The following is a 127918-nucleotide window of genomic DNA, read 5'->3' on the forward strand; positions in this document are numbered from 1 at the left end:
AGCCTATAGACTTAGTTAGGATGAGAAGTGTCTGGATGCTGTGCAGAACCAGTCTTGGTTCTAGATGCTGTTCCTGTCTGCAGAAGGCACGTCCTGATTGCTGAGCTTTTGTCCCCAGGCAGCTGAGAACAGCATGTCCTCACTGCTGCTTATCGATACTGCTTCTCCTCCCTAGTTCTAGGACTGTTTAAAAGGTTTCTGGCTCTTAACCAGAAATGAAGAGCGTGAGTGCCTATTGAAACAGTCCCTTGCAGTCAGGCAGTTTTTTCTTCTGTGTGGGAGTAGCTGCCTTTGCTCTCCTAAGGTAAGTTTTCTTGACTTCTGCTCTCAGGGACAGAATACAAGGGTTACTTGGGCTGTCATCAGCAGTTTAACTCATTTGCCTGGCTACCCTTAAAAAGACTTTGCTTAAGCCAAGTGTAGATTTCTACCCATTCAGGGTTGAAAGGGTAGGAAAGTAGGAAAAACATACAGAAATTCAGAAGTGAAAAATACAGTGGAACTGTTGAAGTGCTCCTCAGCTTGCAGAGCTTGTAACTACGGAGGCACAAATCCACACTCAATATGCCACTTGGTACAGTATATAAAAACTCTGCAGTGGAGTTATGCAGCTCAATTACCACAGTTGATAAACTATGCAGCTCAATTAAGAAGGTCCTTTATGTGGGAAACAATGTGAATGGAAATAGACGCCTGAAGTAAAATATGCAGTTCAATTGGAAAATGATTCAGGTAGGTAATGAAAATATGCTATCTGATATGCAAAATGTGAATGTGAGAGGGTGTGTGTGCATGTATGCATGTGAGTGTGTAAAAATAGATTGGGTGTGCTTACAGTTTGTCCATCACAGCAAGGAAGGATGCTGAGCATCTGAAGAACCGTCAGATGGGCCTGAAGTGACATTTGTTTGTTGCCGATGAGTATTGTGGAACTTTCTCCAAAACAGAACTGGCTATAAAGAAATAAGTATTCAAACTTTTCTGTTTCTGATATAGTTCATCAATGAGACGGCACTTAGATGCACAGCAGATGTTGTCTTTTGTGATGCAGATGAGCCTTTTGGAGCAGTGCAGCCGATAATGAGCTCTGTGTATTGTTACAAGATAGGGCTGCCAGGCAATAGCCACCTACGAACCCAACTAACGAACAGCTACAGTGCTGAGGCAGAGTCTAGTTCCTCTGAGACAAAGGGTCAAATCGTATGGTTTTTAGTCTTCATTGAGGGAAAACCTATTTTAATTTCAACAGGAGCTTTGACTTTGTCTGGAACACAGGGTTTGGCCTTTAGAAATAAACAGCTATTCTAAAAGTGTCAAACCAGATTGCTTTGTCAGTAATTGGAGTATAAACAATCCTTAGTGTGCAAATAATAGCTAGAATAGTTAAAAAATAGTGTTAATAGCTAACATGGAATTTGATAGAAATATTAGGTTGATATCTAACAATTTGTTTGGCAGGAGAGTTTACTGTCCTAAATACTCCAGTGTATGAAATTATGCAAGTACACTAATTATTGGACTGCTGCCAGTCAAATGCATGGCCCAGAAATATTTCTTGTAAACTAGTCCATATAGAAACCAAAGATTACTTCATAAATGCCTGTGTCGTTATTCACTTCTTTATCTGGAACAGCAAATAGGCATAAGGAAACTTATGGAAATACGTACTGGGAGAACAAAAGATGAAAACCTTCTAAGAGTTGCTCAGTTGACTTCAGTGAGCTTTTGAGAGGTTCTTATTTCTGGAGAGAAATGTTTCTTCCTCAGAGGAATGGACACACCAGGATACGTTATCTGAAAGGAAAAAAAAATCAAATTATATTTATCTCATTATGGTAGAGGAAGCATTGAATCTGTTTCTATAGTTCTTAGACAAAATCGTTAATATCTGTGTAAAAGATGCAGCTGTGAACTAGTTAACTATGTGGCATGTGGTAGGTAAAGAATTTGCTTACAAAGGAAATGTTTCCATGTTCCTCAAGGTATTTGTGTCCTCGCCAATTCCATCAGAATCAGGAATTTTTGCCAGGTTTTAAAAATCTGAGTGGATTAAGGGAACAGTCATCAGTGTCTTGCTTAGCAAGATTTTGAGGCATCAGTGCACATACTTAAAGGACAGTGGTAGGCACTGCGCCATCTGTGCTAAATCTGTCTTCTGACAATGCTACCACTGGTGGCTGACCACCAGGCCCTACAACACAGAGCTAAATTTTGTTATTTGAGCTTGCTGATCATCTGAACGCAGACTTTAACTTCAAAATCAGGCAATTATTAGTCTAATGTAAACTATCCAGAGGCATGATCCATAACTTCTGTACTATCCTCATTGGTTTCTGTGGCTTATTTCGGGCATACAACAGATTTCTGGCAGCTAGACATATGCAGGAACATAAACCTGATTTTTTTTCTAATATCTTTTTACATTAGTAGGTTGTGGGTGAATGTGGATTTTTATGAATGCTCTAAATTAAAGAGACTTCAGCTTGACTGTGAAATTAATAGGGCTATCAAAAAGCCCACTGTCATTCTACAACAATTGTTAATTATTTACAAGCAAACTTCTGCAAGAACAGTATTGTAGCTGTCAGCATTGTTGTTATTAAAATTAAACTGCTTTGTCTGAGTAGAAGATAACATGACTCATTTAGGCTAAGTGCAATGAATACAGAATATTCTGTTTCTCTTCACCAATTAGTCAGAGAGAACAATAGCATCTTTCTTTCCTAACAAGATGTTTATTTAAACAAGTCTAACAAAATACATTATTTTCAGGACTTTAAGAAGGACACAAATTCATTGCAGCTATTACGAAGTTTAAAACCAAGTTTTTTCTAGGATGGGAAAACTCTTCATAAAGTCAATTCTCCTCTTTCAGATAGTGAAGTATGCATGTAAATCTTTTTGCCTAACTGCAATACATTGTTTATCATGAGCTTTATGTGCTTTAGAGTCATGAGTTGCTCAAATGCTATTTATTGTCTTTAATTTCATTTGTCTTTCCAAGCATATCCTGGTCCAGTGTTATTCGGTGTTCTTTCTGTAGCTGATTACATTTTTTATAAACGGTAGGAGGGAAGTCGAAGAACGTTCAAGAAGACTGCAGTGGGTGGCTTGACTCAGGCTTCCTGTGACTTTCTTTAACGTGCAATCCTGCATTAGCTAACATTTCATTGTCTTAGTGACATTAGTGGTGTATAACAGTGAATCCATCAATGAAAGAACAAAAGAATTAAGGTATGAATGTGTCAGGGCTGTAAAGGGTGATGCTAGCATGGCAAAGCCCTGCAGCGAGTATACAGATTGGAAGGGACTGAAGCCCCTAGCCAGAAAAGTGCCATGTTGCTTTGTCTTTCTTCAAGGTAATGCCATCAGTCTTCTTTTCTAAGCTTGTTTGGGTTTCTTGCACCTGATCTTTACTTTGCCTTACTCTCCTTAGTCAGCTGTCTTTGTTGGTTTTCTCTCTGACTATACAGATGATTCTGGGGGCAGAGAACATTCACTCCAGGGTAAGATATATTCTGTGCAGGACCCCTTGCTGCTGTCCACCTCATGGTATTAAGAGAATGGTTTGTCTGAGAAGGCAGTCAACGTTCATCTTATCCTTTTTAGTGTAGCTATCAGAAGAACTTTTCCACATAAATCTTCTTGGGACTGTGATTAGCTCTGACTGTAGTTGTGTTTGAGTAAGCACAAAACCAGCTTGTGGTTCTACTTTTCCTTCTGTATAAAAAATTGAAAAGATTGTCAGACACTGGGGGGAAATGTTACTTCTTTTGCTTGCAGCGAGTGAAGGAATCAGCCTGTTAATTCCCACTGTGCAGTAACTTAAATCAGATGCAGAAGGAAAATCCAAGATCCTCTTTGTGCTCTCCTAAGCCAATAGTTAGGCCATCCTGATTTTTAAAATACTTTCGAACATCTCTTGTTTAGAAAACAATTTTTAGAGTGAAGGTTTATGTTCTGCTAACAACCTGTAAGTCTTGCATAGCCTCACACAGGCAGAGGGAAGCAAACTGTGTGTTTCATATGCATGCTAAGTTAAAAGGAAGATGCAGTGAACGCAATCATATTAAAAAAAAAAAAAAGTCTCTTAGCTTCATTAAAGTATGTGTTCACCCACCGTTAATTTTGTATTTGGTTGTAGAGGCCATGCTGGAATGATCTGGAGCTAAAAAGCTATTCTGAGTGCTTACTGTTAAAATCAAGGACTCGTAACTTAATTGTATACTCTGTGGAGCAGATTTTTTTAAGCTATAGCTTATAAATCCTTACTGTGTTGCAAAAAGACAAAAGACCTAACAAAAATGGTACAAACGTGCCTCCTCGTTATCTTTGGGCAAACAGTCTTTCATTTCTTCTGGATAAGTAGCTGGCTGAGAGTGCTTGACGTTGCCCTTTGCTGTTCTGCGAGGTGGCCAAAGCAATATCCAAATAACCATTATTAGAAAAATGGCAGTGCTGGGACACTCCCTGTGTGGGTTTGCTCCTATGCTCAGCAACGAGGGGAAAATATAGTCCAATATCAGTTCTGTCAAGCTCCCCATGGGCCTGTGTGTAGGGTAGGGTTTAGTTACGGTTAATGCTTTGGAAATGTGGAATTTACTTATCAAAGGAAAGCTAAAGGGAGAAGTATACAGACGTGCTTAATGTGGAAGGCAAGCACGTTCAGCTTGCGTGCAAAAATCTGCCAGAATGATTTAGAAATGATTTCTCCACTGCAGCTGCCAAGCTTTGGAGGTGTTGAGGTAGGTCCTGAGCACAGGATTCACCTGGGCAGTGGCACTTTGTGAGGGCTGCCTGAAGTCCTGTGGGCTGGCGAGATAGGACAGATGTCACCTGAAAGGATGCACGTCCTGCCAAGCATCCTGCTCCTTCCCGAATTTTCTTTGGGCTGGTGTTCCTCCAAAGACACGGAGAGTCCAGCCTTCTCGCTGACTTCTGACAAGAGGCCCCATATTATATTATATTAACTGCTGCAATTTCCTCGTTGCTCTTAAGCAAGTTATTAATTAACTGAATGTAACCACTGGCTGTTGATAAATCCTTTTAACTAATTCAAATTCCATATCGAGCTCGGAGCATTTTCACTCAAGCTGCTGCCGACTTTAAGCTTTGGGAAGAATTAGTTCTGAGCTGTTTTTGAGTTCTGGAGTTGGGGAAAATGGAGAGAAGATATTTGTTTGCTTGATTCCACATGACAACTCCAGGGTAACTGAATAGACTGTACGGTTGGTTTGACAAGGCTGTGCACCGAGCCAGCAGCCTCACATACCAGAGACAGGGGGATGGAAGGGGAACTGACAGTTGTAATGGATTTTATCAGAATTTCTCTAAAGACCAACAATTTGCCTTCAATTATTAATGTTTTTCAGAGGTTTCTCTCCTGAGAGGTATGAATAACTAACTTAAATAAATATGCATTCATGTAACACTTTCAATAATGAATAAATTACTGCATGGAAAGAAGTTGAGTAGCACATCCAAATATTAAATAATGGAAGAGGTTTTTGAGAGTGTATAAAATGTTGTCTTTAATACTGGTTAAGTGACTGGTTTTTTCTGTGAATGCAGGAACTGTGGTTATTACATGTATAAATGCATTACAATAATGTTTGTTAAAAAACTGTTGTAAATTAGCTCGTAGTTGACTAGAGAGAAAAAGCAGTGCCTGTGCATCGGGGTGTGTTATAGCACGGGTGTTAATCCCACAGCGTTCTTGATTCATCTTGGGGCTCAAATGCATTTCGCTTTCCTCCCCGCTCTCAGAAGGCACTCTGTACCCCGTGCTGTGGGATTATTGCCTTACGTTAGGGGAACTTGGAAAATACGGACTAGAGAAGGTGTTGTCTGTACTAAAATATGTACTGAAGAGAGGCTGGAGTGGATTGCCAGACACCTGGGAGGAACCTTAGGATATTCAGTGATAGTTTGGTGACTTCCAGTTCAGGAGACATTGAGGGACAGGGACTTTGATTTTTTTTTTACTACTTTTTAATCGTTCTAGTCCCATTTTTACTTCCAGAGTGAAATTCTTGGAGACCTTATCCTGTTGTCATCTCCTGATGGTCTGTTCTGTTTAGTCTCTCATGCTCTTTAAACAGAAATGCATGTTTTTACATTGAGTAAAACTTTGTAACAAGTCTTTTTCCTGTAACACCATGTAGTGTTGAAAACCTGTCGAGTATATGAATTCTCATTAAGAAATACTTGAAAATGGTGAACTTCTGACAGCATTGCCATGACAATAAGTGTAGTGGTATTTGTTACATGAAGCAGTTTAAGATATGTAAGCAATGTTATTCTAGCATGATATTTTAATGAAGCTACTTAGAAATTGACTTCTTACAAATCTGTCTTACTAATTTTTAAAAATGTTTTTGCTGTGTTACTTATAGCATTAGCATGTTCTGAAGCAACAGCCGAATATAAACCTTTGATTCTATTATTTATATACTGAAAATTGTAGAAAACTCTCTCAATAGTACATAGGTTATCAAGCAGGTATGTTAAATGAAGTATCGTTTTTTTGGTCAAGTTACAAACCTTTTGCAAGAGGCACACCTCTAACAGGTTTACAGGTACCTTCTTTCCACTCTCCATCGGTTTTGTTCTGCATGGATTTTTGCAGCCAAAATTGTGACAGATCTGTGAGATCTGGCTCGCTTAAAGCATCATTTGAGCTATAAAACCTACCAATTAAGCCAGTTAATCGCAGGGGAGAATATTTACCTGGTGGTTTGCATGTCAAGGAAGGGTACTGACCTTCAGAATGGGGACAGACCTCCCTAAAAGCCCTGCAAGCCTGTTAGAAGAGATGGATCTTAAGAGGCAGTACATTTCCTCTGATTGTTTTCCAGTTGCTTCCAGTAAGAATAGTTTCTTTTTGTATGAGGTCGGGCATTAGTCAGCTTGCAGCTCCCAGGACTGCAGCAAGGTGTTTCGTTAGGCCCCCCCAAAATAATAAATCCTAATTAGTAGACTTCATGTTTCATTGTTGCATCATCTGGTCCAGCTCAGCATCCATGGGATCTCTAGACGACATGAAGTGTGGAAACCTGTCATGACAGAAAAAAAACAGGCTTGCAGCAAACAATGGTTGTTTTGTGGGAAGAGTTTAAATATATGCAGCTGATCCCATGGGAACTGCTGTAGTCTATTCACCCTGTGTGAAAATGATGCTCTTTCAAAATAATCTTTAATCCTTTTCTTTCACTGAAAAATGTGAGAACTTTATTTAAAAGTTTCGAAAGAGCGCTCTATTTTAGTAAGTAAATGTGTTTCAAATACAAAAATAAATCAAATTATTATTGTAACACAGAGGGGGGCAGTTTTCCAAAATATCTTGCAATATTCTATCCATAAATTACGTATGTGAATGTTCTTGGGAAAGTTTCAGGCCCGAAATAATCAGGAAATGTATCCGTGCTTTCTTTTTTTTCCTGCATGGATGCATGTGGGGAAGGAAGTATCCAACAGTCTTGGAGACATTAGAAACTTTTGTGACCGAGACATCCTTTTTCTAATTCTGCAGAAAAGATTTTTCCTGTGAGACGGGGGTGAAGGATTTCAAGAGAAGGGAATCCTGCTGTATACACAGAGTGAAAGTTTACTTTGAAGGTGATTGTAATCTTCCTCCTATTCACAGAAAAGTAAAATAAAACTAGATGTGCAGTTGTTGGGAATATTTGTCCCCACCCCCAGAGAGAATGGGAATCCAAACCTCTCTTTGTTCAATCCATGCGTGTGTGAATAACATCAAACACCCACAGGGTTTTGTAGAGCTGCTGTCCTATCTGTTTTCCTGTGTTTTTTTTTTGTTTTTAATAGGACCATGTCCTAAATATTAAATATTAAATATTACCACTCCTGGTGGTATCATGCAGCATATGTTTTATAGTCTGCACACAGAGTGCTGAAAAGGCAAAGAGCTACTAACACTGTTGTGCTTTTGCTTTCCTATAGCGTCTTTCATCCAAGGCATCCAAAGCACTTCATACAATCCAGTGTATTAAGCATGGCAACGTGTCTGTGAGGTAAGGAAATGTATTTATTTATTTATTTATTCCTTTTTATTGATAGAATAGTCAAAGTATTGGTCTGGGATTGCATGGGCTTGCTATGGTACAGCAAGACCTCTGGCCTCCCAGTCCTTTAACACAAGTCTCTTCACTTAAGGAGAATTCTCTCTTGTGTAATTTGCTTGACAATTAAACCTAAAATATTTTTTGCACTGGGTGTTCAGTTTATACTGAAAAGGAAATTTACCTTTTCTTTATCAAAGAGTTCTGGCTTTTAGAGTTGCTTGATCCATCAGTAAAGAAGCAGAAACATCAGGTGGCAAGGCTCTAGTCTGAAGCTGTGCTGCGGTGTTTGAGGAGAACCATGCTCAGTGCCTGTGGCAAAATGGGTGTCATGGAGGAGAATGGGGTTTGGGAATGGATTAAGAATTGGGAGCCCTTGCTGTGCACGAGATTAGGAGTAGAGTCTGTCCTTGGTGTGGCTCCAGCAAGGTTCATCCTCCCAGCCTGTTGTCTCTTGAAGTGCTCAACTGCAACCGGTCAGTGGCTTTGAGAGTTTATCCCTCAAGGCTGTGGGTTATGGATTTTACTGCAGAGATGAGTTAGCTCAGGACTCGGTAATGTTTAACTTTGTTCTGAAATGCAGTATTATGTAAATTCCCTTCTAATTTGCTTGAACAGGGCAGTAAGAGGTTAGGTGCCTCTTGCATTTTAGTGAGAAAACTGGAAGATGCTGTAAGGTTCACTTAACGTTAAGTGCAGGTGGCCTGTGTTTCCAAAAATTCCTTAAGTATAGTGAGGGGTTTTTCATATTTATGTTGTTTAGTGTACAGCTAGATTAACAATATTGCACAGTTCTTCAAAGATTGCCCTTTTGTTTTCAGTAGGATAGCACCATCTGGTAAAACTGAGCAACCGTACTTTCATCTCAAGTCCTTTGCAAGTTATGGAAATGACTCTAACTTCTTGCAGCATTTGCCCCACTAAAAATTCAATATATCTGATTCCTTCCCCTTCCTCTCTGATTCCAAAAATACTTTTTTTTTTTTTTGTCATTCTAATGTCTTTCTGCAGAATCTGAGTTCCTGATAAAACTGTGACTTTTTTTAGCTGAGTTCAATTGGTTCTTGGATGCCTTTAGGTCTGACTGCCCTTTTACGTGAATTTTTTATTGTTAATCTTCTTTCATTGGGGGAATTATTTTGCAAACAGACCAATTCAATTGCTTCAAGCTCTGAAACCTGTCAGGCTAGCTTTTGTTCTGATTGCTTCTGATAAGGAGCTTTGGTAAGAATGTTGTGCCTCCAGCAAGTTAAGAGACTCACCTTGGAGGGGAGCAGCTTCAAGGTCCCAGGGAACATGTGGCTCTTTCAGTTTGTCATGAAAAAGGAATCTAGGTGTAGAAAATCAGAATAAAAACTTTGAATTAGGTGTGGGAGAGCACCACAAACCTGTGGAAATGGGCTGTGTTATAAGCTGGTTTTTTTATGCATAATGATGACCTGGAGTTTGTTACCAGAGCTGGAGTCACTGCTTTGTTCCCACACTTTGACCACGTGAAGGTGTGGATCCCTGCTGCTAGCCCCCACGGACACAGCACTGACGGGGAGCCGCACAGGAGGGAGGAACTTTGGCAAGTCCTTTTGCCTGTTTTCCATTGACTGTGTACGTGGGGCACAAATTTAAGTCTGATCTCAGATGCTGATCAGACAGTGATGTCTGTCCTATTGAACAAGAAGATTCTGACGATGTGGAATCGAGCTCATGAGGCATCTCAGGAACCATGCTCTGAAGCAATTTAATTGTCCAACCAGGTTCTTTTTTTTTTTAAGAATAAAAGACATGTATTATGTTTTATCTTTTCTTCAGTGGCAGCTACCTACTAGCAGTAAACTAAAACCTTGTAGTGAGTAAGGAGTTGCTTAAAGAACAATTTTCTCCTTGTAAGACCTATGCAAGAAGAGTCTTTGGGGCACTGTTACATAATTTTAGTATTAAGATGACAATACAATTCCATTTCAAAGAGGTTATGGTTAAGTAAATGTTTTTCAATATTGTCCTTATTGTCTATAAACCGTGTACAAATGGAATCAGTCCATCAGAGAGAACAGGACCTTTCTGAGAAACTCTTCTGCAGAAGCACATTGAGTAGATATCATTCGCAAAAGGCCAAGAAAAGGTAGCTGTGTTTCAGTGCATCCGATCAAAGGGAGGACTCAAATGGAACTTCATTCCTGAAGCATTTTTCTGAATTCTATGTCCAGATTTTGTTGTGCTACTTCTAAAAGTAACGTTAAAAGCCAAAAAAGTTCAGACTCTCTTTTGTATTCATGTAAAGTGTTACAGAATGATAGCATTTATTCCTTTGGACAGAAAATCTCCTCTATTGCAAGAAAAAGAACAAGTGAACAAACCAGTGTGAGCTTACTGAGTTTTTCTTTTTAGCCTTCTTCCCAGGAAAGGATAGCTTTCCACTAACACAGAGAGTTCTGTTTTCTCTATTAAAAACAACTGCAGTCAAGTGGAATAGGCTTTGTATTTTGTCCTAGAAACAGAGCGTTTCATTCAAAGATAAGGCCTCTCTGCGTTTAGGTTCATTTAGTCACCTGACGGAGAGATTGGTAACTTTTAGGCTGCTTTAGTCTGCATTCCTGAAATGCTTCACTCCTGGCACTGCAATTAACAGCTTCGGGTTCACTGCTTACCACCAGATTCCCCAGCTTTCCACTCGTGCCCTTGGATGTTGCCTGTGGTAGCAGGAGAGCAAAGCAAACAGGCTTTGTTTGAAAGAACACAAACTTTACACCTCTAAACATCATTGAGGATGTCAGTGTGAAATCATGAACAGGTAAAAAAAAAAAAAAAAACAGTTTGTCTATGGCTTTTTGAAGTTTTATTTATAAATTTGAGAATTGCTGAGTATGAGTATGATGGGCCCGGTCTCCTCTTCTGGAGGCAGAGCACCATCACCTTACTTGGGTGACTGCTGGTTTAGGTCTTTGAGCTTGTCAGGAGAATCTAGCCCCTTGTGCCTTGGGGTTTAGAATTTTAGTAGCTTTTTTTCTGCTTTTGTCTTGCTGCAAATAAAAAAACACTGTGTAATGATACTGATAGATTTAAAATTTTCTATTAAATTACCTATTTAAATCATTTTAAATAGTTAAGTATTTTAAATTAAAAAACATACAGTCAGGTTTATGGCAGATCAAATTCAGGGTTTTGTCTATTCTGTTAAAATAGAGATTGTTTCAATGAACTATTTCTGGAAAGTTCTCAGTGTTTTGCATTGGTTTTGCCACTTATTTCACACTTTGCTTTTTTTTTTTTTTCCTGAAAAAATAGCATAAAATAGAGCACAGGAATTAAGGATACTCTATATATTCCAGTTAATAATTACGTGATGAACTATGTTCATCAGCTCAGGAGAGGAGTTTGGCCATGAATGCACCACGTGGGCAATCTGGAAGCGCGCTTGGTAGATCTCTTGCTATCCTCAAAATCAGTAAATATTTTTTAAGATATGAATAAGTGAAGACAGAGGGAATTTTTTCCCTTGTGACGTAATGTTTGTGTTCTCAGGTTTCAGGCTGGGTAGGTGCGCAGCCAGGGCTGCCTGCAGCCTGCAGTGCCAGCTGCTGTGCTCCTGCTGCAGCACCTGAGCTCTCCCTGCGGCGCTGCCGTCGGGGCACGTGTGGCTGTGCACGCCTTCAGCTAACCCAAACCTGCGTGAAAGTGAGGTGGTGCTTGATTCCCAGGCTTGTCGTGCTCATCCAGCTCCTTCATCACTCTGTCCAGATAATGAATAGCCTACTTGTCATAAAATTCCCTTTTCTTCTCTATTTTACTTCTGCTAATATATGTCAAATCTCTGACTCTTTTACCCCTCTATATAATATAGGGAAATTTTGCTCATTGGAAACACAGACCATGTTATTTAAGCAATGTGCACAAAAGCAGACTGATCCAGCTCTAGTGACTGCTTTTCCAGTGCATAACACTTGAAACTAACTCAAATCCGTGCATTAAATGAGGACCATATTTAGCAGGTGTCTAATGTCTTACCTTTACGTTGACCACCTTTGACTCATAGTCATGCATCTCTTGCACTCTGCAAAGCCAGCCATGAGTGGCGAAGCTGAACCTTTCTTGTTCAACTTCAGCATGAAGTTCATGGTAGGTGCTTAAGGATGTCTCTAGATCGGGAATTCTGCATACTGCTTACACGCACAGTTTAAAACTCTTTGCTAAACTGGATGATAGTGAATGCATTTGCTAATTTTTCCTTCTTTTTTTTTTTTTCCCCTTTTAGATTGTGGCCAAGGAAGTCTTGAAATGTGCCACAGATTTGTTCTTCGTATTACACTGATGGCTAGTCCGCAGGGTTGTTCCCATTCTGTCCTCGTCTAACTCCTTCGTGCATATGCTGCATGCAGGGGCCTGGCTGAGTGGCAGCAAACACAGCCATGCATCATCTCTTCAGGCTGGTTTTGGCACAGAAGGACCTTTCACGCGCGGGGGATCTCTTCTCCTTAGATGATGCTGAAATTGAAGGAAGCCTCTCGGAAGCTCTTGAACAAATAAGACTAATTAGTTCATCTCCTGTAAGTGAGATGCTGTCCTCTAATAATTTTTCATGAGATAAAATATATCATATAAACAAAGCATTAACGATGGTGACATACACAATTCAAGGTTTTAAACTCAAGAATGCCATACAAAATATGTGTCCTGATTTTGCTCCTGCATTTATTCATGGACAGCTCCAGGCTCGGGGGTTGTTGCAGTGGGCTGGTGAAGTGTGGCTACAAAACGCTTGGTGAGCTTCTGAAAGGAGGCAGGACGATGCTGCCATCGCCAGAGTCCAACCCCTTGTCTCCTCAGACTACCTTTGTCACCTCTTTGTCCCTGCGTTTTGCCTTTAACTTGTCTGGTTACAGAGCGAGTTGTGTACAGTTTAATGATCAGCTCGTCCATTCCTTAATTATATTTCCCAGCAGACTTGAGCCAGAGCCTCAGAACCCCTCAAATGCACTTCTGGCTGGAGCGTGCGCCAGCCTCCAGAAGGGAAAGGCAAGCTCTTAGGAGCGCTAGGATACTCAAGCAGCAACACATATGTGTTCCAACAGCTGCGCTTTCCTGGCGTGTTACTTCATGTGATCTTTAAAATCAGTTTTGGCAACGTCCAAACCTAACAAGACCTGACTCAGTCACCAAGATGGCCACTGTGCACTGGCTTGTCTTCTCTTTGGTCATTTCTCCGACAGCAGTTATATCTGCAGTCCTTCACAAAGTTAAAGTTATTTTGGCCGCCGCGGCTGCTGTTTTCAATGCACTTCCACAAACCTAACTGCAGATAACTATGGGGATTTTGTGTAAAACATGGTATGCTTTTCAGGAGAGAATGCCCGAACCTGCCATCGGATTTTCTGAAGCATACGGCTTTGTGTGAAGCAGTGCGAGGAGCGGGGCCAGGGCTGGGCGCTGCCTGCCAGAGGGCTCCAAGCGCTGCCCGCAGCTGGGAGCAGAGGCAGAGAGCTGCCCCGAGACAGCCCCAAGTGTCATCACCTCTGCCTGGCACTCACAGACATCCCCAGCTGGAGCACAGACCCTCTGGAGCAGCACATTGCGAACTCATGCTGAATTTGGCCCTTGTAAAATGTCCATATTTTTCCATTTTTGATGGAAATTTTGATGACTTTTGGTTAATACTTTGGTCCGCCTTTCATCTTCGTTACTTTTCAGGGTGGAGCAGCACAGGTCAGAGGGAAGCACGGAGGAGTTGTATTTTGGGTGTGATTCTCCCCAGCAGCCTTTTAAGTTATTGCGCAGTGCTACTGTTTTATTGCCATGTGGCGTGTGTGTCAGTAATTATGGGGGATTACAGGGCTTTGCAATAAAGCCTGTTTAATTAATTTTTATTCATGTTATGTTAATACTAATCGAAACTAACCGTGCTTACGTCATGGGACCTGACATGATGAGAAATATTTGGGACCCTGCATTTGGCTATACGTAGGTAACAATTTCAGGTTGAGTTTTAGGATGCTTGTGGGAGAAGAGGCCCACACAAGTGTTTATAAGGCATGCAGCTGGAGTCTCTGGTCAAGAAGACCATGCTTTGAGACAGTTTGCTAAAAATTGTGTGATAACATAATCTGCATCTTAACAGTAATGGGAACTAAGACTTGGAACAGCGAGTGTATCATCTGTGACGTGGCCGATTTGTTTTTAATCGTGCTAAACATTAATTCTGAAGGTGGAAGTGAGCAAACAATAGGCAGTTACAAAAACCTCAAGCCTTCTGGTTAGTTTTGTAGGGTCTAATAAAGGATGTGCGTTCACTGGCAGATGTCTTTATTTGAACCAGGACTACCAAACCAACGACAACGACCAGGCTGTGGTGGAAATCTGCATCACTCGCATCACCACTGCCATCAGGGAGACGGAGTCCATCGAGAAGCACGGGAAGGCCCTCGTGGCTCTCTGGGAGTCGTGTCTGGAGCACAACCTGAAGCCTTCTGGAAAAGATGAGGACACGCCACATGCCAAAATAGCATCTGATATCATGAGCTGTATCTTGCAGGTAAGAATGAGCTGGAAAAAGCAAGGGAGTGCCATGCATTCCTCAGCTATCCAGTTTTATCTCTGAAAAAGCAGTTGTGCTTCATGTTTTCTAAGGGTGCACGAGAGTAGTTGCATTTGTTTGAAACCAAGAATATGACCCCAAATCTTAATGTAGGTTATCACGTATATGTGTTATCTCTTCTGATGAATCAGACATTTTGGCAGATTACTTATCTTTAGAAATATTGTGACTATTTAGTGCCAGATTTCGTAGTGCCAGATTTCGTAGTGCCAGATTTTGTAGTGCCAGATTTCGTTATCTTAATGCTCATCAATTCTAAGTATTTGCATTTAATGTAAGAATTAAAGTGGGAGACACAGGACTACCATTTTCTGTGGTTACAGAAAGTTTCACTGGAAAGCACTTAATATCGGGAAGGAGGTTATTCTTTGGAATTGTTCTGGAAGGCAGAAAAATACTGAAGACATTTTAATAACGTGGCATTTAGGTCATTGGATATCCTGTCAGCAAGGAGACTCTCCCTTTAAATTTGGATTGCAAAAGCTGAGTCCAGATACAACGCAGAAGACTGACTTCTGACCTAAAACCTGATTGCTACGGCTCTAAGCAGAGGACTAGAAAGAGGTTATGCCCTGGCCAAGAGTGTTGAAATAATTTCTTAGAATATTTTACTAAATGCTGGAGGCAGCAACAATAATATGGAAAAAGTATTTAGGTCCCAAAAATGTTTGCTAGAAGAACAGCTGAAAATAGGTCCTATTTGAACCCTGTAAATGGAAGACTAAAAATAAGACCTCAAAGTATACAGCAGCCTTTTAGGGTAGGAGTAGGCTATTCCAAGGCTTTCTAAGAAGGTAATCTTAGGGTGAAAAGCCATTTAAAGATGGGGAGGAGGAAAAAAATCCCCCTAAGACTCAACCTGATTTAATATGGGATTTATAAATATATATATATATATACATATATATTTACTATATTTTAAAAGCAGGGACTGCAAGCAATATTATTTCTTGTTGGGAAAAAAACTATCATACACTGGACTGGCCCTTAGAGAAATCTGTGTACAGTTATCTAATGAGGAGCAGAAATCAGGGCTCTTTCCAGAGTCTCGTCTGTGGGTACAGTGTATGGGTCAGATACAGCAGTTGTTTCTCCAAATGCTGTGGAGTGTGTTTTTGTGTGGACTGCTTTGGGGTGGTGTTTGCAGCATGTCAGCTGTCTCATAATTGCTTTCTGTACCTCCTAAAATCAGATGTGTATTTTCTGGTTCTTTCGTTGTAAGAATTGCAGTGGTACTGGCACATGTCACTGTGCCATGAAAGCTGCTGCTTAGCCCCTTGTAGGATTGCTCAGTAAACTTACTGAGATTCCTCATCTAGTTTTGCTGAAAGTATTTAAAATCCAAAAGAAACAAGAAGTTTCAGGAAAAAAAAGTGGAATTAAAGATGAATTTTCTTCAATTAAATTTTAGTTTGCAATCATTTGTGGTCAGTTGTTTACTCTCGGTCCCTCACTCTGACGACACACAAAAAAGTATTATAATAAAATATTAAAAGAAGGATGAAACTTCCTTATCCTGAAGCCAGGTTGTCGCTGGTGTTGGTTTAGGAAGAGTAGGAGTTTATTCTAGCCAGACATGAGGTCAAGTCTGTGGATGAGATTTAGCAGGATTTCTTCTGTGCTGCACTGGCAGCTGGGAGCTGCGATTCGTAAGCTGCACCCCGGAGCAGGGCCTGGTGAAGCATCCTTTGAAGGTCAGTGGTGTGCCGGGGGGGTCGCATCCTGTCTGCCCTTCTCTGTGAACGGCTGGCTTTGCTAAGGGCCGTGCCCCCTGATACGCAGTGCATTCCTGGGGGTGCTGCTTACTTCCCCTTCTGTTTTGTGTCTCTGGGGGTGAGGCAGTAACTGGATTTGGATGCTGGCTGCAGCACCACTTAAACTTTCCAGACCAAAGGCTGTAGACTGTAAAATCATATCGTACTTCATAAGAATGCTGCAGTGTGCCACGGCTCGTCCAAGCCTTCAGTCTGTGCTGTTGGCAACTGCGTGCCTAAATCAAGCGAGCTCTTATCCAAATGTTTTCGGGATTGTACTGTGTTACAGATTGCTTTGAGAAAGGAGTTCACTGAAGTGGGAGTTATAAAAACATGTACTGCTCTCTGAAACAGAGCTGCTTTGAGCAAGTTTCTTCGCATAAAAGAAGAATGAAAGGCATAAACTGGGTTTTTATGCAATATGCGAGGGTTAGTTGAAGTAGTAATGAATATCTGACAGCTGGGTTGAATCTCACAGCATGTTTCTGTTGATATTAGCGGCAGGGAGGTCCCCTAGGTTTGCAAACAGCACTATATCATATTATTGAAATCTGGTTTTCATTGTCACCTACACGTAAGTGTGCTGTCATGCCCTGATATTATTTATAAAGGAGCAAATGGAACCTTTCTCCTTCCATCTGAATTAAAACCTTTTCTTAACTATTTCACCTTTATCATAGGTTAAAAAAAAATGCCATTCTTTGGAATTTTCTTAGATCTTTTAAATCCTAGTCAGAGGGCCAAGTCTTATCTTCCCCTTCTTTCTCCATGGAGCCCTAGAGCATAAAATGGAGGCAGAATTTGGCTCCTACTCAGTAGTGCCTCTCCTCCAAACGCAAGGAGGCATTATGTTGATTTAAATATGCTGCTGCCTAAAGGTCTATTCATTCTAAGGGCTTTTGTTAAAATGCAGTATTTGGTCATGTGGCAGTTGCCCCAGTGAGCTGTGTCGATGCCTAGGCATTGCTGCAGCCTGTTCTTCCTTAGGGGCTGGTGCAAAGGGACCGTCCTGGAGCTGCTGCAGCACTGCACTGCTTGGCAGGTCTCTGTTGCAGGGATGAATCCTCACAGCCAGTTAACTTGGCTTTTTTGCATTGGTTGAGCAGCAAACTGCAGCCTTAATTAGGGTCAGCCCTGCTCTCCGTGAGGCTAATGGCCAAGGCAGTTACTACTCACAGAGGCAGAGCTGGCCTAGCAGGCAACATAGCTGGGTATATGGAACAACAGATTTTTTTTTTTCTTGGGTTTAAATTTATTTTTTTCAGTGCTGCTCCAGAATGAGCATGTGTTAAGTCTGGCCTGCCTTTCTTTGCACTACTTTGTTGCTTTCTGGAACATCTGGGTGCCAGTGGTTGCCTGTGATTTCAGATGCTAATTAAATATAATCATATTGCAGGACTATTTTCAAAAACAACGACATACTCTGGTTTCAAAGAGATATTCAAAACTGAGTGAAGATGAGAGAAAAGCACTGATTAAGGAGGTTTTAGAAAGAATGTAGATCCTCAATTGCACGTAAACAAATATGTCCTACTTGTTTCAAGGGCAGTGAGGTAACTTAACTTGGGAACTTAATGGGCAATAGATGTTTATAATCTGTGCATACAATTTTGCATACACAAATAGTTGCAGGAAATCCTTACCCTAGTCTCAAGACGTAAGTATGTGTGTGTGCAGATAACCCTAAGATCACTGAAGCTCGATGCCATTTTGAGGACAGAAGTGAGCTGTCTCTAGTCGCAGGTGTAGGAAAAAATTCGGTTGAGCCTGGTGTTCAGTCAGAGGAATTGACTGGAATTTAAGAAAGGAAATCTTAATTATCAGAGGAAAATTGTGGGTTACCCTGTGAACAAGCCTTCCAGAACACCTTCTCGCGTGTACTCTTTTCCTTGTTTGACAGGTGTGCCTTTGATTTCAGAGTTAATTACATCTACCCCCTGTCCTTCAAAAAAGGGCTTCTTTGTTTTCACTTACTTGGAGCTGCAATTTGAAAAGAGTTCTTAATGTTCAGTGGATTGTGCTGTAAGGTTTTGAGTTACAGCTTTGGGCTGTCATCACACATGGCTGCCATATTCATGCCTTGCTGTAAATTCTGAAGAACACAACTAAACAAACGAGGAATTCGGACAGAAACATCGTAGTCATGCCAAATACAAGGGAGACCCTGTGCTGCAGAACCGCGTGGTTCTAGGGTTTTCTCCCCTGTGTTTGTCCTGTGCTCTGATGCCGTTTTTGGATGTGAATGCAGTTCAGGCCTCTGAGCTTTCCCCAGCTGGCCTCTGGGGAGGGTGGGTGTTGCAGGGCAGCTGGGCATCGGAGGATGCAGGGCAGGGGAAGGAAGCAAACCTCGCAGCAGCAGCAGCAAAATGCTGCCTGGACGCTGTGCCTGCAGGTAGGGAAAAAGGCAGTGGTGGATCTGCTAGTGTGGTGAGTAGTATTTACTGGTCAACAGCGGGAGTGATGCTCTGAGGTGTTTCCTGTGCTTTGGGGTGAAAATTACCTATTCTGTCTGGATGATGGATATGGTTTCTGCTGTGTTCTCTGATGGCACAAAACGAAAAGTATTGTTGGAAATGTTACAGCGGTTAACGTTTAAGTAGTGCACTCAGTATCGTGTTTTCTCCTCCTCTTGCAAAATACAAAAATGGATGTATTGTCATCATCTCCTGCTGCAGCAGTTTTAAGTTTCCTTATGTGCTCTCTCTTTGAAGTCTGTTTTCAGTGGTGTTACCAAAACAAAACCTTTTTTGACCTGTTTTTTTCTTCCTCCAATTCTGATCAGCAGGAGATTTCATTTTAATAATTTTTTTCAGCTGCCTATTTTTCAGTGTTTCTTCATGTTGTTCCAGAATTACAATCGACCTCCAGTAATGGCCTTAGCTGTCCCAGTGGCGGTGAAATTTCTCCAGAGGGGCAATAAGGAGCTGTGCAGAAACATGTCGAGTTACCTATCTTTGGCTGCAATAGCCAAGGCGGACCTGCTGGCTGATCACACAGATGCCATCGTCAAAAGTGTCCTTCAAGGTATGAACACACTGAGATTTTGGGTTTAGTCCTGCAGTGTGCCCATAATTACATTAATTAGTCTATAGCAGGTGTATATATACAAACATACAAATAAACGTTTTATGCATAAAAACACTTATGAGACATGTATGTATAAAACATGCATGCAAACATTCATAAACATTTGATGAAATATATCAGATGCAATCTAAAATAACAGAATGCATCAAGGAACACCTTCCAAGACTATGTGAATTTAATGAACCTTGTTGACTGTGGAAGATTCATTGCAGATTGGATGACCCGTAGGGCAGGAAATATGTCTGTAGTTGTTATTGCATTATACTAATGGACTTCAAATAATAAGCCGTGCTAGGAGACGCTAGTTACTGGGCTCTTATCCTTTCTATTAGTGTCATTGGCAATATTCCAAAATATAAATGAGGATGAAATGAATCCCGTTTTGTGGCAAAGTAGTCAGATGTAAGATATAAAAGCTTCATGGCGATGCTTTAGTCTTGCCCACATCAGTAGTTTTAGACAGTTTTGTTGCTAAACTCCATAAATTTCACTATTGTGGTTTAAAAAGAAACCAAAAATATTCATACCTCTGCAAAAGTAAGTCCATTTTGGCTGAGGTAGTAAAGTTCACAGTATTTATTGCAATATAGTGCTACTGCAGCAGTAAAGCCATTGTTTTCTCAAGCACAGGTAATAGCAATGAGTACCAATAGCTGTCTAATTATGCCGTGAATATTATGAAAATATTAAGCCCTTGAACTAAATTTGTGCATTATTTAAAAAACAAAAAATGGTGCTAGTTATTTTTTGGTATTATGTGGAGGGATACCCTGAGCTAGAAAGTAACTTGGCCCTTAAAACACTGTAGTAAGAGTTTGCTTATTTCTGTCTAACTTGTTTAAGGACAAATGTGATAAATACGATAAAAAGAAAGAAATATGTATGAGCTGTGTGATCATACTAATGGAGTAGTCCAAGAACAGGATTTTGTTAACTTACAAAGCCACATGAATAATTCTTTTAAGACTTGTGACATGGGTATGTATGTGTTTGTTGTATGTTGCCACGGGAGGCACGGCACTATGAATAGAAAGATGAAGTGACACAAGTTTTGTGGCACAGTCATAAGTTTAGGAAAAGAGTGACAAATGCCCACAACTGAAGGATTCGACTGTGCCTGCTGGTTTTCATGTATTTATATTATTCTACCAGCAGATGTTGCTGTAGACATCAGAGATGGAAATTGCAGATTGGACGAGAGTACTCTGCATAGGCACAGTGCTCTGCTTCGCGTACTGCCTTAATGGCACCGTACACAATTTGTGTTTCAGGCATGAAAAGGCTGGTGTGCAGCAGGCTAAGAACCATGGGTAGAGACTGTTTGCAGAAGGGAGAAGGGAAGCAAGGGGGTGTTAAAGATGGCTTTACGAAGCAGTGCAGAGACAAAGGGCCTTGTTCTGGTGCTGCGCAGACTGGGTGCAGCCTAGTGGCACCAGCGAGACTGATAGTAGGCTTTGGCCCACTGCCTGTGGGTGTTTGAGAGCTGACTGGGTTTTTGGCTACTTGGGGCAACTGCTTGGCTGCACAATCAGTTTCTTATCGTACTAGTTAAGAGAGCTCTTTAGAGTGAGCGTGTAACTACTCTGTTCTGTTTAGTGTGAACTCAGCCTCCAAGCACGCGTGTCTGTGCTGCGCGCGTGATGCTGACAGGCCGCGTGCTGGCACCTTCCATCAGGATAAGGGACCAGGCAGCCTTATTCCTGCTTCCAGGGGACGGCAGCAGAACCACCCTGCACTCATTGCAGTCATCTGAGAGTCCCACTGCTGCTCTGTCTTCTGGGGGAGCTGGGGCAGCGTACACGTGCTGCTGTGCTGGGCAGAGGCTGGTTACAGAGCAGGGCCGAGCTCAACGCCACACACCAGCTTACGGGACTCACGTCTGCTCCTTCGAGTTTATGTTCTCAGTGCAGGAGCAGGATCACAGTGGCTCTTCTGTATTTGGAGACCAAACTCGCCCCAAATACTTCTTAATTTGTGTCTTCCAAACGGGCCAAGTAACTGTTAACAAAGAAAAATTTAGCTCAGTGCTGAAGGGAAGAGAAGACAAGCATGGTGGTGGAGGTGCCTCGTACTGGGCGGGAGGGGACTGGCCGTGGGAAAGCTCTGCTTGTTTGTGGAGGTTAGAAAGGGAAAGAAAAGCGGTTGGAAAGAGGAGGGTGTTCCAGCTGAGCCGATGGGAACGAAAGGACCGGCTTTGCGTTTGGTAATCTGCCAAACCAGTGCGGAGATAGGAAAAGGATACTTGAAAGACAAAGCATTTCAGGTATGAGGAACAGTAAAGAAAAGCAGCCAGGAATGACTTTCGGTAATCTTTTTGAGGATTTCGCTTGTTCTGCTATATTTCATGGACATTTGTTTTCATTTAATGGATGGCAGTGTATGGAAAGAGGATTTGAGAGTATTTTTGCGCTTGCACAATGTTGGGAAGAAGAGTGTTTTTCTTAACTCTGAAGATGTGTTTTCTGGCTGACATCAGATGAACAGAGGTAACCTTTCATCGTTCTGTACTTCAGGTTATTTGCAGATATTATTTAGTAAGGGCTTTTTACATTTTTATTGCAAGTAGTAGGAGAAATTCCAGCATTCTGAGAAGTTAGTTTTGCCTTAAATACACAGCATTGCCAAAATATTGAAGCAGATTGTGTAACTTCAGCTGCGAAGCATAACCCCCTTGAATGGCATAGTCAAGTGGAAATTACCTTGTCACAGCTTTTTTCTTACTACTTCTGTGTTGCGAAAGGAAGGATTTGGTAGCTGCATTGTGTTCGGGAAAGAACATAGCAGCAACTTTTCAGAGCGTGTCCTTAAGACATCTGTAGAGAGTGAGAAAGAAAATGGGAATAGAGCAGAAAGGTGTGCTGCTTCCAGTGGAAGTAAGAATTGCTTTGAATAAGGCATTTTCCAAGATAACTTGTTCAGAGGCTTCAGCATACATTGAGGAATCCCCTCGGGTTGAAGTGCATTTATCAGTGTCAGCGTTCCTTCTGCACGAGCAACCCTGCCCACGATGGAGAGCTGCTGGAGCAGTAGATCCCTCCACGTGTCAGTGTCCACGGGGGGCTTGTTACCATGACAGATCAGTAAAGCTGGCTTTGCCAAGTGCCTGGAGGTCAGTCCTCTGAGGGGAGGGTCTCTCCATTTGTGTGAGATGTTAATATTTGTTTTTCTCTCTATTAGCAACTAAAACTGAGTGGTTAACAACATGGAAAAATTCCCATTTTCTATTTATTTCAAGAGTTCCAGCTGATGAATGCCATGGAAAATCTTAGTTTAGTAAAGTATCTTTATTTACAGAACAGCTTTACAAAAATAATTTCAATAAAATTATTACAAAGTCAATTTACAGTATAATACAGCTGTGTTTTCTCAGAATGTAACATCGGATTATGATGGTGAATATTACTTTTATATGTTAGGTCAATCCGTGGCATTAAATAATGCTTTAAACAAGAAGCTAGTTTTATTGTAGTCTACAAATTACTAACAACACTTAATAAACAACACGCTTCTTGGCTTTTGTGGTTCCTCTGCACAATTGACATTAGCACTATAAAAACCAACAACTGGAGAAGCCTGGAAGATGTGCGGCTTTGCATCTGTTCTGCGGAGACGTGTAGGAGCTTAGCAGGAACTGTAGGAGTCCGGTTCTGCTCAGTCCACAGTGGCACTCATTTTTATATGTAAGCTAGAGAGACAGCGGTCGTCTGACCTCAGGAATAGCTTTTCCAATGTCAAGCCTTGATGTGTTATTTTCAGTGTTTTGCCAAAACAGCAGGTAGAGATCAAATCCCATCTCCACAATACCTCATTCTGTAAACTTGCAGTGCTAGTCTTACTTGGGAGGTTGGGAGGTGCAGGCTCTTTCAGCTCTGTGTACTTGTATGCATTGGCATTCTGCTCTTAATGAAATACGTTCTCTGCTTCAGAAACTGTTTTACGAGAGTTTAAGAAACATACTGAGCTCCTCCGTATGGCAGAACTTCTGTGACTCCCCACCCGATGATGTTGCCCCTGATACTGCACGCATCTTCTCCGCTCTGCGCTGCTATCTCTTCGGTGCTGAGCACTGTGTCCCACAGGTTAAAGCCTGTTAATTTTCCTGAGAAGGCTAAAGCTTCATCAAATCCACCTCCAACACAGCAGCCATTCTTCTCCTGACCGATCTGCAAAATTCCTCCGTCTGGAACAGTGTGAGCGTCAGCAACGCCCGCGGCAGTGCCTGCGAGTTCACCGTTCACCCACAGGGACGCGGTCCCGTTGTCCGAGCTCCAGGCGCCACAGAGGTGGATCCACTTCCCAGGAACAATTACATTTTTGACAACTAACTTGTGCTGGTCGCTGCCAACAGCAAGCACTGCAGACTCACGGCTGAGATAAAGCTGAATTTCGTATGGATTTTTCTTGGTTCCATAGGAGAAGACAATAGTTTTGTCCAAAACCTCAGTCACTTTGATCCAGATGCAAGCAGTGAAGGAGCGGAGGGTCATTTCAGCAGTTGGATGAACGCTCCCAAAGATCTTTTTTGAACGCATTGGGAATAGAATTGCTGTTTCGCAGCCTGAAAAAGTTAATTAGAAAGATTATGTAAGTAAAGGTTTGTACATGCACAGTTAGGACCCTTGGCATATGCTCACCTCTGGACTTTTCGGAGGGAGCTGTTGGTTTGGCTCATCCTGTGGAATGTAGGGACCCACTTACGGGGTGCTTTGAGGAAGCTAGCAGGTCTGATGGATGAATTTGCTTAGCACTTGGTATGGCAATGAGCCTAGGGGCTAATCATGCTACTTTAACAAGACCCAGCCTTCCCTTCACCATAAAAGTGTATTGCTGTCCTGTAGCATACAAAATGGGCATTTAGTTTTAACGCTGCCTGCCTGTCCTGGCCATGTTATGGTGAAGGGATGGGTTTGCCAATCTATCAGGCTGGAAGTTTTATGTACTGTGACGTTGCTGGGATAGCAGTGTGAAATGCTGCCGGGGCGGTGGCACAGAGCCACAGGATAGCTGTGTCACCAGCAGCTGTAGCGTGTCCTGCTGGGCTGGATACCTGATGACGGTCTTCCGAGTACCAGCAGGGCTCGGTATGTCCGTTCTGTGCAACGCAATACGGTGGAATGGTGCCCGCCAGGAGCTAACCGTGGCCCTGGGGAAGCCCTGTCACCGCAGCCCTCCGTCCGAACTGGGGCAGCGCCGCCGGCACTTGGTCACCTCAGGCCTGAGGGACGAACGGATGTGCTGACGCGTTGCCTGTCAGATTTCTGACGGTGTTTCGGTGCCTATATTTAGGCTCACTTCTGAGGGCAAGGCTTGATCTCGTATGTCCTGTTTCTGGCTCAGGAAATGTCATCGGTTATCGGGGCTGTGATGTGACCCGAGGAGCCCTGCCAGCTCGCTGCGCTCGGAGCAGCACAGGCTGTTTGTTGTTGATGCTGCCCCATAACAGCACGAGCTGAAAATGTGCCTTCCTGAGCCAGCCCTGTTTGGTTACGTCAGCACGAACCCAGGGCTGCACAACTAGCACCTGGGGCGGATTTGTGTTGGATTAACTACGAATAGGATCTTGTACTAAGTAAGATACTTGAGAGCAGTTTCAGATCCTCGCTGGTTCCCCTGTCCTTTGCAAACGCGTGCCTATGTCCTGGCGATTTCCTGCAGCTGGTCTCAGGCAGCATCCTCCAGCAGCAGAGTGGGACGGGCTGCTGGAAAGCACGAGCGGGGAGTGTTGGCAGAAGCATGCAGAGATGTATTTTTTGCTTTTTTATCAGTTCCTTTTCTGACCCTGGCTTTAGGGCTGTTGGTAACTCTTGCACTGGTTAGTTGTTTCTCATGTTTCCAATATTTAGTATCTTTAAAGCAGTTTCCCTTCCCTCTCCAATTTATCAATATGTTGTAATAGAAGCTAGATTATTAAAGCTATTAACAAGAATTCACGGTTATTAGAGAAGTGTCTGATGATTACTAAACACAAGACATTCTTGGCATTCTAACGTGCTGTTCCCTGGTCCTTAGGTACAACTCAGTACGCTAAGTGGGAGAGGGAAAAGCAGCCCCCTTCTATAATTAAGCTGGTTCATTTCCTGTTTAAACAAGCTAGAGGATCTAAAATGTCTAAAACGTGCGTGGAAATTTCAGCCTCAGTGCATGAAGGACTCTTTGTGTCCTTCTGGATAGTGCTGCTGTGTTATTTCATAGACTGCTTCCTTTAAACTTTGGGCGGATTTTACATTTCTTCATTCTTTTTTTTTTTTTTTTTTGAGAGAGAGATTTGAGGGGCAGCAAGCAACTGTTGGGGATGCTCCTTAAAATGCTTCTTATGAATGCTATTGTGAAATGGCTTTTAATGAGCAAGCTTTCTGGCTTTATTGTCAAGGAGTAAACAAAATTAAAAACAGCCTCGCTGAAGAACAAAAAGTGTGATTTGAAAATCCCTCAAGAGTGTCTGGCAGTAATTCAAGATGGGAGAAATTAAAGTCAGTTGCTAAAAATTCCCTTGAAAAAAAATATCCAGGGAGGGAGACCCTGGAAGTACTTAAAATGTGTCCTTTAAATTAAGAAAGGAAAAAAAAAACAAAATGCTTTCTATAAAATCGTGTAGGAACTAGTGGAAATACTCTGAATTTCCAGTGCTGAGTCTGGGATCTTTAAAGCTGAGCGAGTTTTTTTTACTCTCACCCAGCGCACAGTAACTGACTGCAAGGCTGGCCGTGTTACAGGGGAGATAAAGGGTGAGATCATGCTTTTTGGAAGGCGAGATTCATGTGTTGGGGGAGGGAGGGGAGGAGGAATGTGCTGTAAGAGCTACTTCCAGGACATGCAGATTACCAAAATATTACAGTAAAGAAGTAAAAGCAATTTACTTACAAAGCTGAATTAATGTTCTCCATTAAAGGATAGATTTGTTGGATTGTAAAATGCTTTGTTATAAACTATTGTTGTGCTTGCAGCGTAACAGGCTCGTGTAAGTTGTTGTTGGTTTTTGCAGCTGCAAAAAGCACACTTTGCTCACCTGTGTAAGAGCTCATGCTGGTGGCATTGCTAACGGCTCACTGCCAAGGCTGGTGTAACCACCCAACTCCCTATTCACACGGGTGGGATTCTGTGAGTGTAGGTTTCTGTGTGTTTTGTGTTTTCTATACTACCGTAAAACTTTTGTTTGTGGAATATGTGATCATCAAAGATATGTCAGCTCTTAGAAAACATGCAGCACCAGTTATCCAGTAGGCAGAGTTACATTCAACGTGGTTACGCTGTGCATGCAGCAACTTTGCACCCACACCCTTTAGGTAGGGGTTTGCTCTGCCATACCTAAGGTGTCATAGCTACTTCTGCTGGGTGACACATTACAGTGCACAGAAAAACGGCAATGAATTTTGAGATACAAGCTCATCTTTCTATGGCTACCTTGCTTGCTCACCAGTACCAACGTTTTTGGAAGAAAAAATTAGTGTGTCAGTTCTGCTGTGTTACTTGCAGGTTTTCTTGCTTGGGGAAGGCATTCTGTCCTGACAGTTGCGTGCAGTGACCGTGCCCTCCCTGCTGCAGGAAGCATGCGTAGCTGTGGCTGGTTGGCACCAGCAGCACGTCCTCTGCCCTGGCTCTGCTCTTGGGCATCAGAGCTGGTGAGGAGGAGGCAGTGCTTAGCTCAGGAGGAAGGAGGATTGGGTACATGCAGGAGGAGGACAGGAGCATTAGTGACTAGCGAGTATATGTGGGAGTTACCAGCTGGGAAGGTAAAAGGTGAGAGAATATATTTTGTATGTTTAAAATATGTTTGTTGCTCTTTGGCAGCTGCTTTGATCTAGGAGAGCCTCCAGGAGGTGGGATCCTAGCTGGGTGGCTGCTTTGCCCTGTGTAAGGACTTTGATTAAACCCTGCTTTGATCCCTTCTTTGAAAAGCTCAACGCCTCTTTTTTCAAGAACACTTACTGGGTTTCCTCCCTGTATCTGCAGAGTGCTCAGAGCTTCTGGGCTATTCATAAGACTGCTTTGGAGTACTATGTGGAGGTAAATGTTTATAGGATGTCTGCTTTGACAGGCCAACCAAAGAGCTCACCAGTAAAGAATAACGTGTGTGGACTTACCTGCTGGCAGCAAGTGCTGAGCTGCCCATTTCTGCGATGCCTTCAGTTCAGCTCTCATCTGCTGTAGCTCTTTCCACAGAGAGTTCAAAATGAGGTTGTCTTCTCTGCTGGGACTGAATTTGTCCTGCTGAAAAGCTGTTTCTTGAGCCTCCGCCTCAGATCTTCTCAGGCAAGCGCTCTCCAGACGGCTGAGTCTGTTGGACACGTTGTGGCTCAGTAACAGAACGTGCTCGAGAAGCTTTCCTTGCTGGGACTCGTGAAGCCCCTTGGCTTCTTCACCTTGGTCACTGCTCCTCACAAGTGCCTGCTCTACCTGTGAGATGACGTGGGCAGTGACTTTCTCGACCGCAGTGCTGAAGGTGCCAGCGAGGCTGGCAGCGAGCTGGCTCAGTTCTGCTCTAAGCGTCTGCAGGTCCACCTTCAGGATGTCGTCCATTGTCTGCAGCATCATGTTCTCCTTCATCTGCGAGTTCTCGAGCATGATGAAGAGCTTGTCCCACTCGGTGTGCTCTCGCTGGCAGTCACACGAAGCTGGAATGCAAGATGCAGATGCACTTATGGTTTTAAAAAGAAGGGGTATTTAACAAAATCTGGCTCTGCACAAGGCTTATGCGCTCCAGTCTGCCAGTTCATTTCCTTCTGTATCAAAATGGGAAGGTAAGGCAGTGTGTATTAGAGCAATTCTAAAACTGTCAACCCCACTCTTCTGCAGGAAAACAGGAACAATAGCGTAAAGCAAATTTCCAAGGCACGCTATCCAAGTACTGTAGCGTTTGCTGTTCACAATAATCTACTGGTAAGAGCACATGCTTCTTCCTCTTAAAATGAATAAATTTTTGTAACAATTGGTACAAGAGCAAGCAACAAAGAATGCAATACTGCACTTAACAGAAATTTAGTTTAAATCTACTTAATCTACTTACTTTCCTCAGTCCCAAGAACCGGACCTTCGATTTCGTTATCCAGATTCACATACATGAGATCATAGTCGTCATCTTCATCCAGAACAGAAACAGAAGCCCTGAAAACACAGAACAGCGTAAGCAGAGAAAGCACTCCTTGAGGCAGCATTCTCCAGCTGCTTCCTGAAAATAGCTGAGCTGTCTGGAGCTAAAGTCGAAGTCAGACTTCAGCGGAGATGAGACTGCGAGTGAGCCGCGGCGAGCCCCTAATAAATGCTCCGAGTGTCTCAGCTTGAATGAATGAGCGATGCTAGTGCCAGTGTTGTAATAAGAGCACTTCTGGTTGTTGGTTTTGGCGGCGAGGCGAAGGGGGCGTGCAGCTTGCTCAATCGCAGCCTTCCAGGTTTGCGCTGGGGGGAGAAGGACTGCCTCATGGAGGGGAAGGAATGGGGAAAGCTGCTCTTGCGAGCTGCCACTTCCCCTCCGAGAGCAGATTGCCGTAACATGCAGCGAAGTGAGGGTGAGAGCGGGGGATGAAATCACTCAGAGATCGCTGCCTAAAAGCCCAGGCTGCATCACTCATGCCATTTTGTGTCCTTTGTGGAAAGGAAAATGTTCTCTGCAAACTCATTTTGCAGTTGGTATGTGCCAGGGCTCTGGAGGGGACTGGTAGAGAAATAAATATATCTGCAACTGGTTTAGATACATATGTACAGTTTCACCTAGATCTTGTAACTTTTTTTGATAGTTTTTTATTTAAAAACTTCTCTTATACTGGTAGTTTGCTGCCTTAAACAGTAAAGGAGAACATGTGAAAAAAATAAAGACAGCTTGCTAGGGTTTTACTTTTTCTAGTCCTAATTACCAGTAATAGCTTTGTAACTGGTGGATAAGGCATTACTGCTAGTATCTTGTTTCAGGAGCCCATAGGTTAGCAGCTGCAGGATGAGAGCTGTTTCTCTTCGCTTGGAAACAACAAAACAAGGGACTCGTGGGTTAGATGTTAAACCAGTGACAAGTAGTATTGTTGTTGGTGTTGACTCACTTAAGCTCTGGCAAGCTTATCAGTTTAATGGGCCCTTGATTATTGCAGAATTGAGATTAAGGGTAACATACTGATGGTAGAAGTTACACATTGGATATAAATATTTAGAAAACTGAGGGGAAAAACCCTACATAACCGCACTCAGCGTGCAGTCTGCGTTCCCCTGCTGCTTGGGACTCTCAGGCCCAGCCCCTCAGCGCTGCACACAGCGGTGGCAGGGAGGGCCCCGCGCTCCCCCCCCACAGCTTCCTCGCCCTGCTCCATCACCGGGGCTTCTGATCAGGGGCAGGAGGTGTGGGGAGGTAGCACGGAGGTGCGCATGGCCTCAGCACACCTCTGGGAGCGGCACAGGGCTGCCCAGAGCCCGGCACTGCTGAGCTTGATGTCAAGCTCCCCGCGCTGCTGGCCCTGTCACGGTGCCTTTCCTCTGCACCACACATCTGGCTGTTCCACAGCGTGCGGGTGGCTCCTGCCACAGCGGGGCCTCCGGCTGCTCTCCTGCTACCTGAAATAAATGGTAACGTTGGCACAGTGTCCTGCAAAGCCCAACGGTTTGGTAAAGCAGAGGTGAACATTTTCAGAGTTCTCTGCCCAGGTTGGGACACCCAGGGAAAGCAGTGCTCTTGGTGCACGTGCTTTTCCCAGAGTACTCCTCCCGGAGTGAAGGCCAGAACAGGGCTGTACGTTCACACAGCACTGCCAGCCTCGTTTCCACAGCGCTGCTGGTTTGGGCTGTGGATGGGGCAGAGCTGGGACAGAGCACGTGGCTGCCTTTGCCACTCCTTGTGCATGCAGGGGATCGGCCAACGTGCGTGCGGCATGGTCCTGGGGCTGTGGCTGCTGCTGGTGTACGTGCCTCTGCCCTGCCTGACTTGCAGCCAGCCTGGCTCAGCCATCGGATGTCCCCAACTGTACGTTAGTTTCTGCCTGAGTTGCATAATTCCCAGTGTGTGGTCTGCTTGGAACGTCTGAGCAAGTCTAATCTGGAAAGCATTGGGGATAAGGGTGGTAGGGAAGGAAGAGGGAGAGAAGGTAATTAAGGAGCTGAGCACAATGTTTTTCCGTTCTCGGACAGCAAATGTGCTTTTCAGGCTCTTGGTTTAGGCTGAGCGAGATGAAGCAGGATGGAGCAAAGTGAATTAGTTGGGAGTGGGCAGAGCATCGCCTCTGACTGAGCTCTGAGAATGCAAAAGGTTGGTGAGCTGCACGTGGGGAAATTGCTTAGAAACTGGGAAGGTATGGCAAATGGCAACGGTGCTCAGAGCTGGCTGGAAACATGCAGACAGGAGAAAGTAGTGAATTGGGTCATGCTTTATGACCTTTCCTAAGTTATACAAAGAACAGGCACAAACTGTGGTGTCTGCTTGGATGGTTTACAGGTTGGTATATGGGGGTTGTTCAATTAAAAAGGATTCCGTGTCAGTGAGGTCACATAAACATCACTCCAAAATGATGGGCTAGCTTCTAATTTGCCCTTTTTTTTCATTTATCCTGGTTAGTGGATATAAAGGCAGTAATGTTTGCTGCGTGGTGACTGGATGAGCTGCCCAAGTTTACTTTTGTACAAAGTACTTTTGTTCAGAGAAGTTTCATAACTGCAATCCATCATGTCATGGCAAATTACACCACCTCCTCTAATGCATCCAATAGTTAAAATGGAGGTTTTCTCAGGGTGAATAATTAGTCTTAGTTTCCAGGTATCTTCCTACCGGTGATATTCTGGCTTAGGCAATGGCGAATCTCAGGCTAGTGGCTGTCTTTCTTCATTTAGAGCTGCTACTTCTTGTTTTTCTGTTGAATCATTTCCCTCCATACTTACAACCAAGAATTTTGCCTGTCCAGGAACAAGGAAATTTCATCTTTTGCAGTTGTTACCATTGCTGAAAATTTGACTGGAGCTTAAGGGGTCTGTTCTGCATGGGCAGAAAGCTTCCAGTGGAAACTAAACATGCGCAAGTACAAAGAAAGGGCTTAATTCAGTAAGCACGAAATTATCCAGAGAACAAGAAATTTTTCAGTACATTTGGTTACAAGACTGTTCAATTTCAAACTCAGATGTGAGTCTAGAAAACTTCAAGTAAATCGATCTTAACATTTTAGTTTTAGCCGTGGGCGAATTGGTGCTTTGATGGCTGTGTTTAACTGCACTGCTCACAACCACTGCTTTTCCTGGTGCTCAGCTGCTGCTGCTGTCCTGGGTAGTTTAAAAATTATAAAATAAAATCTATAAGCTGCGTGTGCAGGTCAAAGGCATTTTCAAAAGAACCTCTGTCACTTAGGAGCATGAGTCCCATGGTAAGTTAGTGACTCTTGTGCCCCTCAATTTTTTTACATGCTGGTAGCATCAGGAAGAGATGTGCACGAAGGTATGGATAGAAAGTGGCCAGAGCTGAACTGCTTGCTAATCTGTTTGGGGTAATCCATCAGCAAATACCCTTCGTTTGCAACTGGCCTTTGTGCTTTATTTGTAGAACAGAACGAGACATAAATTCTTCATGTCCACGGGAATTGAGGTGGGGTCTGAACCTCGTTGTTAGCCCTGCCTTCGGGAAAAAGCCAACAACTCTTCAAGCAGAATAAATGCTTCAGGATAGGATGCAGAAGTGAGGCTGGATAAGCAGTGTGGAGGCACTCCTCCGAAGCATAAGGACCCCTTAAGGATCATTACATACTGCTTTGCCTAAAAGTTTTGAGTCTGCAATGAGCTTCATTTTATTTACTTGCCTCAGGGGCGATGTTGTAAGACCTAACAGTGTCTTGGGCTGCTCTTTCTGTATCTGGCACGAGCATGATGCGATCAAGTCTGACCCATATATCCTCTTTCTACCATCCGTGAATTGACCTGCTTATCTTCCAAAATTATAAGGCTTGGATTTAAGTGGGAGAAAAAGCAGCAGGCCAGAGTGCTAGTTCCTCTTGGAAACCAAATCCGAAGAGACCTTAAGGACTTTCAAGGGTTTACAAAAAGAAGCCATACTGCACTGCAATAGGCAGATGTTTTCCATATGTTGTTCAAGTGAAACTTAAATATATTGAGGCAGGCATGTACAGCGATGTGAAGTTATATATTTTGGTATGAGCCTGGGCTTCAAATTGAATTATGCACAGACATCTTAAGAAAATGTGTGAGAGAGGGTTTTGCATATCTGTGTCTGTCTGCAGTTGACTCTCTCTGGCTTCTTTCTATTCCTGGAAATGGCATCCTTAACTATTTATGTTCAAATTTACTGTCATGCACATTTAGTTCTCTTAATAACTAACTATTCTTTCCATATGCTGGTTACTTAATTTGAAAGCCTTAATCTCAACAAAGGAGAAATAGAGCTTTTATGTGCTTTCTAGCTTTTTTTTTTAGTTATTAATTTAAATCACACTTTGTGGAGTCCTAGACCAATTTATCATCCAAACCTGAAAGCTCGTTAAGTGGCCTTCTCATGGTATTGTACTTGAGACTGAAAATTATAATAAATAGGAAATACTTTTTTTACACATACATTGTTATACCTGCAGTAATTCATTCTATTCAGATAATTTATTGCGCTTCCTGGCACACTACATGATTTCCTACAGTGAATTTTACACCTCCCTGGTTCTGTACTTATGGATCTTAAAAACTGGTGTCTCCAGGTGTGTGCTGATTTTCCAGCGTGCTCCCTAGCTGTAGGGGACTGACATACAGTAAGTCACCGGCCTCTTGTTTGCTCTGTTCTCAGGGAACTCAATGCTGCTGCGTGTCCTGCCTTCCCTGTACGAGAAGCAACCACAGCCGATAAACCTCCATCTGAGGGAGCTGGTGGCCCTGCTGGCTCAGCTGCACCAAGCCGAACAGCACCACCTCCTCAGGCTCCTCCAGGTCGTGGCGAGGAAGAAAGAACTTGGGGTAAAACTGCATTTGGAATATCTCACTGCTAAATGTTGCACCCCCTTTTGGGGGAGGTTATTTGTTTCACGTGGCTTGGCAAAGTGTGTCTGCTAGCTGCTCTCAGAACAGTAAGAGTCCCGTAACATGCATGGCAGTGCTTTCCTGTGATTTTCCTATGGATTTCCCTGTGAATTCTTTAATTCCATTTTAAATTCTCCATCTGATCATAAAGAGGACGTAACAGTGACTCCGTTGGACCAAAAAGGTTGTGTTAAACCAGAACTGTTTTCTACTTTTTTGGCTCTTGCTCCATGAGCTGAGCATTAATGCCCATAACTACATTTCTGTTGGAATATGTGAGCTGCGTTAAGTAATATATCAAGGAAAACTAAAATGAGTTAGGAACTGATTAAGAGTGAACTGGAGATTAACTGAGGCAAAGCATCCCGTGCTTTGAAAATTCTAGGGCAGCACCCAGCACATTCAAACAAGACACAAAGCTACCTGCTTTGTAAATTTATGGAATCTATCAAATCTTTGCAAAACAGGAATCAGCAGTAGTTAATATCTTCCTCCAGATAGCCAAGGAAACTTTACCATGATACCCTGTCACAGATGAAATAGGGCTGCTTTTGGAAGTAGGAGAGTCGTCAGCCGAAGGGCCCTGTGCTGCACTGCTGGCTACGCTGAGGCTCCACGCTGGAGCCGACGCGTCTGAGGTTGCTTTGTGCAACTGTCAGGTGCTTGCTGTAAGTGTGTGGAGATGCTGCGCTGGTGAAAAGTAGATGTATAAGCCAAAAAATGTGCGAGTGAGCACTTGGAGCATCTTCCCAAATCCTAGGAAGTTGGTGGAAAGCCTCCCTTTGGCTTCAGCAGCTGTTGGACCAGTCTGTCATAATAGCATGCAAGTCTTTAGTCATGAGCCTTAATAGCTTTAAAGTATTTCATGTTTGTGCAGTGCTTTGTGTCTATGCCACACACTCCATAAATCCAAAGTGTTGTCATTTACCACTGTTAGCAATTTATTCAGTCATGTACCTGCAATATTTTGGCAGAGCCATTGGTAACAACTTGCTAAAACTGATTGCCCACTTGAGAAAAAAAGTCACTTTATGCCCTCATTCTGTGCTGTAATGTGTTTTACATGCACGCAGGAGTTTCACAGTCGGAAGTGTGTTAGTATACACGTAGACATGCATTAGTATACATGTAAAATAATCATTCAGTAGGTGGTTGAGTACACTGCATCCTGTTTGTAAGGTGTTCTGAAGGACTGGACCTTCAACCTCTTGAAAAGTGTGTTGTAAGAAATGACAACTTGCCTGCAGCATTTCTGTGCAGCTAGGATCTTGCCCCTTATTTTTAGTTTTGTACCAGCTATTAACCTTGTCAAGTTATTTAGTTGCTGGGGGAAATCAAAAATTTCTGCTAGTACTTAAATTTACTGTATCGCTGGGGAAGACTAAGATGACCTATGTGGTTTTAATCCATAAAGTATAGAACTGGCCCAGAGCAAAGGAAATATTTGGTGAGGGTTTTTTTGCCTTTTTTTAAACAATTGAGTATTTCCTTACTTAAATATGCATAACTGCAATATTTCAAGGCTACAGCATACCCTTGTTCCATATGTTGAGCTGAACTTCTGTTGACCTCAGCAATAGCTTTGTGCAAAGGTCAACAAAGGTGGAAAACTATTGTGCTAAATCAAAGTCTGGCATTTTAGTTCTATCCTAGTTCTATCCCTCCAACGCACAATGCCTCTTTTGGTTATATGTATTCACAATTCACAAATATATTCACAATCTTTGTCATTTTGTTTTTTTAAATAGGTGCTGAAAGAGTGTATTCCGTGCCTACTGGGACACTTACAAGACCCTAGCCATAGCGATGCTATTCTAAACATACTTGTAGAAATATCTGGCTATGACCCGGTAGCCTTAGCTGCTTTTCTTCCGAAGCTAAAAGAAATTGGTGAGAGTTTTCCAAGTTTGATTGGGCAAACGGCAAAGATCTTTGGAGCTGTTGGACATATTGATGAGGTAAGCTTGAAAACAAAAGTTGGTTGGTTCGGGGGATGGCTCTGTGTGTGCGTGTGTGTGTGCGTGTGCTCGTTTGTACAACATTTAACAAAAGAAACAAAGCAATATACATAAGTATTCCAAACTAGGTATTGCAAACCCTGGGTATGATACTGAATTTTAGATGCATGTAGTCTTCAGGAACATTGCAATCATGCAGTGAAATGTGAACTCCCTAATATAGTGTAATCCAGCTATTTTGCATTTGTAGGGAAATATGAACTCCCCAATACAGTGTAATCCAGCTATTTTGCATTTGTAGCCATAGTTAATTGAATACTTCTGACAAATGTCTTTATAAGGAAAGTGCCCGGCAGTGATGCTGGACTCAGGCCTCATCACCAGAACATTTTCACTGTTAACTTGGTTTGGGACCTGACCCAGTGGGAACATTTTGCCTTAAAAGGATTTAAAGCCACAAACTCCTAAAATTGTTTCATGAGTTTCGTGACAGAGTAACACGTCTACACTGGAGTTTTTCTTCTGCCATAAATGTGCAGTCTGGACGTAGAAACGATGCTCACCTGCTCCAGGTGCTACGAACAGGCTCAGTGTGCTACACACACCGCCGAGCAGCTCTCAGGTCCCAGCCCCTTGCCCTCCCCAAGCCCCTAGCTCCCCATGGCCCCAGCTGTGAGGGATGCTGCTGACGAAGCACCGCTGTTTGCCTTGTCCCACCGGGACTGGGAAATGCCGTCGACCCTGCTGCCATCCCCAGCTCCTAAAAATGCAGCCTGAGGGAGACAACCACTGCGAACGTGCAAATTACCCGACTGCTCAAGACTTTGAGTGCCCTGAGGACACCAAGCTAGCTAGACTCGTTTATGATAACTGTGATTTTTAATACAACTTTTGTTTTCATTCCTGGTTATAAGCTTATGTGTCTTTCACCGCTAATAATAGACATTTTCCCTCTGCCTCAAATCACGGTTCTGTGAAGGTAAAAATAATGTTCTGCTGAGTTCATGGAGCTCCTGCTAAATAATTCAAACTTTCATGGCTGTGATAAAACTTGATTATATAGCCAGAAAATGAATAGTAAGTAATAAATCTGTTTGCCGAAGTTTGGTACTGATGCTGCCATACAGTAACCTGGGTAATTTTATTTTGGCAGAGGTGAATCCTTGTAGTTTCCTTGTCCTATCAGTGATCCTTGCACCAAATCAACTGGAGTTTGTCTCCATAAAGGCTGGAGAAGTTGGTCCTGTGTATATGGATTGGGCTCGCGGACTATCTTAAAGGTTTTAAAGCCTCCCCAGGAGGTGGGGTCCTGCCTGGGGGCCCAGGGGCTCATGGGCTGGGGACACGTGGCACAACGCAGGGCAATGTTGTGGCGTTCTGCACAGACTCGCTCACGTGTTGTGTGGCTGCAGCTTCCAGCATGAACGAAATTGGTTGTTCTCTCCTTATGTATGTAGATCACCCCAGTAAAATTTACCTTGCTGAGAACTGCAGCAGGCAGTGTTTATTTCTGCATGCAGTACTTCAGAGTTAAGAACTCCTAAAAGTTTTACAGCTCATAACTGGTTAATCTGTGAAAGAGCACAGCTGGGATTAGGACTCGAGGATTTAATTCTGGTTCTGTGTTTTAGCATGATGAACCAGCTCTTCCATGCAAATGTCTGAGGCAGCCTTTCTGCTGTGTTCCCCTTCTTAAAAGGGGCAGAATTTATTTTGTCTTTATTTACTTATTCATTGATTTATAGCAAGAACAAGCAAGCAGCCACCTGGATGTGTTGTGCTTTGTGTATTATTGGAAATGACAGACTACTGTAAAGTTTACAAAGAAACAATTTGCAGAACACGTTCTTATATTTTTTTAATCCCTGGGCTTCTGCAGATACATGTAACATCCAACTTTTACATGCACGGCCTGGGCCAAACCTGCACAGAATAATTAATCTCCAGTCTTGTAAGTGTCAGGTAACCGCCGTGCTGCCCCATGCCGTACGCCTGATGTGTCCGAGGGGCTGCAGGCTGCTGAAAGCCGTGGCTACATTCCAGCCCAGCTCCATGCCACGAGCAGTGCTTGCTTGGAGAGGTGGGCGCACGCTTGGCTTGGTTGTGTGGGCTCTGCTTTAGTGGCACCCAGGAGACTTTTGACCAAAAAACATTTCTAAAAGCGACATGCATGTGGTAGAGGTGAACTCTCCAGTGTGAGACAGCTGGCTCCTCTAGTCTCCTGGGTTTGCTTTCTAAAGAGATGTCCAAATGTGTTTGGTTTTTTTTTTGTATGGTTTTTGCATCCTCTGGCGTGGGACATGGTCTGCTTCCCTGCGTCGCCTGCTCGGGTTCACCTGACGGCTTCCCTTTTCCTTCAGCGTTGCAGCTGAGGGTCTTTCTCACACCTTCTCCTTGCGACTTTTGTCTTTTATCTTATTTAATTTATTTTTTATATTTTAGGGAACTCGAGTGCTTTGTGTTCCACAGTTTTCTGGGGGTATGAGGAGCTATTTGGAGGGCCATTCACTGGTCCAGGGTTTGCAGGAGACCAGACAGTGACCGAAGGGTCCCTGCCACTCTCACCTGTTCAGAAACACACAGATCTCATTCTCCCCATAAAGCTTTCTTTTCTTGCTTTACTCTGGCTGTTCCTGTTGCAGATTTTTGTCCCCACCCTACCGTCAGCAAAGGGATGGGCGCTGTCTGTGGGTGCTCCCGTGCAGATTGGGCGCCTTGAAAGAGGGGAGGAGAGAAGCCTTTGTGAGTGCCCCATGAAATTCACGGATGTGCGAGGCATCGCTCGCGGCAGTGTGGACACCCAGCCTGTGATACAATAGCAGAAACACATCTGGCATCATAAAAGCTGGGCCGATCGTAAAGGTTCAGCAGATAAAAATGGGTCTACCCAAAAGAAATTGTTCAAGTAACACTGATCTAAGAGGAACTGCTCGGTTACGAGCATTACTGCAGCCAGCTAATTTATGTAGGCCCGGCAGAAATGTGTGAGCAGCACAGCGGTCCCCGCATGCCCGTGCGTGCTGATGGGGTCCCTTATCTTGGCCGTGCCTTCCTGAACACGTCTGCGGTCGCTTCGCCCCCTCCCATTTCCTGCGACGGGGCTGTGCTGCAGATGCACCGCGAGCTGCTGCTCGCAGACGGGACCCTGCACCAGCAACCCCTTGCTGGCCGAGCAAAGCAAGCGAGAAACAAAATGATAACGGCGGTGTTGGAACTTTATTTGTTGGTGTTTTATTTCACTGGGCGGTTTACTGGGTGAAAAGAGGTGGCAAGGGTTGAGGGTTGGCCCTTCGTAATACAGATTGCAAACGTGAGCAGAAAATGTCTTCTGCTGGCTTCTAGAAGCGAGCTCTCGTGCTTTTCCTGAGCTGCTCTCTCCCCCTTGGCAGCTCAGGCAGACCCCTGGGGAGATGAGAGGTTTGGCTGGGAACGGATCCCTTTATTTTAGAGGTCCCCCTTGTTTATGCACACCGCTTCCCCTGATGTCAGGGGGAGTCTCACGGGTGAAGCTGCGATCAGAACGTGTCCCTTGACCAGCAATTTGTGCAAAGCAAAACACCATCAGCACGAATCAGCTGGATATGTAGTTCCTGAAATATATATATATATATATATATATATATATATATATATATATATGTATTAAGATGTTTTGGACAAACTGGAAGTTGCAGTTTCTTCTGAAATCATTGTGGTCTCTTTTGTAGTCCCTTGAGTCTGATTTTAAGAAAAAGCAAACTCTGTTGCCACACCTTGTTGCCTGTATTTCAGATCTTCACCTACTGGCAGAGGTAACGCCGTAAAACGCGAGATAAGCTTACGATAAAGCACATGAATACAGAAAACAAGCACAGTTGAAATAACAATGGGTTATGTATGTCCAAACAGACTTTCTGAATATTTTGGGGTAAAAATTGCGGTGGAGATAATAACTGCTTTCATGTTGAGCTATTTTGCTGTAATTTTGTTTTGTGTAACAGTTCCATATTATATTACTCACTGGAGTTTATTGTTCTTTTACCTCACTCCAGGCGAGTAGCAGCATTTCAGCGTGGCTGGAGACATTCCAGCTGGATCAAAGTGACATGAAAAGGGTCACAACTTCTCTTCGAGCTGCGTCTGCTGCACAGTTTGTTTAGGAAACAAAAATGTGTTTTAAATGTTAATTGAGCCTATGTTTATCTCTTGGAGGGAGGAATGTCTTCCAAATAAGCTAGTGAATATTTACCAAAAAGTCAGCCCCTTTCAAACCATTGAGAAAAAGGCCCGTTCTGTCACACCAGCCCAGCCCGCCTGAAGAAGTAGCCGTAGTTGTTCTACATACAGCTGAGGGGAAGCAATTTGTCCGATAAGCTGTGCTCATTTATCTCTGTCATGGCACGGCGTAGCCGATCTCCTTTTGTTTGAAAGAAGTCGACTTTTCCTTCAAAAAGTGTCTCAGCCGTGATACTTGGGCAACGCTCTGCCAAAGTCTCCCATGTATTTTTATGACCTAGCTATACTTGGAATTAAACCTCCAGCACTGTTTTTTCTCCTGTTACACAGTCCCAGAAGAATTTGGAGTTTTTTTCTGAAATCTTAGGCAATAACGCTATTGCCCTGCAGTGCTGGGAGGATGTATATGGCACGCAGCTTCCCCTCCTTTTCTGCTAATACTTGGGAAGAAGAGATTTAGTGCTTTTTTTTTTTTCCCTAAAGTGCTTCTGCTTGCATTTCAGCACAGGTTCTAACAGCAAAACATCTCCAGGTTTCTGTAACGATCTGCTGAGTGTGGAGTGGGTTTCGCTAAGGGGAGCCGTGCGCTGGTATCCCAGCGGAGGATCCGATATGAGCTCTGAGTTAATTGCTTCTCTCTTTGCTGCTTTTACCACTTAGGTATTTTTAGGGTTGTGGAACCTTATACACCTAGAACAATTATAACAAAACAAAGAAACCCTCATGCATTTCTTTGCCGTCAGGGTTTGTGTTTTAGTGTGAGAACTTGCCCATGTGCATACAGAGATACTTGGAATTGGAACTGTGTGCACTTGCCAAGCAGAGATAACGTATTTGTTAGCAAATATTTGCCTTTTTTTTTTGTCTTACACTATGATCTGAAGCAGCCCCTTTAATTGTAACTTGTGGGGGATGTGATCTTGCTGATAAATTGACCAGCAAAACTTTGGCTACGGCAGGCATATCAGACTTCAGCGTGTTGGCAGGGATTGATACAGCTGCCAGACAGCAGCTTATCGCGTGTGGCGAGATCGTAAAACGAAATCTCACTTTAAACCCCTCTTTGTTTCGGTGTTAGTCATGGGTCTCATCTGAGCGTTGCTCCTAGATGCAGCACAATGGAAGGAGAGTGCCCCTGTGATTTCTGAGGCCCTCCAACCCCTCGCCATTAGCCCCGTGCCTGGCCCTCCTTTGCAGGACACCGTCGCAGGAGTCCCTCTCGGTCTGGGGAGCACTGGTGAAGACAGGGTCTGGGGTGACACTGCTAAATATAGCAAATGGGCAACACCCGACAGATCCAGAAAGGAAGTCATGATTGGGAAACACTTTTGTGCTCTGGAAAAATGGGTGTTTGCTCCTGGCTATGTGCTTGTCACAGCTGGTGGCATGCGCAGAGCTCACTCTAACTGCCTGGTGGCTCTTGAGTGGTTGCAGTTGTGGAGGATAATGTGGACAAGGCAATAATCTGGAAATTAGCCCATAAATGCAATGGGTCTGTAACAAAGCCACACCAATGGAGTCAGCTGTGGGCCGTGCAGAGCAGCCCTGAGCCACAGGGTCTGCTCCCTGCTGAGCTGGGGGCACACGGGCACGAGTGTTTGCCTGCCAGAAACAGCCCGGGAGTTAGAAGGAAGGAAAAGAAAGAAAAGCAAGCATGGAAACTGGGTTATGGGCAGGTGAGGTAGCTTGGCCAGGCTCACAAGGCTCGTCAAAGAAGAAATGGGAGCCAAGGCTGCTGCTGGTGCTCTGATCTGTGAACCAGGTTGATCTACTGCCCTAGAGCAATGCAGGGCCCTCCAAAGGCTTTGGGGACTCCGTTTCTGGGTTGAGGAGCAGACAAAGGTGTACTGAAGCTAAGCCAGGTTGGGCAGCACCAAGCCGAACACGTGTGATGTTGACAGCACGCAAAAGTAAACTGTGCTTTTGGTGCAGCTGCCTTTTTGTTAGTCGTGGGGTAGCCACTATTCCCTAATTCCCTGATGGCAATGTTTTAATCAGCAGCATGCACACAAACCAGCCTTGTGCAAGCAAACATTGAATACATTTGTTTAAAAATTTTTTTATCTCCTTATGTTGTCTAGGAGCGAGCCAGGATGTGCCTGATGTATTTAGTGAACCATCTGGCCAACATGGAGCACTCATTTCACCACATCCTTTTACTGGAAATTAAGAGTCTCACTGATGCCTTCTCCAGCATCTTGGGCACCCAGAGCAGAGATATCTACCGCATGAGCAACAGTTTCACTGCCATAGCCAAGCTCCTCGTCCGACAGCTAGAGAATGACAACGTGTCAGCAGCCAGGTAAAGCTGGGTTTTGTGTGATGAGGGGCAGTCCCAGGGGCTGTGCGAGGCAGTGTGAATTTATATTAAATATACTCAAGTTGCAATGAATGAGCATCCAGCTGAAAATAAGCTGTACTGCAGTTCCTGTAAGTTGCTACGTTTCTATGTTCAAATTGATCTTGATATCTCTCATGTATTGTTCCAGTGTATACTCACTCAGCTACTGGATTGCATTATTTATAGGGTCAGGTAAGCGTGCAGACACCCAATGGAGAACATCCGTACTTGTAGAAGTAACTTGAGGCATGCATTTCAAATGCAGGAATAAGGACGATCAGCACTAAAGCAGAAATCCATAGTTCCAGGATGTCAGTAAGAGCCTAGGTGCACTGCAAATGCCAGATGCATGCTACCAGGCAGAATGGCCTCTGAACATCACGCAACAGCAGCTGTGTCATTTGGCAAGGGAGAAAAAAGAAGCTGTTAAAGTTTTAGCACTTACAAAAGAACAGAAAGAAAGCTACATCCCAGAAAAGTAGACTAAGGCAATCTGAAAAACTTCGGTTAAAAATAAATCGGTGAAGTCAGGCTACACAATTATCATTGAGTTTATTCTAGAAGATAACCACTGAAGCTGAGGAGAACAATGACTGGCACAGCTCTGTGACAAAGGTTTGCTAAACAAGTCTGAAAAAATATTCTCAAGCATGTACAAAAATGTTCTGAGCACTTAGCTTCCTTAAACTTGTATCCTGAGATTAAAGCATTGGGAGCACTGCTGCATTTGTCACATTAAGAACGTGTTATTTAAATATCTGATAGTAGTCGCTTTTAATTAGGGACAGACTTATAATTAGCACTGCGTATACTGAAATAGGTCAGGAGGGCACAAAGGAATAGCAATCCTGTGATATAAAATTTAACACAGATGCCAGAAAACTCATAACCATGAAGGATAGCTTTGGAGACAGACTGGTAGGGTTGAAGCCAAAACATTGAGGTCATTTGAGAAACAATTAATTGGTATCCTGGAGAGTTAAAAATGAGAAAGGAGAGGAACCCCGATATAGCCACTTATTTTACAAGGCTGTAATAAATGTGCACACATCACCTGGTGGCAGAAATCTGCTGAAACAGAGCCCTCAGAACTGACTTTGTGAAAAGCTTCACTGAAGACAGTGAAAAAGCTTAAGTGGAAATAACTGAGTGAGCATGAAATGACGTACGTGTTTTTCAAAGTAGTCAAGTTCAACTACAAAAAAGAGTAGGCAAGTTGTCACAGCGAAGGGGGCCAGAAGAATGTCACATGTTATGGGAACTGTAACGAAACAGGACAGGAACTGAGGTTTCAGTAACAAAGCGTAATAATTACTCTTGCAGCCCAGGACTGGTCACTTGATTTATGATAGAGAAATTACTTTATTTGCTAAAATGCTATGGTTTTCCTATTCCTTATTATCTTCTGTGCATGACATTTATCACTAGAGCGGATCTACCCACCCTAAAAAAAAAAAAAAAACAACAGGAAAAGGTTTTCGTTAGAACGTTGTTGTCGTGTTTCTCTATTTCTCTGTAAAATTCCCCTTTAAGGACTTGCTTTGCTGAGGGGTAGAAGCTGTTTCAGCTGTGTATGTGCATGGTTACAGAAGCAAAATACAATTTTATGTGTGGATCCTATGAGAGGAGGAGAGGGTAGAGTTTGACCTTCTATCTGCAGTGGAAGGAACTTAAAACACAAGTTCCTCCACACTTTTTGTTTTGCTGTTGCTATCAGTTTTTAATATTTCTGGTGATAAATTGCTGCTTTTAGGAGCTCAGGTAGTTGATGCAATACAGGTGCTCTCACCACAAGGCAGGCGCAATTCGTATTGCTTCACCAGAATAAAATACGAATAAAAGCCTGTTCCTGATGCTGCTCTGGGTGACAAAGGGGGGTGTCTGCCTCACACGCAGCTTTCCTGGACCAGTTGCTGTGCTGGACCCTTTCAAACCAACCTTTCTGGAACTATTTCTTATTTGCCATCTTCCACTTGATTTCTCCTGCATCGTCTGCCTTATCCTTCGTGACCCTGGTCCTTTCAGGCTGGCAGCTGGGGTCCTCAGCGTGGCTGTGAGTGAGCAGAGAGAAAGGCAGACTTTTTGCAGTTATAGATTTGTTATTTGCTTTTGCATTTCAAACCTTTATCAAGCATAATATCAGCTAACTCACACAAGAACAAGTATAGAGCAGCAGTTAAGGGTAAAGTGAGAGCCCTCCACTGATTTACGCAGCATTTCTTCTGACTTGTGTTAAGTGCAATAATGTTAAGTGGGGAGGATCCAGAGATCAACATGGAAATCCACTCCTGGCTGCAGAGCTGCTGCAGTTACTGAGCTGCAGTGGTTTTTAAAGAGCAGCAATCCCGAGTGTTTGTGCTGTGAAAGGAAAACAGGGTTTTAAAATGCGTGGCTGGATTATAACCATTCCTTCCAGAATCATGTGTTTACATAAGAAGAAACTGATTTCTTCGGAGTGATGGCTGGCTTGGAGTTGTTTGACACTGGGAATTTTACATGCGTTTAGCAGAGAGTGTAATTAAAACCATGTGATGCTCTATTGCCCCTCACTGTCACAAAATCGCAAGCTACTCAGTCTCAGAGGGGCTTTTTAAGAACACATGCAGAGTCTTAATGGACTGATCTAACCTACAAGTGTAGCATGGTTAATTAAAAGAAGGCAAGAAAGGGCAGAAGGAAAATGTAATGGTGCTTCCAAGCCATCGTTCTGGGTAAGAACTGCTGCTCAGTGTGGTGGCTGGATGAAATTTTTTCTTCCCTCAAGGAGAGCATAGGTCTAGCACATAGCATCATTTAGCATTCATTCGCCTTTCGTTTTGTACAGTGTTTGACCTCCTTTAAATCAACACTTGTAGCAGTGAGGAGAACTGGGATAACATCTAAGATTTCCGTGTGTTTTAGTTCCCCCGTTACCACCTACGGATGCTGAGGCTGTGAGCTGCCGTGCGTTTGACCTGTCGGAGGATGCAGTCTGCAGCTCCATGTAGCACCTCAGCCTTGGACATTATCTGGCTGATTACGTTTCCATAATCGGTTGCTAGCAATATTTGGAAGCTCTTGATGGGCTTCCTGACTGTGAGCCGGAGATTCTGCTGGCTCTGACAAGCAGTCCCTCGTTGTCTGCCCCGTGCTATCCCCCGCTTGCCTTCTTCAAAGCTGCACTTCCGTCGTGTTTAAGGAGGTGATTATGGCAGTACATTGATGAACCACGAGGACCTGCACTTGAGCCATTCATGTTACTTCCAAACAGAGTTGAATCCTGGAACCAGTCCCATCTCAGTGTATTTTTAGCAATTTCTATTCTTGTGTGCTCTTCTGCCCGTTTTAAGCACCTGACTGTGATGCTGAAAATGGTGTTGGTGCTCTGGAGAAATACTCTTCAAATTAATACGTCACTCTTGACTTGCTGACCTGTATATTTTGGTGTCTTTCTAAAATTTGCAAAAGAGCATTTAAAAGCAGTGCACCAGTGAGGAGCACAGCAACATGGAGGTCTTTGCCAGCAAGGTCCTTATGATTCACGATAAGTTTGTGCATCCTTTTCCTCTTGAAACGCTCCAAGCTTTGGTGTAAGCTGATCCTTCTGCAGCAACCTCAGCAATGTACTGGGTGCCTCTTGCCAAGATTTCAAACAATAGTTTATTTTACTGTTGCTGCAAGGGGAGGCCAGCAGGAAGGCCTGCCAGGCAGCCCGTTGGGCGTGGGGTGGAGGCTTCATTGAACATTTCTCTTGGGGCATGTGCTTTTGGCTTCCTGGGAATCGATGCGAGTGTGAGGCTGGTACACGTGAGAGCTGGTGGTGCCCCGGAGGAGCCACGCCGTGCGTCATCCCGCAGCCAGTAGCGCTCGCAGTTGCTCGAAATGCTGGGTATTGGCTGGGTCAAAACCAAGGTGGGGTGTGAGCACCAGTGATGAGCCTTGTACTTACTAATTTACTGCTGTGCACATGGCGAGAGGATTCATTGATGCGTTTCTTTATCAGAAGCATTTTCTTGTGTTTCCCTCACAAAGGTACTAGGGTTCAACTGGAGAATGCTGGGGGAAAAAGGTGCAGTTAGGAAAGTCTGTTCTCATTTTCAAACGTCTTCAAGGGTTGCTGGCTTGGGGCTGTCATTCATAAACCCATTCAGTCCATCCATCCATCCCCACTCTGCAGCCAGAGGGCTGTATGTGTATGTACGTGTCAGATGTTTTCCTAGTGCTTGCTTCCCGCAATGAGAGCACTGGTGGCAGAGCTGCTGGAGTGACGGTTTCCTAAGGAATTAAATCTCATCCTACATCTGCAGGAAGATTTGTTAGCAAAGGTCATACCGTGATTCTTTATTAGAAAAAAATATTTTTTTCTAAAATGTTCTGCGGTGTTAATATATTATGAGGTATTGCCTAAATTTAAAAACAAAACAGGACAAAACCTTGCCAACTCTCCTGAGAAATATCCTGAACTGCCTTTATCAAAACAAACAAAAAGGCACACTTCATGATGCACTCAGTATTCACAGTTGTTCTTTTTTGGTTTTGTTTTTTGTTTGGTTGTGTTTTTTTCCAAGCATGCTTTGTTTCCACTATTAGTAATTTGCAGTGTTTGGGACTTCTTAATAGGCTTCCCAACTGTGAGCGTGACTTGTTGAGACACTGTTGCTTTGAAAGTGGTGTGTTAAAATTCTCATTTGTGGCTTTCTGTGTCCATATTTCACAGGTTGAGCCATTCAGATGTTTGCTCCTAAGGGGGGCAGAAAGGAAGAACAAAATAAGTGGGGTGGGGTAAAAGGAAAATGAGCTTATTTTTGAACTGCAGAACTAAGTAAATGTTGCCAAACATCCCTTCATTCTCTAGGAGGATTCTGGTTGCGGAGTTTCTGAACGTTGTATGGGTCAGGCTGGTTTCACCTCTGAACACCTGTGGGATGTGGTTACTCATTCGAGTCTGGGTTACTTCGGAAAGTTGTGGCCCCGTGGCTGCACAAAGCTGGGATTTGGGAGGGACAGTGTGCTGTTTTCCATCCCAGGAACCAGCACGGTACCCTGAGGTTTTAGTTTCCTGAGCCTGTTTCTTTCCATGCACAGAGTTATTTTAAAATATATTTTTCTTACTCTGAGCACGTTAAGTCAGTACAAACTGCGTGTACTTTTGTCAAACTTTTTAAACCACAGACTTCTATAAACTCTACAATTAGCTCTAGTTTTGGTTTATGAAAATAATGCAATAAGTCACTGTTTAGCAAGCTTGAAAGAATAGTTTAAGTTCAGCTGAAAACCTTTTCCCTATGGGACTATCAGGAAAAGAGGTTTTTTGCTTATGCAGATACAGCACATGCAGTTTCTAATCCAGTGTTGTCAGGGATGTTCAGTGTTTCTGATCCATCTGACAGAGATGTTGATCTAGAAGATGTTTCTGAAAATGATTAATCAACCTCTATGAAAATCTCTGCTGAAACATAATTATTTTAGCAGACACATAACAGGGGTCAAGGGCGGAAATGCAGTGTCAGCATCCCTAGGAGCAAAGTGTGCCAGAGCTAAATCTCTGCTTTCTGCTTTCTTAGGACAGAAAATGATATTGAAATAGAATCGCCTGTACCACTGGATGATTTAAAATCTGTTATGAATGGAAATGAAGAAGAAGAAAAGCTTCAAGTTAAGATACAGGCTTTTGAAGAAAAAATAAACATCAACAACAGTACTCCTGGCTCAGTAAGAAGATACAGTTTAGGCCAGGTTTCTAAAGAAGAAAGGAAAGATATGAGATTTAACAGGTATGATTCTGTAAAATGCATGAGTGGTTTTTGTGAGTATTGGTTTTGTAAGAAAACTTGGTTCAAACATTGAGAAATTGGTCTGCTTGCATGATAGCTATAGGCATCCTAACTCTAATTCGAACCAAGTCTCATATCTGTGAATTTGAAGGCTGGTGAAATCTTTCAAAGTTACTTTTTTAATCAGTTCTGTGCCCTAAAATAGCAGGAAGGTCAGTAAAATGTTTACACACAGATAATTGTAGAAAGGAAGGCATAGAGACCTCTCCTGGATGTTTCTGCTAACGGTATACGTCAAATCCTGTGTCGGTGGGTCTGCCCGTGCTCCGTGCTGGGACGAGTGTGACTCTCCCAGGACCTGGGTGAGACGAGGCCCCTCATTCACCAGCACCCACAAAGTTCTTTGGCCGTGTGTGCTCCACAGGTTCACAGCCAAGGCTGCTGCTTCTTGCTCCAATGTTTCTGGCAGAGACTCTGCTGTAAACTTGACAGCAAAGGTAACCGCAGCCCTGGTAAGGCTGGGACACTGCCTCGTCCCCTGGAGCTCTGACAAGGGCACGGCCACTTATGTGCCCTCACAGCCAGTGTCCCTGCAAGCGCACATCACCTCTGCTTGTGCACTTTCAGGCACTTCTCTTCTAGCCTTTTGCTCTTACGGAGACTTCAGTTTCATGTTTGGCATACAGATATGGGGCAGTGAAGAACTGGAGGCTGAATCTTGGTTCAGGTTCAGGTTTGGTGCAGTTAAATCTCTGCTGGATGGCATTTTTATGATGTGATCAATAAAGCATATGCTGCAGTGCTGGGGTTTTAAGTTCCTTGCAGATAGGTTGACTGGCTCCTTCCATGGCACGCAGATGTTGTGATATATGGGTATTATTTAGTTTCATTTGCTTATTAAAACTGGCTTGCATTTTGCTTTTGAAATGCATATTTATCAGAAGGTATTTGCCTCTGGCTAAGTTAGCCTTGCACTCTGCTCTCCGAACTGGCTGCATAGAGGTAACTCGGAAGAGCACATGTTCAAATGATTTCTGTCTCGTTGCTCAGCATGTTGTGTTCTACCTTACCTCTGTTCCAAAGCACTTTTCCTTCCTTACTTGCCTTCCAGGTCCAAAAGCCTTGCTTTGCATGCAGTCCGCATGAAGTCGGTAAACTTAGACGGTGGTCAAGATGAGGAGAACGGGGACGTACCTGCGGGTGTCTCCTTCACCGAGATCTACATTAGCCAAGAAAATGACAAGTTACCTTTTGGTGTTGATACCGAAGAAATGCAACTGGGAAATTCTTTGGTTTCACACCAAAGTGTTGATTACACAGAATCAGAAAATTTGCCAGAATCCAGTAGAGAAAAGGCCCATGAAGAAAGCGCAGAGGTGCTGAAGAGTCCTGCAGAATACCAAGACAAACTCTACTTGCACTTGAAGGAAAACTTGGGTAAAGTGAAAGCATACGTCATGGAGATGGGGAAGAAAATTCCTATCCCTGACCAGTGTGTTATTGAAGGTAAGAGGCCTGAGCCTTTCAGGCTACAACTTTAGCAGGACACTGAATGTCATCACAGCATTCAGGCAAATGGGCAGCAAAGATCCTATAGCACAGAGCTTATGGATGGGGAGGAAGCTATGTTTTATAAAATAACACCATTCACAAATTGTAGTATTTGGAAATCTTCCAAGACTTTTGCTGTTTTACTTCAGGGATATAGTGCAGCTCTCACCTATCCCAAACTCCCAGGAAAGTTAAAACCTGAGCCTTCTAGAAGAGGGCAAGACCTGTCACAGCCCAGGCAGAAGAGCCGGGGCTGCTGATGAGGGCTGCGGACGCCTGTGGGCACTCCTGCAGGGCACAGGACGGGACTTGTAGCACATGCTGGTACTTAAACGTCCTTCTTGGCCTGCTGAGTTGGTCTAGAGCAGACCTGGATCTCCCTTATTAACATGACATTGTTAAATCAGATGAGTTACAAGTTACACCAGTGATGAAGCAAGTCAGGAACCTCCCGGCCGCATGTTCTATCCCCGAAAAGAAGCTACTTGAAAGCAATAAAATGAGATCCTGGTGCTCCAGGTTGGGTTGGATACTACCTCACCACTTCCCTAGGCTTCTTTAATGTTTTCTGCTTTCATCAAGGGCAGGCAGGTATCTGTTTTTAAGTGCGAGAAGGTTGTTTTGTCTGCTTTTGTGAGGCTGCAGGGTGAGGGAGGGGTGCAACACGCTGCAAAATAGGTCCTTTATGCTCTTTGAAGGAAAGTTATTTAGGTTTGGTTGTAAGCCTCTTGCTTATACTGAGCAGTGGTCAGTTACTTTAGCACAGTTCTGTGTGCATCTAACTACTTGCTGGTGGTTGTGGGCACTTCACAGTCCAACCCTTCATGGGTCATGTTGATGGTAAGGAGGAGCTGACTCTATAAATTAATTTGCAGTTGCTTAAAATGTCATCTTCTAATACTGTGTAACTTCCATCAAATATCTTATCAGCTGTTTGTTTACTTTTTCAATAGTCAATAAGTGAAAAGCAGGCTCCACCCATAAAAGGGATATAACTATATATATTTTAATATTTATTCTGCGGGAATTTCTGAATAATGACAAGTGTTAGGTCTGCTATTTGAAATAGTTATTTGTTAGAATTATTGATAAAACTTTTGTTTCATAAAAATACAATAGAAAAGTAAGAGTGAACAATCCGGCTTGAAGCGCTGAATGCTGTGATCTTGCATTAATCACGTGCAATACACTGAATATTTCTAAATATATTGCTCCATTTCCTTCCTGAAGTACCTATTATGGTATGTTCTAAGCATGTGACTATTTCAAAATTCATTCAAACTATTGTAATTTCCTGGAAATCCGCAACTAGCATTCTTAGGGAAATTCTTTGAGTAGGGACACATGTGCAGAACAGGAGATTTATGTGACTCATTCTAAATACACTCAAAGAACTGCAGTCTGGCTCCTTACACAGGGGACAGCTTTGTTAATACTTCAGATATTACATAAAGCACTCCATCGAAGACCTGGCAGTTACTAGACTTCTATGATTCCCACACACTGTAAAGACTCATTCAAATGTATCTGTTTTTACTTTCCAAATCAAATGTTTAGAAAATACTAAAAAAAAAAGTTGGAAAATATTAACAGATTTCTAAATATTTTATGTTGGTTATGTAGGAATTTTCGAACTGGAAATTTAGTCCATAAAGGAGTTAAAATATAAAAAGATAGGCACCTCAGAGCAATGTCTGACCATGAAAGAGAACTGGGAGGAAACAGTGGCAAACTGTGTTGCAACAAAGTAGTGCTACAGATTGCTAACAAGGGAGAGTGCAAATTTCCCCAAATTCCACCGTGTTGTCAGAGTCATGCCTTTCCTGGGCTGTCAAGTGGCAGCTCACGTTCAGGTCAAAAGTGTCAACGTCAGTGACAAGAACTTCTCATTAGTGATGGGCCAAATTCTGCTCAGTGCACTTGAGCAGAATTCAGAACCATGCTTGTACTGCTGATGCTGGAGGCATTTAACGTTTGGCCAGACTGCCTGTAAACATGGTAAATTCCTCATTGCTTAAAACTGAGACTGGGTGCCGTCCCCAGAAGTATGCTGTGAGGCACAGGGGCTAGGACAGAAGCAGTTTGACTGTTGTTTGGGACGCCCAGGCTTGGTGGACGCAGCGTGGTCAGGCCTGGGGGCAGCAGTGCTGAGCGTTAGCTCCCGTAAGTGGGGAGCTCACGAAGGTTCCCCAGGTACTGCATAACTGCCCTGCAGAATGACAGAGGACGTTCAGCTCGGTGCTCGGCAGCAGGCAGAAAAGCAAATGGACCAGGGAAGAATTAAGAACAATAGATACCTCATGATGACAGCGTTATGTCGTTGTCTGCATGAATTGGGGCTTGAAGGGCAAGGCAGACCTGTTAAGGGGAGTATGAGCTTAACTGGAGACCTCAAAATGAAGAAAAATGAACTGGACTGGGACTGCACACTGCAGAAAAGAGAAGGGTGATGGGGATCTGTAAAATCATGAGCGACAGAGAAGACTAGCTGGGAGAGGCTCACTGTCTGTCCTAATGCGTATACTAGAGAACACGTAGTGAAGTCAGCAGGAAGCACATTCAAAATATACAAAATAGGTGCCTCGTAACACCTAATTGGATGCGCGTAAATAAGTGGCAGAACTGATTGCTGCGGTGCATTAACTATACTGAAAGTGTACCTGTTTTCAGAAGCGACTAGGTAAATTCATGGATTAGAGCCGTTCAAGAGTTATCAAAATAATACCTCCCTGCCGCTGGAAATGCCAGAGCCACAGTTGGAGGTGTGAGGTGAGTGGAAGGGAAATTATTGCTTGTCCTGTTCTTGCACTCCTCACCTACAGCTTTTCCTCACCCTTTGCGAGCTAACACCAGGTTATGGCGCTGGCTGGGCTCCTGCTCGAATTGGAGTCGACATCCCACCCACCCTCGATCCCCGAGCGCTGCAGGCAGCTGCGTGCAGAGGGAAGTCACTTGATTTGATCCCTCCATAACTGGAGAACATGCCCTGCAGGTGCTGCCCGAGCACTGAAGACAGCAGAGGGAAGCAAGGAGGGTGCCCACGGGTCAGGGAAGCATGGTTTGTGAGGAAAATTGGAAAAAAAATGCACTTACTTGGAAAAGGAGAATGCTGAAGGAGGATATGATAATGGTTCTCAGCTATGTGTAAAACTTAAAGGTACAGCCCATGCTGAACAAGACAATGAGCTTTAATATCAACAAGAAAGATGCAGCTTAAACAGTAGGAAAAGCTCTCTAGAAGCACTACAAGCTTGCGCTGCCAGAGGAGGTTGTGGAGGACTTCTGAAAGCACATTAAAGAAACCTGGAGAGGCTGGCTTCTGGGTTTGACACAGCTGAAGAATGGCTGGTGGCCCCTCAACCATTCCTGGTTCTTCTACACCCACGCATTGGTTTAATAAAAGACGTTACTGCTTCTCATCCCTGCCTTACACTACCAGCCAGCCTGTGGCTACAACTCCAGCGTCACAGGCACTGGAGACCGAGTGTGGGTCGGGAGGCAGATCTGCTGGCCGCTCCAGTTCCCCTGCGTGTCTTTGATTACATCTCTGCTCTGTTCTGCAAATTTTCTTTTTTTGTTGATTCATGCATTTGGTATGTATTTCATAGCCGTGGCAAAATATTTTTCCTTTACAGGATGCATTTTTTCAGTCTCTTTGTTGATTTACAAGCTCATTCAATTTAAACTATAGTCAAAATTTATGAAATATTGTCTCGAGTGATGGATTTTACAACTCTGAAGGGGATACTGGTTAAAAACCATAAGAGGGGATCCACGGTCAGTCTGTGACAGTTAATTTGAAGATGCCGCCCGTGCACATTGACATGTCCTCAGCTCTGTTATCCCATTTGGTATTTACAGTTTTGGGCTACATGTGCGTCAGGCAGAGGAGAGCTGTGAACTGGATGATGTTGCTACAGCGCAAGCAGGGTGCAGAACATCTTAGGCTAAGGAAATGGTCAAGTTGAGAAGGTTTTGAAGAATGGAGAAGATCCAACAACCTAGTGGGTCCGTGTATACGTGCATAAGTGAATCTTTTGGAACTTACACTGCAGTGTGAGAGGGGATTTAAAATGGTGCATAAAGAAGGCATCTGAAACCACAAAAATCCTTTTATTTTAGGTTGTTTCAGCTTGGGGCTGATGGTTTGGTTCGGTTCCCGCTTAGTTTCAACCACCTTGCATGGATTCTCATCTCTGCTCTGCTTTAAGCAACTTGAGACATTCTTTTATATCATGTTCATCACTTTAATCCTCTTAATCCTGTGGACCTTTCCCTCAAAAAAAAAAAAAAAAGGCCACTGTATTTGTCGAATGCTTTAGCTTCCATGGAGCTAAGCAGTTTTCATCAGCCCGTATTTTTCCAGATGGTTTGTGATCTTCTGTCTTATCGGTACCTCCGGGATCTTGCTGATGGCAGCAGCCCAGAGCTGTGCCTCTCTAATTTCCTGAACGCTCCCCAGCTTTGCTACTGCTTTTCAGCATAGGCTGGGAAGGATTTCCACCACCTCGGTGCCACTGGAATTTCAGTGACCAAGAACAAGAAACCGTGTTCTGTGTTGGTCATTAATGGTGGTGTGACCTGCCAGAGCTGACCTCAGGAGTGCCACACCACCCAGCCAAGGCCTGAATCAATATCTTACCTGGTTTACTCCAACTTCTGCTGCATGCAGCATGGAGCTGGCGGCTCCGTCTGCTCTAGCCTCGCTGGGCTTCACCCCGACCCCTGCATGCTGGATAAGTCTTGATGTATTCTCCTTTCCCAGACATGAAGGGATAGCGGATCAAATGCGTGGCTGCATGGCCTGCCCCTGGCAGCGAGTGGCTGGTGTCAAACAGTTCCCAGACACGAGCCTGTGGAACTGCTAATTTTGGCTATAATTTGAGGGAAGATCCCTGTCTTTCCTCTAGTTCTAGGGGCTCTTCAGACAATTCAGATAAAAACACCACTGTTAATGCCTACAGCTCAGTGCAAAGCAAGCCACCGGAAAGAAAACACGGTGTGTGTGCACAGAGGGCAGTGGAGGATTTGTGCCTCTCTACCTCAGAAGGACTGAGGCCAGAGACATTGGATGCATCACTCAATTCTCGGGCACTGAAGCCACGTTAAAAATTCAAGGAACGATATTATAGCCGCTTTATAGTAGCGAGCCGCTCCTGGCTCCTAGTTGCCCTGCAGGAGGAAATATAAACAGCAAATATTTTGTGGGCTTAACGACAGAACTCTGATAAAGGAGGCAGGGGAAACAGGTTGCAGTACGCTGGCCCGAAATCTGGTTGTTGTTATGTTTTAAGCTGTACCGAGAGCTAATTGGTACCACATGACGGAGTAGATGGAAAAGCTCGTTGGTCCCCTGCAGTGCTCGCCTCTGCACCGGGCCGATCGATTCCAGCATTCCTTTGGCCCGGCCTGATTGGGACCAGATGCACCTCCGCTCCCTCAGCGGCACCGCGGCGCTGCGCGGGCTCAGGCCAGCGTTTCCAGAGATCAGCTCCGTTTCTGCTAGGCCAAAGAAATATTAGTTGGTGTTTTATCCTGTGGAACTGGTATTAACGTTCAAATCCATCCCAAATGTCAGGTGAGGCGGTGAAAATGGAGGCATGAACGCGCGGGCTGGCCCTTGTGCTCGCGGCGATCTGGGCCCTGGGCTGCGTAGAGAGCCTCCGTGGTGCGGGGAGCGTAACGGGGGTGTGGGGGCGCTCGTAGCGGCCTGCCCTCGCGTCTGCGGTGACAGCAGCTGGTGTGCTGGTCTGGAAGCCTCCGCTGGAATAGGCCGACCCCCAGATGTGATTTACCTGGTGATAGCAGAGGGATTCCCGAAGGGGATTTGTTAGCGCTCCTCAAAGGCAAACGAGAGGGCTTGGACTTGGGAGCGGTGGTGGGGACCAGGACGGACCCTGTGCTTCCCTGAGGAGCGCTCTCAGCAGGAGGACAGCCCTGCCCTACCCTGCCCTGCCTGCTACACCTGAGCTCCGATTTCGGTAGGGGAGAAGAGCCCTGCGTGGCTGGTGCCCATGCCATGGGGCAAGCAGCAGCCCCCTGCCAGGCTGCGGGTGCCGAGTGGAGGTGGCCATGGGGATGGGACATTTCCCCAGGACCTGGCTGTCCTGCATGGGCATCATGGGCTCTTTGCGCTTCAGTCATCGATTCAGGCAGAAAGGGAAGCGCGCTTTTGCAGCTGAAGATGGGGTGACGTGAGAGGTAGACCTTCCCAGATGGCACAGGCTTTTCATGACCCTGACAGGGAAGAGAGAGAGTCAGAAAATGTTATGAAGTTAAGCAAATCTGTATGTTCTCATATATGGCTTTTACCGCTCAGATTTGAACCCTGCGTACTGACTGCATTGTAGTGGGCTCCCCGAGCCCATTGACATCATACCTCTGCATTGTAGTTTGGGTGACTTACTGGGGGAAGTGCCCATTGAACTGAGTTATGGCATGCATGTAAAGCTAGTAGTGCTCCAAATAATAATAATTTCTTGAAGCTGACTGCTTTAAAAATTACTCTTTTCTCCTACAAACATATGTATTGTTTGCATCCTTATCTGTAATCTAAACTGAAGAGAAAAGGAAACTGAGGAAGCTGAAAATGGTTTGACACTTAAGAAGTTGTATCCATTTCTTATTCTCCAGTTTCACGTTTATGGGTGGGTTTGAGTCTATTTGGGAAATTTATGAGCATACTTTTACTCCTATTAACAGACTTTATTTAATAGTAAAGGATTACCACAGTAAATCAAATAATGCGTGAATTGTTCCCAGAGCCAGTAACTCTGTACCTACTTGACTATGTTATATCCCTCCTGGCTACCCCCACATGGTAAGCTGGAGTAAACAACAAGCAAAAACTCTGACAAATTCTTGTGCTTATATTCTTTTTCCCCAGGCACAAGCACTTAGTAGTGAACTTTAAAATTGCAACATATATTCTCTTGTTTCTTGTAGAAAAAAACAAGTTGGTGCTTATTCTCTTGCTAAGAGTTTGGGACTTGCCAGAAGACGTGGTGAGAAGTGCTTCCTGACCAGCAGTTGTGTTTCCAGGGGAGCCTGATCATCCTTTGGTGTCTTTTGACAAGTGCAAGGGGTTTTCCTGGCCCAAGTAAAATGACCATATTTGTCGTCCAGCTCCAAGGGCTAGCACTCTTAAGCTAGTCCTAAAACAGGTCTGTCTGTTGGGTTGTCTTCTTTTTTTGCAGTTAAAGCTTTTATGACCCCATGTGGTAGTCACAGCTCTGATGGCTGAAATGGTGTTTCCATGAATCCTAATTTAGGTCAGATGGGACAGGTCACTAAATGAAGTGTTTTTCTAAGTTGTGTGCGCTTTCCTGTTATGTGAATGCAACTGTTTTTTTTCTCTGATTCAGGCCTGCAAATGATTTATTTTTGCTCATCTTAAGCAAAAATCTGTTTGCTCCCCTTTCCTAGCTAGCCTTGTGAACCTGGTCCCTGTTCAGCCATCACATTCCCCTTTGTCAGCCGCTCTGCACTGCCAAATGCAAATGCAATGAGTTGTTTTCCCTAGAAATGGCTGCCTTAAAGTTTCACAGGTGCAAATAGGTCTTGCTATGCATTATTATCTCTGCTTTAATTCCTCTGGGATCAGCTGGGATTACACAAGGTTGAGATTTGGTTCATAGTGTTTCATAGATCATTGCAATGAGGGACTGGAAAAAGTATGCAACGTAGCTTACCTAAAGCTCAGCCAATGTATGGAGATGTGCTTTAGGAAAGCCCAAAAATGTATCTTCTTAAACTGTGTATACTGAACACGTAAGTACATGTAATTTGTTAATTCTACACTTGGTTTTGGAAGTACCTTTTCCATTCTCAGAGAGTGTCTGAGCACAAGTATGAACATGGATGTGTTATGTGCGTGCTTCGCTCCTAAACGAGCCTGCCACTCTTCTAACTTACCCAGAAGGTACAGCAAAAATGGCCTGCTACAATGGGTGCTTTGAGGTTTAATTCATGGTTCTCTGGGATCCTTGAATAAGATGCTATAAAAGTGTAATGTTATACTAGTAATATCAAGAAGCAGTTAATGTTACTACTCTGTGCTGCAGTGGGATGTAGTGCGGAGACTCTGAATTGAAATCCCTGCATGAGAGGGAAAATGCTTGTAAAGAGTTATATTTTCACTTCTGGAAACAGTGCTTTGGTTTAGCTTCTTAAAAATGAAAATGTAGCATACAAATGTGTCTAACAACAGCTGGCTGGGAGGATAATACTATATAATACAAACATTTTGGGGGGCGTTTTGAACCAGACAGGCTCGATAGCCGGTTGAGTAACATTTACAATATCTGCAATGTTTTTACGTGGGATGTAGAAGAAGAGAGCTCTATTGACATGGTTGCAGTTCAATGGATGCTGTCAAATTTCGAAGGACGGTGACTCACCCTGTGTGATTTAGGATTAGTTTTTTTAGTTAGAGGTCTGTCTCTGAGGTTGTTGGTGGGGAACGTGTGATCCAACGGGCTGCTGGTTATCCTGCACTGGTGTTCTGCCGTGTCTGTCGATCCAGTGCATCAGTCTTGCATATCAGTCGCTGCTGCTGCTGCTAATTAAAATCACCATATAGTTTTTTCCATTTTAAACGTTTTGTGAAATGGCACAGCGTAACTAGTTGTCTGAAACGGTGGCAGCTTCATGTGCCTGGATGATAAGAAATTCATTTAGCCTTGCCTATTCAAAGATCTCCCACAGCCATAAGAATAAATGGCCGTGGTAGTGACATTGTGGTTGGCAGTTGAGCAAAGTACAGTGAAACGCTGCTAGATAGGGATCAGGGTCATCTTAGTTTTCATCAGAAATAGGTTTATTATTTTAATATCACTTCCACTAACTGTGGGACAGCTGAGATTAGCTGTTGTGTGTTGAAACTAGCAGTTCCGTGCCATCAATTTAGAGCTGCGTGTAGTAAACTTTGGCTTGTTACCAGATATTGCCACATTTAGCATATCAAATGTAGTAGAAACAGCTATGAGTAATTGCTCATCTTGTACCAAAGGTTTGAATATTGTCTGAATTGAGTAGGAGGTTTTTTCACTTGGTATTGACAGACGAATGTTACTTTTTTCCAGGAATTAGCTTTCTGCTCAGCCAGCACGGGCTCCAGTTCTTGAGCTGACATTTATTTTGGCATGCGTTATCAGCCTCAGCATTTTTTCCATGTCATCCAGTGTCTTGCTAAGCGTTTTCTTAGATTTTGGTGTCCCTCCATAAATCCCATGCAGTTTTTTGTTCTGTGGCCTTTAGGAACCTCCTTCGCAGTCCTATCGAGCACAGTCCCACCTAACACCAAGTGCCCTTTCTCAGCTGCTCCCCGGGGCTCCGCCGCCCTCTGCCCACAGCTGCAGTGACTTCTGTGGCAGACGGCACGGCTGGGGCTTCATCGGCTTCGTGTGGACGTGATGTGGGGGACAGGAGCTCCAGCTCTGGGCTCTGCTGCCTTGCACAATTGTTTAAGGCACTCCAGTGCTGGCCTGCAGCCTTCACATGCCTCCCAGGTTTCTTGTCAATTCCTCCACTTGTAATGAAAAAAGAAGCGCCGTGCTCACTGGAGAGGAAGGCATTGACTGCCAGCTCCTTTTAGCAGTGGCAGAACGTGCTTTATGGTCACTTTTAGCTAAGAGCGATTTCTCATAATGAAGCATTAAACTTTTCACACACGTGGACCAAAGCCAAACCTCTACGTCTGGGGGAGTATATTGAAATTAAGGTTCTTTGTTAGCATCTGCGATGCATAAGCCAGGGATCTTTAGTTTGGACTATGCTGGTGGAGGAGCATTCTGTCAGCAGGCTCCTTGGAGACAGCGTTTAGTTCTGTGCTGTAACACGTCCCAGGACTTAGGGTCGGTCTAATTAACCCCTTCAGTTTCCCAAATTCCTCTTGTATATTGAATGTGAACACTGTCAGGTTAGTGGCTTGGGTAATTAGATTAGACTCAGGCCTTCCCCACAGCTGCTTAGCCAAGAGTAGTAGAGATTTTCTGCCCTATCTTTTTTCCTGCTAAGGTGGGAGTGTTGCTCGCAGGCACGGTACATTTGTGATCTGCAGCTAAGGTAATTTTCTTTCCAGGATTATTATCTCAGTTTAGCAGCATTAACATCTTTGTTAGCTTAACTTTAAGCCTCGACTTTCCAGTGCTGAAGGCTTACGATCATATGCTTCCCGTATTGCCTCACTGTAGATCTTGGTGCTCCTTTGAATTTAGAGTGGGTTTGTGCCCAGATGATTAGGAAAGCCCAAACAGCACTCCCAGATTCGTCAGAATTAGTCAAAATGCACAACTCGACGTTACCTTCTTCAAAGAGCAGTCTGCAAATGCCCGATGCCTGGCATCAAGCTCCCCCTCCTGCAGATTTCTCCCTTCTTCAACCAAGGCAACGTTCCTGGGTGGTTTCATTTTTTCAGACCAGCCCAGAACCTTGCTGTGCAGGAGTGCCCAGCAAGTCAGCCTCGTCCCTGGTATGTTCTGTGAAGCCGGGAGCAGTGGCCCCGCTTCAGCTCCTCTTCCCATCACTGTATCACAGCGAAGGAAACTTCCTCCAAGTTCCTCCTCGCCTCCCAGCTCGTCTCTCTGACCCTCTAGCGCCTGCAGCTTTCCTTTCCGTGCAGCATCACTTGTTCTGGCCCCACGTTGGCTCGTGCACCTGCCTGTGGTTATGGACTGATGAGCAACCCGGTGGTGTCCAGGTAATCCAAGCTTCATCAGCTGTAACGCTGTCAATTATAACTTGTGAGCCTTACCCCGAGGAAGGAGCACTGTTCTCATCCCTTTCTGAGTGCCTGTACAGTCAGTTTTAGTTCTTGCCTTCACTTCCCAACATGATGCATTGCCTCGGCCCGTGTTTCCTTCCCCGCAGCGTGTGTAGTGCCTCTGCTGTTCTTTGTTGACTCTAATCTTCCTCTGCCTTTACATCTCACACCTTTTCTCCTCGTGGCAGTGGAGCCCCAGCAGTCCCCACTTGCTGCAGGTGACTTCCTTTCCTCGACAAATTCAAACAGCTTTGTCAAAGGGTAACACAGCAGGTTCCACGTGCCAGCTTCTGAAGTTTCTCCCAGCCCCTGACAGCCACTAGCTCCCTCTGCAGCATACTGGGCAGGTTCAGGCAGCCCAGGCTTTGAATTTGCCACATATTCAGTGACAATTTGACCCACTGATATTTTGGTTCTGGAGACCCAACCTTTTGTGCTTCTGATAAATTCATTTCTCACGCAATGCTTGTATGTGAAATACTATATTTATTACGTTTCTCTCTTGCTTTCACATCTTGATTAGACGAAAAATGTTCGCAACAAGGATTTCAAGATGGTCACAGAGGCTGGACATAGAGGCTGCCTCCCAAGAGTCTTCCTTCTTGCTGGCTCCCATTGTCAGTACGTCCACAGCACTTCCAAAATGTTACCGCTTACTGTTCCGATTAGACTATTTCCTTGCAGCTTTTTATTCCTACACCTTCACTGCACTGTGACTCACCAGGACAGCACGAGACCGAGTAATGCTCCTCGCCCAGCTGGCCCGCGTCAGCCACCTTCAGTGAATGATTCACGCCGCGGGTGCTGCACTGGGAGACCTGCCCGGTGGCTCGCAGGAGCACGCGTGGGCTCGCTGCTTGCCTTGCGCACGCCTGGCTTCCCCCTGCAGGTGCCGGCAGGACGGAGCCTCAGGAGAGGTCAGGGAGGGGAGCTCTGCACATGGATCACTCTCTAACAGCTCATCAGCTGCTGCAGGGTGGCTTGTCTTCTGTCTGTCTGTCCGTCTGTTCTGCCCGTAGCTAGGAAGCAAGCGCGGCAGCAGCCGCTGGGACTGGTTGTTCTCCCCCCGTCAAGCCCAGCTCTCCAGCTGGGTGATGCGGGTGCAGCACCGAGGTCTTCACTTAAGGATCTTCACCTCCTGTTTTCCATGCCTTTTACCTTGGAACGCTCATTGCCCTTGTTCAAAGGGACTACAAAGTGATATCGCTATTTTAAGCTAGTAAAGCAGCCTGATGAGGTTATGCCTGACATGCTGTTATCATTACGAGGCGTCATCCAAAGACAGAAAATGAAGGTTTGAGGTCAATATTTTTCAAAAGCAGGATCACATATCTCATGGGCTTTATTTCCAGTTAAAACCAGCATGGCAAGTTCAAGTCAGGTAACGTTACGTAGCTATAGCTTTTGTGCTGAGCAGCTGGTCCCAAAGGGCACATTTGGATCCCACGTAAGCACTGTGGGATTTTGGTCAATAATGTTTATGCACAGATCAGACCTGCAGATCAGACAGCAGACCTGCACCACACGTGGTTGGGAAGAAGCGGGGTTCACAGAGCCCTTAGCCATTTCCTAATATGGGATTATTTTTTTTCCCAGCAAACTCTTTAAAGAAGCAATTCACAGTTTTGGCAAATCTGCCTGGTTCGATAAGCTGCAAAGCAGTGCAGAGTATGTGAGGAAGGGTAATGGTAACAGCCCGTGTGCTGTCTTGTACCTCTTGTATTTGGGTGCGAGTGACTGCTATGTAGGATTTAAAGCACCTGAGACAAAATTTCTCTAGTATTGTCCCATGGCTTGTCCTTAATTTGAGGGCACAGACACAGCAGTGCCCTTCTGGATGCCACAGGAGCTGATTTGTGGATGCCTGATGAGTGGAAGTGTAACGAGCCTGGGGTGCAGCAGCACTGGAAGTGCATCCCCACTCATCACGGGCACTTGGCTTCTGTCTTCTGTGTAGCTAGTTTTAATATTCTCTATATTTATTTCTAGATACCGTGAGAAACTGCGTAGCAAAGCTGTTCTTCAGCTGTCCCCTGAAGGGCCACTACTGCCTGTACAGTAAATCCAGCTTCACCCTCGTCAGCCGGCAGCCCCCGCTGTGGATCCACATCATGTTTCTCTTCCAGCAGGTGTGTGCAGTACAGATTAGTGGCACCTCTGTATTTTTCATGTTGTACCTGGAAATGTACCTGTTTTAATGGTTAATCTGTTGAAATGTGCTTCTAATCCACAGTGCTGTTAATATGAATTTTTGTGAGCCTTGTGATTTCTCAGAGAGCTGTCAGGTTTATTGTGGATCTCACCACGGTGGGTACATTACAGCAGGTTGGAAGTGATTTTGCAGTTTAAGGATTTCTATTGAATGTAACAAATTCAAACTGTCTGTAGAGATTACAAAGCGTGAAGAGCACAATGTGGGGCCAAACCTTGTTGTCCTGATTCAGGCAAAGCTTGCAGTAAGTCCTAGGTGCTGCTCTGCTGCTTTACACATGAACAGGAGAAGCACAGTTGGTTTGTGTGGAAGCAGAATCGACCCCAGAGACTTCAGGTGACGTTCAAGGGGCAGCACCCACTGGATTTTTTTTTTTTTTTTTACTGTGGAAGTTTTGACTGAGTGGGATTTGGAAATCAGATCAGTGCTGTTCACCTACCAACCCTAAAAGTACTGTCCAAATCTTAATGCCACTTCCAAATGCGGCCCCTTATTTGGATGTGGATGGGATTTCCTAATAGGTTACAAATAGCGTGAAATTGTAAAAGAATACCTCATGTTCACAGTTCAAGATGAAACAAAAGGTTTCTATAATAAAATGATTAGGTTTGTTTTCTTAACCTTTGTAGAATTGGCCATTGCCATTCACCCCACCCTACTGCAGACTTAGAAATACAAAGGATTTATCTGAAACTTAAAACATGCTTAGTGAGTTACTGTAAAGCTAACAGGTCAGGTCACTCCTCCCTGTGTTTGTTCCTAGAAATAAATACAGAAAATATTTTTAAAAAATCCAGCGTGGTTGTTACTCGTGGGTAACAGGCAACAGGAAGGAGAGGTCAGAGAAGAGAGAAAAGGAAGCAGAAAAGGGCAGCAGCAAAACCAAGAACGAGAAGATGATAGGGAGGGGGAAAATAAAGGGGGTGAATGACTCTGTAAATGAAAGCCTGAAGGAGGAGTTTGAATTTAAACAGAGCCTAGAGAGATTAAATAAATTATGTTACGAATGTAACATTTTGTTCTCAATGAGAGCAAGGGAAACAGATGTTGAGAAATACGTGCACAGCACTGAAAGGCACAGAACTGAAGGAGGAGAAGCAGACACGAGGAGGGCAGGCACACCTCGCTCGCTGCCCCGACCCCACCACCGACCCTCGCCCCACCGGTGCTCCGTGGCCTCACCCAGCTGCACCGACGGCATGCTCACTGCTCACGCCCGCAGTCCCCCACACCCAGCCTTTTCCTGATATCTTTCATTTTAACTGCTCTCCCTGTTTACTCCTTCCCCGATCGCTCTGAATTCTGCACTGCCATTTCTCATTGGGAATATCAAGCCACGCGTGCTGCCCAGCAGACAGGGGAAGCGTGGCTTTCCCTCCCTGTCCTCGCTGCCCCCTTCCCATCTCCACCTGCCCCAGCCAGGCTCTGCTTCCTCAGGATGCTGCCCTAAAAGCTCCTAACCAACACTTCCCCAAAGCTTCCCTGCAAACACCACAAACGCAGCACTTCGTGCTTTCTCTTATGAAAAAAGAACGCTGCACCCAAACCTGCAGTGCTTCGGTGTGGTGCCTCATGTGAGCTAATTTGTGCTTTTTTTTTTTTTGTTCGAAATCCTAAAGCTTTTATGTACTGGACACGTAACTATTATTAAATCACACTGCTCTGAATTTGGCCCTGGAAAAATGTTAGTTAAGTCTGTGAAATTGCACAAGAGATAAATTTGACATAAAATATATTTTATAGTGTGTTAATAATGAGTTAAATGAAAGACTGGTGATAAAAATGTAGCTTTCAGCAGACTTGTCATAGATTAACAGACAGTTAATACACAGTTCCTGCAGATTTCTGTACAAGTTACTGTATTTTTATTCTCTTCTTGCCAGTCACGCTATATTCTGTCGGACATTGCATTCTGCAACAGTAGAAACAAGAAATATTTTTCTCTGAGGTCTCCAGAACATATCTTTAATTTCAAGACCCTGCTTTTTATTTAATTTAAAAAATTTTAACGAGTAGTTGTATCATGTTTCGAAACCCTCAGATGGAAGTTGTGAAACTGCAAATTATTCCTGTTTTCTCAGCTGAGTAGCTTCTGGCCAGTAGAAAGATGAGCATATTTCAATGGAGAGCTGAGAGAGGAGTTGTCGTACAGGAAAATGATTATCAATAAAGGAAGAAAATCAGAATAAGGGTGAATAGAGCAGTTATTCTAGAGAAAAGGTGCTTGATTTCCCAGATTCATTCGTTATATCATCCCATACTGCTGTAGGATTTAGGGTTTGATTTCTCTCATCAGGGTGCAGCATCACGCTGGCAAGCAAGCCACTTGCCTGCCGCGGCCCTTTCCAGTCCCTTCCTGACAGCCGTTCATAAATTAGCCAAAGCCAGGTTAATTGGGCTGCAGTCCTCTCGTGCCAGGTGCTGCCTCACGCTGCCTGTTTCTCAGCTTTAATTTGCACAAGATGATCCAGCTGTTTCTGACAGCAGAGCTGGAAAAAAATGCATTGCCCCGGCCACACTAAAAATGCCTGCTGACCACTTGCTCAATACCTCCAGTTACATTACGTGCTCTGAAGCAGGAGCAGGCGGCTTGCTCAGCCAGAGCTGCTCGCAGGAGGGTTTGGCCATCCCCGTGCAGCACTACCAGCTCCGCTCCGGAGCCTGCAGAGCTCGTGCAGAGGAGGGGGCTCAGGGTCTGGGGATCCCCAGGCTCACAAGTGGGGCAGGCACTGGGTGGGCAGCCCAGGAGGATTACTGTGGGGTAGGGCTTGGGCTGAGGCTTACCTGGGGGTGGAATTGGGATCGGCAGGCCTCGGTTCAGAAAGAGAACAAGGAACATCCATCCAGGAAATCTACGTTAAAAGGACATAGCAAACATTGTGGAATCAAGTGTTCAAAATACGGAAAATCAGATTTGCTTGTGCACTGTTAACTTGGCTCCTGCGCACAGATGCATTTTTTACTTACAAGATCATGTAGTAGATGTAGTGGAGGAATAATGTTAAGCTCTCATAACTGCAGTGCTGTTCTTTTAACACTGACTTTGTGTACAGTTTATACAATTAAGAACTTAACCTTATGCTGCCTTGAATAATTCTACATCAAATGTTATATCCTAGTCCTCTGAGGCAGGTGGTCTTGGAGGTAACAGCAGCCAACCTAACAGGTTTCATCTTGTGCTGTTTCATCTTGTGCTATGGGTGTTCAGGGGATGACAATTCCCGCACTCTGCACTGAGCAGCTTCCACGGGGCTTTTCCTCTTGCACTTCATCCCCCATCCCTCAGTGCAGCTGCCGTGTAACCCACCGCAGTCACCAGCCCTGCGCTGCCTGAGGGCCAAATGAGCACAACAAACCTGCAGCGGTGCTGATCATCTCTTTGCGTTGACTAGTAAATGGCATCTCCCTGTCTTTTCCACAAAGCAGGCTTTCTCTGAGTACATCTGTAGAAGCCTACCTTGCTTACATTTCCATAGACCAGCATTTGCATACAAACATGGCATGCAAGTTGCTGTGCATAGTAATAGCTGATATATAACGAGCCAAGGACCATACATGGTCATACAGTGAGCTGAGGACCTTAAAGACATGCAATGTACAATAAAAAAGCCCCAGAAGCAAATTAAATATGTGGGCATTTATCTAACTGTGTGCATATTGATCCTTCATAATTCCTTATAGAGAAAAGAACTTATTCCTGTTTTTTTGCTTGGCTGTCCCACTATGAAATAAGAACAAGATGCTGTTTGTTAATGGCCAAGTAAAAAATGCTTGAAATGCTATTTTCAACATTTTCTTCAGAGCTTGTTTGCAGAACCTTTGTCAATACAGAGTAATTCTGTGCAAGTCCTCAAGGCCCTGTGGGAGAAGACACAGCTCAAGGGGACACGCAGTTTTGAAACTGCCATGATCCAGTCTACATTTCCACACCAAAAGGTAAGCATCTCTGAACCAAACTCAATAATGTGCCAAGTCCTCTTGTGCTGGGTGACCATATGGCAATTTGCAGTGCATGCCTCTGACTGCCCTTTTGTAGGAAGCACTTGGCTTGTGGGGAGATTGGGAAATGTTTCCCCAGCCATTATATTTTCTGCAGAGGGTCCACAGTGTTATTTTGTATGGTGCTTTGAAAGATCTCCAGGCTTCTTCTCCAGCCACTCCTACACGCTTCATGTGGATTGTTCCCAAGGGGATGAAAACTAGTGATGCTACATATGGAGTTTTTCCTGCTCACAGTTTTAAACTCCAGATTCAGATTAGCTGCCGTTATGGACTGTCTGGCAGCCACTAGGAAATTCACCTAGTTAAACACGGACTTGGATTTTATGAAAACGATCTTTTGCACATGCACCATTAGTTACCCCCATCAGTTTAAAAGATTACTCTTTCAAAGCTGTTTACTGCCTCCAGGATTTCAGGAACGCTATTTCAAAGCTATTAATCAGGCTCTTGGAAAAGAACGCTATAGGATTGTAAAACAAATATCTATTCCTGAACATCTCCATCCAGTGAAATTGGATGAAATGAATTGTCAAACATGATTTTAAAATACTCTCTCTCAGGATATTTTGAGGCATAGAAATGTCTGACTGAATAAGATTAATTTACTAAGGTTATGGGTGATTTAAAAACAGGAGTTTTGTTAGAAACACCTTCTGAACCTCCAAGATAGCGTTGCATTGAAGTGGGAACTACCACTGCAGCTTGTGAGAGGAGCGGGGTCCCCACGTCTGACATCCAGCTTATGGGCCAGTTTGACTTAGACACAGTGCAGCTCACACTAAGTCTTTTAGCTGCTTCTGAAATCCTAGCCTGAGTCATCCAAAAGCATTAGAAATGTCTTTCTGCTCAGTAGTGGCTTAACTTGAGTCCGTGCCAAAAGCTAGTAGTCGAAAGTCAGAGCTGGAGGAGTGTAGAAGAGTTTGGGGAGAATAAAGAGCTTAGAAAAGAGCATGCTTTCATGGCTAGAATTAGATGTAGTGCATCATGTGCACAAATTCTGCAAAATACGTCCAACACCCTAGAAACGTGATTAGTCTCCAGCGCATCAGTTGCATAATCCTACTACTGTTCAGATACTAGCATTTGGCCTATTTTGGGAACTTTCATCACTGCGTAACAGGATGAGTATCTCTGAGTTCCCAAAATAGTGGAGCTGGAAAATGAGATACTGATCTTCGCTGATTTCATGAATGAGGCAGAAAATGGAAGTTTGGAAACTCCAGAAGTTGCAGATAAATTTACTAAGTAATCTAAAATTTTAGTTTGAGAAGTTCTTCCCGTAGCTAATAGAACTTCAAATACAGCGAATGATTTGACAAAATGATTGCAGGTAATATTATTCCTCTTCCAGTCGTGCAGAATGCAAAATTCTGGGTGTGGTTGTTTCGGTAAACGTAGCACTTTTCCTTGGTTTTTGAAATCAAGAGATTCCAAAACATAATGGTTGAAATCCACTGCAGTATCAGTGTCCTGTGTTACGTTCAAGCTTTACACCTTGTGTTACAGTGACATCTGAATACCTGTACTGGATTTGAGGAACTTGGGTGATGTGGGAGCACGTGGGGAAAGCTCTGGGGCCAGAAGCCACCAGGAACCTCAGTGAAGCCTTGCTGCAACCCCTGCTCTGCAATAAATGAATTTACAATTTTTTTTTAATATGTATTCTAAAGAATGTTGTAAACCTGGAGAAAAATCTATTACATCACTGATTTATTCTGGAGTAAATTCTGAGAAATGCTTGCAGATTTATATCACTGACAGCTATCTGAATTTGGCTGAGCGGTGTGTGTGAGGAATTGCAGCGAATACCTAGCTTACAGAAAGAATGTCCTGTATCACCAGGCAGTGTGTTCATGCCACAAAAAATATTTATACAACACAGCTTAAAATGTGCCAGAAGTAAAGTATTTCCAGATGTACATCCTTACAGATTTCCGTTCGGTTGCTTCATAGTTCTTTATCAAAGTACACGCAGAACACATTATAAAAGCTCTGCTGGTGTGAGCCCTTTGCAGAAGTCTTTGTGTTGACTCATGCTGTGTCAGAGCAGTGACACAGTGACTACTTTACAAGCCCCGTGTGATTCTCTAAGAGAGCCTTTTGTTGAGCAGTGTTGCAAGAGAATAATTAACATTTTAAAGCCGTTGTTAGTTCTGTTCTTCCTTGCCCTTTGTTTGCTATCTCAGTTTACGCAGCAGAAAGAATTGCCACATTTTCACAATGGAGTCACTGAAGCTTTCAAGATGATGTAGGGAGAGGATGAGATAAATCTCTCCTCTCCAATTAGGCTTTTTTGTTTCCCTGTGCTTCACCTCCTAAACTAAGTGGCTCATTTGAGGTGTCCTAGGTGTACAGAGTGGAAAAGGATGACTGCTGCATTGATATTTCCCTGATTTCCTCTCTCACTGCTTTAGCTCACTGCAGCCACTAAAAGATTTTTCACAGGATGGCAAATGTCCTGGTCTTTTTGTGCAGCTCAGTCCACGTGCACTTATAATGACCCGCACAGACCCGCTGAGAGCAGTGCCACCAAGTATTTTGTCCATCCTGCGTCCCCCCAGGTGTGCAGGGATAGCTCTGCGCTGCTGTCCCCTGCCGGGGGACTTCTCCCCTCCATGGGGGACCGAGCGGCTGGTCTGTCTGTCCTGCTCCCCAAGGAGCCAGCTCTCCTGCCCCGGGGGGCAGTTCTGGATCCCACGCCGTGTGTGAAGCAGCTGAAGGGAGGCGGTGGGTGCTCAAACCACCAGATCCACTACCGACGTACTGGTGGGAGAAGTACGGAGAGAGGCTGCACAGCTCTCCTGTTACACAGTGCAGCAGCCAGCTAAATTCCTTGCATGCATAAAATTCCTCTTTGGAGGACAATAAGAACTTCATCAATGCATAAAGAGCAAAATAATCAAGTTCTAGTGGCCATTTCCAGTGCCCTGGGGCAAGGCAGGACAGCCGGAGTTGGGGGTGCATGCACGCCACGGGTCACCCGAGGGAAGCGCCAGGTTGGCAGCAGTGGGTACAGCTCCCCACGCGGTGCAGACACCAAAGGAGACCTGGGGGCAGTCGCCAGCTGCTCTCTTGTGCCTGCCCTGCAGCCCCACGGGCTGCCCTGCGGGAGCAGACGTGGATGACAGATCTCATGCCAGACGTTCTCCTGGAGGTCTGCTTAAACTCGCCCGTGTTTAGATGCGTTAGCAGAAACATAGCCCCGAGGCAGGTCAGGACATCGGTGTTTCTCGGCTCGCCCTTACCCGTCTAAGATTATATATAAGTCTTTCCACCCGTCTGCCCCAGGCTGAGCTCAGGATGGGTCGTGGGCAGCCCCCAGGTGCTCAGCGGGGCACCGAGCACTGGAGGGGCACTGCCAGAGGAGGGGACTGGCAGGAGCACCAAGGAGCTGGGCCACTCATCTCCTGCGTGAGGATGGAGAGAAGAGCTGAGCCTGGGTCTGCTGCCCTGCAGCACCCTCTTGCAACCAAAGCCAACGTGCGTCCGAGCCCTTCAGCGTGTGGCTGTTGTTTTCCCCTGTGCTGTGAAGCCCATTTTCCCTACTGCAAAGGAGAGGAAGCCTTTGTTGTCTGGAGCTCCCGTGACGTTAGTCCTGCTCGCATGCTGCCTTGCCAGTCTTTAAGAAACCTGAAATCCGTCGGGACTCTGCTCTTAGGCTCGAAGAGGGCACCTGGGAGCAGCTGGTGCCAGCTCCGCCCCAGCCCAGCCTGGGGTCCCCGAGGGCAGGGAAGTGGCCTTGGGTGTTCCAGTTCTTGGGGCAGTAACTGTGTAAGGAACTGTGTCTTGGCTGTTTGCTGGGGTTAGAGAGACTGGGGAGCAGAGCAGCCGTGCTGCCGGGTCTCGCAGAACTCACAGGCTCCTGCTTTCTCATTCTCTAAAGCTTTTGAGGTAGAAACAAATGGAAAAGGCTGGAATCAGACAGTTCTGTCCTTTGTACAGCCTTGTTCAGTGGGTGGAACTCGTGTCCCTGGCAGGAGAGGGTATTTGTCCCATTTACTGCGTAAATCCATGTTTTCTTTGGGCTGCTGTGTGCAGTATTACAGATCTAAGATGATGCCAGGTAAACAAATAGGAGTGTTTTCTGAGTGGTCTTGGCAATTCCTTCCGTGTAGCGAGAAACTTGATGTTAGTTAACATCAACATTTTTCTAAATGCAAGATAACAGTATTTTTTGAAATTATACAGTGTTTTAAGTGCCTCAGAAAGAGCATCTCCTGGTTTTTCCCATCCTTGAAGATGCAGATGTAGTCTCTGTAGGTTTTTCATCAAGTCGGACATTACATTTACTTTGGATAATCCTTACTTTACTTTGCCTAATCCTTGCTTTCCTTACTGCTTTCAGTGGAAGAATAGCATCGTGTTTACCTGGTTGTGTTTTGTGTAAGATAAATCACTCCTGCTGTTGCGGCATTTTTTTGAGACATTCATGGTAAACATTTGTATTAGTGTTTCTTGGATGGGGTTCAGGACTTCTTTCTTAACAAAAGAAACAACAACAACAAAAGGCACGGTGTGCACTTGCTGCGCTGGGGACCCAGGCAGACTGGCGGCACTGCCTTGTTCGTTGGGAAAGTCCCACAAGGGCTGGCGGTGATGCAGGAGGCTCAGCTGGAGACAAACCAGGGCTGCTGCGAGCGCTGCAGGGGCACAAAAGATCGCAGACCAGTCCCCTGCCTCCCTGACGTGTTAGGTTAGGTGCTGCTGGTGATGAGGGAGGTGCGTCCTGCTGAGCACACCTGCCCCGGCAGGCTGTTCGTCCCCGTGAGACGTACAAAAGAGGACACATGTCAGTGCCCGCTGTGACGGGGGCTCCGAGGCGCTCACTGCAGCTGTTCACCACCTGAGCGCCTTTGGTTTCTCTCCTTGTTGGCCCAGGATCTGGACCACGTGCAGATGCACCTGGAAGAAGTGAGGTTCTTCGATTTATTCGGCTACAGCGAGGAAGCGGGAACGTGGCAGTGTTTCATGTGCAATAACCCCGAAAAGGCAACAGGTGAGTGCTCTGCCTTCATTCCCGAAGGGCTGCGAGCAGTGGCTGGGCTGCGGCGGGTGGAGGATGAGGTGTGGCTCTGCTCTGTGCAGGAATGGTGATGGTGGCAGAGGCTATGCAAAAAGTACAGCAAAGCTCCCAGCATAGCACTGACAGTGTCTATTTTAACTGGAATTCTCCATTAAACTCCTTCTGTCTGAGCATTTCTGGCGAGATAGTCAAACACAAACCTTATTTGGCGTATGCTTATGGGGACACAATCCAAAATTAATGTAAACTCATAAATCTGCATGGCTGCTAATGCCTGAGGAGTGGGAGGGATCTGCACCCATCTTGCAGCACCCAGATAAAGGAGTTGAATCTTCTGGACCATGTCTCAGGTCCACTGGAGACTGCCCAGGTGCCACGTGTCAGGGGACATTGGCATAGATGCTGCAGCCAGTCCATGTCCTCTTCATCTGACAGGGCATCCTGAGGAGCGGTGGACAGGGTTTTCCACAGAATTACTTATTTTAATATAATTGAGTCCATAGTGCACATTTTCTTAAGAACAAGGCAACTCTTAAGAACAGCCATAATACTGAAACAGTGTTATGGAAAACAGGATGAGGGGACAATAAACTTTGTCCAAGGTAAAAGATTCTGGTGATTTATGTTTTTTTGAAGCTCTTTGCTACCCGTGTGTTTTAGATCAGTGCACTGCAATTCAGAGGATGGTCTTTTTCTTAGATTTTCTTGCCACACTGAGATAGCCTGCACAATTCTGGCCAAGAATTCTGAGTATTTTGGCCAAGCCTTTGAAGAATTTGCTTTTTCAACTCTTTATTTCAACAGCTAACATCTCTTTATATTTCATCAACCTTGAATCTAGTAAGTCTTGTAAGCATGGTGGCACAGCTGCCTGTGCTCGTTTCATGGTGGTTTTTGACCATTTTCCTTCTTCCGCAGCTCCCAGGTGGAACTCACCTCCCAAAAGAACAATCATGCTTTGAGCTGAGATTTCTCCTCAGTGCAGCGGCCTTACCATGGCTTGTCCCTCACGTCAGTGTTAGATGTGTGTCAGGCCACAAAGAAGGAGTCTGTCTGAAAATTTCAAAACTTTACAAAACAGCTTTGTTTTGAACTTTCAAGAACTCAGTGTGCCCAAAAAGGGGAGTGTTCGTGGCAAGTTACTGATTGTGCTGGTAGGGCAGCCAAGGGACTGTACACAGGTGGCAAAGTCAATCCTCGGAGAAACGTGAGGCACCATGTCCTTGTTGATGCCGTGGATTTGGCTATTGGCACTAGTCTGGAGACATGAGAGGACCCCGTGAGTGTGGTGCTGGGTCTGGGATCCAGTACAGGCAGTATGGGGCTGGTGTTTTCTAAGGGCTCTGAACACGGGGGAGAAAGGCAACGAAAGACCCCGATGCCAGGCCGCGATTCCCAGTGAACTCCACCTTGCTCTTGGGCGAGTACAGCAGGAGCGTGCAGACGTGGGGACATCTCTGTGCTGCTGACAAGAGGCTCTCGAGTCTGTTCTCAGAGCACTTGAGCTGACATCTCGAGTAGCATAAACTGCGAGTGGTGCCGGGTGCTGACGGCCCCCAGGAAGTGGGAGCTGACGCGTGCCCTGGAGCACCCACAGCGGGGTTCGGCACGCTGCTCCCCCACTTACACATCGCTGGGCTGGGCTGGTGCAAAAAGGGCTTGGGTTTGGCGCAGAGGTGTGCCAGAGCAGCAGCTCTTGGCCAGACAGGTGCAAAGCATCCATCCTCAGCGTGCCTGAGCCATGGTGGGGACAGCAGCTCGGCCAGCAGGTCGGCACAGACTGCACTTGTTTCCCTTTCAGCCCTACGTGCTGGGACTTATGCAGGCCCTTGTAAATTATACTGCTTATTATAATATTTTTACATTTACTTTTGATCTGGCTTGCATTTGTATAATGTCAACTAAAGCCCAAGGGAAAAAAAAAGGCAAGGACAGCATTGAGCTGTTAAGTGAAATGCCACGGGCTCAGCGGATGCGATGACCAGGGACTATAAATGCGCACTGGTCAAAGACTTTGCGAGGTTGGTCCCTAACCTTTGTGTAGTTTTTCTAACCCACGGACAGCGATAACCCTGCGAACTCCAGGCACCTCCCCAAGTGCTTTCAGTGCCTGAGAAGGGCAGGCCTTCCTCCGAATGTCCAGGGGCATCCTCCACACTCTTGAGTACATGCGTCACCTTGTAACTTACCTTAACCTATGGGGACAGGAAAATGTGCCTCCTCCCAGTCTGTTCTTTCCAATCGTTTCCTTCCTTATTGCTTCATGCAGGTATCTCCACTTGCCCAAACCCAGCAGTCATCTTCTCCTCCTTCCCTTGCTTTCCCCCCTTTCTCTTTCTCCTGATCCCTCCACTGATTTTATCACCCTGCTCATATCCATGGGGGTGTAAAACACAGTAGCAGCAACCCCAAGTGGCGCACGTCGACTAGCACGAGTCGAATGCACAGCAGGGGAAATGCAGCTCCCTGCGCCGGCCCCTCCCAAACCTGCACAAGAGTTTTCCAAAGCAGGAACCTCCTTAGGTGTCGGCAGGAGAGATTGCCTCCCTCGGTAGCTCTGCCACCCGTCTGTCCCCGCTGCCACAGCTGAGGAGGGGAGACTTTAATAAATGTCAGCATCTACAAAATCACCATTTACTCCTGATTTTGGAGCCAGGGCTGTGAGTTATGGGGTGCCTTTGGGGATGGCCAGGAACAGGAGGAACTGAGCACACAATATTTTTGGGCTGTAACTGTCTGTTCTTTTTGTAAGCCATTTCTCTTTGTCTCAGTTTAAAAAAATAAATCAATTGTACAGCACATTGTGAATATCACAGCTTGCTTCTCAGTCCTCAAGGCCTTTAGAAGCCAAAGAGAATGGACTATTTAATGGGTCAAGACACATGAAGGGAATACAGAAGGTAGTGCTTCATGGGACAAAACCTGCAGGAAAATGGCCAGTTCCTAGTGTCGGAGATGCAGTTCTGTGTCAATGGGAGAACTCGTGCCAGAGTGGGGGACACCCGAGGGTCTTTGGGGGTTTGTAAGATGTGACAGAAAAAAGAGGGCCCAGAGATCTCCTTGAGCGTGTAAGAAATGTAAAGGCTGTGAGACATCTTTCATCCTCATTCCACAGTCGGACGGACCCTGTTGAAACCTACCAGTACTTTTGAAAGACAAAAAAAATATTTCTCCCTCTCAGCAATGCTGTTTAGCAACCCAATTCTTCTTAAAGAAGGAATTCAGAGGGAAATTCTTTTTCTATTATTTTCTTTTGTTTTCTGTTAATGTTGGGTTTTGTTACATTTTTTGGATACCGTGTTGCAAGATGCCATTTATCCCCCAGACTTAGGGAAGGATTATGCCTTAAAGCCTGGCTCTTGCCTCGGGATGCCAGCTCCGTGATGGTTTTTGCAGATGCAATGAGGAAGATTTGCGGAGCCGCGCTCTGCTGGGAGGCCGAGTTAGCAAGGGAAGAGGCAGTGGCAATTAACGCAGAGAAAGTTTGCCTATTTCACATGCACTCTTCTTGCTTTAAAGCATTATTTAGATGACCACACTCTTCCAGAAGTGCTGTTAAATCATCCTGATTTTTTTTTCCTGCTAACCCTGAGCCAAGGAGGGAGAGAGCATTCCTGTGAACCCTACTCATCTGCCCACATACGCGTACGTGCCCTAACTGTGCGGCTGGTCCCAGAGCTAGGAAAACCAAGTTGCACTATTTTATTTTATTTTTTTAACAATAACCATTCAAGCACGGACATAAGGCATTTGAAATTTTAGTAAATACAGTGCGCCTCTTGTTAGGAAAAGCTGGCTTTTAAGAGCTTCATTTCAACATAACCTTCTGTATTGACAGTTGGCTTCACAAGCTCTTGCACAAAAAAATTCAGTAAAACCACTTGATAGCCTGTGAGGGAATTGCAGTACATTCCAGATTCTGGAAGCTTACAAAGAAATTGCAGTAATCCCTGTGGGCTGCAGAAGAGACATTGTGCCCATGGGCAATGTTTCGGTAAAACCGAGGGGTTTTTATGAATTTCTCCTTAAAAAAGCAATTCACTCAGAATAGCCTACACCATATTAACTTCTGAATACATTTATCTTTTGCTAGCAGTGGTGATTATCTAGTGAACCGGAATATCCCAGCTATAATGCTTGCTTGAAAATTATAAAAAGTGGCATTCAGTAATGTGTCCTTTCCAGGTTTTCAACAAAACCAAATGTGATAATTAATGAGAGAGAGCAAATCCATATTCCCTTAGGTTAATTGCATTTATCTTCTTCTGCTTACCACCCACACGTTTCATTCTTTCAAGTTAAGAGGAGCTTATTATCATTGAGATCATTCATGATTGGGCTGAATTTTTGTGGATGGCTTTGTTTCATCAAATGGAGGATTTAATACTTTGTTTTTTTCTTACTTGAGTTCATCTTGCAAGAGTTTGGTTTTGGTTTTGGTTTTTTGTTTGTTTTCTATTTATTCACTACCCAAACTACTTCAAGTTTGATGCAGTGTAGTTCTGCAAAGAAAGCGAGATACAATCAGAAGAAAATAATTCCAACTTATGTCACGGAGGACTCTTACATCAATGGGTACTATTCAGGGTTGAATTGATTTTGCAGTTAGTCTCTCTTTCCTGAGATGGTTTAAGAAGCAATGGGTATTATAGCAAGCAATTATTCATTCTGAGTTTGGGTTTTAGCCTTATTGGGTGTTCTTCAGGAAAAAAAAAAAAAGTAATGAAAAATATATAGTAGATAGTTAGAATCCTTCAACTCCATTTTTTTCAAGCTAGAGATATGTTATGCTCATGATATGTCAGCATACCACTGCACAGAGTGATTTCAAACCCAGAGGAGATTGTGTGATCACCTAGTTTGACCTTCTATAAAACAACAGCTAAAGAGTCCAGTCCAATAATGCTTATGTCAAAGATTTTTCTCTATGATCTGTAACACTTTAGTATATGTTTCTAAAGATGTCTAAACCTGTTTTTTAACAGTCAAGTGAAGGAGAACACATTTGTTGCTTAGGTAAATTAACCTCCTGTTAAAATGTGGGTTTATCTCTGGGCTGTCTCTAAGACCTGGATCACATTAGGCCCTTCCCTGTTATGAGGAAAATCTCTGTGTAGATTTTATCATGTCACATCTTGATCTTTGCTTAAGAAATTAAAGAGAATGCACTTCATTAGTTTCCCATGATGCGAATATTCATATGAAAGATCAGCCTTAAATCATTCTTGTATGACTTTTCTGAAGTCTTCTTAGTTTGTCTAGATTCATGCGAGGTGAAGAAATCAGAACTAGACGTAGGGTTCCAGCAATCGATCTGTGTATAAGGAATGTGCACGTACCAACTGGCGGTTGTTTGCATTTTTTAAATTATTCTAACTGTATTAATAATGCAGGTATTTCGATGTGGTAAGCAATGGGGCCACCAGGGAGTGCATTTGGTTTTGGCTAGAGTTCAGAGAGAAGAGTAACTCTGCATTTCTGAGGCAGTGCGGGTTTGCTCTGGTGCCCCTTGCCAACAGAACCCTGCGCACTTACTCCTACTTTCCGCACACCATGGGTTCAGCGGCCACAGTGGTGACTGAGTAAAATCCCACTAAAGACCAGGACAGGCTGCACCAGGATGTCTGGGGCTGGAGGACGAGGGCTGGTTCAGGCCGGGCTGAAGGGACGTGGTAGTGGCCTCATGTCTGCGGGGAGGTGATCGGGAAGGTGGAGCCAGGCTCTTCCAGGGGTGCAAGGGCAGGAGACAAGAGGTATAAACTGGAACGAGAGATGTTCAGGCTGGCTATAAGGGAAAACTTTCCCACCGTGGGGATGATCGAGCATTGGAACAGTTTGCCTGGAGAGGTTGCTGAGATTTCCAAGTCCCAGATCAATAAATCCGTGAGCAACCTAGCCTGACCCCAGAGCTGACCTTGCTTTGAGCAGGAGGTGGGATGAGGCACCCCTCGAGCTCCCTTCCAGCTGAATTATTCTGTCATTCTGTGAAGCTAACCGCAATCAAAATAAGCAAAAGGACTTAGAAAAATATTGGAAAAGAGCTTCATTCTTATCTTTTGTGAATCTTTTTCTTCTAATCAGACCCTCAGACATACTGGCATCTGCTTCATTATGACAACTTTGGAAGCTGACAGCAGAATTCCCTGTGGACTTCTCTGTGGATGTACACAAGAAGTGCTCTGTTATCACTGGTTCCAGCCACTGAGTGCTTAAAGGCAGACCAGCATTTCTCTAGTAAATCCTGTTTTTGAAAGATTTTGGCCATAAATATCCAATTTGGGACAAAATTGTTTTCCTGACCACCAACCATCTCAGTATCTTCCAGTGCAGAAAACTTTGTGCTTTAAAGCTTCTTAGTTTGGCTTCGAACATGTTCCTACTGCACTGGAATTGGTATCAAAGCTGTTCCAATGGATCAGAAGCCAGGTAGGTGCACAAGACCCAGACGTTGAGCAGTTGTCTTTTCATAGCAAAACTGTGTTTTGCTGTATCTAGATGTTTCTACATCTGCCATCAAGGTCTGAGAGTTACTGTACACATTATGAATTCTTTATAGTTCTCATTTAGAAGTAAAACTCCTATCCTGTCTTATCTTTTGCTTTCTGTCTCACTGAGTGGGCTTCGTAGCAGCAGTTCTGACACTTTCTCTTGGGAGACGATATGGAACCGTGCCCTGTTTTTATCTCCTACATGCTACTGAGATAGTATTTCCTGACATCAAACCGCATATTCTAATGGTGGCAAAATATCCTCCACCAAGAGCCTGCACATGTGAATGGCAAATAATGGGAACGATGGAGGTACGAGCCTGTATGTCATTCAATTAAAACCCAGCCCCAGCTCCATCATTTCCAGTGGGGTTCCTGTGCACATCCTCAGCAGCCAGCTGGGCCGCTGTCAGCAAAGAGGTGTTGCAGTCACCTCATCCCTGCAAGCTGTAACTTCCTTGTGGCCAAGGAAGGCTTTAAATCCCCTCACCTTTTGACAACAACATGCATTTTCTTGATCCAATCACCAGGATTTTCACATCAACTGAATATTGATCTCCAAACTGCCCCCGCCCCAACCACGCTTCTCTGGAAGGCTGAGCACAAAAGCTTGCCAGCTGAGGAAATTTCTTAAACAAAGGAAGACGTGTATCTGTAGTCATTTTGAAAACAATATTTAACACAGTTGAAAAGTTCTTGTTAAGGGGCACACTGTAAGACGTGGCTCCATCCCACTGGAAGGCATGTTGTGAAATTGGTGCAGCCCCAAACCAGCTTCCCCGTAAATTTGTGCGGTTTTGCAGTGACAAAAAATTGCTCAGGGAGAAAATAAGCCTCTGTTTTACTTTGTCCCACGTCAGGTTGGGTGTTGTAATGTATCGGTGCTGGCATGAGAATATGCAAAGAGCTGCCACGTCAAGCTAGGGGTGCAGCGGGCTGCGGGGAGCAGGGAAAATGACCTTTTTATCACAAAAATCACAGGCGTGCTTCCCCATCGCGGCTGCAACTTGGCCACCCCCATTTTCATTCAGTGTATCTCCTTCCAGAAAATTGCTGTCTACAGAGACAGAAATATTTGTCGTCTTTCATGAGGAAATTGAAGTAGTACGCACTGAAGACCCCCAATGCCTGCAGTTCTGCCAATGCAAACAGCGCTGGGGAAAGCATACATTCTTTATCTAACTCTGATGCATTGCATTTGCATTGTTTCCCACTACCAGAGCGGAGGTAGCGAAGAGAGCTACGTGTCCAAAAAGCCACAAAGCCTCTGAAGCCCCAGGTGAAGCCCTTCAGAGCAGCAGCAGCGCTGCCTGTGGTGGCTGCCCTTGGCCACCGCGCTCACCTCGTGTCCTCCCAAAGGCCTCGGTGTCACAGCGGCCCCTCGTGCTCTGGGCTCTGAAGGGCCATGCACAGATGACAGCAAAGGCTTTCGAGAAAAAGCTTTGCTGGATAAAGCTGAATGCGAAGGTATGCGAGTACGGCCAGCCAGAGGATAACGAATTATCTGACAGATGCTGGGAAGGACTCCAAGCCAAACATCACATCAAAACACATCCGTTCTCAGGCTGCTTACGCCTTGGACTGCTCTTCAGTCCATCTGATCCGTCCTGTCCTGTCTGTCTAAAAATAGAAGAGAAAGCGGAAAAGAAGAACCAACAGTGGCATTACAAAAGTTAAAAATTGCTTGCTCCGTGTGCAAGGGCAGCAGCTCGAGGCTGCTCTGAGGGCAGCGTTTTGAAGCCCAGGGTGATCCTCGTAGTTGCTGGGCCTTCCTTGTGCTGAAAGCTTCCTTCTTGGGGGCAAGGTCTGGGGACGCTCCTCTGGCTCCTGAAACTCCGCGGCCATGGGGCTGATGGTGGAGATGGCCCCAGCTTTATAACCACACCCTGAACGAAGCGCAGGGCTTCCCAACATTCGTGCAGTGCTTTGAGTTCTCAAAGTAGTTTTAAACATAGCGATATTTTTGCAATAACGATTCTGTTTGGTCTTTGTAAGGGAATCAACAGAAGAAAAATCTGTGGTGACAAACCTGAGCTATTTCTCTAAGGCAGGCTGAAGTCACTTTTCGGATCGCTGTGGGAGATGAACGGTCTGGATGGCGCTGAGCCGTCTGACTCGGGCAGAGCTACCCCTTCTTTCATCTGAGGTGCGCTCCGTACGGGTGGCATTTACCTGCACGTGTGGCACAAGCGCTGCTTTAGCTATTCCCACCCAGTACAAGGAAAGCAGTGTTAGTGGTTGATGACACGCTAGTAGTTTATCTGTAAGTAAATTTTGCCACAAGACAGTAAAAACTTGGCTGTCCCAACCGGTGACAGTGGAGGGCCCTGACTGCTCCTGTGGGGGTGGCACTGACCCCTGCATGGGCTGAGCTGTGAGGCCCTGGCCTTTGTGGGCCTGTATCAAAACAAATCGTGTTACTTTAAAAACATAAAAGCGACAGAAAACATCACAATCCCAATGGGTCAGTGCTGTGAGATTGACAGGGCAGAAGTACCACTTGGTTTGCTGTAAGGGTTGGTTTTTACAAAGTGGATCACTGACTTTAAATGACTTTAGAAATATCTCTGAAGAGAGAAGAGGGGGCTGGCGAAAAACGCCTCGGTCCTTACAAGTGAGGGAGCCGGGTCCTGATGGAGGGAAGGGGAGGATGAGGAGGGAAGGCCGTGCCATTGGGACAAGGCCCTTCACCTCTTGCTGAGCAGAGTTCACGTTTCCAGGCTGGAGTTGTTTGTGAGCCCTAGGGCTGGCAGGGGCTCCCGTGGGACGGGCGCCTGGCCTGACAGCCCACACAGAAATCCCCAGCCTGGCTCTTAACTCTCTCCACAGGGCCACTGCTGCGAAAGGGGAGCGCAGGGTCGGCACCGAGCTGTTCCTGTCCCTCGGACCCCAGAGCAGGAGCATAACAGCACCGAGCTCTGCAGTGGGGCACAAAGCTCCGAGACAGCACGAATGCTGACTTTTAATCGCACAAGGCTATAAATTATTATCGCAGGGCTGAGGAACAATTGGGAGGCGTTATGGTGGGGGAAGTATGCGATGGATAAAGGAATAATAGAAAAAGTGACAGGCAGAGCGGTCTGAGCCATCGGCTCCATCTGTCAGGCCTCCCAAGCAAAATCTGACCAAGGGCTGAGTGCTTGAGGTCGGGAGGAATGCAGGCTGGCGCTGACACAGCCAAGCTGCAGAAACCTTCTCTGCATCGCGGCAAAGCCTGGCTTTCCGCTGAGGCTGAGGGAGGAAAGAACTAACCCCTCGCTGTGTGTTCACCTCTGCAGTGGTAAATCAGGATGGCCAACCTCTGATGGAAGGCAAGCTCAAAGAGAAGCAAGTCCGCTGGAAGTTTATCAAAAGGTGGAAAACTCGCTACTTCACCCTGGCTGGCAACCAGCTGCTCTTTCGGAAAGGAAAATCCGTAAGTCAGAAAAACGTCAGTTTGATCCCTTTGTTTCCCTCCTCCGCATCACCATTTCCCAGAGGTTTTCACCACTCAGCTTTTTCCATGGGCTCTGTACACCACACGGCTGATTTCAGCCAAGCGTTTGCTCACAGGGTCTGTTTATACTTTTCTCTCTGGATCAGGAGCGCGAGACTTTGGAGAGGACTCAGTGTTAAGCTGCCACTGCTGCTCTTCAGGGTAATGGCGATGCAGCCCTCACATCTCGGTGCTTTACACCCCCCCTGCCCGAGCATCGTCCCCGCTGCCTCCAGGCACCCGGCACCACCTCCCAGATGTTCCAAAGCTCCTGCTTCATGAGTGCATCCCATCCTGACAGGACTCCAGTGGGCTAAGCACTAGTTGTCAGTCTTGGCTAGCGGTTCATATTTCATTAGATAAAGTTTCAATAAATTCTGCTTAGGTGCATCTGCTTTCCCACTTGCTGAGCGTATGGCATGTGGTGCAGCCACAGCCAACGCGTCGAAAGGGAGCGGTGATTCCTGGGTCCCCAGTGTCACGAGATCTGCAGTGCTCGGGGTGAGGTGCTTGTGTTCAGCATGGCTAGGAAGTCAGGCCCGTCCAAGCATCTCGGGGCAGTCTCCATAATGAAACAACAGTTCACTTTTTTTTTTAAAAGCCTCGCCTGCTTTTGTACGTTAGTAACTGTTCTTGAGATGATGGCGTTATAACTGGTGTTATTTGTACAGGAGGTGCAGGTTTGCTTAAAGCAAGGTGATGCTGAAGTGCTCTTCTCCGAGAGGAACCAAGTTTGTTCTTTCACTTCTACCCTCATCTAAATTCAGGGTAACTCTGCTGAAATTTCTGCAAAATTGTTTGAAATTTCAACCAATATGACTCAATGACAAGTTTGTTCTGGGCGTAGAAGAGAAGGTAATTGAATCCAGTCCTCAATAGTTATTACTTGTCAGTTATTAGAAACTAACTTTCTTCAGCTGTTCACAATGAAAATTATCAAACATTGGGCAAAATAGTCCTTTTATTTTTGTTGCAATAGTGTTCTCTTAGATAAACCAAAAATAGCAGCATCTTCCAGTTAAAACCAAGCCTTAATATTTCTGGTAAACAGTATATTTTGTTACAGAAACCTAGCAAAGCTCTTTAAGCTTCTGAAATGGCTTCCTGAGTCCCTTCTTCCAAGAAACACATCAGGGCATCCAGCCTAGGAGAAACGTGCCTTTCATGGGGCAGTACGACCCTCTTGAGAGCAAGTACTTCATAAAAACGGCCTTTTCTTTACTTTCTAGTGACTTTTTCTGATGTTTGGTTGAGACCTTGAAGACAGTTCAATCCATACAAGTGTTCCAGCTTCAGTTCAGTACTGGCTGATGTTTCCTTCTTAAGGTGTCAGAATAATTGTCACTTTTCTAGCAAGTTGATTGGCTTAAAGAAATGGATTTAATGGAGTGAATTTAATTAGCTCCGCAAACAAGCCAAGCAAAAGTCACGTCAGAACACCTTGATTACTCCTGGGATGCGATTAGCATGTAGCAGTCGCCTCCTTGCATTTGCATTCTCGGCGCTCTCCTTGTTAACGTGAGGAGCGTTCAGCATTTTGGTGGCAGATGAAGCTGGCAGGTTAGGTTGTCAAACAGCAGATTTTGCTTAATAGCAGAGTCTATATAGCTTAACTGACCTTTTTTTTTAGCTGGCAAACTCCAACTTTCTTTGCTTTTTCTAAAGTTGAACAAAAATATCTGGTTCCTCCAAGCAACAGGCTGGCGTCCAGCCCCCGGGGACAGTAGCGGGTTGTTGTGCCTGGGCAATCAGCCTTTCAAATTGCTGCGTTATATCCTGTTACTTCTGCATTATTATTATTTTTTTAAATTACAGACTTGACTCCTGTTGTTAACCATTGCTTGGGCTACAGCCTGTGAACCCCTTGAGCCCTCCAGCTTGCCTTGTGTGCATGCCCAGAGCTGACTGCTGCAGACACCAAGAGAAAGGGTTTGCCTTGCAGTGGGGCTGGAGCTAGGACACTGCACAGAAGTGGTTCAGACAATAAAAGTGTGAAAGAAGATTTTCAAATCCCACTCTGTTGAGCATGCCCTGACAGCAGGCGAAGGAGACAGCCAGGCTCCTTGCGCTCCTCCGCAGCTGTGAGGGAGCGCGTCCCAGGCTGGGCTCGGCAGTTTCTCACGCACTGATCCTGCATCTTTGCACCCTTGTGGGGTGAAGCAGTTTGCCTCTCAGTGCCGGGGAAGTCTGGTCAATGTCAGACAGGGAGTAGGCAACGAAGTGCTGGTGCTGGGCCAGAGAGCAGCAGAAGGGAAGGTGCCATCAGCAGCGGGGAGGCAGCGGAGGCACTGAAAGCGCTGCAGTCGCAAGGACTGATGCGCCCAGGCGGCTTGAGGTGTTGCTGGTGAATGGTTCTGTATCAAAAAGGAAAGGTTTCTGCCCAGCCACATCTGGTGCTCGTTGCGGTGCCCGAAGCAGCACAGGGCTTGCCTGGCTGAGCGTGACAGCTCTGCCCCTTCATCTCTGGCGTCGCTGAGCAGGGACAGGCGCCGCGTGGGTGTTTGGCCTTTTCACGCTGCTCACTTGAAAACACAAACCAAACACAGAGGAAGTATTGTGAGATAGCCAGCTGGCTGTGCCTGCCTCTTCCCAGAGTCCCACTACAAACCTTCCCTTCGTAGAAGTAACCAGAAGGACAACATTTGCTCTGCGTAAGCGATTGTATGGCCAGTGGGTGAAGGGGCAGAATTAGAAAACCAAAATATAAGAGGTCTGAAATGAGTCCAGACTCCTGGAAAACGGTGGTAAACTCCTTCCACAGAAATGTGCCTAGGGTACATTCTCAACTTTCTTTAGCAACTTGAGGTCAAGTGCTGTGTGTCCATGACATAACATGAAGGGAGCAGATCGGTTTTGCTAGGCAGGCATCTATGTCTGAAGGGCTGCTCACGGCGTGCAAAGTTCTCTTGGTACATGGGGAATTGACACTGCTTGCCTGCACGGTGGGAGCAGAAAGGTTTTGGAAAACCCACCTTACTCCTCTTGGTAAAAAGCATAGGAAGCTCAACAGGAGAAACCTGAACAGTCTTGACAAATCAGAGCCTTGTGTTTAAACTTCTCATCTGGAAACCACAATTCGTATCTGTTTGATGAGCTCACAAATCTCCTGCAGGAAACGTCTGTGACTTTGTGTAACCATCTCTTACACTCCCTGCATCACATTCCCACTCTTACCACGACGCCAAGATTTCACAGATGTACTACTTTGTACATTTTCAAACCACATTACAACTGAGCTGTGCCATGTTCCCCGCTCCCCACTGAAAAATGCCAACTTCCCTCATATTCCTGGGCCAGACACAAAGTATTTGTTCTGTTGTTACAACCAGTACAAGGAGTTGCTGCTTCCCTTTCTTGGGGAGAGCCTGAGAGAGGGGACAGCTTATCACTCCTTAAGAGACAGAGCTGTCTCCTGTTTCTCAAGGAAATAGTGCTGGATCACCTGTCAGGACGGTGGAAGCTGTACTGCATGAACGTGGTTTTGTTTGTCTTCCCCGCCCTGTGTTTCAGAAAGACGACCCCGACGACTGCCCCATCGAGCTCAGCAAGGTGCAGAGCGTTAAAGTGGTGGCGAAGAAGCGCCGGGACCGCAGCCTGCCCCGGGCCTTCGAAATCTTCACGGACAGCAAGACCTACGTCTTCAAGGCCAAGGACGAGAAGAACGCGGAGGAGTGGCTTCAGTGCATCAACGTTGCCGTCGCGCAGGCAAAAGAAAGGGAGAGCAGAGAGGCCACCACCTACCTGTAGGGCTGCTGGCACCTCCAAAACAGGGCAGCTGCCTGCAGACTGCTCGAGGGGAATTTCCCTGGCCCCGGCCAGCTGCTGGGACGTGGGAAACTGGGGGGAGGCTGTTGGCAGGGGCCAGGGAGGCCGTGGGGCAGCGCGGCAGCTTTAACACTACCGGGGGACCCAGCGCTGCGCCGTGTGCTGGTGTAGACGTAGCTTGCACATCCGCAAGCAAAATGCAGGTTTTTCTTCAGCCTAATTGCCTCAAGGCCAGGAGACGTGGTCAGAAACAGCCCGGCCCTGGCCTCCCAGCTCCTGAGAGATGAGGTCTCCGTGGCTTTGAACACTGCCGAGAGCATTTGAGCATGTATGGGCTTCTTGCGTTCCTCACTCGCTGTCCGTCTGTGAAAAGATAATTTTCCCTCTTATTTAATCTCAATGTACCTTTTTACTGTTTATGTGCCCATGAAAAAAAAAAAAATCATAGTTGCTTCTTCTTTCAGATCTGAGATGGGGCAATTTTAAAGGTTTAATAGTGCTGAAAAATAAAATTCTATATTACACGTTTTGCTTTTTCCTCTTTCTCCTGCTCTTTCCCCTATTTGTAACTGAATGTAATTTAAAAAATATCTATTTCCTTTTTTTTTTTTTAATTACTTGTCTTCACTGTTCTGCAAATTTTCAAAATGTCTCCAAAACTGAAAAATGTCCAGGTATTTTGTTGTTGTTGTAATTCCAAAAGTAATTCCAAAGTGGAGAAAGTACTGCAGAAAAGATGGAAAGCAAAAGAGGAAAGGAGGGAAAGGAGGGAAAAAATTAGAAGTCTGGAGATGAGGAAATTAACTTGGAGATCAAGGCTGAGTAGATATAAAATCTTAAATTTCCCAATCTGCCTAAAACCTAGAAAAATGTATCTTTTGGAAAAAGATGTTTCCAAAAAAAATTGCCTGTAGTGATTTAACTGACATCCGGACCTTCTGTTCATCAGGAGAGCCCACGGCATCTCAGAGAGCTCCTTGCAGAGCATTGCCGGGCGGCCGCTGTTTCTCCAGCGGGGTGGGACAGAAGTAACGCCTGCCTCTGAATTCACAGCCCGATCTCTGCACCGTCCTGAACAGTCGCAACTCTCCCGGTTTCATGTGAGCTGTTGCTGCTCAGCCGTGATCCCCATCAGGAGCTCTAATTTGGTTATTGGGACAGACGTGGTGTTGGGAGCGGAGGGTGGGAAATAAAAGCAAACCAGCTCAAAGCTGGTTGGGGCAATGTGATCTGAGGAGACCAGGCTCCAAAAGGGGCTTTCTGGTGGCAGGGACGACGGATCTGCCTGGTGCCACCATGCTGCCCGCCCTTACTCCTGATGCTGCTGTTGAGAACTGACCATCCAGCCCGGGGGGCCCCGCCAGCACCCAGCTCCTTTCTTGTCCAGCTCTCCATGCGTTCCCCAAATCCTCTGAGACTGAAACAAAACCAGCAAACCCTTCCTGATGCTCTCACAGTCCTTTATCGACTGCTGGGAGTTCGTGTAAGTTGACTTTGTTTTTCCGGAGGGTTCCCAGTCCTTCTGCGAGCTGGTTCCTCCCAGAGCCGAGGCTGGAGCCACCTCCAGCCCTGCTGACTGCAGCTCCAGCTGCAGCGTGTCCTAGCCCTGCTTCAGCCACGCGTCCAGGCACGCTGAGCAGCTGCCTTGGCACCTGTGTCCCGGGGGGTCGGCGAGCCTGGTGTGAGGAGAGGGTGTGTTATTTCCAACACCCCCATTGTCCTTGGCAAAGAAGTCCCGATAAATCACATCACACCGCGTGCGACTGGGAACAGAGCAGCTGGTGAAGCATTCCTAGGTGATGGGAAATCAGGGAGGGCTTCAAAGGCGGCCACAGGTTTGCGGATCTAAGCAATCAATCTGCATCGCCGCTGGCGGTGTTGGAGGGGAAGGAGAAAACCGCTGCATGCTGCCCCTGCAGTGCCGTAACCAGCTCCAGACTCCCCGAGCGTCTCGGCTCTCTGGGGAGATGCTCGACGTGGTCCAGTTCCTGAAAATTCCCGTAACAGCTACAAGGTGGAGATGAGTGCTGGATCATCAAGTGCAGCAGTGATCAGAACAGCTCTGTTAAAGCTAGTCACCCATCTAGTCATCAAGGGAAACCAGCTGATGGGTTTCGGTAAAGCTTTCGAAACAGCTTCCCCTAGGATCCTACTGGACAAAATGTCCAGCTTACAGCTAAACAAAACCATCACACGATGGGTGAATTGCCTGACTGGCAGGGATCAAAGGGTAGTGTTAAATGGGGCTGCATCGGGCTGGCGGATGGTCACCAGTGGGGTCCCCCAAGGCTCCATTTTAGGGCCAGTCCCTTCAATGTTTTTATAAGCGATTTGGATGTAGGACTAGAAGGCGTTTTGAGCAAATTTGCTGATGATACCAAACTGGGAGGGGCTGTTGGCTCTGTTGAGGGTGGAAAGGCCTTGCAGAGAGCTCTGGACATTCGGAGAGCTGGGCGATCACCAACCGCATGAAGTTTAACAAGAGCCAGTGCCGGGTCCTGCACCTGGGACGGGGCAGCCCTGGCTATACGTACAGACTGGGCGATGAGACGCTGGGAAGCAGCCCCGCAGAGAGGGATCTGGGGGTTGTGGTTGACAGCAAGTTGAATATGAGCCAGGTGTGTGCCCTGGCAGCCAGGAGGGCCAACCACATCCTGGGGTGCAGCAAGCACGGCATCGTAGTCCAAGCCTGTCGGAGTTTAAGAAGCGTTTGGACTGTGCACTTAGTTACATGGTCTGAATTTTTGGGTGCTACTGTGTGGTGCCAGGAGTTGGACTCGATGATCCTTGTGGGTCCCTTCCCACTCGGGATATTCTGTGATGCTATGATAAGCGTAGGAGAGTGATCGCAACAGCTCTGTTAAAGCTAGTCACTGGAAGTACCGACAGCCTGCCTGGGACCAGTCAATCCAAGCAAGTCTGGTGGCATCGGTGTAGGTCACATCACTGGAGCTCAGGGGCATAACAGGCTGGCCAACAAAACATCCATAGACAAGATGGGCTGCATTTCCTAATCTTGGAGCCACGTTTCAGGCTGCTACCTATGCATCAGTTTAAGGCACCTGATCACCTGTGCGTGCATATGTAGGCAGCCCGCAGGGTGCACACACTGCGACTGAGAATCCAGGGTGCTGCTGAGTGATTCCCATGCATGAGTGTGAAACTCTGATACAGGACAAGGCTGTGGCTGCTTCACCTGCTGCCTCGGAGCTTTGTCATCAGCACTTCGCTGTCATCCATCCCTTACGTCCTTCCTCTCAATCTCAGCGTGATTGAAACAATATGGAATGCATAGCTGTGTTGTTAGAGACCCTGGGTTTTGTGCCAAGAAATAATTACATAAAATAAGAAGCTTAGCCACACTTCTCCTGTCTTAAATTAAAACTTGGAATAAAATAAAAGAGAAATTCAGCTGGCAACTTATTCTAGTCATCCTCCTAAAAGGAGAAACACAGAAATCATCAATCTAGTTATGATGAGAGCAAGAAGATTTAAAAATAATAAATAAAAATTAAAAAAAAATAAAAATCCCACTGTTGCAAGATTTCTTCTTGAACAAATATATAAATAGCTTTTACTGGTTCTTTTCAAAATGACATGTATTGAAACTTTATAAATCTGAATAGCCGCTGCCCTCTGACCAGGGCACACTCCGGCAGTTCCCGCTGCGTTGCCCCAGTTCGTTTGCTCCTCTCTGGAGCCACCGCTGCCCGCAGGGGACAAGGCCAGTGTCCCAGTGCCCTGGCGCAGGCTGTGAGGTCCCTCTCCGGCTGCAGGGCCCAGCACAGCATCGCTGCGCCTCTCTTCCAGGAAACCGCTCGCCTGCCGCCTTGCGCAACGCTCAGCACAGAAGATGTCATTCTCACTCTGCTGTTGGGTGAATTAACCTTTGCTGAAGGACGCCATTATTCAGGAAGTGTTTGGTGAAGGAAAACAGCCTTCGTCTTGCGGCGAGAGGTGCAGCAAATACTTTCCAAGCCCTGGCTGTACGGGATGCTAAAACCGCCAGGCACAGCCAGCACTGCGCTCGCTCCTGACCCACTGAGGGCAGGCTGGCGGCGGCGCCTGGTGGTGGGGCCTGATGGTGGCACTGGCCCCAGCATGGCCACGGGATGTCCCCGGGGGCTGCAGCCACCAGCGGGGAGAGCTCCCAGCCCGCACCAGTGCCCTGCAGCCCTTTGCTGGCCGGGAACAGACCAGGGCCAGATCCCAGCCTGGCATCCGCGAGGAAACCAGACCCGACGCCGGATCTGGACGCTCCCGAATACCAGCAGTTCCCAGGTGGAACCCAGTCTTACAGATGAGTGTAGTTTCTCTAGGAAACGTACTTCTTGCAAACACCGTCTCATCTGAGCATTTTTGTGTAAGGAAATAATCCACTTTTCTGTGGGAGACTTGGTGTCCACCAAGGTAGCTCCATGACACAGGGTGTGTATGACAATGAATGGTATTTAACTATTTTTCTGTTGTTCATAAGCACATAGTGCTTCCTTTCAAATGTATTTATTCCGATATTTTCTGAAAAATCCTGCTGCTACTTCCTGGGCAGTTTGCAAACAGCAGTTTCTGGACACTTTCTGGTCAGTTCGTACTGCTTGGCCGGGGACGGCTCTGTCCCAGCAGCATGAGCTCAGCTCCCACAGCCAGCCGATGGCAGCGTTTCCCACAAACCCTCCTGTTAAATCCTTCTTTCCTCCATAGGGCCGAACTGACCGAGCTTGAAAATGAACCTCAGAAGGCCGGGACATTTGCTGTGCTCCAAAGTGGGCACATTCCCACATGCAGCCGGCCCACGTGGGTGCAGGCCAGGCCGGAGCCTCCCCGGGCCCTGTGCTCCAAGGCCCCGTGCTGCAAGGCCCCGCGCTTCCACGCCCGCAGCCCTGCTCGGCAGCGTTTCCTAGAAATGGGAGCCATAGGTTGTACTCCGAAGCTGCCTTCCCAGGGCTTGTTTATGAGAGCTGAGCCCGCTTCTGGGAAGTTTTCCAAGGAAAGTTTACCCTACGATTCCTCCCCTGCCTCCTCAAACAAAGAGTTCTCCAACGCGTTTGACAGGAACAGAATAAAACAGGCGATAAATGCTTAGGTATTGCACACAGGCACCGCAGGCGCTGTGGGTATAAATGGAACAAGCTGGACTTTATTTTTCACTCCCGGATTTTCCAGGTTTTCTGATCCCACAGGAACAACCTTGCCTGCCTATTGTCGACAACTCATCTAACTCATATTGATGCTGATGACTAATCCTGCGTGGCTAAAACCCTTGGCCCCAGTGATGTCAGACACAAACCTCCTATTAACTCTAATAGGGCCACAGTTTTACCACGATCACTGCCTGTCTTAGCCTTACCTTCGAAGCCTCCTCCGAACACGGTGATAATGGGACCTCCAGCACCAGCTGCCGAAACAGAGACACTTCCCACCCTGCTGGGACGAGGGCTGGGCTGCCTCTCGCCCCTGCCAGCCTCGAGCATCGCTGTAGCTCAGCAACCCGTGGCGCTGCTCCACCGGGGACGCATCCACCCCAACGCAGCACCGCTCGCGCTCGGGGCAACTGCGGTGCTCCAGGCAGCTTCCCCCAGCCAAGGGGTAGAGATAAGCAGGAGATAAGCAGGTTTTGTGGTTATTGCCCTAGCAGAAACACGCCTGCACCGGTTAGGGAGTATTTAGATGCACCTGCAGAGGAAGTGGACAGTGATGAATTAGATGTCAAATTACCAAAACGTTGAGCTGGTTCAATTATGCCATACATCTCCCCGTTGTCTCATTAGGTGAAGAAAGAGGCAAAATCAGACTTGATGCATCTGACTGCTTCGCTGAAATGACGTGGAGCTTTCCAAATTGCCCCCATTGGGTTCGTCATGCCAGGAGCCCCGTGTCCTGGTGCTGGTCCCGGTCCCACCAGGGGATGTCCCCAATCCCGAGGAGCCCTGATGGGTCTCACGCAACCTCAGGGCACCTCAAGGGTTAGGTTTATTTGCTTCTGTAAGCGTGGATACTCTGGTATAAATTCTCTGTCTGTCTGCTGCAGATACAAAGCATTCGAAAGGTAATCCTGGAGTTTAATTAGCTGCAACTTTTAATACATACTGAAATCACTTGACATTTTTAGGACAGAAGTACTGTTTTGTTTAAGCAATAGCTATTGTTTAAGGGCCAAGTTTTGCCTGCTGGTCTCTGCCCTCCACTTCTGCTGGCTTTTCCTCAGCAGGGAAATCAAACTAGACATACGAGTTCTGTATGTCTTGTAGACAAAGCATGAGGAAATTAGAATCTGAGGGGTCTTTACAAATCAAACAATGCCTTTTGTTGCCAGTAACAAGCGTATCCAGCTTCCTTTCAAGAGAGTTAAAAAAATTACCCTCCTGGGAACCATCCAAGGCCACGCTGACTTTGGTGTGGAAACCTCGCCTGCGCTGGCAACCGCGGCGACAGCCCCGCAGGGCACCGTGGTGGCCATGCCCCATGCTGGGCTCACCGGGCCGAGCCCCCAGCCCCTGGCTGCATGGCCAAACCTCGGTGCCCTCAGACCCTGGAGCATCCCTCAAGCGCTGACAAGCTTCGGGTGCGGGTCTATGGATCTGGGTCTGCACAGAGCCAGGAAAAACTCACCCCTGAGGTGGTCGGGGAGCTGGTGGCACTGCCATCTGGGTTCATCCGGGGGGAGCGGAGCAGCTGCCCCCTCCCTGATTTCGCTGTCCAGAGCGTGGGTGCAGATCATCGAAAGGGCATGGCAACAGAAGGGACTGAGTGCCTGCAGGGTGGGAGCAAAAAAAAAAAAACCCTTTTCTTGTTACTGGCAGTTATGCATGGAAAATATGTGTGTCCGTAAGAGGGTTCTTTGTTTTGACAGTGGTTATTTTTTATTTTTTGTGGTGGACAACTTTACATACACAGGTAACACTTGTAAATGGGTACGAACACGCACTTGACGGACCCGCTCTTTATTTAAGAGCAAGCAGCGACAGGAGGCCATGTGTCACACGGCACAAAACAGACCTGTAACCAAAGATCTTTGGTTGCGGTTTGGGACTTCAAGCCCAAGTGAAAACATTCGTGGCAAGCGCTGTTGTTTTTCCTTTGAAGAATGTAAGTGCGAAAACCCTTTGCTTCAGTGCAGGTGGTGTTTAGGCAACAGCAGAGTATGTTTTTCCAGCTGTCCGTGCCTGTGCCTGAGTTTTGACACCGAGAAGCCACCGCCAGGTTTCCGACGGCCGTGCCGAGCTCTGAGCCCCGGCCACCGCGGCCCCGGTGCCAGCAGCGAGTGGCCGTGGGTTCGCTGCGCTCTGCGGCACCGTGCGCTGGTCGTGGAGGTGTCCCAGCCTGCGTGGCCGTGGTTCTGTTCTCTGGCCTCTTGACTTTGCTGGACCTTACGCCGTCCCATCTCCCTGTTCTCACACTGCCCCTCAGCAATCCACCATGGTTGCTCTTTGTTTTGAAGGGAAGTGACTCTAAAATGGAACAGAAGTTCAGAAATAAACAAAACCTGGGGCCACTTCCACCCTAGCCGTGCTTAGCTGACCCACCTGGCTCACCGGGACCCCTCGTCCCACCGCCCCGGCAGCAAGCCACCGGGACCAGCACTGGGATCGGGGAGAGGAGGAAGCACGTTGTCCACTGACACCTACGGGGTACGTCTTTAAAACATCGACTAAAACCCACACCACAAGGAATCAAAGGCGCTTTCTAAACATATCCCATGTGTGCACGGGACTGTGACTGCTCCGCTGGCTCCCTGCCGGGGGCCGTGCAGTATCTGTTTCATTGTATTTTCACCATATGCCTTGCAGATTTGGATCCAGCACAATATGTCTCCAGGGAAATCGAGCCCAGCCAGTTCAGATTGCCATCAGTTGGGCTAACAGGGACGTGGAGGAGCCCCACAGCACCCCTGGTTTGTGGCTGATGGCACCAGACACCAGTCCTGGTGGCAAGTCCCCTCGCACGAGGGTACATCTGTGTTCCTTGGTTGCATTCCTTGGCTGTGGACCTGTGGCCGTCCTGTCCACCACACCACCATGAATATTCCCAAAAAGCAGAGATGAGCCCTGAGCCCTCAGCAGAGTTCACTGAGCACCACCAAGGAGCATAGCTGGGTGGTTTATACCAAGGTTTGAGCCCCAGGATGCTTCATGGGGCGATGACAAAGGGTTGGGGAGCATCTTCCTTCCTGCTACATGGAAGAAGGAAGGGGCCCTGGGAACCTAGTTTCATCTCGCTCCATCAGCCAAAGTCATCTGGAGGCTAAAAGCAAAGGTGTGTAGGAGAAACTGCTGGGAGACCACTGAACCACCTCGATCATGTCTCATAATCTCAGGGGATAAATTACCAGAAATGGTTCGCTTTGCCTAATACACCATCGGCCACTTGCTGTTGTTTCTGCTTCCCGACAGAATGGCTGGTTTGCAGGCAGGAAAAAAAAAGAGATAGTTAGTAAATGTTGGCTGGGGAGAAACGTTTGTCCTGTGCAAAGTTATTGCAGCCGGAGTTCATCAATAGCTTGGTAAACACCTTGCAGCCCTCCAGATACTTTTTTTTGGCCAAACAAAAAGCAGCAAATTGAATAGGAGCTGAGTACTCAGAACTATTTTTGCAAACTGTTTCAGCTGTGTTGAGTGCATCACATCTGGCCGTATCCTGGTCCATTTAATCACTAATGAGAATGCATGTGAAAAACAGTCGCCTCTTCAAAAAGCTGGGTTCTGCTTTCGGGCTTCCCTTTCTGCTATCTATTAGCTCTCCACATTCACAGCAATTCACTTTCTCGCCGGCAGCCTCCCGCTGCTCTGATTGTCTTTGACAAGGGCAATGCAATGGGGGTGGGGAAGGATGATGGAAAACATTACGATTTTATCAGCAGCCTGTTGTACATACTATTATGAAATGAGGAATAAAACCCATGTGTAACGTATCAGGACTGGTACTAAACTCTAAAGCCCGTGAGCCTGTTAGCTGTAGGAAGGGCTGTGATGGGCTGGATCAATGGTCTCAGATGGGAGCCAGCTGCCCAGCATCCTGCCTCTGACAGCAACCAGTAGCAGATGCGTGGGGAGAAGGCAGGAGAAGACAGAGGTGGGGTGGCCCCTCTCTGCACCATCCTCTGCCTCCTCCAGATGCTTCAGGGCCCTCCCGCACTGGGTGCTTCTCCCAGCAGCACGGTGTTGCCGAATTGTTATGGAGCCAGCCATCTTCTCGGCCTCCATGGCATCCTGTGGAGTCCCACCGTTTAATTACGTGTTGTCTGAAGGTTTGGCAGCATGAGGCACCTGAGAGCACGTCCGTACTTCGGCTGCCCCCTGGGGATGTTCCTGCCCGCCACACTGAGCCTGGTGGGCACTGTGAAGGATTTTTGGGGCACGACACATGCGGGCCGGTACACGGCACGGCTGAGCCCCTGGTGCTGGCTCACTGATGAATAGTCAACGGGAAACGGACTCGAGATCGTCAGGCTTACCTGAAGCCCCACCTAAAAGCAGGACCGTGCTTAACGGAGGCAGCAGCAGGGCGAGCACCGAGCGCCGGGGACTGAGCTGCAAGCAGAGGTCACCCGTTGGCTCGGGGAAGGAGCAAACCTGCTGGCAGAGATGTCTGCCTGCATGCGGACTTGCCCCTTTGTTTGGCGGGGGGGGATCTTTAGGACGGATGTGAACGTTCAGGAGGTGTCACCAAAAAAAAGCATTGCAGAGCGGTCAGCAGCAGCTGGGAGCACAGCGAGCCTCACCGGGGTGTACCGGGGAGCGTCTGCTGGTGCAAGAGCCGGGCGGTGGCTCGGGGTTCCCTCGTCACGCAGCGTTTGGGGTGGTGAGACTCCACGTGGGCTCCGCGAACAGCAAGTGTTCAACAGGAAAAGTCCCCCCCAGAAGCACAAGGACCTCGGGTCCCAGCCATGGGTTTGCTGGGGGTGGTGATGAAGGAAGCCTGCTCTGGTCTGGGGCTCCTGGATAATCCAGCAGCGGGGTGCCGGCGTCGGTGTGCCGGCAGTGGGATGGCAGCAGCAGGGTGCCAGCGGCAGGATGCTGTCCCTGACCCAGGGCAGCCGTTCTGGCGGCACAGAGGCTTTTCCAAAACCCAGCACCGTGCTTGTGGGCGCCCCAGGCAGCGGCAGGAGCTGCCCTGGCTGCGCAGGGGAAGCAGGAGAGCGTGCAGTGGGTCTTTTTTGGCCGAGCCCTGCTCTGCGTGGAGCCTTGAATATGCGGCGAGTTACTTCAAAGGAGCCAAGGCCCTCCGGGAGGCCTCGCTCGGCTCCGGTCTCTGCAGGGAAGGAGCAGAGACGTGGGGGAGTGGAGCCCGCGAGACGGAGCCGACCTGCAGCTGCGCGCTGCTGGTGCCGACGCGGTGTGGGCACGGGAGGCAGAGCTGCCCAGGGACCTGGGTTACATTCTGACGCCTTTCAGCTGATCGAACCATTTCTGTTGAGATCGAGTGCAGTAAAAATAATGATTGTGGTAAACCGTGATTTTTTTTAATGTTTATTTTTGTAATGGTGTATGTCAACAGCCTTAAAAGGGGCCGGCTGACCTACGCTGATCACCTCCGTTGGGCCCATCACAACTCCAGAGCGAAATTCTGGCACTCTTCAAGGCAGCAGAGTCGGCACAGAGGTTGTTCTGCTTCAAAATGAAGTCAGAAAGTTTCTTCCAGATCGACTGATAATACTTCTGTATTTGAACCTAAAAATAGACAGGCTTCCCATAGTTTCTGAGACAGGCCATGGGATGCGTAAAACAGGGATGCTTTCTTGTCGTGATTCTTGCAGCATGATGTTGATGTGAGTTAGTGTTCGCTTTGCAAAGCCCTAACCTGGAGTTGTCTCTGCAGGACAGCATCTCTGCATGGGTGGGTGATCAACCCCCCTTCTCTCTACAGCGTCAAAAAAGTTAAATTAATAATTTTATTTTTTTAATCTGATGTAATCCACTCTGAGTACGGTGATGTTTGCGACCAATGCAGGATAAATGCAGGGTTTCCTTTCCGAAGTTCTCTGCTCAGCTTCCTACCCCCCAACGTAGACGATTTAACACCCTCTGCCACGCTCTGCTGCCTAGGTGGAGGCTCAGCACTGCAAGCTTCGCTTGTGATCGCTGAGCAACCCTGTGTCTGCGAAACTGCTGGAGACAGGCACAGGACGGTGGGTGTTGCTTTGATTTTCTGTTCACTTTAAAGTCTAGATTTTACCTGAGGTCGAACACAGGCGTTATGAAGTTTGGGTTCTTTTTTTGCAGTAAAGTGCTGCCTCCTGCTGGGTAAAAGGCACTACAGTGAAGCTTTTCTTCTGTAATTAGAAAGCGGTTTTCACTTGAAGCTTAGGAGAGAGCGTTGCAGAGAACACGGCTTTTCAGGCCCTCCCTTGTTTCTAACTCACTGGTGCTGGAAATAGCCTGGGGTGTCGGTATCTCAGATGCCCGCTGCGAGCCCCGCGTTTGTGTGTCAGTTTTCTCAGTGCTACGGGGCCAGGCAGCTTGTGGACAGTTTGGGGTGTAAATGGCCTGTGGTCTCTCAGTGCTGAAACCTGTGTGTGTTTAATAGCGCTGTTCGTTCCAGCAGTAAAGCAGACTCTCGCCCAGACACTGGCGGTTTAATTTCCTCTCCCTTTGCTGGTGACGCAGAAACAACCATCTCCTGCTGTTCTGCAGCACGGCGTCAGCCCGCTGGATGGCACACAGCCCCTGCCAGAAGCCCAGAAACGCAGCGCTCGTGTATAAACAGCGAAGGGAAGGGAGCTTGTGCTCACAGTTAACCTCACGGGAGACGCTAAAGGTTGACTAATAACCATTAGAGAGCTGTGTTATTATGATCTCTTTCACATGCTGAGACCATGAGCTATAGCATGAGCTCTCCCATAGCCCAGACCATGAGCTACCACGAACAGCAAGCAACATATTTCATGTTTTCTCATTACAGGTGTCTTTCTAATGAAGTCGGCACTTTACCCAGTGGTTTCTTTTGGTAACACCCCACATACTTTCTCAGCAGCGGTGCTGTTCTGCCTAAAGCAGCCCTGTGCTGCACAGGACAGGAGGATTTCACACTCCGCTGCGGTCAGTGGGCAATTTGCCACGGACCCGGAGCTCAGCGGGACTTCACTTAAATGCTGGAAGAGAGATAAGATCCCTGATGGAGGAGCAGAGGTGAAGACGCAAGGACCTGATGAACCTGCTCGTTCTTCAAATCTTTTTCTAGAGGAAGAGGGAAAAAAAAGTGTAAACCATCTCATTTAAGGTTAATTGGATGCTCCAGAATGGTCTAAAGGCAGAAAAAGCTGAATACAGTTCGCTGAATACAAACATGCAAATGGACAACGCGGTGAAAGATTTGCTTGGTATTTACATGAGACGAGGCCTTTCGGCACCGACTTTATTTGTCTGTAGGGGAAACACCTGGCTAAACTGATTGCGAGGAGATATTTTCTCGATGGTGCAGCTGCTCCTGCGCGCCTCCCGGATAGCGCTTCAGAAGACGGCCAGCCCGGCGCAGGATGTGGTTCTGCGGCCTCGGCGTGCTCGATGCTGCAGCACGGAGCCTCTCCGGGCTCACGAACGTGCTCGGCAGCGTGGCCTCCTCTGCTCCGAGAGCCCGGCTGCGGGGTGCCGGCGCTGGCGGCGGTGCTCTGGGTGGGTGAGAACGCCACCCGTCCTGCCGGGCCCAGCCCGCCCGTCACGCCGCCGCCCGCACGGCCCTGGGCGAGGGCAGCACACGCGGTGTCAGGGTTCGCAGGCTGCCGGTGTCCCAGCCAGGAGCAACAACAGCTGACATTGGACTTGGAGCAGCACACGGTGTCTCCATGTGCTGGCACATTCCTCGGGCTGCGTGCGCATCGCTCCCTGCTCTGAGAGAACAGGATAAGCCCTCACCGGGCACGCCGATCTTCCCCTCGCTGTCCTTTAAAGCTGCGGGCTCATGATGCAACCCCTAAAAATAATTTAGGCCTGTCCCTGTAGTGACAAATATCCTCCTGGATGAACCAGAGCTAAATCTGTCCTGCTGATGTCTGCCTGTCCGGACACAGCCTGTTCCTTTCCACCCCTCCGGTTGCTCGCTTCTGATCGCCCTGTGCTAGTGGCCCCGGTGTGATTTATTCCAGGCTAAGGCCCTGACCCTTCGCCATCAACTCAAAAAATGAGTGAAAGACACGTGCTAAAATTAGCATCCCAGTACTGCACAGCCTGATGACAAAATCTGTAATGCACTTCTACACAAACGCAGCATTAGGGAGAGAACAGAAGGCAAGAAACATTATAGTTGAGTGTAAGACTTGAAGAACTATAAGATTTTAGTTCAGCAGCAGACTTTGACATTCTAGATGATAAGAGTTGGGGAAAATAAAAAAGGTTTGTTTTTACACGAGGGTGATATCTGAATCTTTTCTTGATAAAGACTTTAAGCCAGTCACCGGCAGTAGCTCCACTGGCAAGAAATGAGTAATGCCAAGAGGAATGCCACTGAAACCAACAGAATGAGAGTTTTAGGGAGTGGAAGGTAATGAATCAGTTAATGTGAAACAGAGAAACCCTGAAATAAAAGGCTGTGCTCATAATTACGCTTCCGGTTTCACACCACGTTATTCACAGTAAGATCTGCAGGATGTAACTTACGCTCCTGAATTCCTCTTTTCTCTTTCAAAACGAGTGAGTAAGAGTTTAAAGAAATCACCCTCTAGGAGCATTTCAAATAATCTTTATTGTTTCTCTGGGCTGTTAATTTAGAGTCCAGGTGTACTATTTAAGTACCTACCATTCTTCTTAAAGTCGTAATTTGACAGAGTAAAGTGTTGTTTCTCCAGCACTGCCAGGTCTTGTGGTGCCAAGCTCTTTCACATTTAATCCACAATGGAAGTGTACGCGCAGTCAGAAGTCATGCTAGAGATAACACTTTTTTATCACTGAGATGACATAATTTTAGGTGCTCGGTTAATTTATCAGATTCAACATGAAGAACAGAAGCCAGTCTCCTAAAATATTTTGTTAAAAAAAAAAAAAAGACTTGTCGAGATCTCTACAGACAGCAGTAGGGAAGAAGGAAAGAGCGCTGTAGGGTGAAGCACAAGTGGGCGAGGGCGTGGATACCAAAGGGGAGCGGGACGGACACCGCAGACTGGAAGACGCGATACCCCGCTGTATCCAGCCCCAAGTAGCCACCCACTCGGACGAGCCGGGGACTCGTCCTTCTGTCACAACAACTATACCACAACAACAGTGCCTCTGTCACAACAATTGTGACGGCTGAAGGCAACAGCACTGATGCCATATCTGTTTGGGCACCAGTATTGCAAATGCTATACATGATTGTAGCCGGTTACGTGTGAACATCTGAAACCAAGGCTGGCGTTTTAGTGTCCACTTCGTGCCAGTAGCTGTCTGCACGCAGTGGGTTTAAAGAAAGAGCTTACAAATACAGCTCCGGGCCAAAGGGCACAGAGTTAGGTTCGCTAATGTACTCACTTCCATGATTCAACCAGCAATTTCTGATTGCCATGATTTTCCAGCAGTGAACTGGTTCCTGGCAACAAAGCACAAACTTACTAAAATGGCTTTGTTAACAGGCTCAAGCTGCCTACAGTGCGCATGTAGGTGTGGTGCTACAGCACGGAGGCCACGGGGACTTCACCTCCCGTGGCCGGTGTTACAAAACACAGCATTAATGCAACCCCACCTTACCGGTCCAGAGACATCGAGTACCGGCTCACCAGCTCCTGCAGACTGTTCTCTTTTTTTTTTTTTTTTTTAAACATGCTACAGCAAAACTTCCTGGCATTGCTAAAACTTCCAGTTGCACAACAGCTGTGCGGACAACACATTGCTCAACTCTACTGAATTAAAAAAATATTTACATAAAAAAATAATGACAAGAATTGTAAAGAATGGTATAAACAGAGTGAGCCTGTGAAAGAAAGAAAATGAAAGAAAATACACGCTGGTTTTTAAACCATCAAAGCGCAACTGGAAAACTGGAGCAAATAAAAACCAATACACCATGGGTGTGTGCATGAGCAGGGGAAAGAAAAAAAAAAGGCAGGCAAATTCCACTGTGATGAGTGACACCTGCTGCTTGCATGACTCTTGTTTTTCCTTCTTTCCAGACTTTTTGGCACGTATCGCTAACTGCTTTGAGAACGGAAAGAGCCGCTCACCTTCTGCAAATACCCATGAACCTGATATTCTCACCTTCAGGATTTGAGGGTTAGAGAACTGAAACAACCATGGTAATTTTTCCCCGGCTCCCCTTTTTATTATTCCTTTGATCTTTAGTACTTTCAGTGGTCTGTAAATTGGTTTTGCCATTGCAGAGACGCTTAGCACTAGCATTGTGTGTTCACTGGACTTCTCTTGGCTGCGCAGCGCAACACAGAGGCCTATTGGAGGTTTCTAAAAGACCAATGATCTTCCAGAAGTAGTGGTGGGCTTTTTGAATCTCTGTATATTTATTTTTTATTTCTTGGTGACTGTACAAGTACACGGCTACAGGGAGGGAACTTGTGAAAGGAACAGGAAACTTGGGTGGGCACACTAACCCTTCCAACTACTATAACCCATGCTGAGCCACAAAGAACAGCACCTCCCAGGACTGGGGAAAAACCAGAAAAGCAAATAAATGCTTATGAAAAAGCACTATTTTGGTAATAGGTACAGACTGGCTTTCAGAGCCCAAGCTACAAACGGAAAGGAAGGCTTACAAACATTGGACTGTGGACTCGGTGATCTCCACAAGACTTGTAAAACTTTGCATGTTTGCCTAACCGCCCTCCCCGTGACACAGGATAGGTGCCCCACCCGCCTACTCAGCATCTGCTGCTGGCTGCCCTCGGCAGCGGAGCCGGGCACAGCACCTCTGGCTCCTCCAGCACGACCCTCCCGTGACAGCCTGGCAGGCGGAGGTTCAGCAGCGATCTCTTGTCACTGATTAAAATCTTGGATCTGTATCTCTCCACAAATGTTCCTTCCCGTCATAGGTTTTGTTAGCGTAACAAACCCTGGCAGCAGTGAATTGCTCTGGCTCTGCTCAGTTAAGGGTTATACGGTACCCTGGCCCTGCTCTCTGGGGTTTGGGCAAACTTACACCTGTGCAAGCCCTCCGCTCCTGTCAGGTTTGCTCTTCCTCAGTAACCAGTGGGAAAAAAAAACATCTTTCAAGAGCACCCAGCCTGTCCCACAAGGTCACAACTGCATTGGTGAGCACTCCTGACAGACGCAGCCCACACGCAGGCACCAAATTGCCGTGGGTAGCTATTAGACAGCGGATCCCCTGGGCACAGGGCTTTCCTCGCTGGGATATCCCTGCTGGAGCACTGCTGCGGCCTCTTATCCTGCTCCACAACCCACAGCAGGTCGGTGAGGCGGTGTGGGGTGACGGATCAGGTGAGCTAGTGACCTGGCAGCAGGGCTGCGGGAGGGGGGCTGCAGTGTGGTGCTGCGTGTGACATGGCCGCCCCCTGCCTGCCCTCAGAGCCGGGCGGGGACGGCCGGGGACGGCCGAGGACACGGCCCCACAGGGGCCGCTCCCTGCCCCGCACACAACATGGCGGCCGGCTGACGGCGCGGGGCGCTGCCAATCACACCGCCGGAGCCAATCAGGTTCCGAAGCTGCCCGCCGCGGGGCGGGGCTTTCCTGGCAGTTCGCGTCTCCTTGCGGGTGGGTAGTCCCGGCTGGGTGCGCGGCCGCGGAGGGATACGGGCGGGCAGGCGAGCGCAGCGCGGCGCGGCCGTTCCGAGAAGTGACGCGAGAGGCGGGAAGTGTCCTTCCGCTGCCCCCGCGGCGGGCCGGCCGGGGAAGGGGTTGTTGGGGGGCGCTGCGAGGGGCTCGGTGCCGGCAGCGCCGTGAGGAAGCGGCGCCTCGGCCCCCCGGAGGAGCCGGGGCCCGGCTGTGCCGCCTCTGTGCCGAGCTCTGGGAGCTCTTCTGCCGAAACGGGGCTGGGCTCTGTAAAACCCCTGCTGTACCGATGGGGTGCGTGGGGGCGCACCCCAGCTGCCCACCGCCCCCTTTGGGGTTTGCCAGAACTGTTTCTCAAGCAGCACACAATTGCAGTAGTAAACTACTACAGTAATAACAGCTTGCTAAAAAGGGGGTTGTTCCCAGCTCTTCAATGATCTGTTACTAGAAATAAATGCATCATACACAGCGTGTCTGTAGTCAAGAGCTACCATACTGGTGCAGCTGGCAGAAATAACGTTTTTAGTAAGTAAAAGTGGGTGCAGATGGCGGCCTGCTGGCACCAAGGTCTGTGTGCGATGGGCTAGGTGCACAGCGAGCACCCACGGGACGCAGAAGCCTTCAGGATTGGCTTGGCGACGTGTTCAGCACGGCCGATAATCCGCAGGGATCCTCACCGGGATCTGTGGGGACATGAGATACCGGGGTGTGACAGCGTGGGGGCCAGCAAGGGCTGGGCGGCTTCCCAAATCTGGGGTACGTGTGTGGGTACCCAACTCTGGGGTACATGTGTGGGTACCCAAATCCTGGGCATAGCCACGGCAGCCCAGTCACTACTGCACACTCCTGCCTGTGGAAGGTAACACTGCAGGACTGTGCTCTCAGCCAGGAATCGCGTGGCCCAGCTCACGTCAGCACCACACCACAGCAGTTGCGTGCTCTGTTACCCGACGTAGGGGTTGTTCTCCTGCCCGCATCCCTCAGGAACACCAAGCACCGTCAGCTGGGGCAGCTCAGGGCGAGCCGCTTCCAGCCACAACCCGCCCGCTGCGGTGTAAGGCGTGCGGAGAGGTGGCTGCCTTGATTCGCCCTTTGGTGCGGACACAGGAATTTCACTTTTTAGGGCGATTTCTCCAAATTATCTGGAGCGTAAAGGAGTTCCTCGCAGAGAACGGACGTGGTCGCAGGGGCCCCTTCAGGCCACCCCCCTTCCCCCCAAACTCTGTCAGGGCCCGGCGGGGCGGGGCGGGGCGGCGCGGCGCGCGGGGGGACTTTTTTTTCCCGGCGTGCCCCGCGCGGGCGCCGCGGGGTGCTGCGTCACGGCGCCGGGCCGCGCTAGTCTCTGCGTGGCCGGCCGCGGGTGCGGACGCGCGCCGCCATCATGGCCTCCGCCGCCGCGCTCCCGGCCCCCCCCGCCGCCGCCGCCCCTGCCGCCGCCACAGCCGCCGCTCCGCCGGCCCCCTCCTGCTCCGCCGCCGCCGCCGCCGCCGCCCCGGGCATCCTCATCGGCGACCGGCTGTACTCGGAGGTGTCGCTGACCATCGACCACTCGCTGATCCCCGAGGAGCGCCTGTCGCCTACGCCGTCCATGCAGGACGGCCTGGACCTGCAGTGCGAGACCGACCTGCGCATCCTGGGCTGCGAGCTCATCCAGGCGGCCGGCATCCTCCTCCGCCTGCCGCAGGTCGGGGGGGGCTGAGCCGAGCCGAGCCGGGCCGGGCCGCGGGGAGGGAGGGGGGAGGGGGGAGGGGGGGGGCGGCCGCCATTGTGGTGCGGCGGGGCGGGGCGGGGCGGGGGGGGCGGCGGGTGCCCGGCACAAAATGGCGGCCGGGCGGGCTGAGGGCCTCCCTCTCTGACTGACTGACTGACGGCCTCCCTCACTAACCGACCGCCGCTCCGTCTCCGCAGGTGGCCATGGCGACGGGGCAGGTGCTGTTTCATCGCTTCTTCTACTCCAAGTCCTTCGTCAAGCACAGCTTCGAGGTGAGCGCGGCGCTGTGCCGCTCCCTGAAGGCCTTCAGGCCACGCTTCTCCTTAATTACCTAGCGTTAATTTTTATCGCCGTTCAAATAACCCGGTGGAAATGGGCTTCCTTTCAGATTGTTGCGATGGCCTGCATCAATTTGGCGTCCAAAATCGAAGAGGCGCCTCGGCGTATAAGGGATGTGATCAACGTGTTCCATCACTTGCGCCAGCTAAGAGCAAAAAGGTAAGAGTAGTTTCCTTCTCGGCACCAGCATCTTTTGTCACTAATGTGCGCTGCAGTTCTCAATCCACAGTATTTTTCCAGGCTAAGTTCAACGACCTAAAATTGAGAAAGGAGCGTGCGTTTGCTGCTATGTAGGCAGTACAGCTCAGTGCTGACTTCGTCTAACGTTACTTTTGACTGTTTGGTAGAGCCTCTTTTATTATTTATTTAGCTACAAGTTTTTTGAGTATCAGTTGTAGTTTTAGGTCCGTGGTTGTAGTTTTAGGTATGCTATTAATTGATTTTTTTTGATGTCTTGTAGGCCTTGAAAGATAGTGCTAGGTATGATGAGCCAGTTAGCGGGTCGGTGCATATTCTCTAGTCTTTTAACAGTGTTCAGTAGTCCTAATGCTTCTCTTGTGATAGCGTGTACCCACTCAAATGGGGCTATAGTGGCAATGAAGTACCAGTTTACAAAAGACGAAAGCTGAACTTCTCCCAGCGATAGCAGTATTACTTTTTAGAAGTAGCGGTTTTAGAATCTGAAGCAAGTATGGTTTGGCCTACAGTGTTTACAGCTTTAATGACACGACTTCAACAAGGAATGCATAATTGAGCCTTGGAAGCTGAAGGCATCTTTAATTGCGAAAAGTGAGACTTCTGTTTTTTATGGCACTGTGTGTTTGTGTCAGTCAGTAAAGTGGGAATGTGAGCTTACCTGATCTGTGTGCAGATCCGGATAATTTGTGTGTTCTAGTTGTAGAGCTGTTCTCAGTTGCTAGTGCCTAATACTGCTTTTTTGTATGTAAAGTGATGTGTGTTCTCATGTGTAAAGCAAATTAACACGGTGTGTTGGAGGCAGCAAGGAATGGTTGAAAGGAAGGAGTTACTGTTAAATGTAAGATATCTTTAAATACCTGGTGCAGCAGTGTTACAGACAGGTTGGAGACTTCAGCCGTGGTGAAGTTGCTTTACTTTCAGTATCCGATTGCTTAGTACTCGGGGTAATTTATAGTTCTGGAGAGGTGGTCGTTTTCCACTAGATGTTTAAATTCACACTTTCACGTCTTGCTCATTATTGTCAACAGGATCTCAAACTGAGTTGCGTTAACTTTTCAAAGTAGAGTAGAAATCCCTTAGGGAAGCCAGCTGTTTCTTGGTACGTTTATTTTGGTTGTGTTTCTGTGGCTTCTAAAATGTCGGCTTTTACTGCCTCGTGCTCAAGTTCTGCTAGTTAGCTTCAGATACAAGAAGAATGGTCTAGTGTTGTACAATGAAAGGAACTTAGTTTTGTGGGTTGTTTTTGTTGCTTTTCCTTTGAAGCTGTTGGCCCCAAGAGAGTTTTTTGAAGTTATACCGAAGGTGACTTCTGTAGTATTGTTTCTTAACCACAGTTGTGAGAAAGGAGTCTGGTTATTGGATTATGGAAGCTGGTTCAGAGATTCGTAATGTTTTGGCCTTGATCCAGACATCGAAGGTTAATTAATCATATGCAATGCTTTTCTTTGCAAGGAGAATACAAATTAGTTGTTTCTTTGTGCCATGCAAAGGATCAGAGAAACTGAACTTAATCTGTGAACTTAAATCTTTCCAGCTAGCCTGTTCCAAATCAGAATGTCACTTATGCATGTTACATGGTGTCTAAAACGCATCATGTCGAGAGAAATCGTGCACTTCTACCCATTATTTTCTGGAGAAATGGGTATTGTTGCTCTGAGATTCTGAGTGAATCTGCATGAAATTAATCTAAAGATGCCGAAGTCTGACATTCAGGCTTGCTTTTCTTTTTTTACAAGCAGGATGTAAACGTTTTTCTGTACTTTTTACAAGATTACAGTCGCATAATCTGTACACGTTATTAACTTCAACTCTTTTTTCCCTTGCAACCGACTATACAGCGACCAGCTACATTTACCAAAGCCTGGGTGATGTGGAGTGGTACATAAAGATGAAGCTGTCGTCATGGCAACAGTGAGTGAAGTATCGAAAATCCCCAAGGAGAAGCCAGTGCTCTGAGAATAGGTCACTGGAATCGGGGGACTAACAGGTTGGCCGCTGGTGAACCATTTGGAAGAACTCCTGTATCTTGTTATAAGCTTTTTTCTTTGCTGTCCAGGTTTTTAGAATACTAGCTTAATCTTCTTTTATCTGAAGCTAACACTTAAGCCGTAGTTAGTTTCTCACACACAACCCAGAACTGAAATGAAGTTAGGCTGCTGTACTTTTTTTTTTTTGCTTCTAGTCTAGTATTTCTGTTAACTGAAGCTCTTAACCCCACACGTGAAGGTTGAGTAGTTTGAGTGGGCTTGCTTTCTTAAACAATTTTGGTTTCTTGGTTCCACCTCCTGGATCTGTGTAAATGTAGCTTGAATCCATAGTAAAACTTGCCTTCACAAAGGTACAGAAGTCTTACATTTGTAAAGTTTTTTTATATAAATGATTATATAAGTGCTCCCTTATATGTGTGTTTGCAGAATGGGAATTGCATTGGAATTTCCTTTTTGTAAGTCTTGTAGTCAACTGAGTTGCTGTTAGGTGGTATTTCTAATACTGAGAAATGAGAAAAAGCTTTAAAAGAAGTGTTTTGGACAAGCACGTTTTCTTTGGAATCTTCCACAAGCATATGTCATGTAGTATTGCATGTGAAATGTTTGTGTGCATGAAGAAAAGCTCGTATTATGAAAAGTACTGCTTTTTTAAAATGTGTGCTGAAACGTCTCTGTTCTGAGCCAAGTACAACTTATGTTTAACATGCAGAATGTAGTTTTAAGTTGATTTTATTTATCTTAAATGTGCCTGAAAGCTGCAGAAAGGCCTTACGAGGCTTCAACCAAATGTGACTCCTGTCATCTGTAACCTTGCAAGCGTTGGTCTGAGAGGCTTACTCAGCTGTTCTGCACCTCTGCTGCAGCGGTCAGGTTTATACACTTATGTTGAAGTGGCCTGCATTAATTCACAAAACGTAGTGTTCTTAACTGGTCTATAAATCTACGGTGCTTGTATTTACAGTGTTGGAGACAAATGTAGAACCTGACTTCTTCTCACATTGACTGGCATAAGAGAGATCTGTCTGCTCTTTGAAACGAGATGCTGATGTTACGCTGCACTTACCAGAAGTACTTTTTGCACTTTAAACAAAACCACACGCAGAGTACTTTTCCTCCAACATATTAGACGTTCCAAAGACATGCAATTTTAATATTGCGTCTAATGAAGCTGTGGTTGTGTCAAGAGCACGGATCTTGTTTGTCAGAGGGATTAAAAAAAGGATATTTATAATTCTGCTGCAAACACATTATGGTCCGTGTATCTTCTGGGTTGTTGTGCTGTCTCCAAATCCAGATGAAGTTCTGTGACTGGATGGGCTCACCAGAACGGGCACTGTGTGCTCTCTGTATAAGGTCGTGTCTGGAGCACTAGTGCTGGTTTTTAAGAACGGATTCAATGTAGGCTTTTGTAATACTTCCTTGCTCTATAGGGCTTGAAGCTTATATTTCATATATAGGCTTATCAATTAATTTTCTCTGCCCTGTTACCTGGACTTAAAAACAATTCCTGCTCGGACTGAGAGCTAAGTGCAGCAAATACAGTAGCAAAGTTCCTCCTACTGCCTTTCCAAGTAGGAATGCTCAGAAGTTTTCCCCTTGGAAACATCTGAAGTCCACAACTTGTAAATAACTGCACATCCCAACGCTTGGGAGTTGACGGCAACAGTGCCTAACTGACCAACCTTCTTCAGTGGGGAACTTCCCTTGTGCTAATAATAAGGTGCAGTAAAGTCTGATGCAGATCTGTAACTTTGCGTAAGTAGATAAAAGGCCACAACTGTCTTTGCATTTCTGGAAATACCGTCAGATAAACTGATGGTTTTTTCATGGCTTCCTTGGTAGATCTCTGGAACTTGAGTGTCATAGGTGACCAAGGTAACTCAAGACAACAGAGTAAAGCGCACTTCCAAATGCCTGTTAATTTCGAGTTTCCCATCACTTAGCTGTTGAGCATATACGAGCAGTTTGTAGTGATCCTCTTGCCATGTAGGACCGTGAAAACTTCAAGTGAAGTAAGGCTTACAGTCTTTCCTGTTGCACTTCTGGCTGGCTTGTTGTTTTCATGGTAATGACTTTCTTAAAGAGCTGTCAGGGAATGGAACCTGTGAAAGGTAGTGAGCCTGCTGCAGGTCCTTGAGTGATCCCACCTGGTCATGCTGTCTCACTTCTGATCTTAAATCCTAGCTGCTCTAGCTGTTTGATGTAAGGTGGATGCCTCCGAAGTGTTGTGCTAACAAGCTAAGATGAGCCTGGATGCCTAAACTTAGGTTCCTTAGGCTCTCAGTGACTCACAGACCCTGTTATGCTGGTGATGGCTAGATAAAATTGTGTGAAGAGATGCTATTTAAAACTCAGCGTCGTTAGGTGAAACCAGTTGGAAGTGAATCAGTTTCATTGTTTTGAAGAACTCAAGTTGGTTCTCTGCAACAGTCTCCTACCCCAGAGCTTTATGTTCAGACTGCATTTGCAGTTTTTTCTGATGAGTAAAATAATACCACAACTTCTCTGGAGAAATAGCCCCGTTAAACTTCAAAAGTCTGTTCTCCCGTTACTTTCTGAAAAACTGCGTTTTTTGACTGGCTTGTATTTAAAATAGCTGTGATCGCAAGGCACGGAAACTTGCTGTGATGAAAGTCGCTCTGAATGAATGAGAGAAGTGACTTCTACGTAACAGAGAGCACTGAGACAAGTCGTATGGCTCATAATTGAGCGGGTCCTTCCTGGCACCATGAAGCTGCAGGAGTTGATTTCAAGCTGTTGGTTTCAAGTTGTTCCTCTTCCCCTTTGGGAAGAGCTGGGGGGAGCTCGTGCTTCCTTTAACCAGTGGTGATAAGTATCCTTCCAGGTGACTGCAGAAACCTTACCTAGAGTAAATTGTGAATTACTGCAGTGGGGGAGCCCTTCAGTTAGCCTTGTGATTCAGCTGACCCTTTCTTCCTGGGGTGGGGTTTTTGAGCGTTCCTTCTGCTCTGACCCGTCAGGGAAAAGAAACGTGATCAACGCGTGGAACGTGCATTGGGCCCAAAAAGACAACTTAGCAGTGAAACATTTTGCGTGATAAAATGGGTGCTGTGTTTGGGATCCACTTTGCATTACTGTTTTCTGTTCAAGATAATGTAAAACAAATTTGTCACCAGTGTTTGGAATGCACTAGGTTTATGGTCGAAACAGTCTGTGGTTTATTAGAGTGTAACTAGCTGCAAAAATATTGTTCTGCACTGGAAAGCAAAGGGAATCTGTAAGGCGTATTACAGACAGGGCAACGGTTGAGCTTTCTTTGAGGAACTGGGTACAGCGTGTGGAATGATGAAAGGTGAACCCTCAGCACAGACTAAGGAAAGAAAAGTTGGGGTGTGGTGCTTGTGCATAAACCAGACAGCAAGTTATTTCAGCTGAAATTAAAAAAAGGCCTTGAGTTCGGTTTCTGGATTTGGGAGGAATGAGGAGTTGACTTGCTAGTGCTGGACTTAAGAGTTTTTCTTTGTCAAATGAGCGATTGGTTTACAAATGCAAATACTGATCAGTGGATGCAGTGTGCAGAACCACAGGCAGATCGTAGAGTTTAAATTCGTTGCTTTACCAGGCCTTTTGTATGTCGCAGTAGCAGGGCTGTCTCCTCTCAAGATCTGAATAATTTTGACTTGTGGTGCATAGGAAACTACAGTTTGAAAAGCCCAAGTCTGCTACTTCAATGTCAGTAAAATTGTTCAGAAACCTCTCCTAGCTTGTTCTTGCTTTGAAGTCCTGCCCAGCAAAGGTAGTTGCATCGCACTCCTTCCCCCATCGCTATCAAGAAGTAAAAAGGCTCCCTGAGATCCTCACTGTAAAGGTGGCTTCCGTCCCAGCAGCTGGACCGACGTAGTTTGCATACACAGTAGGACAAGTTGGTTTTTTATTTTAGCCATCTAATCTGAAGCAGTCAATTGCAGAAACTAAACTAGTTTATCTAAACTTGGACAGCACAAGATTAATGCTTAAACTTGCTTGCAGGAGTTGAAAACCGGATTCTGTTGCCATTAGTTGGTTGGAAGGGAAAACAGAGATGCACTATTTTTGGATATGCAAAACAGTTTTGATTTTATTTCTTGCAAACTATAGGACTCCAAGCCCCCTGATACTTGATCAGAACTACATAAACACCAAAAATCAAGTAATCAAAGCAGAAAGGAGGGTACTGAAGGAGTTGGGATTTTGTGTTCATGTCAAGCATCCGCATAAGGTGAGTTATCAAAAATAATGTAGTTGTAAATATTCTTCTACCTTGAAGGCAGCCCTGTGAGCTGTGGGACAAAAACAGATGTAAAAATGATCTGATTTCATTTATTTATTCCATAGTAGCCGTCACGAATGTATTTGCAAAAGTGTTTGAGCTAATAGCCGTATTGATTTTGGTAGAAATTGCGTCCTTGGAAAGTGTTAACGGTGACTGTCTTTCAAAATCACAGAAAAAGAGCAAAATAGAATATTGTCTGAACACAGTGGGCTGAGGTGTGGGCTTAGAGTACGTAATCGGCAAAGGAGGAGCCACCGTTGTTTTGGAATGCCATTTGGTTAACATAGTTATTTCCTTTCTGTTGCCTTATATGTTAGAACTGACTCTCTTTTTTCCCCCCTTTTCCCTCAGATCATTGTTATGTATTTACAAGTCTTAGAATGTGAACGTAATCAAACCCTGGTACAGACGGCCTGGTAAGTTGTTTTCCGTTCTCTTCCTAGCCAGGAAAATAGTAGCAGAAATAATAAGCCTGATGATCCATATGCAAAGCAATGAGATGTAAGTTATTACATAAATACCTACTTTTAAAATACTCTGGAGCTTGTTTCTGCTTACTATTTTCATGGCTTGATTCCATTCTGTAATGGAGAACTCAATTTAACTTTGTTCTTTTTTCTACTCTTTAATTAAAGGGTAGTCCATGATGGTAAGTCATAGAGCTCTGCCCTCTGCACCTCAGCCCATGACCTGGGGATGGCCTGTTTGGCTGCCCTTCTCTCCAGCCAACCCAGTGCAAGCTCTCATCCGAGATTCACTGAAGTGGTCCATATCCATCGGGCAGCATCTTCTAGTTCTGTCTGGGTGTCAAAAGGATTTGTATATTTGCTTTTAGAAGTACCTGTTAAAAATGTCTCTAAATGTGTTTATTGCCTAGCTACTGTATACTGTAGTGTATTTAAAGGGCCCGTGGACACATTGGGTAGATTTTCTGCCAAGATAAATTCAGCTAATTTAACACTTGGCTAGACTCAAGGGTTTTTGTTTTGTTTTTTAAAAAAATACAGTGCATGCAGCATGTTCACTTAGTATCCATGTGGGGCACTGTTCCATAGAGCCAATAATTCCTGACTGCTGTTTGTTTCTTCCCCGTAGCTCAGAAATTTAGAAATTGCTGGAGGTCTCTGCTGTTTAAACATCTCTCTTGGCATCTGTTTCTTGGTGGTGCCACCATGCTGGAAGAAAAGTAGCTTAGTGGAGTAGTTCCAGTACTAACTTGTAGGTCTTTTTCTAATGTGAAGATTTTGAGTGCAGTGAGCAAATCAGATTCTTCCCTTTCTGGATGAAGTTAATGTTAATCAAGGTACATGTAGGATTTAAATGTGATGTTCTGTGAACTCCATAGGTTGCATCTAGCCTCTGGAAAATGGTAGGTTGAAAATATCCTGTATTTTCGTGCTTGCATTTGAATTTGAAACATACTGACTTGGAAATGTGAAAACATTGGTGTTAAAAGCAAACGGACAGATGAAAAGTACTTGCTAGATTGTTAACTATGGACACTTCATGGTGCACCTTGATGTAACTGGGGAGAAGCTATTAACTTGCATTGGTGTTTTAGAAACAATGGCAATGGAGCAAACTTATTTTACAGAAGTAACAAATGTAAACATCAAATACAATAATTCTAAAGAAACTGTTTAATATTAGAAGAGAAAAAATAATAAAGTCAATTGAGTCTCCAGAACTGTTATCCTCTAAATAGAAGGATGTAAACCTAAGATCCAACCTTGCCTAAATTCCTTTTTTTTAGGAATTACATGAATGACAGCCTTCGAACAAATGTGTTTGTTCGCTTTCAGCCAGAGACTATAGCATGTGCTTGCATTTATCTCGCTGCTAGAGCTCTGCAGGTAAGCATTAATCTTTCTTTAGTTTGCTATGGCTTTTATCACTAGTAACTTGTTTTCAAGAAAACAGTAGTGAAAACGCTTAAAACAAAGTGTAGTCCGTAATCTCTGATTAAGGCTTTAATTTGTTTTCAGATTCCACTGCCTACCCGCCCTCACTGGTTCTTGCTCTTTGGCACTACAGAAGAGGACATTCAGGAGATCTGCTTAACAACTCTTAAGCTCTATACCAGGAAGAAGGTAACTTCATTAAATCTTTGGTTTTGTTTTTTTTCCAGTTCAGTGTTTGTGGTTGCTTGAGTTGTCCCATAGTTGTCTGGGAGTGTTTGGGAACATGTATGTACCGATCTGCTAATGCGAACGGCTCTGCTGCGTGGCTGCTCCTCCCTCCGAGGCGGGGTTGAGAGCACACGACAGAAGTCGGTCCCGTTTCTGGGCAGATGGTTAAAGGACGTGTATCCTGGGGAAATGGGACAGAACTACGAATTGTGTAAGTCTCTTACCACTTCGTTATTTTAACAGCCCAATTATGAATTTCTGGATAAAGAAGTAGAAAAGAGGAAAATGGCACTACAGGAAGCTAAACTGAAGGCAAAAGGTTTAAATCCAGATGGAACTCCAGCGCTCTCAACACTGGGGGGCTTTTCGCCTGCATCCAAACCATGTAAGCTTGGTCTCTGAACAGAAACTTGCGTCGTACTGTTTGAGACCAGTAGTACACACCTGCATATTGGTGTGTTTGAAAAAATGTAGGTTTGCCCTGTGAGCTCTTGGACAGTTTAGACTTTATCTCACAGAAGTAAGAAACTAGAAATTTTCTTTTTTTAAAACAAATTCTAAAAGCTGTTATTGATAACTTGAAACAGATAATTAGAACAAAAGAGGGTTTGCTCTTCCAGTCCCCTGTACTTCCACAGATCAGGCAGTGATATATTAATGGTGTGTTGAACTCATTATCTGAGTTTCCAGAGGTGTTCGAGTTAGCAAATGGAAATTTCTCCTGAACAACGAAAGGGCTTTCTCATTTCTGGGAAGTGGGGGCCTAGCGTAGAGTTTGAATGAAAGCAAGACCTATGGTGGGGGTTCTGAATATCATTTATGAGCAGACCAACTTGGGGAAAGCTGCTGACAGGGTTTTGGCTTTCTCTACTTCTGTGTTAAACTGATGAGTCCTGTTGGAAGCTGTGGTTTACGTCTCATACAGCGTGCCTGTCTTTCCTGTCAGCAGGCCAGATCTAAGTGTATTTCTTACGTAGTGGTCCTTCCGTGAAAAGGAAGATACAATTTTGGACTGCATCAGTTTTCTGTCCATAAAGTTAGATTGGCTTCATAATGTGCTTGGCTGAGTAGGTGACAGCCTCTCAACCTGGAGGAGCTTTTGACCTTGTCCTGGGAGTATCTCAATTTGGATTATCAACTAAAGTGTTTATTTTTTTTTTATTCCTGTATTTGTACCACTGATTTAAAAATCTGTGATTTTGCTCTTCAGTCTTAATTGTTTCTGTGCTATTGAAAATTAACTGTCATGATAACAAGTGAAGATGGGTATTCGTGGGCCATAAAGGCAGGCTTTATTTTGTACCATTTGAGCCCTGGTGAACCAAGTCCCAGGTGAGCCTGTTGCTTGGCTTGAAGGTCAGCGGTGTCCCTCACGTGGGGTCTCTCTCACCCCGTTCGGGCAGTTGGCTTCAAGCTGCCATGTGTGTGCCCACTGGCATCTTACAGTTCTGTTCTCAAGGGGGAATGAAGTGGTAGCTCTTGAGTTCGTATTTCCATGTCTTGCGAAGTACTGGTGAGGGTACACAAAAGGTACAGTGTGGTCATGACAAAGTCTGAGTAAAATACCTAATCTTCGATTTAAATTCGTAGCTTCCCCAAGAGAAGTAAAAACTGAAGAGAAGAGTCCAGTACCTCTGAATACCAAAACCATTAAAAAAGAGCCAGAAGAAAGGCAGCAAGCTTCGAAGAGCCCTTACAACGGGTAGGTGAAAATTTTTTTCCTGGTTATGAGGAGTCTTCTGTAAAAAGGGTCTCTTTAGCTGAAGTACAGTGAACTACTTTTGAGTTACGTAATGGAAGTAATGAATATCTCAGAAGCGTAACCCTATTTCTCTCTTCTCGCTGCCCCCATCCAAAGCATGAGGAAGGAAAGCAAGAGAAGCAGAAGCAGCAGAAGTGCTAGTCGGTCCAGGTCAAGAACAAAGTCACGGTCTCGATCTCATACTCCTAGGCGGCAGTAAGTAGTGTGCTGGTTGGTTGGTGTGAGGTTTGGGGGGACAGGGTGGTTTGTGGGGTTTTTTTGAGGAAACGTCTTTTGTCCATAATTAGTTCTTTGTTGCATTTTATGGGATAAGAAGAGAGCTGTGCAGGAAGTAGATGAGGCAGTGATAGCTGCTGGCAATATCTACTTTGTTAAAGAATCTTCTGGCTGATATCTAGGGTGGAAACCGCCAATGTGGGTATTAATAAAGTGTTCCCCTTAAGTGTTGCTGATCTGTCAAATAATTGCAGATTGGTTACTGACTTTTTTCATTGAATCTGATGTTGAGGGGAAGCTTCATGATGAGGTAGAAGAATTGCAAAAGATGCTATGTTCTGGTTTGGGGCTCTTGTGTTGCTTTTTTTTAAAGGAGCACAACTCAAAGGTGTATTGGTGTATTGTGGGAATGCCACTATCATTCATCAGCTATCTATTCTGGAGAAATATTCCTGACTTCCTCCAGTAGCTTGGAAGTTTCTAAACAGAAAAAAACGAGCATAGTCCTCACTTCTCCCTCCCCGCTATGTGAATGAAATGTTTTAACTTGTTAACGCTTTTCTGTAAGCTACAATAATAGGCGGAGTCTGTCTGGGACGTACAGCTCGAGATCGAGAAGCAGGTCCCGCAGCCACAGCGGCAGCCCTCGCAGGCACCACAACCACGGCTCGCCGCATCTGAAAGCCAAGCATAGCAGGGAAGAGTTGAAGAGCGCGAACAGACACGGTCACAAAAGGAAAAAATCCCGTTCACGTTCACAGAGCAAGTCCAGGGATCATTCTGACGTCGCCAAGAAACACAGGCACGAGCGGGGCCACCACAGAGACAGGCGCGAAAGATCCCGCTCCTTTGAGAGATCTCACAAAGGCAAGCACCACAGTAGCAGTCGGTCAGGACACAGCAGACACAGGCGCTGAGGTCTGAGCCTGCGCTAGGTCCTAGCTAAGCCTGTATATAACCCAGTAAATGGACTCTTACTTGAGAACAAAGGAATCGATTAGGATTTGTTTAATTTAAGCCCAATATCTGATTTTTCTAAAACACGTAGAACATTTTCTTTTGGGAAAGGAACTGTTACCAACTTTTGCACATAATACCTTAGCAGTATCAAATTGATGGAAAACAATGATCAGGTGAAATTGTATGTATTAGAGTTGTGTATTGTTTATCACTATGAGAACTGGAGAGTGGATTTCTGTACAAAAGCAAAATGTACCTTATTTTTATACAAGTCAATTGCAGACACTTATATTTAAGTATAGTTATTTGTTTAAACGATGGTGATACTTTCTTACACTGGTTTTAGTCTGCATGTGTTAAAAGATTTTTACAAGAAATAAAATATAAGGCTTTTTTTTTTTTTTACTGCCTGCTGGATGTCAAATGTATTGAGACTACTAAAAGTAATTTTCTTAAATTTTGCACTTTGTTGGACATCAATGGGACACTTAAAATACCGACGTGCTTCTGGAACAAACGAAACACTTGGAGCAATTTAGAGGGAACCATGGAAAGCTCTAGAAATGTGTGTACCTCTTAGCACAGGCAGCCGGGAAGCTGAATGCACTTCTGATGCGTGCAACACCAGGAACACGTGAGCAGGGGCCAAGCTCTGGAAAGCTTGGTGGGCTGGCAGCTGGCGGGGAGGGAAAGCCAAAGCCGTGAAGGAGCCGCGTTTCCCAAGCCATGGGTGGGACACTTGAGCCCCAGCTCTCTGTTCAGCTGTCCCTCGGGAGCGGGGCGTTCTCCCCTGCGCCCTTCCTTCAGCTGCTGCTGGCAGGAGCTGAGATGTTGTCGTCTGCTCCTTGCTTCCCCAGGGCCGGCCTGTTAGGGCTGCATGTACAACACAGGAGAAGTTACCAAGGTTTTTGTGTCCCTGTCCCCGTCCCCTGCACTTCTCCGATGTTCTTCCCTGATGTCCTGCTGTTATCCAGCTGCTGCGACTGTGTCCAGTGCCACTGCAAGCCAAGGTGGTTGGCACCTGACGCTTTGCTGACACTGCTCTGTGGCTGTAGTTGCAGATGGAAAAGGGGGGGAAGGGTGAGGAGGGTTTTGGTTCTACCAGTTGCTGCTTAGACAATAAAATGTTAAGCTTAAAGGTACGAGGTCTGCCGTCATCACAAGCTTTAGACGCTAACCTGCGGACCTTTGGGTATGGAAACAACACAGCATAAAAACATCTTGACTCTCCTGAAAAGCTTCTCCCAGCTCAGTGGCTGTGGGTGACGTGGCGTTCAGGGGCAGCACGGGAGAGGGCAAAGCCCAAGGCCGAGTGAGCTGGTAACTGGATAGGGTCCGGCGTGCTGTGCGGTGTCAGGAGCCAGCGCCAGTCACCGGGCAAAAAGTCTGCAGCCCTAAAAAGCAAAAGGGGGAAAAGCGATTGAGCAAAAGCTTCTCTGTAACTGGTGTGTTCCTGTAAGCAGCTGCCCAACATCCTGCCAGACCCTATTTGTATCAGTTCTCTAGAAATTCAGAAAGGGCTTTTTTTTTTTTTTGAAAAGCTGGAAAAGATAAATGTGTTTCTCTGTTTCTTGGTTACCTCTGTTTTGCTGTTGTTGTTTTATTTTTTTTTTAATCTGCAAAAGCTTGGCCTATATTTCATGTTGTTTGTTGCTTTCAGAAAGTTGTGTTACTATGGAAATTAACATTTTTCCATAGATACAGGTATTTAGATAGTTCGGGGCAGTGATAACAGTTCTAGAGTAGCACAAATAGCTCAGGCTCTGAGTGTCAGGGTTTGTGCACTGGAGAGAAACTTGGAGCGGGCTCAGCCTGTGTGTGTGTGAGCGCTATTTACCCTTCTGTACTCCTAGTGCCCGGCGCTCCAGAGCTGAAGAGCAGAAGTTGTCTCCCGTACAGAGCTGGAACATCTGGTGATGTGAAACGTCTAGACACCATCTGCTGCAGATTGCTTACACAGTGAGCTTGCAGTCAGTTAGCAGAAGTTCAGTGTTTGTCTAATCTTTCCTGGGGGGAAAAAAATAAGATGCGTTCAGTCAGCTTTATTGGTGGTGGCCGTAACCGTGTAACACCTTTGAAAAAAACAGGCCATGAAATAAATGTGTTTGGTTACTGAAACAGAAGGGGCGCATCTGTCTCAAAGCCCACCTGAACTGGGGTCGGTGCTGTGAAGAGGAGAGGTGCTGGGGAGACGAGTGCCCAGGGGCACCACCGGGGAGCCCCTGGGGTCGGGCTGGGCTTTGCCTTGTCCAAGTTGTGGGTTCCTCAGCCTCTTCAGCTCGTTTGAAGGGGAGAAAGCTGCCCCCCCCGAACAAACTCTGCCGTCGGTTAAAGGGGTGGGGGACAAAAGCTGTGGCAAAGCAAAAACCGCCAGCTTGCTCGCAGCGTGACATGGGCTGTGCTGGGAGGCGATGTCACCTGCTGGGGAAGGCAGCGGAGCGCCAGCCGGGGGCTTTGATCAGGGCCTTGCTCTGTTGTATCGCACTTACCTGCTAGGTCCGCGGCGGTAACAATCAAATTAAAAAGAAGTCAAAGCCTCATGTAAGGATGGTCCTGCATTATTTTTACAACCAGATCTCGTGCGTCTCCCAGGATTTTGGAGTGTCGTTAGGTGTTCATTGAGGTTCAAGTCACAGAAATTAACAGCTGGAGTATTGTTGGACCTGTAAGCCTTCAGGCTATACTCATACATCTCAGTAGTTGAAAAGCATTTTTCTTTAATGCTTGTTATTTTTAAATTCTGTCTTAAAATTCCAAGTCTCTTGTGTGTGCTTGAGTCAATAATGGGAACACTTGATCAGATGAAACTTCTTTCTGAGCGATGTCATGGTTTTGGTGGCCCACCACTGACATCTGGATGTGAGAACACCCACGGCAGCCGTGACTTCGCTGCTGCTTCTGTCCCAAGTGGCACGTGTGCGGCCTTGCTTCGCTGGGCCCGGCCTTCAGGATGGGCCCACGCAGCCACATCAGGCGGTGGAAACGAGACTGAAGCATTTTGGGAGTGAGCTGGGGTTTTGAGTGCCCTGCGTGGGTCATTTGTTTCTGAAATAGCTTGTAGCTCTGTGCTTTGCTTTTGGTTTTTTGATTGTTTGTTTCAAGGGATCCCAAGGTGTTAGGGAGACCCAGCTACAGAGTTCCTGACCCTTTTCTATTCAAATGTGTTTCTTGACTGTTACCAGTGTGTAATGGTGTAATGGTTCATCATGCAGGAAAGCAGAGAATGAAGCACGCGCTGCTTACACCGCCCTTACAGCACCAGCAGGAGTTTAAGATGCAAAATCCTCTGTTCCCAGAGTAAATAAGCAGCCTTGGCGATCTGTTGGTCTTCGGCTGTAATTGGCATACGTCCTTCATGCTGCAGAGCATTATGTAACGTGCACAGTAAGCACAGTAAGACCACGTTTAAACATTTACCCTTCGGAGTGGAAATGCTTTTATGGTAAAAATAGACTCTTGAACGCTCCACTGCAGCGATATTTCTAACCGAAACCCCATGTGGAGATGGAAACGAAATGGCTTTCGCGGCTCGAGCTGTACTGCAGCACAGCACAACTCCCCCTCTTCCCCATCCCTTTGTGCTTGATTTACTGTGCTCGTTCTCTCACCAGGACAGATGAAAGCACCAGGACCCCAAAGAAATCAGTGATCAAGAATACAGATGAGAAATAATGGAAGATATTTTGTGCTCTTCCTCTGTCTTCACAGTATTTTTAGTAGTCGCTGCCTCCGGTGCGCAGGCCACGGCCGCTGCAGTCCTGGAGGAAGGTTGCTGGGTCTGCTCTGGTGGAAGCAGATGGCCAGCAGGCCGGTATTTGCTTTCCACTGACAGAGCGGGCGCCGTCCTTGCCGAGCGGCAGATGGCAGCCAGGGTGAGGCAGGAAGAGGAGCGACGCAGCACGGCGCCCCGAGCCGCAGCCCCCCGCCTGGGACGCTTCTGGCAAGGAGCTGGTCCAACAGAAAACTGCTGCGAGAGCCTAAAGCTGCGCGGTCTGACCGAAACAGCAAAGGGAGCACACGGCAGGGCTGTGGTTAAACACGTCAGGGGGGCAGGAGGGGCTGGGCAGGTAGGAGCTGGGGCTGGGGTGGCACCTGCCAGCACCCAGGGCCAAGCGCAGCGCCCACGGTGTGCTGAAGAGGGGACGTTTTCCTGGAGAATACAGAGCATTTCTGTGCGGGCTGGTGCTGCCGGCACTGTTGAGAGAGAAATAAGGTGCTGAGTCTGAACTTTGAAGCCCTGAGACCTTTCCAGAGACCCACAAGAACTAACTGATGGGAAAAAGTCCAACTGGCTGATCTCTTCAGACCTGCGGTTTGCTGGGGTCTGTCCCTCCCTCAGAATTGCTTTTCCTCAGAAAGTTAGCAAGGGATCATGCCAAAATGTGTTGAATAATTTTTCCACAAAGGGGGGCAAACGTTTCGAGTCAATAAATCCATAATATTGTGACTGTCCTTCACTTCCAGCTGTCACAGAAGTTGGAATCCAAAGATTTGGATGGCTTAGGAGGAAAACAAAACCATGACAGATTCAAGTATATTCTTGATCGAAATTGTCCCAATAAGTAACCCTTGGGATTTTAGCCTCTCCCAGAAAACTGTGGAGTCTGGTGGATTTGGGACATCTCTAGTCAGAAACTGTTGTCTGGAAAGTGAGCAGGGCGAGCGTTTGTGGGCAGGGAGGACAGACGGACAGGGGGACGTGGCCCACCACAAGTTGAGCTCTCTCTTTGTAGGGTTTCTCCCGGCCTGACCTCCCCGCTTGGGCACGGGCAGTGGAAGAGCAGCACCACACCTCTGCTGAGCTGTCGGCCGTACAGGAATTGCTCTGAGCAGGTGCGTGACACCAGTCACAGCAGTGTGCTTTGTGCAGTGCTCCCAGTGACAGCGATAACGCTCCCCTCTGCAGGAAATCCTTCCCCCGTCCCTGCTCCTGCCCGGAAATGTTTGTGAGCTCAGCCCCAAGGAGGAGCCTGTCCCTGAGCCATCCTCGGCACACCGCATGGCTGTGTTCACGGCTCTCCCTCTGTGGTCCCTGTCGCTCTCCCCACTCCCAAATCCATGCTTACAGCTTGCAGGCTCTGGGGAAGGACGGACTGATGGTCCTTCTGCACGCCTGGACAGACGGACACGTGTGGTGCCGCCCCGTGCCCCTCTCTGCTCCACTCCATGTCTGCAGCGGGGCCGATGTGTGCCCACGCAGCGCTCGGGTGTTGTCACAGCGGAGCAGCAGCAGCTACGCCCCGCTTAGGAAAAAACACTTCTGCAAAGGAAACAGCTTTCCATTCCCACCTCCTGCCTGGCCACCGACCAGCAGGGCGTTTTGAAAAGAAAACAGTAAAATCAGAAAAGCTGTCCTGAAAAAAATACGCCTTTATTTTCCAGTGGAAGGAAAAAAAATGGCAAAAAGTGCCGTCCTTCTCCCAGGAGAGAGTCCCCCAAGGTTTTGCTCAGCAGGGTCCCTGAGCACCGCTGCACGCCCAGCTGCCCCCAGGGCCGCCGGCCGCTCCCGCTGCCGTTCTGGGTTTTATTCTGTAGGTGGAAGTGTTGCAAAGCGGACACGAGCATCCCTGTGCGTGCACACGCTCACGCACACAGGCACGCAGATGTCCTCTGCTGCCCGAGCCGTGCGGCCCAGCACGGCCTCCCCGCCACGCGTGGCTCCCTCCGGCCGCTGCCCGCCGTGCCGTGCCGTGCCGTGCCATAAGGTGTGCCATGCCGTGCCATCCGCCACCGCGGGAGCATGCCCACGGCACCGCTGCCTGCAGGTGTGCTGGGCAGGTGCGATGGATTTAGCTTGCTTTAAGCCATTTTACAAACTGCCCCAGGTTTGCAGGAAGGGAGGGCCAGCACAGGCCTCGCCGGTGTCTCACAGCACTCTCAGCTGCCCTTCCCAGGACATTTTTCCTGAGTAACGAAAAATCTGGTGTTCCCAAATGGGACTGGCACATCTCGCTTCCAGCTGAGTTTAAGGAGAAATTGATTTCTGTTTAACTGAGTCTGAACAAATTCTTCGTTGTTTTTTTTGTTTGTTTGTAAGCCGTCTATTTTTGTAAAGCCTCAATAATTACTGAATAAACTCTTGTACTGACAGGAGCACCAAAGCTGGTGTTGTCTTGTCTTTAAATGGTCCTTGGAGTGATTTTGTGTGTCTTTTTTACTGAGCACGGCAGGAAAGTTCCACAAACGCTAGCAGGTAGCTCTGCCCCTTTCCAAATAATACAAATATCTGCTCCCAAACAGGGACCCAAAGCAGCCACTTCTAGCAGGACCACCGCAAACAGAGTGTTTTGCTGCTCATGCCATGGTGGCATCAGGGAATGATTGCGGTCTGACTACCCCCAGCAGCACCAGATGCTGGAACAAGGATTTAAGGGAAGAATTTCATCAGAAGATGAAAATGAAAGTTTACTCGGAGCCAAATCACTTGCCCCTCACGCAGTTTCCTTGCAGTTAAGTGAAAGTGTGGAAAGCCACGTAAAAATGCCAGACTCAATAAGGACAGGGGTTTTGGGCAGGAGTAACTCTCCGGGCGTAGGGGTCTCCCCAAAGAGGAAAGGGAGGGACATGGGGCTGCAGCTCGTTCCTAGCTCATTCAGGATACCAAGTGAAGCCACCAGGACAGCCGGGGACTGCACAGCTCTTCCGACCGGCGGCGCAGGCGGCGTGCAGCGGGAGAGCTTCCAGAGCTGCGTTCCAGGGGGTGCGCTGGGGCCTTGGAGCGATCGCAGCAGATTTATGGCCTGGGAGACGAGCGCAGCCCCTGCGCCCTGCAGTGCCCCTGCTGCCGAGACAGCTTGGATTTCTCAGGAATGCTTTAATTGCCTCCAGTGCAATCAACAAACCACGTGGCCAAAGCGCACCTGGGAGGGTGCTGCTCCCAGGGACCCAAGGCTGCTGCAGCCGTTCTGCTCCCAGGAACAAGGCCCTGAGCTCCTGCATGGCCGAGCTCCATCCCAGACCACCCAGTTCCAGACCACCCTGTCCCAGACCACCCGTCCCTCTCCCGAACTGCTGTGGGGCGGTGGCAGCTCCCTGCCCGAAGCAGAGGTGATGTGCACGCAGCTCTCCTGCTCGCCCCAACCACGTTTCACCCGGCACGTCTGGCACCTCGCTGTCGTGGCACCAAAATGTTGCCGGCCAGCAGCATCCTGCCTGCCCCATGCCTGCAGGCACGGGAGCTGAGCGCGTCCACACAGGGGGATGGTGGGTGCCGGCCTCGTGCATCCACCCCTGCCCCACGAGCGGCTCAGAAGGGCCCTGCGAGGGCTCCGATCACAGAAATGGCATTTGCCCCTCGGCCACTGTGCAGCCCCTAGGGAGATGTCCTGCACGGCCGCGGTGGTGCCGCCACTAATCAAGGGCTCCGTCCCCTGAGCGTTTTTGCGGTCGTACCACCAATGTTAGCCGCAAGCAGCCACGTGTGAGCTGAGCAGGGGCCGCGTCCGTCTGTCCAGTCAGAGAGCTGGGCCCGCTCAGGCCGGGCGGTCTTGTGCAGCTGCAGCACACGGCCTGGACTGATTTAGCTTGTACTGATAAGGAATCAAAAAGTGAAATCACTCCAAAATGATCTTACGCCAAGTGAATCTACTCAAAGGCTCGGGCAGATTCAAATACACCCATCCAGGGATGCAACACAACCTTCTAAAGCGCCCACGTGAGGTAGGATGTGCAGATCTGCATGGATCCAGCAGGAGCCAGGTACCCAAAGGTGCCCAGCAGCCAGCCTCCGCCTCACTTCAAAGCTGGTTCAGAAGCTGAGGAGCCAAAGCCATGACCAAAACCCACAGGATTTCTGTGCTGCACCAGCTCAGGAGGAAGCAGCCTGCACGCAGGGCATGTGCCAGGACTTAGGCCCTGAACATGAAGCCACCTGGCCCGGCAGCACCAGCGTGGCTGACAAACGCCACACCACGGCCACAGGCACCCCTGCCAGGGGCCACCAATGCTCGGCCGGGGGCTGGCAGTGCCCTTCCTGCCCCCAGCCCCCCGCAGCCCCCATGTCCCCTGTTTCCAGCCACGGCAATGTCACAAATGAGCCGGACGCGACAGGATTACAGCACAGTAGTTTGCCATCAAGGAAACCGCAGGCAACAAACAAAGATATTATCTCCAGCATATGGTTCCTATTTGAGGACCTCTGTCTGGCTGCAGTAATTGAGGCGGCATGGCTTGGGGCGGCTTCAGGGCTTGTGCCTACGTGTGGGTTCCCCAGGCAACTGCAAGGCCAGGGGACCCGCATGGCCGCTGCTACTGCTGCTGCAGGGATCTCTGCTTGCCCCAGCTCCTCCAAATTGAGAGTTTAGGAAGGGGACGGGGTTTTTGGAAGGGTTGGCAGAAGCGGGTGCATAACAGGAGGGACACCCAGCCCCTGGGAGCCTCCCGGCCTGCTGGCATCTCGGTGCCTGCTCGTTGCAAAGCTCACTGAGACTCCATAGCACGAGGGGTATTTCAGTGGGAAACGGGCACCTGGTGTGGGGGCTCTGGGGCAGAAACAACTTCGTCCTTCCCGGTGGGAAGGGCAGGAGGTGGGCACCGCTCTGCTCCGCTCCGCATGGCCCCAGCAGGTCCCCAGGTATCACAGCCGCCTCACCTTCCTCATGCCTGGCAGCACCCCAGGACTGAGCAGGTGCACGCAACAGTGTGACCCAAATTGTCCCCAAAATGGCAAAAGCAGCAGTTCTGCCCAGCAGCATGAGCTCCCCCCCGGCCAGGGAGGTCTCCAGCTGGGACCCCCTTTGCCCAGGGGACCGGCCAGGGTGAGGACAGGGTCATGCAGAGAGAGTGGGGCCGGAGCTGGCTGGAGGTGAAGTGTTTGGTGTGAGAAAACGCGAAATAGCAACAGATGTTGGTGGGATGTAAGCAAAGGAAATGATGCGAGTAACTCCATGGCAACTGAGTGAAAGCAAAGGTAAATGGTGAGAAAGCGTCTGAGCACGACGTGGGCTCGGAGCGTGTCTGGAGGGGGTGGGAGCGGAGGCACCGGGAGCACCAGGCCCGCCGTGGGCTTCATTAGCACCAGAAGCGCTGTTAGCACAAGGGGTGCCAGGAGCTCTGAGAGCATCGTTAGCACCAGGACCACTATCAGCACCGTTAGCACCAGGAGCAGAAGCAGCAGCAGGGCCCCACCGCACCGCCCACACCACGGTCCCACGGGCCGGCTGCCCACCCAGTGCACAGGATCTGGGGGAGTTTCACTTCTCTTGTGTCAGTGTGAGCAAGAACTGGGCCTGGCCCAGGGCCTGATCAAGCCCACGCAGCCCCTTTAACGCTTAAATCCTGCTGGCCCTGGCTGGCAGTGCTGAGGGCAGCAGGAAGAGCTGGCTGGAGAGGATGCTCTGGGGCTTCCAGCTTTTCAGGTGGAAATCTCTATTTCCTCCACCTGGGACATGAGGGTTATGGAGTGAAATGGTGCGGAACGAGCAGGCTGGGCCAGCCTTTCCAGGAGCGCCGCCCTCTCCAGGAGAGACCTTGTTTCCCCAGCCCCATGGGAGCTCCTTCGAAACAAACAGTTCTCCGCTCAGGTGCGCTCAGGCTGCCCCTCGCTTCAGCCCTCACCCTCGCTTGCATTTCTGGGGATGTGACCCAGAGCCTCGGCCTCTGCATCGGGTGGTTTCGTCTTGTAGGGCTGAAAAGAAGTTGCAGGCTTGAGCAGCTGCTGAGCTCAGATTTATGGGTTCATCATCACTGTGGGGTCAGCACGGCCACACAACAGCCTCCCAGCATCACCTCACGTGTCCCCAGCCACGCTGCCCCGCAGGCTGGCAGGCACCACTGCACTGAATGAGCCCCAGATTTTTCCCAGCCAGAGGCTCAGCCCCTGGAGGGCACAAAGTGAGGCCGGGAGTCAGGCGTGCACGTGCCCGGTGTAATCCCTCCATTACTAGGGGCGTCCCTAGGGTAAGGGGTGATTCCCTTGGAAGGTGTCAGCACAGCGGGTATGGGACATCCTCGCCCAAGGAGAGCCAGAGGAAAGTGTTCCCGTGCATTTCTGTGGATCCTAACTCACAGAAGAGCCTGGTCTCCAGAAGCAACTTTTTTTCTTTTGCTTTATAGCACAGGAGTTACAAACTCAAGTGCTCCCCATGTCCAGATTTAGCAGATGGATTACAGCCTCGTTCTAGCTCCAGCAACTGCTTCCATAACCCTCCAAGGAGGTGCTATTGCTATTTTTAGAAGGAATCTACAAAAACAAAACCCAGAAAAGACATCAGAAAATATAATTGACTTGGCAACTGGTGGTCTATAAAAGCACTGAGGCAATATTGCTACTTGGTTACACCCACAGCATCCGTAAATCAGCCTCAACATCTGACCTCTTTTTGGACACTTTTCAGAGGTTGCTGGTGATCCTTTTTGGGGTCCTTTTCCCAGAGCACACGTGGTTCTTTGTTCAGGACTCCGTGATGATTAAAGCGACCACTCAGGCCCAGTAACTTGAAACAAATACTGCAGCTAGCACAATCCCTCACATGCACAGGAAGCAGCTGGACAAGTGGGTGTTTAAATGGATTTCCATAAAAGCCAATGATTCATGAAAACCAGTGTTCAGAGAGCAGGGTCAGCTTCAGGGTCCTGTGGAGAGCAAGAGACTTCCACCACCCCTAGCAGCTCTGTACCACGATCCCGACACCGGGGGCTGTTTGGGCAGAGCTGCAGGAACTGACAAAGCGCAGAGCTGGGGGGATGTTTCACCTAAATTTTCTGCCACCCATTAAGTGTCTCGGCCGACCTGGACATGGAAAGAAAGTTCCTCATAAGTCATGAGAGGGCAATCCCCGTGTTACCGGTGCCCGTGGTGGTTTTATGTCCCAGGACGTGTCGGCAGTGCCATTGCCAGGCCACTGGGGCAGGACAGGGAGCACGAACCCCGGCTGGGGGCTGCACGGCATGGGCTGAGGTCCTCCCCCCCCCCTCCATGCCTCTGCAATGGGCAGCTTGCTCCAGGGGCTGCTGCCCAAAGTTCACAACAGGCCCCTGCCAGCGGGGCTTGGCTATCGTAATAAAGTGATGTTAGGCCCACATAAATCACTTTCCACGTCACATAAATGGGGAGATGGAAAGCAGCATTTGGGTCACACAGCTCACTGGCTCCAGCCAGCAGGGTTGCTCCTGACACTACAATTTCTATGTTTTTTTTTCCTGCCCCCTCTGAGTGACTCAAGCGAGGGGGCTCTGCTGCCCCCCCAGGCTCTCCCATGGCCACCATGACGCAGCGTGAGGACATTTTCCTTTGTGTTGCACTGAAACTTTCCCTTGCTAAATGTCATCCCATGGCTTCTACGGGGACCACCCTGAGTTATTCCACACTTCCATGGGTGTTTACCACTGCAGTTTTTGCTCTGTGCCTGTCACCGTAGTGGCTGAATGCTCCTGATCTTCAGAGGCATACCCCCAAGGAGAGAAGTGTGTCTGGTGCCTGGGGAGGTGGCCACGAAGACACCTTGGGCAAACCAGCCTCAGTTTGTGCCCAGGTGATGGAAGTAATAAGGAAACCAAAGGAAATGTTGGCTCGTTAGTTGGCAGCAGCCAGCTTGTGCAAACCCTTCGTGACAGCACCATGCTCACTGGCCTGGAAGGAGGAGAGGAAAAGGAGAAAAATGGCAGCAAGAGTCACAAGCTCCATGGTTGCAAAACCCCGTTCAGACACCCCATTTATTCCCTTTTTTTTTTTTTTTTTTTTTATAATGGCTATGGAAAGGAGCTGAACCTCCACTTGTCTGTCTGTAGCTGTGCCAAGAGCAAGCTGCTTCCAAAACAGACCCAAAGAGACCTCTTGAAAGCGCATGCCTGTCACGCATTCTGACCTATCTGCTCAGTTATCTCCTTTTGTGCTTTGTCCAAAAGTTGTTTGCATCATTACAGACCTTTTACATGCTGCTGACTGCAGCTGCTTTTCCTCGTTTGCACTGCGATCGGCTTCGGCTTTATCCAAAATCGCCCCGTGACGTTTGCAGCGCTGAGCTCGTTTGGAAGCTTTGAAGCGGTTCCAGCAGCAGCCAGCACACACCACGGCCCTGGCACGGCTCCGGGGCCACCACGAGCTCCTGTTCCTGACCCACGGCACTGGCAGGGCAACCGGCAAGGAAACGGAAAGCGAAACTGCCCAGGTTCGCTGAAATGAAACTGTGTTACAGCTGACAAGAGCGTTCGACATGCGATTTGGATTCCAGGCTTTTTTTTTTTAAACCATAAATAAGTCACTGCTTGAAATCAGTATTTTTCCTTTTTAAAAGAATAAATAAATAAAATAAAAAAGGAAAGAGAAAATGATGAAAAAAGTAGTGTCAAAACAGGGTATATTCCATCAACTTGAAACGTGTTCAGTGTTTGGAAATAAGAGGCTCCCCCAAACAAATCAGTTCCTGTAAATCTGTGGGACTGAGGAACCAGCAAAGCCAGGCTGTACAGTCTAAAATGATGCTGTGTCACCATCCGCAAGTTTCTGACATTTAGAAATGAATTGATTTGGGGGAGATACAAAAATCTACGCAGATTTCAAAGCAGCAAGCCTTACTCAACATCCCATTAAATGGGCAGTGCAGGTAACAGGAGTGCAGGGAACAGCCGGCCTCCGTGGTGAGCCCTGGGCCAGCCCTTTGGCTGTCACAGCCCCAGCACGTGGGGCCGTGACCCGCATGGGGAGGGGACAGCACGAGACAGATCTGTGACACGGCTGGCAC

At 46.7% G+C, this 127918-nt stretch overlaps 3 protein-coding genes and 1 long non-coding RNA gene across 6 annotated transcripts; 2 read left to right on the forward strand and 2 right to left on the reverse strand.

The window, feature by feature from the left end:
* Positions 1 to 7548: 7548 nt before the first annotated feature.
* Positions 7549 to 85545, forward strand: VEPH1 (ventricular zone expressed PH domain containing 1). Its single transcript, XM_035566544.2, has 15 exons — positions 7549 to 7617; positions 7963 to 8033; positions 12328 to 12619; positions 14386 to 14601; positions 19268 to 19442; positions 33247 to 33413; positions 35225 to 35434; positions 41731 to 41951; positions 47534 to 47743; positions 48855 to 49249; positions 62046 to 62185; positions 66070 to 66204; positions 71149 to 71266; positions 81060 to 81196; positions 84767 to 85545. Exons 3-15 carry the CDS (start codon positions 12482 to 12484, stop codon positions 85001 to 85003), a joined length of 2499 nt encoding a protein of 832 aa, XP_035422437.1. The 5' UTR covers positions 7549 to 7617; positions 7963 to 8033; positions 12328 to 12481; the 3' UTR covers positions 85004 to 85545.
* PTX3 (pentraxin 3) lies at positions 22771 to 29353 on the reverse strand. The gene is made up of 3 exons (XM_035566543.1): positions 28510 to 29353; positions 27587 to 28117; positions 22771 to 24063 (listed from the first exon to the last, which is right to left on the reverse strand). Exons 1-3 carry the CDS (start codon positions 28655 to 28657, stop codon positions 23450 to 23452), a joined length of 1293 nt encoding a protein of 430 aa, XP_035422436.1. The 5' UTR covers positions 28658 to 29353; the 3' UTR covers positions 22771 to 23449.
* Positions 43280 to 52513, reverse strand: LOC118258040 (uncharacterized). Its single transcript, XR_004781779.1, has 3 exons — positions 52388 to 52513; positions 48814 to 48962; positions 43280 to 44041 (listed from the first exon to the last, which is right to left on the reverse strand). It is a non-coding gene; the product is annotated as an uncharacterized LOC118258040 (long non-coding RNA).
* Positions 85546 to 102959: 17414 nt separating the features above from the next.
* CCNL1 (cyclin L1) lies at positions 102960 to 115641 on the forward strand. 3 transcript variants are annotated; one of them, XM_035566448.2, is made up of 11 exons: positions 102960 to 103346; positions 103571 to 103645; positions 103762 to 103871; positions 109997 to 110117; positions 110523 to 110587; positions 111925 to 112024; positions 112157 to 112261; positions 112544 to 112685; positions 113891 to 114002; positions 114159 to 114257; positions 114847 to 115641. In XM_035566448.2, exons 1-11 carry the CDS (start codon positions 103044 to 103046, stop codon positions 115193 to 115195), a joined length of 1581 nt encoding a protein of 526 aa, XP_035422341.1. In that variant the 5' UTR covers positions 102960 to 103043; the 3' UTR covers positions 115196 to 115641. The 3 variants fall into 3 exon arrangements, 1 of the variants encoding a protein (XP_035422341.1); XR_007708626.1 differs by lacking the exons at positions 112544 to 112685; positions 113891 to 114002; positions 114159 to 114257; positions 114847 to 115641 and adding an exon at positions 110807 to 110820 and having other exon boundaries at positions 103008 to 103346; positions 112157 to 112186; XR_004781749.2 differs by lacking the exons at positions 112544 to 112685; positions 113891 to 114002; positions 114159 to 114257; positions 114847 to 115641 and having other exon boundaries at positions 103006 to 103346; positions 110807 to 112024; positions 112157 to 112206.
* Positions 115642 to 127918: the final 12277 nt, after the last annotated feature.

This window comes from Cygnus atratus, chromosome 9, assembly GCF_013377495.2.
Source record: "Cygnus atratus isolate AKBS03 ecotype Queensland, Australia chromosome 9, CAtr_DNAZoo_HiC_assembly, whole genome shotgun sequence".
Lineage (NCBI taxonomy): Eukaryota > Metazoa > Chordata > Aves > Anseriformes > Anatidae > Cygnus > Cygnus atratus.

What these genes read in the sequence shown, in the direction of transcription:
- VEPH1 (XM_035566544.2), top strand. Translation starts at nt 12,482, where the DNA reads ATGCATCATCTCTTCAGGCTGGTTTTGGCACAGAAGGACCTTTCACGC. An exon ending in CGTCAAAAGTGTCCTTCAAG is followed by an intron (nt 19,443 to 33,246) that starts GTATGAACACAC and finishes CTCTGTTCTCAG; the next exon opens with GGAACTCAATGCTGCTGCGT. An exon ending in CGAGGAAGAAAGAACTTGGG is followed by an intron (nt 33,414 to 35,224) that starts GTAAAACTGCAT and finishes TTTTTTAAATAG; the next exon opens with GTGCTGAAAGAGTGTATTCC.
- CCNL1 (XM_035566448.2), top strand. Translation starts at nt 103,044, where the DNA reads ATGGCCTCCGCCGCCGCGCTCCCGGCCCCCCCCGCCGCCGCCGCCCCT. An exon ending in TCGCTGCTAGAGCTCTGCAG is followed by an intron (nt 112,025 to 112,156) that starts GTAAGCATTAAT and finishes ATTTGTTTTCAG; the next exon opens with ATTCCACTGCCTACCCGCCC. An exon ending in TCGAAGAGCCCTTACAACGG is followed by an intron (nt 114,003 to 114,158) that starts GTAGGTGAAAAT and finishes CCCCATCCAAAG; the next exon opens with CATGAGGAAGGAAAGCAAGA.
- PTX3 (XM_035566543.1), bottom strand. Translation starts at nt 28,657, where the DNA reads ATGCTGCCTCAAGGAGTGCTTTCTCTGCTTACGCTGTTCTGTGTTTTC. An exon ending in GGTTCTTGGGACTGAGGAAA is followed by an intron (nt 28,118 to 28,509) that starts GTAAGTAGATTA and finishes CTTGCATTCCAG; the next exon opens with CTTCGTGTGACTGCCAGCGA. An exon ending in TCAGCACTTGCTGCCAGCAG is followed by an intron (nt 24,064 to 27,586) that starts GTAAGTCCACAC and finishes TAACTTTTTCAG; the next exon opens with GCTGCGAAACAGCAATTCTA.